The 105856-nt window shown below is 41.8% G+C and overlaps 2 protein-coding genes across 3 annotated transcripts; one reads left to right on the top strand and one right to left on the bottom strand.

Moving 5' to 3' along the window:
* Positions 1-2041: 2041 nt before the first annotated feature.
* On the top strand, positions 2042-2668 carry LOC309411384 (GTP-binding protein Rhes-like; the record flags this gene model as incomplete). The annotated part of the gene is made up of 1 exon (XM_082008008.1): positions 2042-2668. One exon carries the CDS (start codon positions 2042-2044, stop codon positions 2666-2668), a length of 627 nt encoding a protein of 208 aa, XP_081864134.1.
* A 15238-nt stretch (positions 2669-17906) lies between these two features.
* On the bottom strand, positions 17907-104824 carry TNRC6C (trinucleotide repeat containing adaptor 6C; the record flags this gene model as incomplete). 2 transcript variants are annotated; one of them, XM_082008202.1, is made up of 22 exons in its annotated part: positions 104725-104824; positions 103776-103797; positions 74188-74514; positions 55158-57749; positions 47192-47401; positions 45778-45944; positions 44475-44555; positions 43809-43866; positions 43426-43571; positions 36690-36863; positions 35277-35423; positions 34681-34803; positions 33212-33295; positions 32673-32904; positions 30775-30942; positions 29461-29652; positions 29170-29313; positions 26215-26331; positions 23577-23771; positions 22131-22201; positions 21221-21360; positions 17907-18267 (listed from the first exon to the last, which is right to left on the bottom strand). In XM_082008202.1, exons 1-22 carry the CDS (start codon positions 104785-104787, stop codon positions 17907-17909), a joined length of 5814 nt encoding a protein of 1937 aa, XP_081864328.1. In that variant the 5' UTR covers positions 104788-104824. The 2 variants fall into 2 exon arrangements, with proteins under 2 accessions (XP_081864328.1, XP_081864329.1); XM_082008203.1 differs by having other exon boundaries at positions 36690-36839.
* Between the last annotated feature and the right edge of the window lie 1032 nt (positions 104825-105856).

Raw genomic sequence — 105856 nt, 5'->3', positions numbered from 1 at the left:
TGGAATGAAGTACTGGGAAAGCGAGCGGCGGCGAGGGCATCGCGCAGGCACCTCGCGAGAGCGGGCTGAGCCCTGCGGAGGAGCCTCGCCGCAGCCGGCTGGGAGGAAGCACGGGGAACGGCGTTCATCTCCTCTCTTGAAAACCCCTGTCACTATCTAAGCACAAAGAAGCATTAACCAAATTCTTTTCTAAATAAAAAAAACAAGGGGGTTGGCTTTAAACAGCTTCCAAAACTGGGGTGAGATTCCTTGTCATGCCCTGCTTCCTCGCTCTCTTCAGTTCTTCATGTGCCACCACTGAGGTCGGTGGCATGCCAGGCACCAAAACGCGATCACAGCTTCGTTCACGTGCCTAAACCCGGTGCCCTCTGCTCATCCACCCCTTCTCTGGGTTTTTGGCCCGCCGAGGTCCTATGGCCGTGCAATCGCATCTTCTGCGTCCTCAGCTCCTTCGAGCTCCCGCGGCTCGGTCCTTGGCATCGCCCTCGGGCTCTCCTCATGGCACAGTAGGTCAGTCTCTCCAGAAAGAGCTTCATGTTGGCGAGGGAAGGTGCATCGCCAGATGGTGCAAAACCCCACAGGGTGCCATGGTGTACTGGGTGTTTTTGGACGCCAGTCCCGTTAGGGACCCAACCCTCCCCTCCTCCCAGGGCGGGCTGAGCCGAGGACAGGACTCTGCTCACCCCCATGCAATCTCTTGGCTCTCCTGATAATAAGATCAGATAGATATAGGGAAAGCTGTTAACAGGGCTAAGATGTAATGATAACTGGGGAATTAAGAGACAGAAATAATTCTTGTGAAAAGGGCTTTTGAAATCAACAGAATAAATTCAGCCAGAACTGAATGCTGAAACGGTGCTTTGCTACGGCAAGAAAACCAACTGCGTTAAAACTACAAAATCTAGTCCAAAGCTACAAAAAAACACACACGCACAAATGTAGGATAAAAACTTATTTTAACCTTCGAGCAAGTTCCCTTTGTATTTGCCCTTTGCATAAATCAGCTTCCGAAACAACTCTAGCGTGCAGCCGGGGACTGCTGGGGAAACACACCCAGGCGGGGCCGCCTGCACCGCTACGAGCAAACGCGCTTCCCGAGGCGATGCCCATCCCCGCGGAGCCGGGGACCGACACACATCCCGCCTCTCCGCCCGATAAATCAACGTTCTGGGTCCCGGTTTCGCTGAAGCCGGGTGACAGTCAGCGTTCTGACCCACGACTGCTCGGCATCTGCCCGTGGAGATTGTGATGCATTGTTTTCAGGGAGATTTTATTTTCCCCTCAGGTTAAATATTTCATAAATTCACAGAATAACTGACAGCGGAACGTGGAGGTTATGACGCACGGGTTTCAGGGAGATCTTATTTTTCCCCTCAGGTCAAGTATTTCATGGGCTCAGGGAAGAGTTGGGCACGTTTGCAGCAACCCCAACTGCAAACAAGTCCCCAGCCCCAGATAAATGCAAGAAACGCCGCGGGGGACGCTGGCCAGCCCCTGCCACGTCTGGCCATGAGCCACCTAATGGGTGGGGGACCCCCACCGCGCTCCCCTGCCGCCAGCAAGCCCACGCCAAGCTAATCTCCAGGGAGGACAAAAGGGCAGGACGGCTCGCGCAGCGTGACGGCTGCGATGCTGCCGGTGCCCCGGCGCTACCGGCGGCAGCGGACGATGCAAGTGCAATGTGCAGCGTAGCGCGCTGCTCTCCAGGACTGAGCTCCGCGGATTGGCCCGGAGCGCCCCGCTCTCCTCCCTCCCTGCCCTCCCTCCTTCAGCACCCTCAGCCCACGGAGATTGGACAGCCTGGTGCCACATGGCCGAGAGGAACCAGGATAAAAGATGAGCTGGATTTGGGGGACTGTAGCGTCCGCGACAGAACAGCCGGGAGAAGTTTGCAGGGAGGTGGCACCAAACTTCCCTGGCCGCACCGAGCCGGTGCCGGGGAGGACGGACAGAGGGACGGCGGCTGGGGCTGCGGCCACCCAGGGACACTCGTGAGGTGGGCGCCAGCTGCAGAGCATCCTGTCCCCCTCTGCACCCAGCCATGTCCCTGGTGGTGAAGGAGAAGAACCACGTGCGGCTGGTCTTCTTGGGTGCCGCTGGCGTGGGCAAGACAGCCCTCATCCACCGTTTCCTGATGGATACCTTCGAGCCCAAGCACCGGCGCACGGTGGAGGAGCTGCACAGCAAGGAGTACGAGGTGAGTGGGGCCACGGTCAAGGTGGAAATCCTGGACACCAGCGGCAGCTACTCCTTCCCGGCCATGAGGAAGCTCTCGATCCAGAACAGCGACGCTTTCGCCCTGGTCTACGCCGTAGACGACGCCGAGTCCTTCGAGAGCGTCAAGAGCCTGCGGGAGGAGATCCTGGAGGTGAAGGAAGACAAGTTCCCTCCCATCGTGGTGGTCGGCAACAAGGCGGAGAGCGGCAGCGAGCGGCGGGTGCCGTCGGAGGACGCCCTGTCGCTGGTGGAGCTGGACTGGAACAGCCGCTTCGTGGAGGCGTCGGCCAAGGACAACGAGAACGTCCTGGAGGTCTTCAGGGAGCTGCTGCAGCAAGCCAACCTGCCCAGCCGGCTCAGCCCCGCGCTCTGCAAGAGGAGGGAGACGTTGCCCAAGGAGCAGGCGCTGAGGCCTCCCATGAACAAGACCAACAGCTGCTCGGTGTGCTGAGCCGGCCGCGTGGGGCCGGGTGGCTGGAAACTCAGGTGGGCTGCGTGGGGAGAGGCACTGCCTTGGCCAAAACCAACCTTGCTGCCTCCCACCCCTTCCCCCCTCTTCCCCACCCAGCCCGCCGGGACCGGTGAGAGTTGGAGACGACAAGTAGGAGGGACCTGGAAGGGATGCTGGTTGCTGGAAGGGCGCGGGGAAGAGGGCGAGATCTTAGAAAGGCGGGAGGCGAACCTGGGAAACCGCCGTCGGTCAGCCGGCACGTTGCATCTGTGCCATGGTGAGCTGGCAGGCAGGCAGGCAGGCAGGCAGGCAGGCAGGCAGGCAGCTCCTCCCGTGCTAGGAAAGGGGGACAAACAACGGTCTTTGGTGCGTGCATCAGAATGCAGATGCGGGCATCCGTGCAGCTGCATCGCACCCGCCGTGCCGCTCCCCCGGGTCTCGTCCGGGTCCTGTGTCACCTCGCCCCCAGCGCTCGCATGTGCAACCTCCTGGCGCGGCTGCCGTTACGACAGATCCGGCGTCCAAAGTAGTTTTGGTTTGTACCTTGGCATAGAGCATGCGATAGGACAGTCTATGCATCTCTTTGGTTTTCTCTTTCCCTTTTTTCTTTTTTTAAGCATACCCAATAAAGACGTTGCGAAGTGGAGCTGGAAAACGTCTGGCTTGCTTTCTCCCGTGCTTCAAATGCTGCAGTGCCTGGTATCAGTGTTTTATGCCCAGACCCCTTATCATTGCGTTTGCTTTCCCTCCTCCGTGCTCCATCCTTACCTGGAGCGTCCTGGCACTGGTGGAGCCTTCCCAGCTCCTCCAGCCTCCCCTGGCAGTGCCAGGACATTCGGTGTTATCATCTTCCTGACGACTGAGCCACTAAAGTTTTTACCGAGCATGGGTAACTAAAAATAAAAGAGCTCTTCTCACGTCTGAGTACAGAAAAGAACAACAGCCATTAAAAGACAGCTGATCCGCTGAAATAAAAACCATAAACACATTAAAAGGAGATGGGACAAGGGTGGGAGCAGAGCACAGAAGGGCAGCATTTGCCGCGCTTTAGCGTGCACTGCACTGGTTTACTCTCCCCTCACACAGCCCCTCCTTGCTGTAACGAGCTTTTAACCTGCTCAGCAGCCGCACAAACACGATAAAGAAAGAGAAATAAAGCTTGGTGGATTAAAGAGTCATCTGGACACCAGGGAGCCGGGCAGTTTGGGGTCCCCAGCTTTCAGAAGCCCAGCTCTACAGCATGGTGTGCTGCCCAGCCCGGACAGGCAGCGTGATGCAGGATCGCACCCAGTGATCCCAGCCCCTTCCCAACCTGTGCAGAGGAGAAGGTGCCGGCAGGGAGAGCCCAGCCTCCCCGTGGGCACCCCTCACTGCGGCACCCCACTGCCACATCCCTGTGGGCACTGGTTCGACGATGGCGACCTCCGGGCAGGCAAAATCCTTGTCCCGGAGCCCGGTGCAGGATGATGCTGGGGAGCAGGCAGCGGGAGGGCAGGCAGCGGGGAAGGCAGGCAGCGGGAGGGCAGGCAGCGGGAGGGCAGGCAGTGGAGACGGCAGGCAGGCTCTGACAGGACCCGCTGCTGCCGGCCAGGGCTGTCGTGGGTCAGGGTGCCCTCACTGCTCTCGGGCTCGCAGCCACGTGCCTCATGCTGCCGCCGCGATGCTCTGCGAAGGCGTGCGGCCGCTCCTCGCCCAGCGCCGCGGGGACACGCAGAGCAGCTCAGGGCAGAGCCACTTCCTGGGGAAAATGGGGCTCCGGCCTGGAGGAAACAAAATAGGAAGAAAGTTCACTTTCGGCAGCTGACCCAAGGTGGTGGCACCCTGCCCGCGACGTGACGGGCGAGACGGATGCAACCAGAGGTGATGCTGCACCTTGGCTGTACCCACCACCCGGGCCACCCCGGCGCGGCCAGCGGGGACGGGACCGTCCCTGCCAGCGCTGCCCACGCTCAGCCCTGACCAGGGGTGACCTGGCCGTCGTGCGGCACCTCCCGGCCGGAGCAGTGATTCCTGCCTTGATGACCCGACCTCTCCCGGATTAGCCAGCCCTGCAGGAGTTTCACAACTTGCAGGGGGGGTTAGGTTTTGGTTTTGTTGTTTTAGAGCAGGGTTATGCTAGAATCAGGAGCACTAAGCCTTTTGTTTCACAGTATTATGCTAAAATCAAAAGCTCTTTGCAGCGTAAAATTAGGAAGCTGGGACGAGTAAGGCTGCCAGCAAGCCCCCTCCTGTGCAGTGTCCTGCGTGTTTTCATCCATGATACGGACTGGAAATGACTCCTTATCTCTAGAGTGTCCCAGCAGCCTCCCCACACAGAGCCCCCCGGAGCCGCCATAGAGACTCCCCTGTGCCCCACCGCTGGCTTCCCTGGGCAGACCAATAACCCCCGGGTGCTTCAGGACCCCCGCTCCCAGCCAGCCCCGGCCCAAGACCTGTGGGGTACAACGGCTCCTGGTGCAGAGATGCTGACCGAGATGCTGGAGCTGCAGAAGATGCAGAAACGGAGATGCTGGAGGTGCAGAAGCTGTGGACCGAGGTGCTGGAGGCGCAGGGACCCTCTCAGGGGACCCACCTCCAGATGCCCCTGCAGCTACTGGGCTCCAGCACTGCGTGGAGCCATTGGAGGAGCTCACCCTGCAGCACATGCCACACTCCCAATGCCGGGCTGCGATATACAGCCCCACCGCGGCTCCACCAGCGGGCGGGGGGGGGTGTCCCCCGGGGCCGCCCACTCCCCACGGGGGAGCTGGGCTGCGGTGCTGCTGGGGTGGAGGGCAGCGCTCCCCAACCTTTCCGCCCTTCGCCTGCACCCCCCGCTGTGGCATTGCGGGTCTGGGGTTTTTTTGCAACACTCACAAGAAATCCTGGTGCGGGGGGGGGCTGCTCGGCCGCGGGTACGCACAGCTGCCCCGCTCGGACGAGGGGTTGGTGCGCTTCGGCCATGGGGGCACGTGGCATGGAAGCTGGGGCTTGCAAGCGTTTGCCATGCGTTTGGATGTCATCTCCCCATGGCTCTGAGCAGGGCGCAGGGCAAGGCAGAGCAGCCGGGAGCCTGAGCCCCGGCAACCTGCGAGGCACCGCGTGCGGCCGCGGGACGGTTGCGGAATAGCCGTAATACCAAAATGCAAGTAAAGCAGTGTGGAAAGAGCCCTTGGGGCCTGTCCCAGAGGAGCGACCCGTGACGGACGCAGCGCTGCCCTCCGAGGCGGTGTGAGCCCTACCCCGCTCTCAGCCTGCGCGGATCGGCGTGCTGCAGCTCCAGCAGCGCTTCTCCCGCACCAGAGCGGGGCGGGAGGCGACCCCACTGCAAACGTGCAGAGTGAGGTTAAAAATAGGCAGGTCCCGTGTCTCATGGCCTGAGGCGTGGGTGTGCAACCCGTGGTCAGCCTCTGCTTTAGCAGAAAAATGCAGCTAAGGGCACTCCCAGGGTGGCTGGGTCTTGCAGGGGTGGTAAAGCCCGACTAGGGGCTAGAGCTGTGGTACCTGTGTCTCCGCACAAAGTGATGCGGTGGAGAACTAAGCGTCTGCGGCTCTTTTTCTTTCAACAAGCAGCAACAAAGGAAATGGCTTTTCTTTCCCAGACACCAAGCACAGCCACTGAACATGGCATACCTGCAGCATGGGAAGCCGAGCCCGGGGGACGGCACGCGAGCACAGACGGAACGTGTGATAGACCGAGCCGTGCGGACGTTGGCTCCAGCTGTCCCTGCAAACATCCCACAGGCACATACCTGATGAGAGGAGCAAAATGTGCCCTCCTCTGCTTCCCCTCCCAGGAGGAGAGGGCAGATGCTTCGTGCTTGGGCTTCAGGGGAAAGCCTGGGGATCCATGCAAACATCCATCCGGGTCCCCCCCGGCTCGGCTCTGCCCTGACACGCTCGGTTGGCCCCAGCAGAGCTGTGGGCACAGAGGAGTTAACTCTAACCCCGGGCACCTGCAGCCTGGGGTGCTTCTCTGGGGTCAGGGGAACAGCAGACAAGGGGCTCTCGCCTCCAGAGCAGCTTCCTGAAGCCCTCCAGCACGCAGGAGATCCAGCATGTAGAGGGGAAGATCCCTGTGAAGGTGGCCCAGGGGAAGCCAGGGGCAGCCGGGGGCTGAGGTGACATCGTCTCCGTCAGTCATGTGCCGGAGGCTGCTGCATCGCCCTGGGCGCTGGATCCAGGGAAAAGCCTTGGCCCCCAGCGAGCTGCACACAGGCACGACAGGATGGCACCGCAGGCAGCAGCAGCGCTCGATCTCCCCATCCCATCTGTGGGACCGGAGAGGTTTCATCACGCTGGTCCTCTTAGTTATCAGCTGCGGTTTAAATTTGGGTTGGTTTTTCAGAGGTGGGCTGTTATGTCCATGTGTAGAGGGTCCCTGGTACTGGGGAAGGGAGATGCTCTGCTGGGGGCAGCAGTGTGGGGGGACAGCAGGACAAGGGCACGGGGTCCCTGCCCCTGTGGGGTGACCGTGGGGAAGTCGCTCTCCCTTCACAGGGCTGCTCTGTAAATCACAGCCCCTCGGGAGCAGCGAGGTCTGTGCCGGGACACACACCACTTCCCGGTGCCGCCCTGCCTGGTGCTGAGGTCTCTGGTGCTGCTTTTCTACAAAAAAACATTGCCGTGAACGTGACCCATCCACGTGCAGAACCAAGGGCTGCTCTTTCCATCCCCCAAAATACCAGAAAGATCTGGAACATCTTTCCACCGCAACTCTTTTCTTTCCCTTCCCTCTGCCCTCCTCTTCCCTCCGTTAGACCATTTTACTCCAGTTGCCTCCAGAGCAGACGCCAGCCCTGTCCTCACGCTCACCCACGTCACCCCCCCGGAGAAGAGCTCCGTGTGCTCCCTCCTGTTCTGTTCCACATCACGTAGCACTTCCCATCAAACTGCCACGAGATGCTCCCGCTTAATTTGTGTACACAAACAATCAGGGAGAATCAAGACGTCGCCCGCGAGAGCCGCACGCCAGCGCCAGCCCAGGGCGCCCGCTGCGAGGCCGCCGCGTGTCTAATTGGTGCTGGCTGCTGCAGTTTGCTCAGGTCTTGATTGATGTAAAGCTGGGGCACAAACACTTAAACCAAGGACACCGAATGAGAAAGCAAAACATTTTAAAAGGAAAAGCGGCACTTAGTCGTTGGGGATATAATTAGCCGTATTTGTCTTTAGGGCCTTTTCGCTAAGCGAGGCTCAGCACCAAGGAAAACAAGCCGATGTGCTAAGTGCTCCGGAAAGAGCAAACCCGCTGCCCTCACATCACACCAGCCCCATGAGGGCTCTCCCAGCCCGTCCCGCAGCAGGGTCGGTCCCGGCAGCGTGGCTGGGATTCAGCTGGTGCCCGGCTGTGGGGGCTGCAGGAACAGAATCACAGACTCACGGAATGGTTTGGGCTGGAAGGGGCCGTTAAAGGCCATCTCGTCCAACCCCTGCCATGAGCAGGGACATCTGCAACCAGAGCAGGTCGCTCAGAGCCCCGTCCAACCTGAGCTGGGACGTTCCCAGGGATGGGGCATCCACCACCTCTCTGGGCAACCTGGGCCAGGGTTTCACCACCCTCGTTGGCAAAAATTCCTTCCATCTATCTAGTCCAAATCTGCCCTCTTTTAGTTTAAACCCATCACCCCTTGTCCTGTCGCAACTGGCCCCGCTGAACAGTCTGTCCCCATCTTTCTTCTAAGCCCCCTTAACTACAGGAAGGCCGCAGGAGCAGCACCCTTCCGTGGTTTCGGGCTAACACCCAGGACAGGGTGCCCACTCCCCGACGCTCGCCCTGCACTTGCGGGGTGGCCAGTCGCGGGCAGCCCCTCGCAGGCGCCGCTTGCCCCGTCCGGCAGCCCCTCCAGCAAGGCAGCCCCTCCGTCGTCCCCCGTCGATCTCAAGTTCCTTCCAAGCATGGGATTTAAAAAAAAAAAAAAAAAAAAAAAAAAAAATTTTATATATATAAAAAGACCGATTCAAGCCCCTTTTGGGAGTAGAGCCTGGCATGCAGGCGTGACCCACGGCGCTGCCCCCACGGCGCTGCCCCCACGGCACGCGCCCCGTGGGGCGGGGGCTGCTGCCCCGGCCGGTGCGTGCTCAGAGCGATTCGCTGCCACCATCTCCTGGGAGAGAGTGGGAATTACAGCCCAGGACATTTTGTAAAAGGAAAGGGCTTCCTCCCACCCCCCACCCGCAAGGGACGGTCTAAGTCGTGTGTGTCCGTCCCCCCGTCCCCCCTCCCCATTTTCATGAGAAGGGAGGGGACGGCCGGGACGAGCGTTGCTGCTGCTCCGCAGGGCTGCGCGAATCACGCACCGTGTTTTGGCCCGAGTGCGCGGCAAAGGCGGGGGGAGGGCGGGGGGGGGGGGGGGCACGGCCGCTGACACGCGCTTTTGGTGACGCCCGAGCGACTGAGACCCGCTGCAGCGGTTCTGCGCGGGACGCCCCGCCCCGGCGTTTCGGCTCTTCCCGAGAAGCGGGTTCAGTCTGCGGAACCGTGTACGCGAGAGACAATTGTCCCGGGTACACGCGAGACAATTGTCACCCTGCAGCGCCTGGGGAGCGCGCGGTGGGCCAGCATAAATACTACTCTTGCCGTGAGCTCTTTGGGGTGCCCCGTGCTCGCCTGCACCCCTTTAACCGCCGCCCCGCCCCGCAGAGCCCCCGGGTTTCTTGCCCGGATAAAACAGAGCGCAAGAGCCGCAGGCCTTGCCGAGGAATTGCAAAGGGCATTTACAGGACTTGGCCTTTTAATTGACAGCTGGACGGACGGGGACGAGCGTGCAGGACTTCGCTCGACACAAAGGCTTTTCAAGATCAACGGCCCCTTTTAAGAGCCTGAACTCGCCCATGAACACCCGAGTTCGTGCCCTGCCGCCGAGCACCCAGGCGGCCTCCAGGAGAGACGACGTAAGCTCCCAACTGCTCACCCCTTAATAAAACGGGGCCGCTGGTCCGGGCGGGCAGGGAGTGGACGAGTGGGGTTTGTTCGCCCGCCACGGTCGTGCCACAAGCAGCGAAAGGGCAGCGCCTCTCCCCGCCGAGCCCCGGAAAGGCAGACGGGCTTCTGGTGCCGAAGGGGCCGGCAGCGTCTCCAAAAAGGCAGGAATCTCCACTCTACGCAGTGTCTTCCCAGCTTTTCCCTACAGCTCCGCTCGTCCCTGTTAAGGCCCTAGCCCTTCATCACAGGGCAGCAAAATCCAACCTTCTAACCAGCAGGGAGAAGCTGAGATGCTGAAAAGCGATGACCACAAACTTCTGGCCTCTGCCATGATGCACGGTAAAAGACTGGATAAATCCTCTAACCTGGGCATTTCTTCTGTCTCAGGTCCCGTATGGGACAGAAGCCGGACACACAGCTGGTGCCTCTGTGGTCCTACCACTGACTACAAAACAGCAAAAGCATCAACGACTTGTGAAGCCGGGTGGAATACTGCGATTTAAATGCCCTACTGTAATGACAAGAACACTAGCGACAACCCCATTTGGAAAATGAGGTCGCTGGCCTCCTAGCCTTGTTGAAGGTCCAAGGAGACTTCTTCAACCATTTTCCTCTCGGCTCGCTTCGGAGAAGTCTCCCTTTCTTCTCAGCTACAGATAGTGCCCACCGTGGTAAATCTCCAATGTCTTAGAATACCCAAATTCTATAAAAGATATTTAAAAATCAGTGTTTGAACTATTACTAAGTGTAAAGATCAACATCTTTACTTGGAGGTGACTATACCAGAAGACACAATCTCTCACCTATGTACTAGACCCTGTTATTTTGGGATACTTTCTCTTCCCTTTCCTCTTCCTCCTGCCTCGGTCCAGACAAAAGCAAAACGTATTTGCTTAAATCTCATATTATGAGGGTTTAGTGCTTAATCTCCACTAAATGATGAACAGAGCGTTCTGCTGCAGACAAAGTATTAAACTTTAGTCTGCATCAACCCCAGTTTTAGTCTCCAACGGTCTGTACTCGAAAGCGGCACCGAGGGGTGTCCGAGGCCCCGTGCTGGGCTGGTGTCACTGGTTCGCTTTGCTGGTCCCGAGCGCTCAGCTTCACTTCTTGCAGCCGTGTTTCAGAGAAGCCCCAGGAAAAGGTATTTTTTCAAAGATGCTGAAGCACCCTGGGGGGAATGATTTCAAAACTGCTTCCAACTACACTCCCATCCAGGTTATTGTGTGACCTGTAATTTACAAACGAAACAGGCAGCAAAAAGCTTAAAAAGCAATTCAGGAAGACAGCACAGAAACATGGAGTAACCATGCTGACAAGCGAGAAATAAAGGATATTAAACTAACACAGTAAGTTGGACGTAGCTTTAGAACCACCTTACTGCATGCTCACGTTTACGTATTGATGCTATAAAGCCAGAGCTATCGGGGAAAAGCAGTTTGTTGGGGGTTTTTTGTGTGTGGGTTTTTGGTTTTTGGTTTTTGTTTTTTTTTTAATTTGAGCAGTTTCCAGCTATTTCAGAAATGACACTCACCCTACAGAGTAACTAGATCCTTGCACGCGTCCTTCCAGCCCCGTCCCCGGGCTCTCCGCCCCCCGCGCCAGCTTGCCTTTTCACCCGCTGCATCCCACCTTCGGCGCTGCACACGTGGACACCTCGGGAAAATGCGACTCTCCCCACCCCGGCAGGTTTTTGGGAACTATTCAGCGGCAAAAGCATCCTAAGGTACTGGGAGCTGTTTGCCAGCGAGGGCTCCTGCTGCGCTCGTACTTCTGAACCTGTGATCACTCCAGAAAAGACAGAGAAAAGGGCTGCTTAGCTACGGGGAATAAAGGCTGTCCCTCTAACGTATGGCAGGTATTACAGACTCGTGCTGAACCCCCCACCGGGCACAGGGATTGTATTTCTAAGTATATATAGACACATATACCTATAGACTTCACCCTGGTAGAACCTGGCAGTTCTTTACCTGCAGAATAATCATCTCCTCTGCCTTTATGAGTTTTCTGTCATCTGGAGGGAGAGAAGGGTTGGGAAGGAGACGGGCATGTGCCAAGAAAAGGCAGGAAAAAGGGGTCAAAAGTGGGTCTTGAAATCAGATAAAATAAAGAAAAACCTGTTTTTTTCTTGCTCCTTACTGTGGGGTGCAGACAGTAAAACATAATTGCAAACCATGAATATTGTAGCCGAAACAAGGACACCTACTGCTGAAGTGGAAAGAGAATCTGCTCCTTTCCAACACCATCAGTAACACACGTCTTTAGTCTGCTTGAATAAATGTTTTTCAGCAGCAATTGAGAATAAAGTAAGATAAATCAAGAAGTGGGCAAAGGATCCAGGAGATAAAACTACAGAGAAACCATAGAGGAATCTGCCACCGTTTTTAATATTATCAAGTCCACTCCCCCGAACAAAATGAACACTTAAAACAATAAACTATTTAATAATTAACTCAGGACAGACTACAGGCAGCTCGCAGATGGGGGAGAAGTTTCTCACCAGGAGTCAGCAGCCTCACAGCTAGTTCAAGGCAAGCCACCTTTACTAATAATAATATTTATTGAAAGCAAAGCAATCTTCCAGCTTATTGTGTTTTATAACATTTTAATAACCCTGAAATCATGACTGCACTGGGACCACGTTTTCATCAGAGAAAATTTACAAGCAACTCGTTTCCAATGCATCCGACAGTAAAAAACAAACACCGGGGGCACACACAGGACAAAGTGTCATATTCATTTCTAATGAAGCACTTTTTCATTAGAGAGAAGAAAACGGTGGGAGCGCGAGGGATTTAAAATGGTCAACTTGACTGTCTTTGCACAGGCTGGATTGGCCGTTAGAGGATGGAGTCTGGCAACTTGCAGCAAGCAATAGTTAACCTGAGAGATTGGGTGTATCCGCTGGAGGAAGACACCTAGACCCCACTAGAACATGGGCACGTTAGTCGTCCGTCCTCCCTCAGGAAAGCTACAATGTGGATGAGTGGTGGAGGTGCCTCTCCCAAATTCCAAGAGCACACGTGCATTACTGGAAGAGACCCCTTGGGAACGAGGGGGAATGTGAGAGGACAAAAGTTAGGCTGCTCCCGTAGACGTTAAGGTTTCACGGGTACGTTACCGCCTTCGAAGCAACACAAGGACCTGGGTGAAACAGTCCAAGAGACCTGCAGGGAGCTAAAATCGTCCTGTGCGGTCCGTGGACGGGCCCATGGTCTCCTTTGATTCCCGCTAAAGATAACATCGTGACTCACAGACATTTCCAGACATTTACGGAGCTGTCGTTTACCTCGGGGTTTGGCGGGGAACGCGGGGTACGCCAGGCATCCGTACAGTTACAGACAGAGTTCGTTTGAGCTCGATATCCGCTTTTTCAGAACTCCCCTTCCCTGAAACTGGCTACGCAGGACGTGAGCAGAGATTGTACATTCAGCATCAATACAGCGATACAATTGGTACACCTGTCATCTGTACAACGCGCGGACTCCAACAGACATTTAGCAGCAGTTCATATACAACGTCAGGACATGAGCCTACAGGCCACCGTGGCCATCTCTGATCCGGTGTCACAGGTACGCTCCACACTATAGCTGCCCATAACCCAAATCCTAAAGGGCTTTTCAATTCCATTTCCAGACTCTTCCGACTCCAGTAATTCTTAACATATACAGATATCCATATACATTTTTTTTTTAATTAAAATGCTCCTTCACATACACAATCATATATTGAGTTATCAAGAACAATAATATATTTTTGGAGCAGAATAGCAAAACGATCTGCTCTGCCAGCGCCACCCACAAACTAGACAAGTAACTAAGAAGAAGTTTGACAGTTTCAGACCACTTAGGAAAGAGAAAATTCTCTCGGCCTAAAGACGGGGGAGCCATGCAGTGCAAGTGCTATGGAGGATACAGTAAATGCAATATACAGAACAACACAAATTGTTAGAAATGTTTTCTTGTAAAGCTTCTGGAGCCATACGGAGAACCCTTATTGTCAGGAGCTATCTTTACAACTTCAGAAATACCAGATAGCATTAAAGCAGAAAGGAGTATGACACTGAAAATAAAAAAGAGCCACGCAAACACTAAAGATTGATTTTGGCCAAAAGCTGTATTTCTTTTGATATACCAGGGGAGATACTAAATTTTAAGAGTGCATCTGATTTACAAAAAGCCATCTCTGCCAACCTTATGGAAGACAAAAGCTCTCCTTAGCTAAAGCATCCGACTCTAATGGACGTCGGTGTCTAGGCAAACAAAACCCAGGGACGCTGAAACTGAAAGCCCTCCTTGCCAAGGCAAAAACACCCCAACAGCGTGCAAACCAACCAAAAAAACAAGGAAGGAAAAGAGAAGAGACGGCAACTCTAGGAGTTCCATTACAAACACATGGAAGAGAAAAAGAAAAAAAACAGGACATGGGAGGGGAAACAGTTCACAGTAAAAAACAACCGTGGCAACAGCTGCGCACCTCTGGGGCGGTATCGGCAACAAAATCGGCAGACCGGGCTTCGGACGGGCCACGTTAGCTATTTAGGCAACAGAAGTTACCCCCAAATCTAGATTTGGTAATATTTAACTGTCTCGTTACCTACCAGCAAACCGCAAACTCTCAAGGGTTGCTTGGGGTCCCCCCGCCCCACGGGTCTCTACCAAAGGTGGTTTAGGGCAGAGCAGCGAGGGCGGGGGGGCCGCGGGCGCGGCGCGGGGCACCGCGGGGCTGCCAACCGCTTCCCTGCCACACCAGGTCTTCGCCTGCGGGAACGTTCTCTCTCCAACGACTCGGCGGAGCGAGTCTCGCCGTACGAAGTCGGCCCCGCCGGAGGCGGCCTGGGACCGCGCCTGCTGTAAACCCGCTCTCAGTGTGGATCACCTCCACGCCACCAAGAGGTAAAGAACCGGTTTTACGGAGCTGGGAGGAGAACATAAGCTCGACTTTAAAGGGAGACGGAACAAGTTTGGGTCTCTCCACGAACCTGCTGCGATTCACCTCCTACGCCTAATGTTAGCCGCCGTAAATATCTCCCTTGTTTTCAAAACCTGAAAGGCCAAACGTGAAAATATTTTGGTGTTTCTACCCTATTTTATCTACGGGCTATTTGCCCATCTCATAAAATTCAGTGGAACTGGCAATTTAGAGCCAGAGACATCCAGGTCCAGAAAACGGGAGGCAAGAGGGTGACTGAACGGTAGAGCTAGAGAGGAGCCTTCAGCCTCCAGCCTCGCAGTATTCCAAGTGTTAACGACTCATCTACGAGATTACTGAAGACGTGAAGAAATGAGAAAAACATAATTCTAACAACAACAACAAAAAAAAGATTACTGCTTTTTATGCAGCACTCTTGGGTGCGACATGCAAAGCGTTCTGGGACAAGCTTATGAGAATGCCATCACCAACAAGCACAGGTTCAAAGTGCGTGACTACGCTTACAGGAGTGATTTGCCTGGCTGTACATGTAATTCTCATTAGTATTGAAAGAGCTGAACTTCTTCCATGAAATCCCTTACAGATGTAAATTTTTTTTACATTTTCTTTTTTCAGTATCCCCTGCATAAAAGAAAAATACGCATTATTTGAACAGCCAAGAAAAAACTGCAATTTATTAAGTTTCAAAGAATCTTCGTACTCTTGAAAGCAACTTTCGGTGCATGTTCTTTAACAATCACATTCTATGAGGAGAATAAACATTAAAAGCCACAATTGTTTTTTTCTTAAATCTCAGAGTTACAGACATCTTTAATCCAAAAGGAAAGGCAAAAAAAAAAAAAAGAAAAAAAAAGAAAAAAAAAAAAGAAAAAAGCCCCAAACCAAACCCCCACCCCCCAAACCCTTAAACAGAAATTTTCATTCCCAATTTTAAAGTATCAGGAGTTTTTCTACAACTCAATGCTAAACTTCAGCATGGAAAATTGTATGTAAACACGCACATACACACATACATATTTTATATAAGCATGTGTGTGTGTATATATATATAAAATATATATATGTAGGAGGCGTGTAATGGCAATGAGATGCAATTACTCTGAGGAAAGGTTATTCAGCTAAATACACTACTAAAACTTCAGAAAAAAACAAGTCTTGAACCCAGTTTGTGCATAGTTCATGATCCTCTATAAAACCAGCTTTTGTTAATTTGCAATCTTGCAGGACCCTTTAAATTTGATAAAACCATTAAAAAGCTAATCTTAAAAAAAAAAAAGTAAAAGAAAAGGAAAAAAAAAAAGTAATGCACAAGTTTCCTGATCCAAGCAGGCAGGGAGCACAATGTTCATATAATTTTTAAAACATACTTGAAGTGTATGTTATTCCATTGTCTTTCTTCCTTTCAAAACAATCAAAAACATTGATCTTTTTTTAAACATAAAGCGATTTTTTTAATATATAAAGCACTCTTCAAACATCTATTTCTTTTGAGTCCATTATTTGGTAAATATGTAACTGCTACACATTAGATTAGGTATTTTCTTCTTTCTTACTGTCTTTTTTTATTTTATTTTGTTTTTTAATAATATCTTCAGTGCTAGGAGTTGGGTTTTAAAAATACATGAAATGGTGTGGAGTTGCTCCTCGGGAAACCCGGCTTTCCTGAGACATCTTCCACCATGTGCAAGATAGTGATCACAAAGTTTTCGCCACTTTGACGAAGAGGAGGAAAACAACAACAAAAATAGTACACAGCAATGGCCAAAGAAAAGAATAATACAACACTGTTCAATCCCAGAGCTCTGAAGTAGCATATCTTCATTCTGAAAATAGTTTTCTTTACGATGGAAGTCTTTTTTTTTTTTCTTTTTTTTTTTTTTAATTCCTTTTTTATTTTAAAGTTTGAAGGAGAAAAAAAGGTCTGTAAACAGGTGGGAGCCAAAACTCCAGGCTCCTCCAAAAGCAGTCAAAACCTATGTCCAAGTGCTTGTTTCTGTTCCTGCTTGCAAGGGAACTATCCACTCTTTACAATTATCTATGGCCACAGTTCAACAAGAGTATTTTTTTTTAAACTTTATATTCCGAATGGAAAAATGGTGCAATACTCCGGTAATAATTTTCTTGCATTAGTCCACAATAAAAAGCCGCTAAAGGTAGATATACATATTATTCTCCAGAGATACACACTGTAATTTTTAAAATGCGATAAGAGTCCTTGAGTAAACATTTACACGTGAATTGTCGCCGGCCCCTTCTATCAGTTTCTTTCTTTTTTTTTTTGTTTGTTTGTTTTTTTTTTTTCTCCATTTTTCTTTTTAACATTATAGGATTAGCTACAAGAAGGGCTGCGGACACTCAGTGCAAAGTTAGAAGCTAATAACAATTAAACATTTGACCAATGAGCAAATAAAAAGCATATACTGAATAAAAGGAAAAAAATCACACTTTTAGTTAAACCACACGTGGGCACACACACACACAAGCGCGCGCGCACACTCACACATACATCTGTTCCAACAAAAACATATAGTCTGAACTTTAAAAAAAAAATTCTTAGAGCCTGTTTTTTGTGTACTGACGCCGACCTGGAAGTGTAATAATTAGACTTAGAAAGTGTTCACATTTTGTTATTGGCCTGCTGGATTCAAGTATTTGCATGTTGATATGTTTTGTTGTTGTTGTTGTTTTTGTTGTGGTGGGTGTGGGGTTTTTTTTTTGTTTGTTTTTTTACTTTTTATATTTTTGGGATTAAAAAAATGACATGAAAAAGTAATGAAACAAGGGTAATGTGCATAGGCAGATCCATGGGAGTAGTGGACACAGAGATACCCCAGCCCTGCCCTCCCTCCCCCCCGCTCAACCTGTACAGTCAACGGTTACCGTTCAGATTCATGACTTTTCTGTACCAATGGTAAATATCACACTTCACCCTTTCTGATTACTGGGTCCGCCTCTGGTAATGTGCATAATAGTCACAGGCTCATTTTAAATAGGCTTTCATTTCCCCCTTCCCCCCCCCCCCCGCCCCGTTGATAAAATAACCCTTTCCAGCCCAAATTCTGAAAAGTGCCCTTCATGATAGACCTATTCTAAGCAGCTTTTATACTTTGTTTTTAAAATCACCATACAAACATAAAAAGACAACATAAAACAAAAAGCCATGAAAAAAATAAAACCTGTCATTAGCATGTGACACTGACCAAAAGGAGCCCATACTGTTTCATGAACAGTTCACAAGGACTTCTGCAGTTTCATATTCGATATTGGACAGAGGTACTAAAAAGGGCTGCCAGTCTGAGCTGTTAAAGCTGGATTCTTCATCAAGCCCGGGACTGGAAAGGGTTACAATTTTTATTTTTCCTTTAGTGCTGATGATTGTTATTTCCATTTTGTTTCTCTCGTCTCCTAGATGGACTCCCCACTGAGAAGATCACCCGGAAGAAGAGTATTCAAAGGTGTCGGGCTTCCGATGACTCTGCCGTCGTCGGCGCTCGGGGGTCCCCAAAGGCTGCTGGAGTACTGAGGCACCCCGCCCCACAGCAGGTCGCTGCTCCCCTTGCCCCCCAGGCAGGGAGCGTTCCAGTGGCCGGCGTCGTTGCGCACCAAGCCGTGAGAGCTGCTGGAGGAGCCCAGGCGGGTCTGGTTGGTTCCAGTGTTGGACTGCCAGCTGGAGGTGGGCGGCAGCGCCTGGCCTTGTGCTAAGAAACGGTTGACTTCTTCTTCACCAGCGAACTCGGCCAGGATGGTAGTGTTTCCCAGGACACACCTGGGGACAAAACCGAAAGGTGCAGCCACATGAAACACGGGGTGCAAAGGGCACTTCTGGGAATAGCCGAGACGGCTGTAAATCCGCGTTCCCCCAGGCTCCATGTGAGGTGAAGAGCTAGCCCACATCGGCGCACCTTTAGCAATCCCGGTCTCTCAAACAAAGACTTCTCTGTCCTAATTTCTATTTCCCTTTCTACATCCGTGGGCAAACACACAAAGCCATGTGTAGAGACCACCTCCTTTAACTAACATGCATCACAGGAGGCTGTACTCTATTTAAGTGCTATTTAAGCACAAATATCTAAGCACTTATCCACATAAAGATACAAGCCTACCAGCACTACCAGTAACAAATGATGCCCATAATGACAAATTTGTTATAATACATTTTCAAAAACTGTTCTCTTCACATTGTTCAACCCGTAATATATTCTAGTATTTAAATCCTGCAACGGATTCAATCATTTGATGTGTATTTTAAAATAATCTAATCAGGAAAAGAACTCGCTCTCCCCCTTCCCCCCCCCCCCTTTTTTTTTTTTAAATCTGCCAGATATATGAGCAGAACGTAATTCAGACACCTTGCACTTCAGGATGTCTACGATGGTAACTTTTCAGACACAGCAAAGGCTGAAATGCTGCTTCTAAGTCTGTGCTCAAGCACCTGATAACACTGCCTCCTTTCCCCACTCTTATTTTTTGCATAGATGTTGTAGCTTTTGTTACTTCTGAGCATTGGGCAGTGGGACCCTGTAGTAACTACGACACTTTGCCTTACTAAAAAGGTAAGATACAAAACATAGATCCACAGTGCATCACATAACATAGCAAAGCAAGCTCCAGACCATGAGCTATGTAATTCCTCCTCTTTTTTTAAATATTCTCATAAGACTTAGAGACTCAGAAAGATTACAGAAGCCTTCTTTTTTCAGATATAATGAGCAAGTATCCTTTCACACCTTTAAAGGCCTTATCCCATCACAATGTTTAACATTAACTCTTAAATGTACCGTTCAACTCTCCTGTTTCTAATGCTTATTCCTGCTTTTATTTCAAGATACACTTGAAACCTACTGGCGGTGTGGGGAACACATTTCCAACATCTGTCCACTGAAAGTTGATTTCTACTTCAATGCAACTCACCACTCATCCTGCGAAGTTCAAAGTTTTATCCTCCCCCCGCCCCCCGTTTCCCAAAACCTCACTTTTCTTCGATAGCATGTTTAAAATTAATTTCCTTTGTGTATGTTTGACAATAACTGCGTAACTAGTGCAATGCATGCAGAATTCTTTCAAAAAAACTAGCTTTTATTTTCTTCTAGAATTTATTTTGCAACCTAAGATCTTTTGAAGAAGAATGGCAGATGAATCCACCTGGTACTGCCTGCCTAAACCTCCAGGTTCTCTGCATTAGTGCAACTCACCATTGCGTGGCATCTAGCTCTGAACATACACATGAATGACTACGCTTTCGCTGGGATGCAATCGGGTTTGTGGCAGCTATTCCCCCTCAGCGCCTGACCGCAGCCTCTGGTTTGGAAGCCATCAACAAGCTGGGTTTGTGCAAATGCTCCTTGCTGAAAATCACATCTTAAGATTTTCTACTTTAATTCGCAAAAGTATTAATCACTGCTGCTCCCAGTTTATACAGGAAAAAAAAACGCCCACAACAGAGACGGAGAGTGTGAGTGAGCTATTCTCATATGACATCAGATGGGATCAGAGACTGTTGGCTCTGCGATGTATTTTCCAGTGTATTTTCCATGCAAACACTTATCTGTGAAACAGATAGTGGTTGCTATCTCTTGGAACTCTAACACTGTCCTGTTAGCTTCCACAAATCCCACCCTATTTTACCGTTGTCAGCCTGCCAGCGAACCAAACACATATATAGCTCAACCCTTTTCATTCAGAAAGGTCTATCCTGTCCTTGCCAGCAGTGTAACTATAGTTATGCCACAACCTATCAAAAAAACTTACCTTTAAACTCACGTGTTCATTGTGCCTTTGGCATTATTTCTTTTACCTGACACACACATCTGAACTGATGTAATTAAGATGAGTCAATTTTTCATCTCCAATTGCTCTGAATGCTGCTTCGTAATATTTAATTAAGGAATGATCAATAGTTTAAAAACCAACACGGTCATTAATATGATTATTACTACTACAATTTCTGTCAAACAGTTTATAATGGAAATGTAGTTGCAACTTTACATGTGGAGTAGCCATTGCTCCAGCATTTCCAAGTATAGGGAAGGTAATCAGGCCAGCAGTACAGCTAGTTCCAAACGATGTTTCTGCTATGGTCAGCATTTTTCATTATACTCATGCTATAGCCTGTTGATAAATAAAATTTCTTTCCAACTCTAAGCACCTAGGTATTCTTTTGAAACATCAGTCTCCATATTCTTAATCCTCCCTAATGTCACTGATTTTATCACACAAATTCTCCAGCTCTTGGGCAGTAGGCCAATTAGTCCCGCGGATTTTAAAACACCCAAAAAGCACCTTTTGTTGTCATACATTTCTTTCAATTTCTTTCATAATTCCTTTAAAAAGGGTGACCACCATAAGCACATTATTTATCATTGTTTTGTCCTTCCTGTTGCTCTCTAAAGCTCAAACCTTGTCTCATGCTCTCTCTGAACTTCCTTTGGAATTCCTATCACATCTTACAAATTCTTTGCAGCCTTATATAGGTGACAAATCCTTACTGAGCACATAATTAATGGTGAATATCTATTACCAGGTTTTGTAATGACCTCTTATTCAATAGTGTATGAGAAACTAGCCCCCAATTACTTTTTCTCTATCTTATTAGGTAATTTCAAAAATAAGATTAAACTAGCTAGTGATCAGTTGTGCATCCTAGCAAATAAATGCCCAAGAAAATAGTTTCTGAGATAAAACTGGATTCGTAACAAAGGAAAGAGAGAGCAGAAACATACATATGCAGAGACTTTTGGGCCTTGGCTGCTTCTTCCTTGGAACTGTATCGGACCACAGCATTCCCTTGCGTCAGGTTCAAGTGGAATGTTATTAGAGGGCCATGTTGCAAACACAGTGTCCGCAGTGTGGAACCATCAATCTGGTAAGAGAGAAGAGGGGGAAAAGGTTATCTGTATTTTTATGATTTTACTTTAAGTGCTTGTTAACTAAACAAGTTTTAAAAGCTAAAGGATAAGTACAGGTGAAAGGAAAAAAAAAAATTTTTTTTCCATAAGAATTTAATTATAGATTTATCACGGTCTTCTTTGAGTGAGGCATCCTGTCTTTTGAAGACTTCCCCACAGTTCAGTGCACAAAATTCCCCAATACAGGTGACAGAAATTATATTTATCATTAGAAGTCCACAGAAGTCCAGAAATAAATCAAGGGAAAAACACATTGTTCATATATGTAACTATATTTCCCCCAAGATTGATTTGGATGTCTACATTCAAGGCTTTGTGGCTTATGTTCTTCCTGGTGAATGACACTACTTGGAGAACTAGAGGATTTGACAGACTTAGGAGAAGAACAACAATGACAACAAAACCCCCACAAAACCCGAAACCACATAGGAAAAGCAGATTTTACATCTCTGTATCTGCTTTAAAACATCGTTCACCTCCAAACTTACACATACATAAACAAGGCACACTGAATGACCGAATGCAGTCTTAAAAGTTCATACTTGATTTGACAGCATTTTGAAAACTTAACAAATTCCCTGTAGAAGACAGACAGTTGTAATAAAAGCAGAATAGTTAGTTTTCCTTCAAATGAACCAAATGACCAAGGCTGATAAATGTTCTTATGATCTCTTAAATGTGACAAGTCTCTTTTCATAGCTAGTTAATGCGCAATTCTATTTACCTGGGGTGTGAGGTTTCGAAGAACCAGCCAGCTGCTTGTTCTCCCTGAGCTGTCAGTACTCCATGCAGAGCCTGCAATACAAATTCCACAAAAGAACATTATATCGTGATGTGGAGAGCATGTTACAAGAAGAAAACTTATCTGGAATCACAACAGACTAGCAAGAATTACTACTACTGAAAACAAATCCTACAGCAGTTTCCTCACATCTTTAATCATTGTCATCTTTGGAATGAAAGGTTGCTGAACGAAAACCTGCTTTTGTTATATTTAAAAGATCTGTGGATTTTTCACATTCCCACAATAACTATTAGGAAACCAGCAGATGCAGGTATGACACTGCGACAAACTGTATCTTCAGGGTACATTAGAATTAACCTGGAAGACACATTTTAAAAGCAATTCAGATGTCCAAGCTCAGATTGCTGGTTGCTATTAAAGATTTTTATAGCACTGCAGCGTTCTGCTATCTTGCCAATGATAAATTAATGTATACGACTTATTCAAAACAGGTATTTCTGCACTGACAATGTTCTGATTAAAGACACTAGGACATAACCAACAAAACCTGCTTTTCCAACTCCAGCCTCGTGTTTTACAATGAGAAACTGTACAAGCTTGATATTTATAAGCGGCATTTGAGAAACCGCAGTACTACTGTAGCCACAGGCGTGACCACACTCAGGTTCGAGAGAATCCTGGCACCAGCAGTGTCTGTGCACCAGGTGGGGTTTTGGTGAAAACAAGTACATAATAAATGGCAAGAAGAGGAAGGAACATTTAATTCCCAACTGAGTGAAAGCAGATTAATAGTCAGCTGTATAGAATAGGTGTAATACTCACTTTTCAAGCTGACAATACTTCACAAACAAGAGAGACATATTTATCTAGCCAGATCCATGGTTTCTCATATTTGTATTTAAGCAAAACAACAACATCTAAAAAAAGAGCCTGCATGAAAAAATTAAAAAACATTCCCTGAGGGCCTTGCAACGCCGTCAGGTCCTAAAATCCTTCACATCCATGCTCTGAAAATGTGTTCCATATTAAATTCCATGAGCTGATTTGCTCATCTTGAAGTCTCATAGGCAGTCATAGATCATACCACAAAACAAGAAACATGTTTAAAATATATTTATAGAAATTAAGAAAGTGGAAAAAAAAAATCCTAGCTGGAGTGAAATTATTTGGTAATTCCTACATAAAATTGCTAATATGACCACCTAAAAGATGACAGCTTTATTTTTACAACTTATCCTAACAAAAATAAACAGCCACAAGCTTCATCCCCAAAACAGACAAACTCTACTTGTATTAAACCTCAAGTTTCTGGAGCCTAATACACAGCTACAGGGTGGGGTGCCTCACTATTGTAACACAGAATAAAAGCAAACAACTATAAAAAGAAGGCGCTGTGGTGTTAGAAAACACAGAAGTCAAGAGTACCAGAGGAGTAAGAGCTGGTCCAACCCAGGGGACTGGCACCCCATGTAGACGATGGCTTGGTGTTTGTTAAGCCTGGAGGTGGTCTCGTAGGAGCAGTAGTGTTTCTGGGTACCTTCCATAGTTCATGGGATAGAGAGGCTTGTGTGTGAGAGATTGGGCCAGAGGACCACGTAGACTTGATGTCTGACAATTTACCTGCAATAGAAAACAAACAAACAATTTTACACAATACATAACATTTTAGTTAGCAACTTAAACCAAGTAGGATGGGTAATCATCAAGCTTCTGCGTTGACTGTATTTTTCCAACTTTTCAGGAGAGAAAAGGACAGCATTCTATACCATCCGGTGATACAAATCCTATATTCTTTGAACTTACTTACACTAGTATTTACTTTGTAATAGATGAATTTATTTGTTGTGTAATAAATTTACACTATTTATTTTCAGAGAATTTTGTATTTAATGACTCTCACACCTGCTACATATACAGTTCCCTTTTTAAAATCTACTATTTCACTTTCTTGTAAAAGATGATACATGAAAATAAGGCCAGAAAATTGACTTAAATATTTGAAACCTAATTTCATCAAAATTATAATGAAGTACTTCAAGAATGTCTCTCTCAAGGGTTTAGTAGAACTTAACCATTTTTTTCTTACACAATTCATTTTATCTAATGTAAAGTAACCAGTATATCCATATATTCTTCTGATATAGTAGAATTCCAAAGATCAAAGACCAATAAAACCTGTATTTCTGAATATTCATAGTGACAGATACTCTTTTTTCCACATCTTTGAGAAAAATGAAGCCTTCAGAAGATTAGACCATTATCACAACCTGTCACTCTCTGTAACTTTTTACTGTTCAATTTGTTATTTCCCTAATCAGCTTTTAAACTGTTACTACTGTTCCTGCCAAATCAGAGTTTTATAGAACAATACAAAAGAATAATAAATACAGTTTAGCATTCAGAAGGGCAGACAAAATTGATTCAAATTACGGATACCAAAACAAACCCCTTTATTCACCTTTAGACTTACACATCCCTGCCTTTCTTCCTTGTACCAACATATGTTGAGTCCAATTTCCTTGCCCTAGCACAGTCGCACCGTTACTAACATCAGCAGCACGTGTTTGACTGGAATGGGCTGAAATGGTCACACGACTGCGTCTTCTGCCACAGCACACGATATTGTCATTGTGCTGCCTTAATGCTTTAATGTTGGCTGCAGACAGTAAGGAAACACTTGGTCTGACAAAGTCCAAGATGCAAAACTCTTGTGATTTTTTAAAAAAACAGATTTGAACTGGCAGATAAAGCTTATACTGAATCAAGTGCATAAGGCAGCAATTGAGGGGTTTTTTATTAGTCCTAAAGACCAGCCACCAAATCACAGCCTCAGTTACATGCACATATTCCCCAAATTGCCTGTTTATCATTTAGCTCAATGATTTTAGACTGAATCATAACAATTCAAGTGAAAGGGCAACCACTACCCCATCTTCTTGCAAACTGTAGCAACAAAAATAATTTGACAATGATGATGAAGACATTAGCAAGGGTAAAATGGTGGGGGAAAAGGGGGAAAACCTGCATTTTAGAACTCAAAGCAGCTCAGCCTGTGATGTAGCACATGATACATGCACATTACCACTGATTAGATGTTGCTATGTCACTATTTCTCAAGGGGTTAACATAAAGATTAGATGACACTGCAAAAAAATAAAAAGCAAATAAAGCAGAAATGCATGGCAGATAAAAGAAAAGCAAGCCATTCCTTTCTCTTCCTTTCATTGGACGAGTAAAATATTTCAGACAAACCCTTTTTGTTTTGCATTCTGCAGTATGACCTGGAGGCTGCAGCTTCATTTATTCAAAGCAGTAGAGGGTTTTCATGGATTAAATAGGAAAATGCCAATACAATCCATACAACAGCCCCAACACATTTTTAGAATGGGACAAACTGGATATTTAGGTAGCCCAGTTCGCAAGCAAAATTTCCACAATTTGCAGAGAGAGGTGCTCCAGAATTTATAGCTCATTAAAAAGAATGGGGTAATTATTTAGAGCATCTACAATCTCAGTAATATAGGGCAGCATCAGGCTTCGGGTTGGCTATTAAAAGACACTTAAGAGTCCCAAACCCAACCCCTCCACAGCCATCCAGAGTACCTCCTCAAGGTACTACTAAACTTTTTCCTGAGCTGAAGAGCTCCTTTTAACAGTGAGTTTAACAGTTCCTGAGCTCACTTTTAACAGTGAGTTTATTAACAGAAATTTCATATCAGTTCTTACTGGAAGGGTCTAGAAGGGGTATTTCTGCTGAGGTCCTAGACAATAGAATATTCCTCCTCAAAGTTGCAATGGAAACAGCCATTAAAAGATCTCGATGCCAACAGAGAGAGACATCACGTGGCACCAAGTGGAATAAATACATTTTTCCTTAGCACAATTCCAGGCATACCATCCAACGCTCACCACTGAAGGGCTGCCAGGAGAGCTGCCTTCCTAGCACAGTGCTAAAAAATATGCTTGTCTATAGTAGCACTACTGTAATAACCAGGAAAGCACTTTCTAGGGCCTTTTCTCAGAATGCAGAAGGATGTGAAAGTAGAAAGGCCATTTTTCGTACCTGCAATGCTAGGTGCGGATGCAATGCTGCTGAAAGAGCTACTGTAGCCGGAGGCACTAAGCGGCCAGGCACTCGATGAAGGCAGCGTGGCATTCTGAGATGATGTTGGGGATGACCCTGCAGAACCAGCAGAGAAGCAACTAAGAAAGATGGGCATAATGATGTTTGGTGTGACATAAGCAAATCTATTATGTGCAAATACAAACCATGCAATTCCTTAATCAGCCTGGTCTCTGAAGTCTAGGAATGAAATGTTATAGAAAGCATGATAAAGTGAAGCAGAAGTCTTTAGTAGAAAAGAAAACAAAGCTGGCACAGTAGCAAATGTACTAGTGCCTATGCAGAAGATAAACTCCGCATTTCCTTTAAGATGTGTGACTCTCTCAAAAATCAGTGTTAAACTGTTTAGTCTCAAGGAACGGGCTCCATTTATAAAGGCGCTCTGCCAGCTGACGTAAGCAATGGCAACTGTAGATGAGCATAGATGTATATGATAAACTAACCTCTTACCATGGGTGATTTGTCCTAAATTACTCAAGGTAAGCACTTCTACATCCTAATGCCCACAAACATCTTTAGAATTTTGCAGACTTTCAGCAAAGCGAGGATGTATTTTAGCAATCTCTTCTCAAACTGATAACATTAAATGAAACAGCCTGAAACCATCTTGATAAATAATTTACAATCTATCTAAGCATACACACAACTTCCTTACTGGCAGCAAATGAAAGAAACTAAACGTAAAATAAAATATCTTCATTATAAAGACCAGAAGAGCTGGAAGTATTCTCTCTAGCCACCAACAAAATTAAGTGTGTATCCTAGGTGACTTATCATTCCTGACATACACAGATATACTGTGATACTGAAACATTTTAAACTGACTAATAAAAATAAGTGAGCTCTTTGGAAAAGAGCGCTGTACTGAGGTAGAAGAGGGGAAGTAAAAGGACAATCTCATCCCCCACAGCTGAATCAAAAACACAGGCTACATTTTCAACTGGAACAGCAACCAGCCAAACTTTACCTTATCCAGACTCATTGCACTCTACAGAACACACCAACACAGACATCAGTCTCAAGCAAAATAACTCTGTATCAAGGCCTTCTCTGGAAATAATCTATTCCCCAGGCAGAAGTGAGGGAATTATATCAGATTTGAAGGCCCGTATGCCCAGAGAGATGAAACCGTTCTCGATTGCACATGGCTAAGACTTTCAGCTTGTAGTAGCTGACCCTGCAAAGCTTCATTAGCAAACAGAGCAAAACAAGAATCAACCCAAAAGCTTAGGCTTTGTCTGTTCCTAAGCGTACAGTGCAAGGACGGTATAGTAACCCTCCACATGGGCTGCAGCTCCGTTAGTACAATCCGTGCACTTCAAGCTGTAGTATTCAAAGACAGCCTCTTCCTGGCAGCATGTCATGAAAGCCCCAATCTCATATGGAGGGGTACTGACAGTAACAGATCACTTTATCTAGGAGCAAACGACTAGGTTATATGAGCATGAAGAACCAGGTTTAGCAGCTACATTTTTAAACTAAAATAATATTACTAACAAGCTAAAAAGGAAAGGGAGCATACATGGACCTCAACAGTCACTGCTTTTCAGAAGGTTTTGGCTCTTGAGGGCCTGTTTACTTCTGCAAAGATCATCTATAATGACCCTCTCTGAGTAGCGTAATTATTTCTTCATTCCACAGAAAGATTATATACCAACAGAGCTACTGTATACTGTCCTTCTATAAAGAAGGAAGGCCTCTAGTAGGTAACATCTAACTTACAGGTATAGCTCTGTAGAGGTAGGCTTTTGGCCAACAGGGAGTATTTCTTGGGTGCACCGTATCCGGACTGTGACTGAATTATGTCTTTTTATTTTGCTTTTTATAACATCAAACCATCCAGGTTGCCTGCCCCTTGCAGTACATTTGGGTCATTAAAAGTTAATTCAACATTACTCCTGCACACAAATACTTCATGTTTCAGCTTAAATAAAGATTGCTTTCTGGTAAAAGACAACTAAAATCATTCAAGGCAATGAAAATCCCTGCCTCCTTTCTCTCATGTTTCACACCCTTTCACCTGAGTTAACAAGCCCAGAGCTGGAAACCTGTTTCCAGGACAGTTCTGATTTACAATCCACACAGCTATCAACGATGTAACTACTAGAACAAAATCCACATTTTTAACCCAAACAGGTCCCGATTATACTACTCCTGTGCATATTAGAGTGCTCTGAGTGCAGATAACTTGCCTGTTTCATCACACTGATCACAATTAAATCAGGCCACCTTTCCCTTGATCCACACTTTCAGTACATCTACTTAACAAGTAGCATAGTCCCAATGGTTTATTGTTTTAGCGAACACCCTTTTAATTCTGGAGTAAACACTGCCAGGACAAAAGGAATAGAAACGGCGCTGGGAAATACTAGTTTACTAGACAATTCCTTTTTTTTTTTTTTTTCCCTTTCTTTGATGGTTTGGGGGATAAAACAGCTCTAATTTATTTTGCTGACTGGTCTTGTAACACAGCTACAAGTGATCAGTGTGACAGAAGCCCGCTGCCTCAACAACTGTGGAACTTTTGTATTGTGTCTTCTGAGTATTTCACAAAGTACACGTAAGAGGTTGGTCAGTATGGAGAGTGAAAGAGTGTTCAAAACAAAGTGTTACATGTTACTAAAACTTCCAGTGACCACAGAAGTTTATATTAAAACTCATAGCATTTTCCAATATAAAAATATTTAAATTCCATGGAAAACCATAAACCTCTTAGATCCATATTTAAATCAAGTATTTCTGCATTTTCAGTGAAAGTTCAGAGCTGAAGTATTATAAGATTAGGATTGCATGCAAAAATATACTACATCCATAACATAGAAGTTTGTTGGTTTGGGGTTTTTTTTGAAAGAAAAAGAAAGTATAAACAGATGTGAAAGTAATTTGTGTGTTTACCTCCACTCTTGAGAAGATAGCGATTAACATCCTGTATCGTGGTGTTTATGGTAGGCCCAGTCGGAACACTTCCAGGAGTAACATCGGGGTCATTTTCAGGATCAATATTCTGCAGTCCTTTCCATGGCACTCCTGGATGAAACTCTGTTTCAAAGATAATAAAAAGAAGAGTATATAAAGTCATAATTCTCCAAAGCTCCTGTATATCAGAAGGCACAAGGACTCAATAAATAAAACCAACAATACGCTTTAAGGACATCAGTTTAACACGAATGCTTTGTGTTTTGTTACCTGGTGGCCAGTTTATGCTGGAGCCATTGGAAATTTTATCACTATCGGTTTTGGCACGTGACCAGCTGTGAGGAACAGCTACAGGTGGACTGGCGGGCGATTCACTGTTTTGAATCAGATCATACCGGCCATAAGAGTCATCAATGGAGGACTTTCCCGGAGGACCAATACTTAAACCTCCAGGTATAGCACCTGTAATGAATGAAATGGAAAGGCTTTGTTTAGGAGTGGGACTAATTTTGGGTATGGAATTTCATCAGTCCCTATCCTTCGTTATTATTTTCTTTTTTTCTTTCTGTATTTCAAAGAGAAAAAAGAAATTTAAAATATAAAGACAGCAAGCAAGGCTTAACAGCCTCTGAAGCCTTACTAGGAATTACAGCTGTGAGATACACCGCTGGTACAATCGAGACACTCAAGTTAAAAAAATTCGGATGACTTTACTGCCAAAAAGAGACTAAGTAATTCAAATCATTACACTGATGGTAAATAGGAATTTGCTGAGACAGCATACTAAGAAATATCACTGTAGGCAAGCCCCCTTCTCATCCTTCTCTTGGTATTCATTCTTGATGGGATGGATGATTTGAAATGGCCATTCTCACATTGCTACAAACTATCAAATAACAATTTGGCATAAGCTGTGCAGCTACTTGCAGAATAAAAAACTACTGCAAAAGAAATAATTCATGCTGCTCGTAATAAAATCCAGGGTACGATAAATTTAACAGAGCACCATGTTCTAACAGAATAAACCTGGTACAGGAAATAAAGGAATAAACGACTCAGGATACTGGAGGCGTTAGGGATAAAGGTGTTCAAACAGATTAGCAATCACCTCTGGAAAAATACGAAGTTTGTGCTCCTAACTCCCAGGGTGGGCAATTAAGTAATCCCTCATGCCTTTGTACAGGATTGGCTGTGAGAAGTTGAGGATATTGGAAAAATTGTGGGAGAAAGCCAATGTAACTTTTTTTGGATTGAAGGTGTGCAGAACTGGAGTAAGGGGAAGCTTGTGGGCCTTGTTTTGCCCACACCAGTGGCTTGTGTTTTACGTCAACTCCATGTTCTGAGCAACAAGATTCAGCAAATGAAAAAACACATTGCATGCAGGAAATGGTAGCTGCGAGAACTTCAGTGCTCTGCTGAATGTGACTGCAGAAATCATCTTAAAAATATCACAGTCTCAAAGGGCGCTCTGTACCAACCTTTTATGAGCACTTACCAAAAATAGTAACATGAGAAAAAATTACAATCGCAATATGACTCAAGTCTCAATGAGCCAGACTGACACAGAGATTAAATGCGACATACCGTGCTTGCTGGAGTTCTGGTCAAGCGAAGAAGCAGCACTAGACAGATTATCCATTGAGTTGGGGTGTGTCCACTGAGGAAGGCGAGATTGGGACTGAGAAGTGTCCTTCACTGACAAACCACCAGTAATGTCCATGTTATTTACATTCATGTTCGGGTTCAGTCCAGCTAAGGGGAAACAAGTCATTAGATATCCAAAATATACTGAAGGATTAAAAGATGTGTTTAAAAATCCAGCTAAAGAAATTAATAAATATTGTTTTCCAGACATCTGCACGTACATGTAATAATTTACTATGCGTATTTTCAATCTGCTGTCAAGAACTTTTGCTTTTATGGGAACACCAATAGAACTCCCATGAATTCGAAAAATGTTAAAACTTTGCTAAAAGGAAAAAAAAAACCCAAACCAAAACAAACCCCAAAAGATGTAGGGATAGTATGTTAAAGTTGTCAGTATTTCTTCACTTGTCTCAGAAAAGGTGTTCTGGAGGAATGCACTGGATTGCTACGTTTAAACCAGTGAAGAATTTGCAGCATTCCACTGCCAAGCCAAAATATGTCTCACCAGTACACCCCCATGCTGTCTGACATTTTATTTTGCTAAGAGCACTTCAAAAATCCCGAACAAGACAAAAGGTCATACAAACAGCTGCTATACATCAGAGCAGGTATTGTATTCTTTGGGCACGTATTTTGTAGACACAGAACAAAATCACTCAGACTATATTTAGGGAATAATTTTGACATGCTTCTGTGACACGAATTTGGGTCCTTTTTGATATATAATCCTGAATGTTTGCAGATCACAGGAAGCTGAGATACGATAAGAACCTCTCAGACTTAGGCCTTTAATTCACAAATTCTTTTGCCTTCTGATGCTCCCTGCTATTAACAATTCTCACCATAGCAGTCAGAATTACCTTCTTAACTGCTGCACAGTAGATAAAGCTTGGCAATTCTATTGTACACAGCATAAAGAGAGTCACAAAGAGATTAAATTAATCCCTCTATGTCATAAATGAAGTCTATAGCATACATCAAACAATCACACTTGAAAGGTTGTTCTGTTCACCCTGGCTCAAGGCCGAATCGATTATTTTGACATCAATCATACTTGACAGATCTATGTCTAACCTACCACAAAATGACCAGTGAGGAAGATTTCAGAAACTTCCCAGATAATTTATTCCAGTACTCTACTTTGCTTAAAGCAAATAAGTGATCCTTAATGTTTAACTAGATGACCTTTTATGCAACAGAAGTTTATTACCTCTTGCATTAGCCATGTGCAAGAGAACTTCTCTGTAGCTACCTTTTACATTTTTGAAGATTCCTGCGTGTTTCTCAAGTCTTCTCCTCAGACTAAAATGAGCATGGGATTTCATTTTTTCCCTAGCAGCCATGTTTTTGACACGTCTAATCATCTGCACAGCACTCTTTCTGCGTTCCTTCAAACTGATCTGTATCTTTCTTGCAACACATTGACCAAAACTGATGCCTTACCAGTGCTGATTAGCGTGGAAAGATGACTTTGCATTACTTCCCGATGATATTCCTGTTTCATCTGTATAACATTTGTGTATTTTACAACATGACGCTGTTATTTTATATTTAGTTCATAAATAGCAATGTACATAGATAGTTAATTAAGCAAATCTTCTGTTCTGGTAGTTGTAGGCAGAGCACAGGTGAGCAAATACAGCCCACCTGAACAGCTACCGGACAGGCATTGCAGTACCACGATTTTGGTTTGGCATTTCAACACTATTTAATAAACACAGCTCTTGTATTTCTGTATTTGTTATACTGTGGAGAAAAATATTTAGATGCTGAATTAACAGAATATACTCCCTCTGTCTTTTTCATATGGACCTGCTTTAACGAAGGACACCTACCAAGAGGGTAAGGAGCAAAGGTGTTCGGTGAAGACTGTTGCTCTTTGGTCTGCAGGTCAGGTAGGCCGGGCGCCTGGGGATGGGGTGAAAAGCTATCCATGGCTGATTTGCCTGCAGAGGGGTGCAAAGATAGATGCGGAGGGGGAGGCTGCTGCTTCATAAGCAGGGCCTGGGCCAGCTGGCGCTGGTGCTGCTGGATCTGCTGCTGCATGTTATTGATTGTACGTGCAACCTGGCAAGGAAAAGAATCAATGAATTCTCTGTTGGACAAAAAGACACCAGATTTCTTTCTCTACAGTGAAATAACACAATAGATCTCTTTAGAAATAAAAATTGACTTTATTAAGGGTTGAAAAGCTTTCCTCCAATAACTGAATGCTGCGAAATAGCTTTACTACTCTTTCCAATACTCAAGCCATGTGCTGTATTACTGTTTCTAAGGATGCTTTAGCTGCTTTGGTCTAATGTAGTACAATCTCTTTAATAAAGCTACTGAAACCAAACACTAACGGAGAGATTGAACTGGCAGGCAAACCTACTTGCTGCTCCTGTTGTCTCATGGGTCCGGAAACATTACGCTGAGCCTGTAACATCTGCTGCTGGATTTGTAAACGTTGGTACGCCTGCAAGACAGAAATGAGAGGTCAGAGGTCCTAACATATGCGATACGCCGAACAAGCTTGCATGAACTGCTCTGGTACATTATAAAAAGGAAAAGACAGAAACACTGGAGTTTTCTGAAAAGAGTCGATGAGGTAAAAATAACAATCTTGTTACAAATATATTTTATAATAAATTTTATAATGCATTTAAGTCTAGTGTTCATTTTTGGGTTTTTTGTTGTTTTTTTTTTTAAACCAAACACATCAATAAAAAACCTGATGAGTGAGTTTGGGAGCAATAGGTGGTCATTAAAGATAGGAACCTTTTTTTTTCCCCCCTGAAAAAACTGTAACACAAAGCAAAAATTAAGATAGAAGTTTATAATATTATACAAATAGGATAAATACCAGTAGTTATTTTTGGTTTGGCAAGTTTGAGCTCTGACAGCACTTTGTTTTTAATCACTTGTGCTGGTTTATTCCAGAACACTTCCACAATTTAAATGTGTTTAACTGGGCACTAAATTGTTTTTTTCAAGGTGTTTCTCTGAAACACATGAATTTAAAATCTACAGGCAATCTATACGGATATTTTTCAAGTAGCTGGGTACTGTTCTACTATTACCATGGCATGAGATCAATGCTGTGCTCCTCAAAACTAGGAAACATAACCAGAAATGAGAAATAGTATCAAACACTGTTACTGATGTAAGAGTTTGACGAGTACATCGAGATCGGCAACTAAGCTAGTTTGCCATCCTCAATTTTATGTTTAATCCTAGCAAATACTGACTTACTGTTAGCAGTATCTCTTTTAAAAATACTCTTAAAATCCAATTAAATATTTTCATACACACATAAATATATAAGTAAAATTTCCAGATATAGCAAAAGTATATAACTTTTCAAAAACAAGTAGCTCTTATCACATGACGTGTTTAATATCTATTCCATTAATTACAGGAAATTTACCCTACACTTCATTATTTAGTGAGGCAACTGAAGGAAGTTCTCCAGGTAATTCAGGTGACCAGCACTGCCAAGATTTCTCTCTTATTACTGTTGTGACACAAAGTTCCCAGCTGGTCAATCAGTTGCATACGCTGGCATGGAATACACTGGTTAGTGCTGCTTGAGAATATACTGTATTACTCATACCACTACAAAGACTTTTCAGTTCTGCTGATCAGCTGTAAAGGATAATTATTGCAGAAATGACTATTTATAAAGCCTGAGGCAAAAACCATTATTTTGTTTCTTTGAAAAGAAACTCTACCAGAAAATCAGGATCTGATTGTTTTAAAGATCTGTCACATCATTTAAAAATTTAGTTAGCCATTCTCTTAATTTTATCTTCATGTCTTCAATTCTGATTTATAGCTTATTTGCCATGTCTTTTAACTTACCAGCTGCAGCTGATAGAGCTGGTTCAACATCGTCATATGCTGAGGATTATTAATTGGCGAGGTTAACTGTGCAGGGCTGAGACCAATGTTTTTTGCTGCAAACTGCAAAAGCTGTGCTTGAACCTAAGAAAGAGCAGTGTATTAAACATCGTACATTTACTTTTAACACTGGCAACTGTGTAAGCCAGTGTTAATAAGAGTCACAAGAAATCAGCTGAAAATATTACTATTATCAGAAGTAGTACCATGAACTATCAAAAAATTAACAAGAGTCTCTAATACAAATCTTAATAACCATCCTCAAATGTCCATTTATAGAAAAAGAGCTTAGGACAAACTCTTAAGCTCTTCGGAAACACTACATTTCGCAAAAAGGAGCAAGAGAACGTGCCCACACAGATAACGTACAGCGTATACACACGAGAACCCCTTACCCGTGTAACATGCTTACTGGCTAGTAAAGAAATCAACACAGACGGAGCCAGGCAACAGTAGCTGCAAAGCCTCAGGAGCATGACAGAATGCATATGGTGAGGACAGTGAATATGGAAGAGATCCAGGGAAAGGAAAAACTCAAGAATGGAAGGTTGTCTAACCTGAGGGGATAGAAACTGAGGCACTTGAGCACGAAGACTAGGCTGGGATGAATTAAGAGGTTGCACTGGCGGTTGCTGTGGCTGTTGCATGGTCCTGGCTTGTGCTGCTCCGCTATTGCCAAACATACCCAGATTGCCACTCGGTATCTAGAGCAGAACAAGAAAGACATTGGCATTTAAAGACATCACTCAACATATAACCTGAACGTTACTTATCTCTGCAGTCTTTAGCCTCAGTGATTACAACAGGCATGGATAAAGAAACTAATACATACAGACTCTATTGACAATCAGGTTTAGAATCAGGCATGGCAAAGATCGCCACGCACCCAACATCCCAAACCTCCACAACTTTGTACAGATGCCTGAACAAAAGGTAGCTGAAGTTGAAGATTGCTTTTGTAAGCATGCATAACCCTAGAGGGTCACAAGATGAACAAGGAAAAGTGCTCGCCAAAAAATGTTTGCATTTGTGTAGCAAGGGACAGGAGAATGGAGTCATTAAAGTCACAGCATCCCAATCCTTGAATTGTCTAGGCAGTTTTTATACTCGGGTATTTTACAAAGCTACTGATAATGGATGTGCTATTAATGCAGTCTCCACTTCTGAAGGATATGCTTAATGGGATAAAGTGCCTTTAATAAACTAACTTTAAAAGAACATACTTAAGAAAAGCCACCATAGAATGATATACAGAGGTTTTCTGTGGTTTTCTTTCTTATCTTTGCTGGAGCTTCAATTTATATGGTACAAATAACCTTTTCATAATCAACAGTAGTTTATGACCTCTCAGTCTCATGGTGTCTATGAATCTTCCCCTCCATCTGCTTTCCCTTTCTTTCCTTTTCTTTGCCTTTCAGCATGTTCTACCCAGCGGCCAAAACATTCCTCTTGCCACAACGCTCTATTTGACCAGAGGTGCTAGAAGCACCATTTCTTTCCTACCACCTGTCAAAGCTATAAGCTGTCTTGACACTTACAGCAGGAATAAAAAAAAACCCCATCACTTCTCATAGATCTCATCACTGAATAATTATGCCAGCCAGGAAAGACAAATTAGCGCAAAGTCTCTGCCTTAGAGTCTGTGACAATTAGCAACGCCTCAAAAAAGAAACCTCGCATCAATCAAGGCAGAGCTATACTGGGGTTCAATGGTATAAATCCGTAACACTACAGTCTCTACTCAATGGATGCGTGTAATTAGCAGGCTAATTACAGCTAAGCAGTTGTTTTATGTCCTGTAACGTGAAACGTTTACACAGCAGGTAGTTTCTCCACTGATATTTCATGTGAAGAAGGATGTTGCACGCACTTTCCGTTTAAACCACCGTTTTCCCCAGGGAAGTGACGGGCACTAGCAGCGACTCCAAGAGAGCTGAAATTCAACTTGGCATCTCCCCCAACAGCCTTACCTGTCTAGAAGAATTCAAGTTTTGCATGCCCAGCCCTGAGGCAATCCCGCCCAGGGTCTGATTAGGGAGTGCACTGTTTGAAAGGGGGAGCTTCAGGCTTGGTGAAGGCAAAAATGGTGAAGTAGTGGGCTCTTCCACTAGGCCGCCATCCTGATTGGAGAAAGAAAGGGTGAGCTGTGTGCGGTGCCCAGGAGCAGACAGCGCACAAAACAGTGTCCCATGGAAATATAAAAGGGCATGGATGAATAAAAATATTTTAAAAAAAAAGGGTATGAATAATAAGGGAATGAAAAGTATGAAGTGAAGGGAGAAGAAAGAGAGAAATAGGATTAAGGTACTGTTTTTCTTTACTTTGTTGCACTTAATCCACAAACGCGCAATCACCCTCACCCACCTCTCCAGAAGGAAAGGAGGGATTCTAGCAATGGATCACAGAGCTATCATGCGGCCACCTCCTCCTCCCCCCTTAGATTTTCTCCTCTCTTCTCCACCAGATTGAAAGGTGGAAAGGGAAGAGACCCAGAACATTTCAGGAAAGTTTTTTGTTCCTTTGGTAGACCCTCTGTAGCGGAGCACAGGCACACGACACACCGCTTTTGCTAACCCAGAACTTGGGAAAGGCCAGAGCAGCTTATTTGACACCAGCCTGTATTCGGTTCCACATCATAGCTCTGCTCTTAAAAAAGCATTTTTGCATTAATCCCCTTTCCTAACTGAGACACATGAGCCTCTTTTAATATTCACATAGCACTGAGTTATTATTATCCACTAGGAAACATTACACTCTAATGCACCCAACGAGCACAAAAATACTTAAAAAGAATAATGATAATGTTGTCTGCATAGCCTTCCTAGGAAAGCGATTAAGACACTGCCTAACGTCCCCCAGGAGGAGGCAGATTTTAGCAAGACGTGAGGAGCCCCCTCTGATAACCAGGCTGCCAGGAACCATGGTCGAACATGGATATGATGAACAGAAGGCAGCCCCCACAGGGGGAAAACAGCAAGTCAGAAAATAAAATAAATCATATAATCCCCAATCAAACAGGTAGGTATCTAGCTAGTATTGCAGTGGGGTACCGAGTTCTATCTCAAACTGTGCTTTGATGTCTGGGAAGCCTGCGGCAAGCATGATCAAATAACACTGTGTACAAAGTACGGCTCCAAAAACAGGCAGAGTGAAAAATCTTTAATTTGCAATGTGCTGGACTGGTGTTTTTCAGGCAATATATTCATTGCGAAGAAAGGCTTTTAAATAGGTGAGGAGCTAGGTTGTTTCAACCAATAAATTCAATGCCCCAGAAGACTGTGAGATACTCATAAAACGCCTTTGTTAAAAAAGCAGCCCAGTCCACTAACCAGATACCCAAACAAATGACCTAATGCAGCAAGCACGCTCAGTAAATTTTATGTTCTAAGTTAATCCTGGAAAATGCGTTTTCAACAGCTCTCCTTTGATGCAAAGAAAAAGTTTCTTTACTATCAGGCAAAGTGACACTTGACATGCTATCTGACTATCCCGAGGGGGACACTGACATTTTCTAATGATATCCCCAAGGCCTTTCAGCTCAAGATATTTTACATTCTACTGGACATCAGTCACACTCCACAAACAACTGCAGCTTGCATGACAGTAACAGGTTCAAGGATTTCTCCTTAGATCACAGACATATGTTTACAATTCTACCCCTCCCCCTTAAAAGTGAAAATAATTTCAAGCTTTGTGCGTGCTCTCGCCTTCAGATGCCGTTGTTTCCTACGTGAACAGACCTATTGACCGCAAAAGACCAAGGCAACCCCTCCCTGGCCCCCCGAATTTTTTCAAGTCTTGTCTTGTTGACACTTTTTTTTCTCATTTTGGAAATGGGCAGTGCCAGGGACAGCGAAGGACAAGCCTCACTGGAGACTCCGGCCTCTAATTCCCAGAACAGGCAGGCTCCCGCTGCAAGGCCACCTTCACAAGGTTTCTTGGCCGAACGGCAGCGAACGTCTTTTGTAGCAAGTTGGTAACACGTTATTCACATTCACTTTGTTCTGATTTTTTTTATTTTGAGCTTATCCTAAGATGCCAACTGTGCTGCACAAATTTGTGCTCTGTAGGTGGAGCTGAAATCAATTCATTTCACATAAAAGTATTTTACTCGGTCAACATAAAGTACTCAGTCACTCTCAGCCTAGACTAGGTGACACCTCTACTGCTGACAACAGGTTATGACCCGTAATTTTTCGGTCACCTTTTCCACCTAGCCTTTCCTCTTCAGTGATTCCCTTTCAAATTTATGTTACATTTCTCCGTCAGGCTAACCAAGTAAACAGACCCCCTACACCTGAATCATCCAAATCATGCCCGTTCCAGCACTGCATTTAACTTTTTTAACGGGACCCGACACAATTGTAAAATCCTACCGGTAGCAGTATTTCCTTCTACAGTTATCCAACACAAAGCACCACACTGGTGCTCAAGAAAACATTACTATCAGGGCTTTGGAAAAACTCTCACAACAGTTTCATGTATCAAATATGACAGAATGGAAGCGGCATTACTCAAAGGTTTTTTAGCCCTGTGAGATACGGACAATTTAGCAGAGGGTTCCTGGACACTTTGGCGGTGGCCTGCCAACAACTGCCACTTCATGAATCAAAATGTCCCAACAGACAGATGCGAGACTGATGAATTTGCCAGAGGTCTTTATACAAAGTCATTACAGAAGCAGTTAGTAGAAAATACACATTAATAACTTCTTAAAACAGAAAAAAAGCTTTTTCAAAAAAGGAAGTTAAAGTAATAAAATCTCACCTCAAAATAAATTCTCTTCAAATCTGACAGGAGTTAGGTACAGGCAAAAGAAACTTGCAGGAAATGCAATACTCAAAATTAAGTACTGATCACTGGCGTTTTTAATTTTGAAAACACAGGAATATGAAAGAGGTTTCAAAATTTGGAAGTTCGAAAAGGAAACAATCACTGGATCATAGGAAACAGAGATGGAGGAAAGATTAATTTAAAAGTCAACTGCAAAATTCTAGTTATCATCATCTAATTGCAAGGCCTCCAAAAGTGTTTCTGCATAATGATAAAATATCCCATTCGTTATCCCAAAGACAAAAAAGCAATCACACTCCCCAGAGACGACTTGGCATCAGAATGTGAAGGACGAGGTTGAAAAAACGCAACAAACACTATGTTTGAATTAGAAACAGGAAAAAGTCTAGTCAGAATACTTTTGGAAGAACATGATTGCAGCCAACAGCATCAAGACTTGTAGACCTGGATTTCTCAACAGTAGAGAAGAGGAGCTGATCAGTGAATAATACAGTAGTGAAAAGGAAACTTAATTTGTAAGGTGAGAATTTCACAGTCTCCTATATGCTCAAGAATACAGAAGAAAGTTTGGAAGGAGCATCAGGGCAAATGGAGACAGGACTCTGCTGGCAGTACAGCAGACAGCATTAAAAAAAACAGACAGAGGAGAGCAGGAGGGAAAATGAGTCTGCCATGGAACCCACAGAAGCCTCACAGAAGGCAAGCTTGAGCTAATGACAAAGCAGGCTGATGTTACTTCTCTTCAGAGAACTGACCTGCCTTTTGATCACATACATCTAATACAATAGTCCAGAATTGAACACTTGCATCTGTCTGTGCTAAAAAATTAAATGACATCTCTGTACGGTTCAAGATTTTCAATTATGGGGTGGTCAGCGCAGATCAGCAAACCAGCACATTTTTCTTCTGAGCTTAGAAGAACACTCCATAGGTGCAGTGAGAATACACACCAAACTTGAGTCCCGGTACTCAGGAGTGGTATCCAAGTCAAATCTCTGCACCTTAAGAAAAGATCCTTTGAAGCACTCTGGGCTTACTTCTGCTATTTTTTAGGATGCTTCCAGGAAAATATTACATGCTTTGCTTACAAATTTGATGACTCCAGAAGACATCAGATAACATCTTCAAGGAAACCTGATACCTAAGTACAGCATGCTCACCACCAAGTATAAGATAACGTGGTTGAGATCGTGTATCAGGGCACTGCTAGGCTGGATCTTTATTTCCTTCAATCCATTGGATTGTCTCCCTTCTCCTTTTATGGTGCTACAGGGCAAGATAACATCCTGAAAAATAATACAATTAACAAAGCACCGAGTGCCAAAGATTGACTCAGTGTGACACAGAATAAAGAGTATCTGCAGCAAACAATGAGGAACAAGTGAAAGCAAACATTCAAAGGTGCTGTTTAGTTGCACAGGCCATTACTAATCCAGAGAGAACAGGGAGTTCAATGGGTCCAGAAGCAAATGACAAGGATGGACATTCTCCCTCCTCAAATGCATAAGGATTTAAAAAATTTTTAAAAAGTAAGTGCTGGCTTTACCTGTCAGAGAAAATACAGGAGAAAAATCATGAAGACTCAACTCAGGTGAGCTGAGAGGCTGAAAGAATCAGCTGAGAAAAGAGTGGTAGCAATGAGCATACCAACCCAACTTCCAATTTCATCAACAGGAACCTCACAAAACTTACTGACAACTCAGCAAAGCCAAGCAAAAGGATAATGACTTGGTAAGACAGTAAGTAAAATAAGGAACGTTGGCTGGAGTGCGTTCCGCAGCTGTGCGGAGAGCCTGTTCTCTGACCAAGAATGACCTGAGAAGGAAGCAAGACAGCTCCAAGCTCATGCTCTGAAATAGTACCTCAAAGGGCAAAAAGGTTTTGGAGGCGTTGCTCTAGTAGTATGAGCTGTAAATCTGGAAAGAATCTCTTTGGAAAAAATACCTATTCTTAGAGTAGAAGCTACATTTGTTTAATTCACTTAGGAGTTGCTCAACACTCTGATAGCTAACAAACATAGTTTGGGATTATTTCCTTTGTTATAGTAAAGTCACTGTGACAGATTATGCCTAGACTGACAGATTTTACTTGTTGTACGAATGATTTTAGTAATCCCTCCTCCATAGCTGTATTTAACATATGTTTCCATAATTATGCATCATGCTACACATAATGCACCCCTCTGGCAATAATTTTATTGCTCAAGGTATTGTTACCCTAGAAAAGAAATGCATGGATTAATTTTGTGACCTTCATCAGGAGACAGATCTTTTAATTAACATATTCATTAAAGTTTGCCATAAACAAATAGATTTGCCACGGTTAAGAATGAACTTTATATGGCAGGAAGAGAAAAAGAAGAAACAAAGAGTCAGGTTGAGCCTTACATTGTAGGAAATAGTTTAGTCTGGTTTAGGGAACACATAATGGACACCACATCATTCTGATATAAGTAGGGAGCACAGAATGCAGAAATGTTATTATTTCCCCAAAAGAAGAAAAACAGTTTTCTAATATACAATCTTAGGAGAGAACTACTATGACACTAGATTATGCAGCACTTGTGCCAGCATTTGAACTATCACAAAAACTTCTCATATGTAGGGACCCTCTAAAGCAAATTTAATACAGATGCTAATTTTCCCTTATTAATATAAATAACCCATAGTTATGGTAAGATGCATTTGTGTTTAATTAAATTAACTTGTTTGCAGATTGCATTGTACCAGCACAAAACCTCAGCAAACTGTTTAGACTGTGATGACAGCAGAAATAGTAATAGCTGTCGTTAGAAGGACGGTGTTTATCGGATGTCCTAGCATAGCACCACGCTAGTTTTTCTAGCGCAACACCTGGGAACCTGTCACAACACAAACCGTAACTTTAAGGATAATACTGTAATTAAGACTATAAGAAAACACAGGGCGGAAAGAGAATCGTTACTCAGGGTCGATGAAGATTTTAATATGGTCTGTGTTAACAAGACTAGATACCATCACTGTCTCGCACCCTGTACACAGCTTATGTAAAATGAATTGGTTTCAGCACAGTTTGTGAACAGTATTGATTTCTGCATTCAGAAAACACCCCACCACCCTCCATCTTTATGAACATTTTGATAACCTGCGAAATAAAGAAGGGCACCAGAGACTCTTCTTTCCTTATTAATAATTTTCGGGGAGATTCTGAGGTGATTCGGTGGGTCTCTGTAGGACTTTGTGTCAGGTTGTAAATCTCATTTCCTACTGAAGATCTGGCTGCGCTCTTCCCTAAACCCTTTTCTTTAGTCACTTTTGAGTCATGGGACACCATGAACTTCTGGAGCCTTCTCGTCAGTCATTAAATGGTGCTCCAAAATTTGTCATACGTGATCTCAGAAAAGGAAGCTCATCAGAGAAGCTATTTATGACTGTGCGTGTCTGCTCTTTGACTTAACAAAAAAACCTCAGTTCCTCACTCCTATTTAAGTATTGAACTTTCACTGAAATCTGTAAGGAGCTCAAAACTAAAAGAGGAATTAGAAGCCCGATTCTTGAAGATTTTGGCCTTGGTCCTGCCTGATCGTTAATTTGGGCAAGGGCCACTGACTCTCTGGACTCTGTAAGAGTGAAAGGCTTTCTGTGCTCCATTTCTTTGTTTTTCCCATTTCTAGTTCCATTGCGTTACCAATTCCTGTTTGCTTCTCAAGTGTAACACTAGGGACGACCATTGTTTATTTCTACGTGGGAATCAAATCATTGGTCTTTTCCACAAGGAATAAATAGCCCACAAGATTAAAAAAAGAATAAAGCAATATGTAATTATCTATCACATTTCTCTCTACAGCTTTCTAAACAGACAGTGGAAATAATCAGTATTTCTACACCGTGTACAGTTTTGACTTGTATATCATATTCATATTTCTGAACTTACCTTGTCAAGGAAGGTGGGGCGGTCCATGGAAGACTCTTTGGAGATTGGTGGTGGGCGGCAGCCAAGGGGTTTTGTGACCATTCCATTATAGTCGGTCACTCCCATTCCACGCTTGTCCATTTCCACCTTCTTTTCCAGCAGAGCACCTTCACAGAAAGGGGGAATGTATTGAAAAAGGTGATGCAAAGACAATGAATTTGCCAACAGTAGTTCAGAGAACTAGATTTTGCTTACAAAAGCAAAAGCAAGAAAAGAAATATTACTTAATTGATCTGGATAAGATCAAACTCTCAGAATCACGAATGGTTCCTGTGATGCTTTAAAGAAAAAAAAAAAAAACAAAACCAAACCAAACCCCCACATTTAGTTACACAGATACTTACTCATGGCCTGATCAAGATTCATATTGTTGCTCTTCAAGGCCTCTTCCGCTGGCTCTCTCTGTCAAAAATATGGATTATGTTAAGAGAAAAAGTAATCATGCTTACGTGATTTCAAAGCAAACTCAGAAAACAGATATGTCTCTGAAATACTGCATTTAATATTTACTCAGCGGCACAAATAAAGCTGCACACATTTTTCTTCTGCTTTTAGCAATTCCCACAATTCAGTCAGTTTCAGTTTGTCAAGTAAGTACCAGTTCTACAAGGTCAAATCATACTCTTCTGTTTACATTTCTTCCCATTTTCTATGGACAACTTAAATATCACTATGATATGCCTTTTTCTAAAAAAAACCCAGCTATACTCTAATTTCACCTGTTTATTAAGAAAAGGGGAACCGAAGTGGAATTATTACTGAAGTTCAAAGTAACACCTGTTATAAAACTTTGAACTTCAAAAAAAAAAATCTGTACATGTCATCATGCATATCATCAAGTAATCTCAGAGAGCACTCTACCAGCTTACGGTAGATTTCTGAAATTAGAGTAAATGTCTAAATGCAGGTAACAGAACTACTTTCTGTAGCTACAGTCTGAAACATTGAAAGTCAGAACTACAAGCTACAAAAGCTAAGCCACAGGTATGCTAGCTATGAACACTACTCACAGGGAAGCCCATGTCTGTGAGCTGTTTTATCAGACGGTTCATGATCCAGGCCTCATCTTGCTTGCTAGATGTCTTCATGCCCTTAGTAAATAAACGGGAGATTCCATTAATGGTCTGGTTCCCATATTGATACTAGCGAGATGTACATAAAATATATGGTTAAGTTTTTCTTATTAATAATACATGCTACTGAAAGATATATTAGTACATTAATTTAGAAAGTATTGAAGAACCCTCCGAACAACGTAACTACAATTCTCTTCCCCCACAAAGCGTACAAATTTTATCTCAGCTGAATAGGTGTTCAGTGTACTATTTAGTATTTGATTTGCCGACCACTGAATTAAAGCCACCTTTGAATTTAAGCATTTCATTTTAATCCTTGGCAGAAAAACATAATGAAATAAAAAAATTCTGAAATAGTACAACACTTCCTGAAAAACATTCCCAAAACCGAGTTTGCAACCTTGAAGTTAAGAACGTTACTCAGTGTATTTTCTTAAAAACAAACAAGAGCATCTAGATAAACACCTTTAAAAGATCTCTGTGCAGCTTTTCTATCACAAAATCCTTAAGAAGTCTCTTCCTTTCAGTTCTCCAGAAAGTACCAAGGGACAAGCGTGGATTTGTTTTGGGCTGCGGACAGTACAAGAAACAACCATACTTGATCAAATCACTGGCCTAACTGTTGGCTAATGGAATAACAAACAAACTGGCTAAATGCATTCCCAATTCCTTTAAGTTACAGCCTGGCCTTGTCCTGAAATAAAGACTGTGCAATGGAAAACTTCCTAACATAATTGTCTATGTTCTTGGTAGAGCGCGGCATTAATACGAGTTTGCTTTGTTCTCATACCAGCGCACACCTTACAATTATCTACTTGTGCCTCACGAAGAGGAAATAGATATTTTTTTGTTGAACCACTTCATCACAAACTACTGTTCACTTTTCTACCACCATGGAAAGTGTCTGAAAGCCCCCTTAGCACTTTTTCTGTTTCTGTTAATACATTATCATTTCTTTACAATACATGGAAACTTACGAAACTTAAGAGAAAACAAAAGCAACAACAACAAAACCTCCCGAAGCATCTGACATGCTGAAAGCCAAAGATCTCCCACTTTCCCCTGTAAGCAGGTAGACTGTACTTGAACCACTGTAGTGGCAAGTGTTTGTGTTCAGGTGTCAGAGGTCTAATTTAAGAGTTCAGGTGTAATGCAACAGAAAATTTGTGACAACTGATTCTAGAAATGTTATACTAATTCCACTCACTTCCAGAGACGGTCTTTATTTTTGTCTTACCTTTTGAAGTCCTTTCTTTGGGGCGTTCCCCCAGGAATTACAGGAGGAGCTGCTCTCTTGTGAAGCAGTATTATTCCACATATCTCCTTCTTCATCTTCCCACTGACTAGTACTGAGATTCACATCATCCCCACCACTGCCCCAGCCTTCTTGCATAGATTTTGAAGCTGGAGGAAAAGGAAAGAGAAGAAAAATCTTACTCAATTTCCTGCAAATTTTACAGAAATACCCTTTTATGCCATATCCAGTCTGCCAACATTTGAGTATTTTCAAGAGATACAGAAGTTCATCAAGTAGCTTAATTGGCATTAAATGATAAGGACTCCTTCCTTGAAGCTAGCAAAAAAGAAAGTACTCTAAACACTTTATAGAAGAAAAAGCCCAGCAACAGCAAGTCTTGCTTCTTCCTGAACAAGTAAGATCTGTGATCATGGTCATTCCAGTCTCCTAGGAACACAGAACCAAAAGTATGACCACACATTTGTTAAGTGCTATTTTACTTTCAATGAATCTCATCATTTTAGCTGCCACATTCTTCCGATGAACAAAACCAAATTTTGAGGTCACTAACAGTCAGAAACTCATGCCAATATCAGAAAAATGGGAACTGAGAGGAGCACGTGGGCTGCAAGGAACACTTTACATTAAGTGATTAGGTTGTGTTACCTCATTGCGTTTTATTCTGTTTACTCCATTCAAAGCTGAGATTACTCATCTTAATATCTCGCACTCCTCTTTTTAGGTTTTCTGGGCCTTCTATCTATCTACCTATCTCTCAGTATAGCATTTTGCAGAAGTGAAGCTTAAAGACTACCACAGCCAAAACAGAAGGCTCAAACAAGCATTGCAGCCTTTGAAAGATTTTTATCAAACAACATCAGTTAGGAATCGTGAAGCAGTAAATGGCTCAGGATGTTCCTGAACCTGTGAACAGTTTTAACACCTGAAGAAAATATCCACTCCCTCAGTTTAACAGAACCATGAAGTTATGACTCATCATTCTCATGTGTTTCTTCTCCTACCAGATCAATCCTATCCTGACTGAGCTCAGTTGCTTCTCATCCAAGTACAGTTTTCTTTCAGGCAGCTAAGGGTAAGTGCTGTTCACACTCTTCTGCAGTTTCAGAGTTTCTCGCAACTCTACAATTTATACTGTACTGCTTTCAAAGTACATAAAAATACTCTAAGTAACACCTTTAAATTTACTGGATCAATGCACTCTATTTATATTTTTATGTTAATTTGGTATCTGGATTATCAACATTTTGAGACAGCTAATGGGAGTCTTAAGAGTGAAATTACTAAGATTTAAATGCACAGAAAACCAAAAGTGCTGTTTAAAAATACTGGCAGAAGCAAACACACTTTGCCTTTCTTCCCCAACCTCTTGCGACGGTGACATCCACGCACGTACCTGGTTTGCACAGCGCTGGGGCAGCAGCTGGAGCATTTGTTCTTCCGTATGTCCCTGCCGACTCGGCAGGATTATCTCCCCACCCTGTACCACTGCTGGGGGGTTTCCCCCAGGCTGAAGTGCCATTATCAACTGCAGCAGAAGGGGATGACGGCTCTCCCCAAGAAGCTTCGGTCTTTGTGTGGACAGTAGGCATTTCTCCCCAGCCTGCTGAAACAAGGGGAAGGAGAGAAGAACAGTGACGAGAGGAAAGGTTTCTTTTGTCGATAAGTTCAAAGACGGACATTTTATTAAAGAGTTTGTCTGGAAAGAGCATGAACCATCAAGTAGACACAGTGATTCTAATTAAGGACATTTTGTTAAAAAAAAAACAACACTTTGATTTGGTCTCAAAAGTCTTGTTCTTAATTAAATACTAATGCCAAGTTGTCAAAAGACAGAAAGAATATTTTTTAACACGGCCAGGAGCAGCCAGGCTGCCACGTGAGCACCAGGCCTGGTCTCAAGGCAGCAGTTGCTTCCAATGTGACTTCTCGGAGCAGACGGAACGGGGCTCAGGGAGCACATGCAGCAGTGTGAGCATTCCGGAGACCATTACCCAAATCTGAGTTGGGCCTTGCTTCGCTGAAAGACTTCAAACTATTTTAATTCTTTCTAACTATTTACAAATTATCACATCTCTTTTCTCATGCCCTGTGAGTAGGATGTTGTTTGTTTTTAATCACTTTCAATGTAGATTATATATGTTGTATGCACTCCTTAAAGCTTTTATTACAGCTCCTGGTTGACTGTGTTCCCTACGTACCCCTTCATCACTAAGCCTCTACATTATAATAAATACAGTTTTTTAAGGAGAAGTAGGCAAGATTGAATTAGAATCTATAGTCAAATCATAAGGAACGGCAGGTAGAAGTCATTGTTTTCCTACAGAGTATTACTTTAACTCACTGAAAGACGTACGCTACTATAAAGAAACGGTCTTAGTCTGGCTTGGCTTGAATGTAATGCGCTTAAATCCATATGGCACTGATTTTAGCACTGAAGTTAAATGTGCCAGGAACAGCCATGTAGCTTCTGAGTCCTACAGAGCAACACTGAAACAACAGCAAAAGTGTAAATTGAACTTAAAATGACCGGTACCTCTTAAAAAAAGTTTTTTTCTGAATAGACAGATTAGGATCATGGAGTTCAAGGTACTTTTTAGAAATACTCAAAAGAGACAGATACATAACAGGCAAGAAAATAAAGTTTTCACATCTACCTGGTATTAACCTTTTTTCCTACAATTAAGCACTCCATTACATGACAACTGAGATCTCAGTAAGTATTGCAGAATCCAGTCTGTTTAAAATTTCCACTGTTAATTAGGCTGCTAATTCAGGCACTTGTTCTCTTTTCATAGGAGATAAGTATTATTAAGTCTGGGTATTTTATTTTGATCAACTACTGCCCTGCCAAACCTGTTACTTCTGGCAGCTCACAACATGGAACCAGACCTGGTAAGAAGGAAACGTGGTTTTTCTACTACCCAAAGACGACTGTCACTTCTGTTTTCAGCTGATTTTTATAATTCAAGGACTAGATGCCTACTTTGCTGCAGCACTATTCCTTTTCTGCTCCCTAGTGCTATCTGTAAAAACACTCTGGAAAGGTTCATCAAAGAGCAGAAACATAAAATTTTCTACACAAACGGATACCTAGAGTAGGTAGACAATGGCAAGCAAGTCACTACAAAAGAATTTGATTTAAGAGTACCTTGAAATACATTAAACTAACTAAGCAATAGTGTTTCATCGAGCAACAAGTCTTTGCAGAGCTTACTGATTTCAACAGAATTTCTGTTACTAGAAACTTCAGGCAACATACATGGCCAACAACAACTCAAACACTGGCTATCAGAGAAAAAAAATCCCTTTCAAATACATGGGCTCCTATCTGTCCACCGCTCCAGTGTTACCGTATTATATATTTATTTTAGGGTCTATTTCTTAAAGCAACTGCAGTTCTCTCAGATACTGATAAAAGTGCGTATGACATAAACCATAACCAGACTAAGCCTACATGTTCAGGAACACATAGCTTAATAAAGCTCTTTCACTACCGGCAAGATTCATTGTGTTTTGAAACATACCCCTGAAACAACCCAAAATTTCACTGTTTCAATAAACTGATTTCCATTTTAAACAAACTGCGTTCTAAGCGCTGTCAGCATATCTTAAATTTCTATTTTAAGGTGTGTACAGAAGACAAATTCACAGACACACACACATGTATATAAATGAACCTCTACTTAACACAACAACTTCCTTAGTGTTGCACATAAAATACTTATTGAAGCTTTCTGCTTGTATCTTTAAGCCAACTTTACTGAAGGAACGCTTTATTTTAATTTCTGCCTCACTACTCAGGAGGTAACCTTGTCAGACAACTGCATGTATTTAATCATACTGGCATCTGAAGAAGATTAACTGCAGGCAAATGAAACAGAAAACAAAACATCTCTAAAGCGCCAACTAGAATACAAATACAAAGAGAGAGAGTGCAGAATACTGGTATTTCTCTGAGTTCATGCAACCCACACTGGAAACTCCAAGTAATTCAATTTATGAAATCAACCTTAAAACACAATTCATGTATTGAAAACGCAAAGTGTGCTAGATTGTGGAATGAAAACTCAAAAGAACTGGGCCTTCTGTTGCTCTTTACTATAAACTCAACAACATTTATTAAAGACCACAGATGTGTAATGTCCAAGTTATTTTGAGCTAAGTGCTTTAAATGCGCTGAGCAGTAAATAATACGGGATTATAAATAATGAGGGAGCCAGCCTTTACTAAAAGAGAACACTTGTAAGGCGCATAAAAGCAAACAAAATGTATCAACTAGAAGTTTTCAAAACTATCTTAATAGATCAAATTAAGTAAAGGAAATTAGTAAATAAAACCTGACAGCTGCTGGAGAAATAACTTGTGCACTACAAAAATTAACCTCTGTGTAAATTCCAGAGTACTTCTCAATTATGAACCCTCTGTGGTCAGGACCCGCTGTCTCAACATTACTATCTCTGTGCTACCTTTTTATGACTCCATATGACTCTACTTTGGAACCTTAAACAGGTGAACCAAGTTATATTTTTGAATGAATGATGCAAAATTCTAGAGGCCAAGGAAGAAATCTACTTTGTGTTCTCCAAAGGACTCTCTTTTTTAAACAAGGCTTTTCCTTAATTTTTAAAATAACCCAGTATGCTTCACATTGTAAACAGAGTTTAAACAAAAGAGTCTGTAGTCCCAGCAGCTTGCCTTGGGCAGCGTGATGCTTTCCAGTACTACCATACACCTCGCAATAAAGGCAGGTCACAAACCGCGTTACAGTGGGCTGAAAGAAAGTAAGAAGCTACTTTTAAGTTCCTTTACAGAGCTGTTTGGGAGGAAAACACCTTCTCGGTGGTCTCAAAATATGAACCTGCCTAAAATTTCACAAAATTCTGCTCAGAGAAAACTCACTGTTTTCTTTATGAAAATAATATGCATATAGGCTTTCCTGAAAAAAAGCTCCATGCCTTAAAAAACACCCAGATCTGCACAAATGTTGTTTTGCAACAGAATAAGCTCTGTTAAAGGGTTCTTTGGCAAGAAAGTGAGGTTTTAATACTGAAGTTTTTAAACACTGTTAGAATTGCAAGAAACAAAAAGATGACATTGAGTAATAAACATGGACACATTGGCAGAGCTTTGCTTTATAGAAATAAAAACACAATTAACACTGGGCCTCAGCCAACAGGAAATCCTCAAGGGAAAGTGAAATGTTAACTAAGCTGTGGCAGGATGCAGTTGTTTTCCCTCAAAATAACCCTATAGCCATTTGGATGGCAGAAATTGTTTTCCTTGAAGTTGTTTGGTCCGTGATAAATACCAGAGTGTACCGCTACAATACAGGCAAATCAAAATATTAGAACCTTATGTGGATGAAAAAGGAAGAAATTTGGTAGAAAAATGAGATTGTTTACTAAATAGTCACAAGGTAGTCTGCTAATAATAGAAAACAAATAAGCTATAGGGGAACGTGTGTGTGTGTAAAAGGGAGTGTTATAGGTATATTTAAGAGTCACCCATAATCCTTAACCTTTCAAGTTTTCATTTTCTGAAAGGCATTCCTGTTGATATGGTGGAGCTCCATGCCTTCTTCTATGGCTTAGTGCTAGGGAAGCTCTTACTCGGCTTTCGGCAATGAGATCAACCTGATGTGAAAAGAGAAGGCAGGTTCCTCAGCGTCACCTGGCTGCGCCCCAGAACGTGGCTGTTGGGGGGCTGAGTACCCACAACAGGATCTTAGGTTTTTACACCAGCATCCTCAAGGAGCTCAAAACTCACCTGGTTTCAAATCCACTCTGATGAAAGTTCAAAGTAAGGAAAACACATCACTTGCACTCTCTGTTTCACATAAATGACATGCTATGAATGACACATAAGTCACCACTGAGCCAATAGCACAGGATTATAAAAAAAACAGAGAGATGTTCAGAGCTTCCAGAATTTAGACCTGGTTCAGATTTTTAAAACTTAAACTCCTTCCTCTCTAGGAACCGAAAGACTTTAATTTTCGACCTAAAATCTCCACAGGGAAGCCTATATTACCTTTTGTTAGTTTATTTTCTCAGCTGGAGGATGGGCGGTTGGAACCCTGCCAGCCTCTACCTACCTAATGGGAACAGGAAAGCATCAAGCCCATTCCTCAGCATTGGAAGAAGGATCTGGTGCTGTTTGGCATCCAGAAATCTCTCTTTTAAAAACTTTTTCTCACTTCTTATTCCCCTTGTATCAAAGCAACAAGAGTTAAAAGTGCTAGTAAGAATTATGCACAAGTAGCTTAGATAAAAACTGAATCTAAACCAAAACCACTAGCTTTCTGCTTTTCTTCCTAAATAACTCACCAGTGGTTTGGGTGCGAGCTCCTATAACCAGACAGGACTGCATTTATCACATTATCGATCGCATCTTCCCCCCACCAATAGAAAAAGAAACTCCTTGGAGCATTATGCATTTTCATCAAGCGTGTACCAACATCTGCTTCCCATCAATAGCTTTTAAGTTCTGTATTCAAAGAATTTTGAAAACTTCTGGGTATGGGTGACAGCTTGAATAACAAGACTGTAACTTGGCCTCCATTTCGAAACTAATACAGTATAAACTTAAACCCAACCTGTTCACTGCTTTGTGAACAAAAGCCACTGCTTCGTGAAGTTAACTAGTGCTGTGCAGCAAAACTAAAATCCACTTCTTTGCTTCCAGGATGCATGACTGTGCCATCTTACAGCTACGCCAGACCTCCTTACTAATAGAGGAACAGAACACAGGGTTCCTTATTCATGATATTCCCTGAACACCAGGGAATGATAAAAATGATTGGTGAAGCACGTCCTGACCGATGCAGAAGACAAAATGCCATTGGTAACTACTAAGTTCAAGAGCTGTAAGATTTTAGATGAGCACTTAACCTGTGTCGTATGGCACAACCTTTAATTACACTGTCATGTTTTGCATGGAAATACTGTACATGGAAAACTATTGGATGAAATTTGGCTGTGGATTACAGAAGTCTGTTGGCTACAGGATTGTTGTCTCCCTTACTGTTAGAGGTTGGAAATGCATAGCCAACGGGACACGGAATTGGAATAGGAAAAAATCAGGTGAAACAGCATGACAACAAACTCTAAGCCCACGTCTGTGTCACAGGAAAGCCACTCATTACTTGCTTCTCATCTTTTAGCTGTCCCAGGTGGGACACGACACGTAGATGGTTTAAGCCTGTGTAAATTTCCACGGAGACCAGCGGGATATTGCTCCACAGCTGCTACGTGCTATGTGCAGTGTTAAAAATAGGTCTCCTGCACTTTGAATGGGGAAACTAATATGGTCATTTTAAATTACATTTTTTTGCTCTCTCTGTGCAAGATAAGCCTGAGACTAGCCCCTCTCAGGCACAGTCAAAAGTAAGGATGGGCATAACACAAAGACACAGGGGACTGCTCCTAGCTTCTATTTGCAGATTAGACAATAATCCTTCGAAATATTTTCATGTATGGCCTTTATATCTGTACCTATGTACGCAACTGTAAGCATATGTAAGCAAAATTCCACAACAAAAGGCCTAACTTATGACCCCAATAACTTGATCTAAATTTTAATATCAGTACTGTATTTTAAATTGTCGACACTATTACTCAATTTATCCTCTTTCTTGCATGCTGTCTTAAGTATATTCTGAGAGTTGTTTTTTCTATGGTATCTTAGAATCCTTCTAATGAATGTTTTTGCAACGTGCAAAATACTGTCATTTTAACCTAGTCTAGTGGTATTTTGAGTGGATGGTTACAAATTAATAAGCAGCGCTCTAACTGCATAAACACATTACTTCAAAGAAACTCTTCCTTTGCTACCATCTCTTCTCCAGAGGAATCACTATAGATGAACACTAATTTTTAAATTCCATTTTCAAAATCTGAAGGACTCAGAACAGCAAATTTTCCTCCACAAGGTGTTAAGATTATTTGAATAGCATTAATACCACTGCATATGAACAGTTTTAACAAGCACAGCTGTAATCATCCAAAAATCAGCTAATGAGAAAAAAACCCCGAGACCCAAACCCAAATACCCCAAACCAACCAAAAACCCAATTTTACGATTCCACTACAACTCAGAAATTTGAATTGTCAGTTTCATGGGTGAAGTTTTAAATATGGATTAAGTAAGTTTAAGGTAAACAAATTATAGATCACGTATGTTGGACTGATCAAGTACAAACCTATTTAAAGATTTCTCCTTTTGGAGCACATGTTATTTTACCAAAATAGATACCCTCAACTGTTAAAATATTTGACCTGAGTAGGGAACATGAGACTATAGTTACACAGACATTACATTAAGTTTGAATTACTCCAAAACATCAAAGAGAAAAATGATGGAAATAAGAGAAGTAGAACAAATCCCACTTGGAGAAAAACATGGTTAAAAAGTCAATATTTAGCCATGACCAAGACGAAACAAAAACTCGGAGACAAAAATCAGATGAAGAATTTCAGAGAGCAGTGCAAGATTAGATTTATTTTGAGAATTCTGTGGTCGTGACATAGAGCAGGGCTTGCTAGTAACTTTTATTTAAATACCACCCTCCTAAGTATTTTTCTTATTTTTTTCCCCCATTTTTATTCCTTGCTGCCTGTCTACAATAGTACCTTGTCTTTGATTAGAAAAATTCCTAAATGCCTAAAAACTTGTCTTTGGAACCCAGCTGAAGTTAAAATAACTTTTCTCAGCCACCCTGAATATTAACATCTTTAACCAATCCAGCTTTATGAGAATCACATAAAAGTCCAGGATACTACCCATGCTTGAGACCTGAAGTATGGAAAAGAACCATTTCTTCATAAAAGTCAACAAACAGAGGACAGAGAAACAGCAACAGCCTAGATTCATGCAACCGTTAAAAAACATCTGTTGCCAAGAGATACGGTTTGCCGAAAAGAAACAGATGCACGGTGTCTAAACAAGAACAAAGACTGAGCAATGGCAACAGAAGACAAGTAAGAGGAAAAAAAAAAAGGTTAGCAAAAAGACCTCAAATTCTCAAACCTCTGAATTAAAACAAGGTGCTTACATAACGGTGGAAGAGCTGACAAAATAAATACGGACCAACAATCTAAGGACCTAGTGTGTTATTGATCAGATATTGTTTCAAGCCTTTCTTACATTCGCTTGGGCTATGGAGGCTTGTGTGTTGGGTTCCATGGGTTCTGTCCTCAACACAAGAAGTTAACACTGCTTCAGAGTAAAGAATTAAACTTATTCTATGACATAAATAAATATAGATCTTTATCTTTCATGTGTAACTACACACTGGTCAGGCCAGACAGCATTCAGTAATCAGTACTGGTATAAAGTATCTTATAAAACTATTTTCATACCTGGACCAAGCAGCGGGGACCGGTTCGGCTGGGCACTTGACTGGTGCGATGGCTGAGGTTCAACCATATTTGTGTTGATAATGGTGCTAGTGGTGGTGGTATTGGTTGTGGTACTGCTCTGAATTATAGGATTATTTCTATCCCACATATTTACAGTCTTGTTGTTGTTGTAATTTGGGTCGCCCCAAGCTGAGGTACCATCATCGATTTCCATCTTGCGGCGAATGGACGGTGGAGATGGCTCTTCCCAGCCAGTTGCCTCACAGTTCTCTTTTTGTTTGGCTGGCACTGGCCCCCCAACCCACCCTGACCCCGTCTGTTTTACAGAAGCAGCTCCTCCCCAGTTACTCACATTGTTGTCCTGGGGTTTATTAGCCCAATTTTGTTGGGGGCCTGACTTTAAAGATTCCCCCCAACTTGTACCTGTATTAGCCTTGCTGTTTGTGCCGTTTCCCCAACCACTGGTCCCAGACCTTGTGGAATCATTCCAACCAGACCCTGATCTATTGTCAGAATCCCATCCAGATCCATTCTTCTTCCCATCACCCATGTGTCCAGGAACAGATGATGAATCTGTCCAATCTCCACCTCCTGAAGTCCAGCTTGGATTTGATTTCTGTCCATCTCCCCAGTTTTGAGATTTGGGTTTCTGAGGTTCACCCCAAGTAGGCGATTTGTCCTCCTGATTTGCGGTCCCACTCCAAGCGTGGCCGCTTTTGGCAGCAGCAGCATTATTAACAGTAGTAGAGCTTGCTGACTCTCCCCATCCCCCTGGGCCATTTGGTGCTTTGTTGTTACTGTCTCCCCACCCTGTATTTGTTGGAACAGCTGCCGGTGGAGAGTTGACCCACCCAGATACTGAAGAGGTATTTGTACTGTTCATGATGGACCCATCGTTCTTCCCCCCTGAGTTTGAAGATTGAGTAGCTGCACAACCCCAGGCCTCTGTTCCATTGTCATTCTTCCGTTCAGACCGTGGGGACTCTTCAAATTCCCAGGCAGTGTTTTGCTTTACAGGGGTCTGTCCCCACCCCGTATTGGACAGGACCCTGGGGTCAAGGTCATTTCTTGGCAACTGAACTTGCCCTTGGTCTATCATCCCTTTGTCTCTCCTCCTGCCCTCTCCAGCCCCCTCCCTCCCAGTACTGCCTTCGTTTTGACTGCCACTGCTGTCGTTACTTCCTTCGCTAGCTGTGGTGCCAGATGCTGCAGCTTTGGCCCAAGAGTTTATTTGTTCGTTGCCCGGTTGCATGGCAGGATTCGGGCTGGTAACACTAGAGCTATCCCACCCTGTTGATCCTTTCCCATTGATGTCGCTATTGGAATGCTGGTTTGGGGGCTTGCCCCATTCTCCGTTCACACCGTTACTGGCGTTACGGTTGGGGTGGCCCCAAGCTCCAGAATGCATACTACTAACACCGCTGTTGCCACTGCCCCTGCCCCACGCTAGTACCCCAGGACCAGAAGGAGGCCCCGAATCCCACGCGCTCGCTCCGTTTCCTTCCTTTTGCACAGCACTGCTGGATCCATTTTGTTTAGCACTTAATGCTGAGTTCACAGTGTCTCCATTCCCCTGACTGAACCCAGAATTGCTGTTTCCTGTGGCAGGATTACCTGGGGACATCCCCCACACTGAACTGCCCATTCCTTCACCACTGCCCCCGCTGACTTGAGAAACTGATGTTCCGTTAGCACCAGGAAGGCCTTGCAGGTGGGGCGGGATGATGGCCCCCATACCAACAGCCATCCCCCAGTTCGGCAGTCCATTTGTCTGCATTGCATTGATAGGGTTTGGTGAAGAGTTCATGGGGTTAGTGTTATTTGGTCCATCAGTGTTAAGGTTCTGAGGTTGTACGCTGAAAGACACATTCTGAGAAGTGGACGTTTGTGGTTCTGTGCTCTCTTGCGGCAGCAAGTTTCCCCAAGCACCTAAGGTGCCTGTTGGGTTCCCATTCTGGTTGCCCATGTTCTGACCTATGGCACTGACTGGACTGCAAATACTGGAAGGGTTGCCTGCTCCCACAGTTCCTTCATGTCCAAGTACAGGCCAGGCAGCTGGATTGGCATTAGGGTTAAGGTTAAGATTAATGCCAGCATTCGAGTTGGAAGCACCCCAGCAGTTCTGACTTCTACCATCTCCCATCATGTTGTCCATCTTTCCATCCCCACCACTGGCAGAGCAGTGAGCTAGGCCAGAGCTGGAGCCCGCAGCCACACCCCACACTCTGGCCGAGTTGCCGTTACCGTTTGCTCCACCAGCTCCAAGGGCACTCTGGTTAGAAGTGCTTTGGACGAGTGCTCCATTGGCGCCATTATTGCCATTAGTTTTCTTTGTATGTCCAGTGAAGTTGCCTTGGGCACTCCCTGTAGCCATGCTACTGTTCTCTGAGCCACAGTTGGAGGCAGAGTCAGTGTCTGTAGTACATTCTGAGGCAGACTCAGTCTCAGCTCCGGTAATGGAAGGCCACGCTTCCTTGTCAGTCCTGTCTATTATCACTTTATCCCAGCTGCAGTTGCCTTCACTCCTGAAAGTGGGCTGCTGTCCCCAGTGGGAATTCTCATAATGGTCTCCCAATCCACTGTGGCTGAGATCTGAAAGGATCCAACAAGGTTAAAAATGAGTCCACTGTTCAAGCACTGCAGAAGCCCTCTATTAAGTACTATTTTACATTGCTAGTTACAACACTGCATTCTGCTAAAATTTAGAGTACATTCTCTAACACAATACAGCAATTTTCCTAACTACCATGATGCTCATATTTAGTTTGTTGGGTTTTTAATCTGGCAAAAATATTAATTAAAATAATGGAACAATTCAGTTTTAGAATAGAGCAACAAGAGTGTTTTGCATCCCTTAGCATACTAGTAAAAAGAATAAGCAGGCAATAAATAAAGACAGCAAATACATAAATCTATGTGAAAAATCTAAAAAGCAAATTTGGGAAAAAAGCAGAAGAGCATCTAGCAGACTCTTACCATTTATTTTGACTCAATTCTCATTCTTCAGAGAAATGCACAGAAAAAACACCCAATAAAAAACATAAAATGTCTGCTTGCCATTAGATATTACACACACACCCCCACATCACACTCAACACACTAAATTCATACTGCGTTTAGCTTTTCAACCCTTCCTGCAAATAAAGGAACAAATACGGACAACCACCTTCACTATTCAGGGTCAATTACACATTTGAACACCACTACTGTAACTTACATTTTAGCAGAGAACTTGGGCATTTCTAAACAACAGAGAGCTTTGTCAAGAAACTTCTCTCTTAAAGGATTTACATGCGGTTTAAACATTCTTTTACGCTTGCACACAGTCCAATTTCCCCCATAACCCAATGAAAATCGATGCTACGTTGTACAGATACTCAGCAGACAGTCTTTTCAGAGCACCGCCCACACCCTCAAACATAGATGCTAATCCAAAAAATTAAACAAAAGCTCTTGAGCCTCTAAGTGCTTGCTAGGGTACAAAGTTAAAGGGGAAGAAACATTTCTCATGCTAAAGAACCTCAACCTTACTTGAAGTTTTTTATTTACTTTCCATCCCCAATTGCTCTCTACAAGGTTTCTAGGACAGATTACACTCTTTACGTTCTTGTGATTGGAATTTTATAGCAAGTAATTCAGTCTGATCCTAGGGACACGTCCTAGAGACGATCTGCAGAACAGCTCTTCTTAACTGGTGTCTAAATAAGGGAGAAAACTGTATATACTTTAGTTGAAAATTCTGGATGTCAATTATTTTTACTTGCTGTAAATCTGCAGAAACATGACTAATTTTTTTATTTGAATAAGGATAATATTTTGTGGGGGAAATGGATGCAACAAATCTCCCAAATAAGCTGTTAACATTGGATACCTAATATACATTAATTTAAATCACAAATATTTTGGTGTGATTAGCTCCTCTAAGTGCCTCCAATTAGAGGTGTTCTAATACTGAAAAAAAATTGTTCCAAGAATAAAAAAAGGTCTCTCTCTCTGACAAAGTCTTCTTATTGACACATTTCATCTTTAGCTTTTCAAGAGAGGCGGTTACCTGGTTGCCTCATGAAGATTCATCAAGATGAAGAACGAACACACTAAATCAGGACAGATTGCCACCTTTTTTTTTTTCCTTTTTCTTTTTTTTTTTTTTTTTTTTTAAATTTAAATCAAGCAAAAGTACGGATGTTAGAGAAAGCAGGATAAAACAGTCTTAGCCCATCGCCTGTCTTCTCATGATGCCAGGAAAAGACGAGCATTTCACAGAAAGAGCTAAATAATTGACATGTGTATAACAAATCCAAAAGAGAATGTGAAAGGAGCCGCTTGGATTTACCTGAACTCCCTCCCCTACATGTAACGGCTAGAAAGGAAGAAAGCATCATGTTATTCCCGGATAAAGCCAACTGGTTATATTACAGAGCTAAGGAAGCAAGTTGAAAATTTACCTAGGTTTATCTAGGTTTGCTACACAGGTGTTAAACAGAGACCAGAATCCCAGATAAGACATGACAGGGAAAGGAAGCCTATTGAAACAACTTTAAAAAAGGTCAACAGGGTCAGAAAAATGAGCCAAGCAGCATTCTTAGCAGAGTAGGAATGAACAAAGGCAAAAAGCAGCAGCAGTCCAGGCCAGAAGGTAAGAAGTTGAGGCAACCAAGGAATCAGATAAGAGGAGTTATGGGAAATTTTTTTCAACACTGTGGGTGGTGAGATTCAGCACTACATTTCAAACATGACAGAAAGATTTAAAAGTAGCTTGAAATAATTCTTCCAATAAAAAGGTCTCGTCAAAGCCGAAACCTAAGCTACATGTGCAAGCGCCTGGGAGAACGATGGCGCTGCCCAAGGCAAGCGAGGGTGTCTGTGCAGGGCAGGTTTGTGAAGAAGGATTAAGAGCACAGTGCAAGACATCTCAATGCTCACAAAAGTGGCACTAAGGCTGACAAGATGAGATGAAGGGCAGACACTTGTTTAATCATTTCTTCTTCTTTCTCCTCTCCCCCAAAGATGGTGGTTAAAACAATGCTCAAGTCTGAGAGAACTTGGGAGACAGAAAGTAAAGGGAAGAGGTGGGAATGGAAGAAGAGGACAAAACAGCTTAGAAAGATTCCTAAGCGCACAGAGCTAAATGGTTCATTAAGTAAAACACCAGGGTTTTGAAGAGCAGTCAGAGAAACAAGAAGGAAAAAGAAAGATTATGAGGGGGAAGAACTAGAAAAACCAAGAGATGACCATGTTGAAAGTAGAAAATGGCCAAGTGCCTCAGCTTGGATAAGCACATCCACTCCAGACAGTATCATACCAAGTATGTTTGGATGGGAAGCAGCCCAGTGCAGCTCAAACCCCTCTGCTTTTTTCAAGGGTTTGCAACTCCATAGTTACTCCTTTTTGTGTACCACCTGCATAGTTTCTTTTATTGAGATTCAGATTAAAACCTCAACAATAACCACTGACTAATCAGAAAGTGGTTTCTGATTTACAATAGGGTTTACAATAATTTTCTTAGGTGACATAAAAGAAGCAAGCCCTCTCTTGAGCAGCAGTGTACCTGTGCTGCGCCGTCCCTGCTCTGGAGTCAGTGGGACCACGCTGGTACCCTTCACAAGTCATAGATTCAAAAACAGAGACGTGCAAGGATTTCATAGTGTCCAAATATTTTTTGGAACAATTGCTTCTAACACCAAAGACACCTGCTATAAAACGTGTAAGAAACAGGACAGATAAACTAAAGAGAAAGAAAAAAAATTCACAATATAAACAGAAAGCTACAAAAACTGTGACTTTGCTGCTGGACCAATGTAACAGAGTTTGAGTACAGAACTAATGATGAAGAGAGGACTTTTTCTATTCTTATCTCTAGAAGCAAATAACCAAGACATTTTTCCACTTTCCCTAGACTAAAAGAAGTTCATTCCTACAAATTAAATAACTAGTAGTACAGTCCAACTTAATCCATAAGGACTTTAAACATTTGGGAAATACAATGAAAGCAAAATATTTTATATTATTAAATCTACGGAATTTTTTGTTTGTTTGAGGTTTGTTTTTTAACAGAGATCTCCACCAACTTTCTAGGAAACCAACTCTTCACAGAAATTGCAACTATTTTCTCTTATTTTCAAACCTGTTAAGACTGAAATGGGAAACCTATTTAAAAAATTCTTAAGAAACAGTTCCTCTTTATTTAAAATAAGCACGCCCTCTCTTGAGCAGCAGTGTACCTGTGCTGTGCCTTCCCTGCTCTGAAGTCAGTGGGACCAAAGATCAAAAATAAAAGCACTGCAGTCCACCAGAAGCATTTCTATCCTTCCTCTCTGAACTGAGCAAAGACTTTAAACAAAGCAGCAGGAACAGGAACCACAGGTATTTTATGTTAGCAAATCCTAGTGCTGGTACACTGCAAAGTGGAATTGATTTTTAAATTAATACTTTGTGTTTGAAAATCTTATTTATGCATCTTTTATAAAATATGATTCTCTTGATTAGCAACATCTCTTCAGTAATCAGGCAGGAAAAATGAATCTAATACCAAGAATAACAGCTCAAATTTTTTTAAACATAACTTCTGTCAAGTTGCAATCCTACATGCTACCTGAAAAATGCACAGCTTTGATCAGTGTTACCAACAAGCAGGAGGGTTTTGTTTTGGTTTTAAATATCCTTAATGCGATGGGAGGAGATTGCTGGTGTTATTACATACTGTACCCAACGTACTTTACTAACTTCAATTTAATACTTATTAAAAATAGAGAATATTTTTGTCTGTGTTTGATAATGAATATGAATAATTAGTTGCAAAATCAGTTTAATGTTTACATAGCTTACAAATGTAAAGTATGAGTGAAATGGGAGAAGCTGTTGCATGCATTTCTCAGAAAACCAAAATACTTTACCTGCATAAGCAGTTCACCCAAAACTTCAATCCTTCTCAGAAAATGTCACTTACAATAATATGTCTTTTCATTTTTATTCAGCAGAGTTAAAAGTAACTGTACCTTTGTAACTTCCATTGCAGTAATTAGAATGCTGCACACAGTGAAATTATGCATCCTGAACTACAATATAATATTCGGCTGATTTAGGAACTGAAGTATGGAGAAGGTGTGAAATGGCAAAGCCTGGGATAAACTTTTAATGAGAACCACATTATTAGTAAGTTTTGCTCATCCAATTTTAAGTCAGATCTAATAGTGACTCCCTCTTTTATTACTAGTTTTATTTTTCAATTCATGTTAGTCAGCGTAAAAGCAACCAGATTCATTGGCTCGTCCTGTCCTGCCCAAAGGACAGATTACAGACAACGTTGTTCTTTGCTTTGACATGCAGAAGGGAGAAAAATCCCCAAGGCCAGTGACAGTCCTACTGGGGATTTTACTTGTGACACAGAGGTTAGTGATTCTGAGTAGGAAGTCAGGAAAAAAGGGCAAATTACTTTCTCCTCCAAAGGAAACAGGTTTCAATTCAACACGAGCAGATCTTTAGACTAGACATGATTTTTTCTAAATCTGAATTAAATAGGAATTGCCAGAAACATTTTAACTACTAGATCAAATGTAGCCTGATTTCATAAAAGAAAAAGAAAAGATGACACAAGCATCTATCCTGAAGAACAAAATATAATAAAGTATAAAATCTGGGAATTGTTGTGCTAGTATTTCAGGTTACCTGCTACATCCAGCTCTATGCATATGCTGTCTGAGACAGAGAATAAATTTGAAAACTGTCATCTGTTGAAGCCACTTAACGAAGCTAACTTACAACAAGTCTCATAGACGTTACGAAGCTGAAATCTTGAATAGCATACATAATGTGGAAAGACAGAAAAGAGATGGAAGCATTGAATAACACAGCTTTATTTATTTTAAAACTAAACCGTAGTTAAGCACACAAGCGGGAAAGCCTGTTATCCCGTTGTAATTTCTGCACTACGACATTAAAACGTAGTTCTTTTCCTCTGATGCTGAAAGCTTTTAAATGCATTAAGAAAACAAAGAAAAATAAGCAACATTTTTCATTATTAGTAGAGATTCCATTAAATGCTACCTCTCAAAACCAAAAGCAGCAGTAGCAAACACCAAATAATTGCATTTTCCTACTCAGTGCAACATATCTTTAGCAAGCAGCTCACTGCGAAGACGCCATTTTATCAAACCTGAAACGCAGCCAAAAGCTTAGGACGCTGTGCTGCTGCTCGCTCTCTGAAATGTTATGTAATAAATTGATTTAACAGAAGCAGATGCTATTTTCTCAGGGTTAGGGTTACTTTCTCTTTTTTTTTGGCTCTAAAAAGGGCTGATGGGTAATAAAATACCTGAAGGAAGGAGCCGCCCAACCATCCTAGGAGACGCTACATTGTGTGCAGAGCTGTTTCTACTCCTGCATCTACGTTCTCCAGGGCTCTCGGCTTCAATATGTCGGCTGTGTACAGTGTGAGCCTCATCCTGTAGAGCTGCCAAGAAAATCTCTCTGTGCAAGCGTGCGCCCAGACAACCTGCGAGCTCAGTCGGGCCTCGGCTGCACTGGCTATGGAAATGCCCTTTCCACGCACAGCCCGCCTCCCCCTTCCCCTCGCTCCGCTCCTTAACTCTAGGTGAAGGTATCAACAGAGTAGGATTTTTAAGCTTTGATTATCTAATTGCAGCTGACACTAAACCGATCTTCCTTCCTCTTTAAATTCTCTCAACTGTCACAAAACATTTTCACTTCAGGACCCAGCTACAATTAGCACCCTAGCTGCTTTTCTCCTGCTTTTGAAAGTCAGCCAAGAGAAGACGTGGGTGCCTCCGACCGCCTGCACGGGCAGCGGCTCCTGCCTCCTGCCCGCGTCCCCCTGCCTGCCCCAGCGGCAGCTCCTGCCTCCTGCCCGCGTCCCCCTGCCTGCCCCAGCGGCAGCTCCTGCCTCCTGCCCGCGTCCCCCTGCCTGCCCCAGCGGCAGCTCCTGCCCGCGTCCCCCTGCCTGCCCCAGCGGCAGCTCCTGCCTCCTGCCCGCGTCCCCCTGCCTGCCCCAGCGGCAGCTCCTGCCTCCTGCCCGCGTCCCCCTGCCTGCCCCAGCGGCAGCTCCTGCCCGCGTCCCCCTGCCCGCCCCAGCGGCAGGTCGCGCCGCTCGGCGGGCGAGCAGCAGACCAAGTCCCAGATGTATACTGGCGTGCTGCCAGGCCCTTAATGACTTCCCTGCCTCTATCTAAAAAAGATCTAAGTGGCAAACACGAGAGCGCATTAATCAAAGGCGCTGTTGTTTATAGAGGCAGAGAAGAACGGCTATAAACAATGCAGCGCGGATCAGGGCGCTTTCCGCCTCCTGCAGAAGTGGGGACCGACCATCTTTTAACAGCCGCAGGCTGCAGGGCACTAGTTCTCTTTAAGACGTAGGAACACACAGAGTGTCAAGGGAAGCAGGGGGGCTGCTTAACATTTTCAGGACCTAAATATCATCACAAATTCTGAGAACACATGTAGAGAACTTTTATCAATGCATATATAAAAATCTCCAAGGGTAATTTACACACAGACCTCCAGTATGTCTAACACACTCCTTTACTATTATTTCCCCTTCTCACTTCCTTGCTCTTCCCTCCTCCTATCTGCCCCAAATACATATTAATCACACAGTAAGTGAATCGCGTTTTAAATTTGCCCTTTCAATTCTTGTCAGGTGTTCATCTGAGCAGTTTCACCCTTTTGCACTGCATCGCACAGAACCGATGTCTCTTTAAAGGTCTGGGTGCGTTCTCAGAATTGCTGCCACTTCGTTACCAAAGCACAATCGCTGCTGCTATTCTTGGCTCCAGAACTGTTCCATCAAAGTACTCCTGAAAATAGTTGGTTTCCTTCTGAAGACATTTATTCTCTGTTTCTTTGCAATAGCCTCTGAATACTGGACAGGTTTAACCTCATTTTAAATACAACAGATGAATGAAAATCAAATTTGTTTTGTTTCGTTTCCATTCAGAAAACTAGTTCCAACGCAACCAGAAACTCAGCTTGATTGCCAATTTTGCAATAACTTTAAAGTGAAAGTACTGTTGTGGTTTATTACATTCCTTCAATACCAGCTATAATGATTGAAATCTCCATTAGTTAGAATGATATGTCAAAACTGGAAGAGAACATAAGATACATTCCCATGTTCCTTATATTTTTCTTCTTAATAACGTAAACTTCCTTTAAACAACTTCAGTTTACAGAGGCGGATGCTTATAAAGGGCACAGCAAACCAAGGCGACTGTGTTTGCTGGCCAGGGGTACACAGGAAGGCACTGCAGGACCCCAAGGAAAAGTCAGAGCCCACACCAAAGTCTGGGGACAAAAGAAAGCACAGCTTCCACTCCAGCCCGTGCCGGCAGAGAGCGTCTCGTCCCTTCCACGTGCCCCGTCTTGTAGCAACCTCGACAGGGCACGTGTCTGATAAATTTGAAATTCTTATAGATACCTGAAGACTAAAAAAGGGGATTTGAGAGGTTATGCAGACCACCCACCTGATCTAAGCAACTATTCCTGATACACGCTAAGTGACATTTGCCCAAGCCAGCAAGGAAGCCCTCCAGCAAGAGAGACTGCACGTTCCCAAGTGCTCTCTCTCACTTCTTAAGGTAGCTTTGTTTTTCCTAATGTCTAACCTTAATCTTCCGTGTTGAAATCTAAGCCCATTATTCCTTATCTGATCCATCACAGGCATATAGAACATCTCGTTTTCTTCTTTGCAGCAGTCATTTAGGTATTTCTGCCTCTCTAACGCCAGTCTTCCTTTGACGCTGCAGCTCCAATTCCTTCACTCTTTGCAAGACTTCTTTTCAAGATGTCTGTTCACCCCTGTTGCATTCCTCTGCACTCCTTCCAGCTGGTTGCCTTCCTCCTGAAGGCACAGTACCCCAAACCAGACTCAGTATGCAGAGGCCTTATCAGAAGCGCCTCATGGGAAGCAATACTGTTTATATCCCTCAGTATGCCTGTCATCTTTTCAACAGTGTGACAACATTAATCTGGTTTACCCTGTGACCAACTCCAGATCCATTCTTGCAGCGCGACACTCACGTAACCGTATTTGTGTACAGAGCTGCTCTGGCCAAAAGAACTAACCTGTTCCTTTTCTTTATTTCTTATTCAATTACACAATTTTGTCACCACTGTTCCATATTGCAATTTTGTCTTCCAGTTGCCTTGCACTCTTCTCCAGTTTGGCATAGTTCAAAAAATTTAATGAAGGCTGCTGTTTATAGGTGAAAGACTGATGTAAATATCAAAGAGTACAAATTTGCACTCTCACTCAGAACATTCCCATCCTGCCAGTAAGGACTGACAGCTACTCTCTGTCTACAGCTTCCTGAGCAGCTGTGACACTTCTTACAATAGTTTCATCTCATACTTCCCACTTATTCACACCACCACACATCCATCACGAGAAAGTCTTCTGAGGCACTGTCAAAGTCTGTATAAAGTTGACTTTGAGGACACGATTTTCCCTGCCATTTCGCAGCGCCTGCCGCACTGCTGACAGGGAACTGCTCTCCTTTGGCATGACCCGCTCTCCACAAACCCGTGCTGGCTCTGTACTTTTCTCTTGCAAAGTTCTAAACGCACAGAAATAGCTATTTTTTCTAGCATCATTCTAGCAGATTACTTTGACTGATCTGCAATTCCTCAGTTTCTCCTTTGTCACCGTTTAACATTGGTTGTTTTATTTTCTGATTTCTAGTTCTCACACTCAAAGAAAGCTGGCAGGCCAGATTGCTCCAACCTCACCTACATCCTCAAGGTAGTCTACTATGAATTTCATCACTTCCTGAAAACTGAGAACATTTTATTCCCTTAAGTACTCTAACTCACTGTAGCCTTAGCTCTAAGTCAATTAGTTTACAGATAAAGGGAAAAGGCATTTTGACGTAACCCTATGCCATCTATCAATGGTTCTCCCCCTTGAACATCAGACCAGTTCCATTGGCCTTCCTTTTAATGCTACTGGACTTAGGAAAGTGTTATCTTTAAGTTCTTCCCCCCCCCCCCAACAGATACAAACTTCTTTGTTTTTTCTTTCTTTCTTGTAGTATCGTACCTGATTCTGGAGCTGTACAAATTCAGCTTTCCAATAATTTTCACATTACTCCCTTTCTGCTCTTGCCAAGGACCAAATTCTTATTTCCAGGTCTCTTTGAGCTTAGCTAGTTGCTTTCTACCTTTTAATTCTCCACCATCAGAGACAGGTCCTGCTACCCTGTCTCTTCACATGCTTTGTCAGAAAACTGCCATCTGCACGTTTTAACAACTTGCCAGACTTTTTGTCTCCTGACCTCTTTCCCCACAGGTACCTGGGCAGTTCATGTATCCGGCTATCAGTAGAGCACAACTGTCTACAGTGAAGCTGCAGGTAGGATGCAGGTCTGCTGTTTCTAAAGCAAAAGCTGCAGCCTTTGAGTCATCATGCGTCTGCACAGCCCCGCTCTTTGAAAGTGAGGACAGCAAAACTATAAAGGCATCTCAGTTATTTATCCTTTTACAGATTTCTATTTTTCCCTCTCCCGGTGAAAAATTCTAATCACTGTCAAATAGATTTGAAGCAGCAGATTTATTTTTCACGCTTTCCTGCCTGATGTCAGATAACATACACAATACAGAAAAATTCATTCCAAAGATTAGTTTACCAATGAGTTTTCACCATCATTTTTCATTTATAATGCCTGTACTTGTGCTTCACAGAGCTTGCTACTTCTCCACCTGTATTCAAAGCATTATATGGAATTTTTGAAAATTTACATGGGAGACAAAACCCTTTACTAGCTGCGACTCACTTCCCACAGACCTCCCCATTACTGCAGTTCAGAAGGTGTTCATCGCTCAGGAGTACATCCAGACAGCACCTACTGGCTAGATCCCATGTCCACGTTAACTGCTACACTTTTGTCCTCGCACGGTTTTTTTAAACTTCCTTTTGTCTACACATATACCTGTCACTAGTGACCTTTGGTAACACTGCTCGATTTCCAGGGACATGTACCAGGTAACAAGCACTACCAAATGCTAAACAGAGCCCTGAGGAACAAAATGGGAAGAAACAAACATAATCACCACTCATGCAACCTCTGGTGGTACCTGAACATCCCTTTACAACGCTAATTCGATGAGACCATTGGCGAAAGATGTAATCAAAACAGATTCTGGTAATTTCCACGTTTTTTTAAACAAAATGCCATAACATCAGATTTGATCCCACTAGTAAGACAACTTTTACATAGCCACATTGCAGAAACGTTGTGTACAGTGATGAGCTGTAAAGTGAACTGCTCTGCAAATTATGGCCAACATCTAGTCAAGTGATGTAAGAATTGAAAGCTGTTATGACTTTTATTGCAGATAAGCATTACGTGTCTGCTATATACAGTTACCTTCCACAGAAGTAGTATAAATAGCCAATTCTTGTGTTTACAAAGGAACATCACCATGCCAGTTCCATCATTCAAGATCAACAGCCATGATACAACAAAGAACATCTTCCAGGTATTATGTAGTAGACTTTAAAAAAAAATAGTATTTGCTATGTAAAGAGTGAAATGATATACATAGAAAGTGTGCAAACAAGATGAATAAATATACTATCTAATCCCTTATTTCTACTTCAATGTTTAGCGTTTTAACTATTACATACGAAAAACACTGCTTATGGAAGGACCCAGAATAAATCAATTTCTGAAGTTTCTGGTTTTAATTCTGTAACTTTCCAACTAAAAGCAAAAACACAGTAATGTTTTGCCAACAAAGATATTCTGCTAATGGAATTACAGAATATGGGCCCAAAGAGATAAAAGTTCAGCAAATCATTTCCATAAAGGCAGTTTTTACATGTGCTTTAATCATTAAAAATCTGCCTGTTTGCCATGCCTCCAGGAAATCAAGATAAATCTTATTTCAAACTTTTGAAATGAGACTTTGTTCATATGCTACAGAACTACTTTTGCATATACATGCCATACCTACAGTCATCACAAAGTACAGTAAGCTAAACTGGGCACTTGTTCAAACACGCATTTACCTTGAAGGTCACTACTATGTTGCTAGATCTGATGCAACAACTATCTGTCAAAGCTTCTCTCTGTTTTCCGGCTATATTGACTGGTTTTAGAAGAGATACTATCTCTCCCTAAAACTTTTCTCCAAATTTGACTTTACAACTGTATAAAATCGTTCTATTAGAAGGAACTCTAAAGTAACACAGTTAAAGGACTGGTTGTTTCAGAGTACCGTCAGACACGATTTTAACAGTAAGCAGCTTTTTCTGTTTTAGTATTGCTTCTTTAAAAACATTATCAAAACCAAAGTGAATACAAACAGATTTATAAGAAGAGTTAACTGGCCGCACAATGGCACTCAGCAACTTCCAACTGCCCACAACACTTCAACATGCATATACCATGCCACAAGCATGAATATGCAAACTGCAGCTAAAGAAATCTTGAAACATGAAGTAAAACTTCCAGCTTCATAGGAAAGAAAAGTTGAGCGCAGAATCTGGCATCAGCCCACAGTAGGAAAATAAATCCCTGTAACTGCTGTCAAATTCTCACTTCCCAGAAAACAACAGCTACAACAAATTAAAAGCGTAACTCTTCAGTTTCCACAATGTTTGTGTGTTTTCTCTTTTTGACTACTGCATTAATTATTTGCTTTCATTTCTTTTCAGGCTTCGAAAACATACGTCACAGATCCGTTCCACAAAATATTCGCCAATACAAAAGAAGGGCAGAAGTTTCACCATGGCTCCTGCAGGCCATGGTACATTTCTTCTGAGTTGCTGGATGTTGGTTTCACATCGCTGAATTGCAGCAAAGTGAAAGGCAACTCCAAGAAAAACTGATTACTTCTTTTGATCTTTGTTCTTATAATCATCAAACACACAGTGGTTGCCTGGAGACTCCTATACAAATGTCATAATTTGTAAAGAAACAAAGAAGGATATATTACTTGTTATTTTTAATCTCCCAGGGTAGTCTCCAGAAATTACCTTAATTCTTTTAGATCACATGGCAAAAGGATCATTCCATTAATGCCTCACACCTTAATGAGGGAAGTTACCTATTCACCACACCCATTGGAATTAGTTGACAAAGTAGGGAGGGAAGAGACAAAGAGCTCCATCTTAAAATAAAAATAAACTAGACTAGATATTAGAATACTGCTCATAAATTACAGGCACAGCTTTCCTTCGGTGTAATCCTGAAAAGGATTACAGAGGGGGCATGTCAAGAACAAGCTTTGTAGCTCAAGATTAAAGTTCCAGACAAATAACTGTTCTACAGAAAATGCTCTAAAGTACTGCAGAAAATAGTTTTGTAATACTTAATAATGAATAAGAGACTGTTTTCAAGGGATGAGATTTCTAAAATGTTCTATGCAATTTGCAATGTTTTAATTTCTTATCTTAATGGTTTGCCTAGTTAATGTTTTAGAGATTACCTTAAAAGAGAAACAAAAAATCACTACTCTCATCCACTTCACTGATATTTCCAGATTATAAATCTGACAAAGAATGTATCAGTCATCATTAATTCCCACTTTCCTTACATTGGCAGAACATCCTTTTAAATTCATGACACTGCAGTTAAGTATTCTGATAAGTGTTTTGGATGGGCCAAAGCAGTAGATAAGAGACTGCTGATAAGAGAATAAAATAGTGTGTTTTTTACAATGGAGAGGCTGGCAATGTCTACCTAACAGCCTTCCTTGTATCTAGGTAGTTATAAATAGGGCCTGGAAGTAACGTGGTTGCATAATTTCAAGTTAACTATAAAGGAATATGGTCCTATAGAAAGAAAAGCTACAGACATGAATTTACATTAAGCATCTTCTGGATACAAAATGCTAGCTTACGACGATCCTGGCTCTTTGATTAATACCAGGTCGTTCATCAAAAGAAAGTTTCTTTTGTTCATCGTGAGGATGAAGAAGCCACATACGGAGACTTGCTTGGGCAGAACCCAGCACAGGTCTAACAAGCTCTGGTTAGGCAATCAGGTTACCGGAGCGCGAGAAAGCCCTAAGCACTGAAGTATTGCTGACTGCCTCTGGACTTTGAAGACGTCTAATAATGTTCATGAAGCGATCACTCTTCTACAACGCAGGTGCTGTTCAGACAGATGTAATTCCTGTTTATATGTGGATCAGGTACCTACACTGATTCTTCCGGCCAACTTTGATTATCTTGTTCCTTCCCTTCACTTCCCCAGAGAACTTTTACTTGCAAGGATTCTTTAGTAAATGAAATACGCAGGGAACCAGACACAGACAGCTGAAGGAATACAATTCCTGACGATGATAAGAGGAGGAAGGTGAAAAGGTTCCTTTTGACAATATACTGCTCAGTCAGAATCCTCATGTTTAAAATTCTTTATTTTCATATTAGCAAAAATATGAGCCAGTTTGCATTAATTTTCCTGGAAAACTCCTAACTTAAGTGCTGGAGGTTTTCAGGATATAGAAACCCCAAAATTTTTTCTAAAGCTAATAGTTACTCAAATCCTATCAGCTATGATGAAAAGATTATGGCCTTCCCTGGATACTCTTCTTAGTTCTTTGGTCTTTATGCTCATGGAGGTGAAGATAAAGCTAGTATGAGAGACCGAACAGGACTGCCAATATACATACTTCACGGCTATGAAGGTCTCTCAGGAGTGAGATGTGCTATATTCCTTTCTCGGCCTCACACTGCAGCCAGGCACACAGCTGTCGTCATTATAAACTGAGCTAGAGAGAGATTTTTTTTTCCTCCTGTAACTGTTTGCAGTTCGTAAATGATAATGCTCCACCTGCTGGAAGGAGAACTAAATGAGCTCTAGTATTCAGCAAGGTTTTTTTTTCAGGAAGATGCACCATTTAAGTCTCAAAACATAACGTCTTGCTGTCAGTAGACAAAAAAGTAGCTAAGCAGTTAGCTTGTCAAAGATTCTCTCCCCTGCTCTAAGAACTGTGCACAAATTTTTCAGGTGCCTTTGACATCTTTTGTTTTGACTTTACATTGCAAACAACCACCTGACAATTTTGACTCTGTGCACTAATTGCTTTCAAGTAATACTTTTGCCAAGAATTTGACACGGTTTAACTTGGTTTGTGCAATATGGAATATAATATGAAGCGGAAACGCTGCTGCACTGCTCCTCCTCCCGTTTGTACTGGCTTTTACTGTATTCTGAATTTTTCCAATGGTGACAGAAAAGTAGCAAAAGAGTAAAAAAGCCAAGCTGACAAACTACAGAAACAAGTGCTTATTTTATACAGCAAGTTAAAATAGGAATCAGGAAAAGAAGTCTAAAACCTCAAGGTACAAATGCATCTGGCAAGATCAAAGTCAGACAGTTAGTACTATACTCTTACAAGCTAAGTTCTTTTATGGATTATGTTATGATTTACAGTGGACTTGGTTTCATGATTTACAGTATGTTTCTTAAAGATCAAAAAAAGATGTTTCAGATATGTCTACAGTAAAGCGTGGAAGAAGCCTAATACTGACCCTCAGACACGCTGAGCCACTTGAGTTGGTCAATCTGTCTCTACCATATAAATAATTAATATATTTCTGGGAAAAAATCATAAACATCTAAATAGGTATAGACAGTTACATATTTTATACATAAAAAAAAAAATCTAACGCAGAACATTAATCTGATGGTTAACAAACATCTCCAAATTAAAAAGAAGCCATAAATGTCAGCCACCATCCCTGCTGAACTGTGGTTTGCAAAGAAGAGAACGCTGCTTTAACTGGTGGGAACTCATTACCCTCTCACTAAAGCCAAATACTCGAGAATCCAGAAGTAGAACCTCTTCCCCTGCCTAAAAACCCTAACATTTTAAGTATATAAACAATCGTTTTATTGTGCTTTTTCAGGTTTGTGTTTCTGAGGAGTAGTTGAATCAGTATTTTCAGCTGCATGTCGATAACCAGAAAAGCTACACTTTCTGAGACACATGATTTTGTTTCTAACTAAAACTTCTAAGGACAACCCCAAATAATTTTCTCTGCTGGAGTTCAGTATCACAGCAGCAAGTACAGCAAATACAGTGAAAGATTCACTAATGCCCAACGGGAAAAACTGCAGACAGTTCAGATCCAAATTTTGTGATATCTGACAGCATAATGAGTAACACTTGAGATCACACAGAAATTACCAATATTCAAGATATTAAAAAACCCCTTGTGATTTAGTCCAGATAACTTTTTCTAAGCCATAGATAACTGTACTTTAGAACACTCTCTGCTTCGTCTAACACAACATACATATACAGCAGTGATGAAAAACGTGGTTTATACTAATTACTGACTAAGCTCATCTCCACTGTAACAGTTACATGATGTCTAGCACAGAAGGGCAAACATTGCTTTTTATTTTCTCATCAGCAGCTTCGGGGGAAAAAAGGTCGCCAAGAGACTTACTCCTCAATATGCTATTTCCAACAGCCAAAAGAAGGTCGGTGTGTCTGTCTGCAAAGGATGGAATGAAGTGGTAGAAAGGCCTAACATACCAAAATACTTTTCCCAAAATATTATTTTCCTAATGTGAAAAAAACAATTGAGAGCATAAGCAAGTAAAGGCATAAAAGTCTCACAACACAAGCAATGTTCCTGTTTTTGATTTACGCATAGTTATATGGAAAGTTCTCTATACGGAACAGCAAAATTGCCAAAATGATAGTCAAGAACTTGTAAACACCCACATTAACAATGCTTCTGTAAGAATGATCACTAAAGAAATATGTGAATGCCCTGAAGATCATATCCATTACAGCTATCAAAGAAACAGGAAAAAAATGGAAAAAGACCCCTCAAGTCTGAGCACCTAAATAAATAAGAAAACCTTTCAGAACTGGATCCTAGAAACTATGTAACATACTCCATAAGAAGAGGAGCAATCGCATACATTTCACTTTAAATCCTGTTATTTTAAGACAATTTTTAACATCCCTTAAGTTTTTGCAACACCCGTGCTAACAGTGGAGGGCATAACTGTATAAAGAGCCAGTCGACATCACACTGGGTTTTGATTCTTACCTGTTTGGGTCTTACTGGGATGATGCTGTCCACCCGCTCCTTGCTGCGGAGGAGGACTTGCCCCTGCTTGTCCAGTACCCGGTGCGGGGCCGGTGCCGCTCAGAGGCCCGGCGGGCAGCGGCTGCCCCCGCTTTAGGAGCTGCTTCTGTTCTTGCTGGCGGAAGCGTGGAGGCACCTCACGAGGCAGGTAGCGGGACGCGGCTGGCTGCTGCCCATTGGCAGACGCACGCTTGCCATTGCTGCTGTTGGTAATAGTGCTGGTGGAAGTACTGGTACCGGTACCGGCAGGTTGGGGCTGGCTTAAACTGGTCTTAATAGGTTCTGGCACTACATTTAAAAAAAAAAAAAAAATTTGCTTTAATATCTGAAAAGTTGTGGGCTGTTCCCCCCCCCGGAACTGAGCAAAGGGATATTATTTTTCAGTCTCCCAAACAACAGTTGGCAAAACACGGACTATAAAATAAGTAAAATATATTCTAAATGGCAAGGTGTTATGACCAGAACTCAGGGCTACTTTACTACGTATGTAGCCTCCTGAAACATTTTATATAACAATTTTGAAATCTACATCTAAAAAACCTGATTTGGTACAACTGTAAAATTTATATAGCAGAATACAGCTGATAAAGGCTTCACACCCGGATCTTTGTGAGAGTCTACACATCTTTTTTTCAACTGTGCAACCCCCCCGGCCTTACCTCAGACCCTGCCCGCTCCCCAGGCTGTATCAGAAGTCAGCAGCTCACAACAGAGAGCTTTATAGTTGTTTACTGTAAATATCTGGCATAAGCTCCACGAGAAGAGGGGAGAGCATATAGGCTGAAGGCTGAGCAAGCTATAGCCACACAACCCAGTTCATGTAAATGCTCAAATGGCTCCCATATACACAAATGTGTATGTCTATGTATGTGTCTGGGTGTTCATACTAAATAGCATTTAGGAGAGTACAACACTAAGAAGGAAAACAGTGATTTCCTATTAACTCTACAACGGAGCAAGTGAAAAAACTTCTTAAATCTTTTCACTTCCAGCATTGCTAAGGAACCTTGGATCGTTGTCACAGAATCACACAATCCTTAAGGTTGGAAAAGACCTTTAAGATCATGAAGTCCAGCCATCAACCCAACACTACCATGCCCACTAAACCATGTCCTGAAGTGCCATGAAACAAGATGTCTAAGAACACTTTCCCTAAAGCAGTAAGTAAAAGCCCAATAAATAAAAGGATAGCTAGAAATAATTGTTATGCTCAAATAATGTGCAGAAAAAAGTAATTATTAAATAAGAAATAGTGGCACAGAGTAACTCTTAAAAAAACAACTGAATAGTTATTAGGACACAGAAAGTAGCATGCTGTGAAATTTGAATTTCGAGGGGGGGGGGAGGAGAGAGAAAGAAGTAGTTAGTTTTCAAGTAAATATTAATTTCTGTTACTCCTGCTTTACCCAATCTATAGACACGTGCAAATACTTTGCACCTACAATGAACGCACAAATACGTTCTACGTATTGGGATTTAAAAAAAAAATAGGCTTGCAGGCAATTTATTCAATAAATAATTTTTAAGGACTTCAAAAATATGGCTTTTGTTTTCAAAATTATGATTAAAGCACTGATCATAATTAGTTCCTTTCATTACAATGACTTCTACAACTCTTTTGCCATTACAAGTCTACTTTGGGGGGATATTTTTTTAATCCAGTGTCTTACAAAAGCACCAATTTTTTGTATCCCACTGAAAAGCACAAGAACCATTGCTGTGCTTTGCGAAGTTACATAATACGTGTTTCTCTGCAAAGCACTTCCCAAACTGACACTGAAACGTAGCAACTGAAAAAAAGTAAGTCACATTTCAGTTTTATACTAAGCTACACATTTGCAAGAACAGAAGCGAATGGGTACGAGGACGAACGAGCCTACACCATTATTTTTCCACTCATCACAAGTGACTGAAGTAAAACTTTCTCATCTGTAGTAAGAAGTACTCAACTTCAGATGCAAAACGGAGTCCAATGTGTAAAGCATGAATGCTATTTTAATCAACGTTAGCACTACTTTTAATGCTAAAAAAGGTTTTGTCTTCCACAGAAAGGTACTAATCCCCCAGTATATGCAGAGCGCATCTGGTACAGGTACCAAACCAGCCAACCAGTTCACACTGGGACAGAAAGAAAACCTCAACCTATCTTACCTTCTTTCTGATTTAATAAATGTGTTGACCAGTCTATAGGATAGGCTGAAGACATGAATTTGTGACTAAAGTTTACATTGCAGAGAAAAAAAATTATACAGTAATTGGTAAAAATTATACAGTACGCTGGTATTTCTGCACAGGAGTAACACAAGCTTTTCTTGAATCTTTCAAGACTAAAGCTTTTAAACATATTAAATAGTGTCTCAACTGTTCCTTTTGCATGGTTTTAGCCTCCTTTCTACTACCAGGACAAAAAAAAAATGTCCTATAAACACTACTGGAATTAAAACAGCATTAAGTTTTAAAAATAAGGATAAATTCAGGTCATTCTGTGCTTAGGCAAAATTCATTGCCTGTTACAGTATTTGAACCTTTTATTCCTTACTGTAACAAATCCTCTGTATGGTTTAAAACAGGAGGGAGGAGAAGAGAGAAGAGATGTCACTATTTAGTATTGAACAGAATGCTCAATTAAACTGCATGGGAAGCTACTGCACCCATCTAGAGCACTCGCTGCCTTTGTAGTTCAGTAGGTTTTCAGTTTTGGCTGTGAGATTGCTAATATTAACATCAAATCACACTGCCGACAGCCATGAAAGCATACATTTTCAGGCTTCTAATAATCCCCCCAAAAATGAGTTGAAAGACCCGATCCACCAGGTTATCCAGCATTCACACAAAGCTTTTGTTGTCTTGCGATCTTCATCTAAGCCTTTGTAACAAGCATTTCAGGACATCTAGTCTTCTACATTTGCACTCCAGGCATACATTTGATATGCCCCATACTAACTCTGCCTGAAACAAGCAGGCCAGACTTGCGCTGGTCCGGAGCAGAATTTCATAGAATCACTGAATCATTAAGGTTGAAAAAGACCTTTAAGATCGTCAAGTCCAACCGTCAACGCAACACCACCATGCCCACTAAACCATGTCCTGAAGTGCCACGTTTACACGTGTTTTGAACACCTCCAGTGCTGGTGACTCCACCACCTCCCTGGGCAGCCTGTTCCAGTGCTTGACCACTCTCTCTGTAAAGATATTTTTCCCCATATCCAATCTAAACCTCCCCTAGTGTAGCTTGAGGCCATTTCCTCTCGTCCTAATGCTGGTTACTTGGGAGGAGAGACCAACACCCACCTCACCACAACCCCCTAACAGGTAGTTGTAGAGAGCGATGAGGGCTCCCCTCAGCCTCCTCTTCTCCAGACTGAACACCCCCAGTTCCCTCAGCCGCTCCTCATAAGACTTGTGCTCCCCAGACCCCTCAGCTTGGCACGGAGAGGTCAGCAGTGCCAGGTCTCTTCAGAAACAGCCATGAGGGGGCCGGAGCAGGGCTACCGGGAGCAGAGTGGCATGGTGCCTGGCGGGGAACCGCACCGGTTTGTTCAGCTCACCTGGCAGCATCTACCAGAGCCGCTCGGCCGCCCAGAAGAAACCCTTTGGGCTTCCTAGATACACAGAACTGAGTATTCTTCCAGCTCATCACAAGCATGTCCAACAAGTGCAGAATGTCGTTACACATACAGTGTAAAAGCAGTACTCGGCCCCTCTGCAGGCTGACACACCTGAAAAACGGAGTGACTTTCACAGCAGAAGTAGTGAACAGGCATCAAGGTAGGTCGAGGGTGCTTTCAAAGCAAGCAGAGACTTTAGGACAAGCAAAAATATGCCAGATTTGACAGCAACCATCAGCACTTTGCTTCTCTAAGACTTTTCTTTTGGAAGCCTAAACAATTTTGACCGTGCTTATTTCTAACAAAAAAGGAACTCAGAATAAAAGTAAGAAAATAAAAGTACCAGTAACATCTGAACAGCAGAAAATAAAACCTTCTTTGCCTTTTCAAAGTATACCACCACCTTTCAAAACAAGCAGTTTGTCCTAACTCTGACAATTAAAAAAGTACCTGAAGAATGTCAGGAAACACAGAATAATTGATTTCAAATATCAAATTCACATATTCAACATGTATAGGAAAATCATTTTGTTGCCACCATCTAAATAAATCTGTCACCCACATGACACAAAATATTACTTAGTTTTAACATTCCAGCCAGGAAGTTTCTCTAACTCGGATACAAACTAGCCACCCAACCCCTTGGGCCAGCAGATCAGAGGGAACACTGGGAAGAGGAGGAAAAGGGGACGGGCAGGAGGGGGCAGCTGGGTGGGGATGAGGACTGCTCCCTCCATCATGGCCACCCGACGTCTCTCACCCAGCCAGTTCAGCTCTGGCCATCAACCACTGAAGTGCTCCAAGGTCCCGATCGGCTGGGAGAAAGAGGCTGGAAGGGACAATCGCATGGCAAAGAGCCTTCTTTGAGTTGCCTTTTTTTTTTTTAAAATAAGAAATGATTTTTCCATGGAATAAGAAAGCGTACAAGAGAAATCAAACCATTACCAGGTTTGGCTGGCACAAGGCCAACAGAGTTGATATTTGTCTGGGCCCGAGATTTTCTTAAGGAATATTAATTAATTGGAAACATATTTTGGAGAGCAAGCCAGGCTGTTTTTTAAAAAGCATTATATTCTCAGTACTGTATATATATAAATCAAATCTGATACTTCCAAATAAGTGCGCATGCATATGTGTATATGCGTGTGTATGTATATAAGTATGTAAAAACCATCACTAATGCAAGTCATAGATACACACCACTTTTTGCTTTAATGTAAACTAACAAAACTGTTTCATCACAAAGATGCGGCCGGAGAAACCCAATTTCAGTGTTAGAAACAATGTTCTCCTCTACATAATCTGAATCATAGGTGAGAGAAAAGAACAAAGAAAATTAAAATAGCAAACACTGTACTTTAGAATAAAAATATTTCTGCATATTAATATTACTGTTTTTTCTCTAATCAGCACAGCAAAGTGTTTTTTATTTTGTACATCAACTCTTTAAAATGGAAGCTCTTGCAAGAATACTCTGTATACAAATCATGGTAGCTGGAAAATAACCGTTTAATTACACCATTGACAGGAAATAAAGCAAAAAGATTGAACAAGATCATAGGAATGAGCTTGATTCCCAAATTCCAGCTTCCTATCAGGCTAGAATTTAGCCTTCAAATTTAGACTTCAAACACAGCAGTAATATTTGGAGAATATATATTACAAAGACAATACGACTGTATTGTTCAAAAAACTCAACACCTATTTATTAAAGTCATCTTCAGCAATGTTTAAGCAGCAATTTTAATTTGATACGCACTGTGAGAAACACCTACCGTTCAAAGTGTCTACATTAGATTTCCTAATTATTAATTGTCATACAATATTCGCTCTAAGAGCGTCTTTATAAACCATTCAGACATCCTCCTTCCTAGAACGGATGTATTTTGAGATGTTGGCTCTCCCTTGCAGAGCATACAACGTACAAAGCCGTAATATTTTAGCAAACTGCAGGCTAAAAAAGGGAAGCAGAGAGCAGCCCTTTGCGTACAGCACGGCAGCGCCTGCGGGCAGCAGGGGCTGCCCGAACACTCGCGCTCTGTGCGCTATACGTTTCATCAGCCCCAAGGGCCAAGCTGCCAATCTATAGAGACCTCGCCAGCCTCTGAAGGAGCAGCCTGTCCACCCGGCCACCGGAAAGCAATACCCTGTCACGGCTGTTCGATAGCCAGGAATTCAAACGTAGCCTTTAAATTTGCTTTAATGCTAAATATATTGTTTAAAACGTATGGGGGAAAATAAAAAAAATACGAAGCGATTTTCATAACTAGCACGTGATTAAAGAGCCAAAGCAAAAAACATTTACGTAGAAAGCCTCTTGGAAAAACACTATTAATGGCGTAAAATAAAAGCCTTGAGATTGCTTGCTCTTAAGATGTTTGTGATGGGTATCTGCTTGTTCTGCATTCTGAGAGATGTACATATACTAAACAATGAGCTTGCTTGTAATAATTATCAGTACTTAATGGTATCTAAACTTCTTAATCCAATTTTACCCAAACAAATCCAATAATTACTCCATATGCTTTTTGATGATTACAATCTCGGGAATCCCAACTGCATAAAAAAAAGTGTTACGAGCAATTGTAGGTGGATTTTATTAATATAATGAATAGGATCAGTCTAACAGATTTCAATTACAACAATAGCTTTTAAGTACAATTCTATGACATACGGAAAGAACGTGCACAAATGAAAGAAACTGGTTAAGCCACATAATACTGATTTATGGCAGCTTTTTCCTTTCATTCACCTCATTAACATTTCTCTGTATTTCAGAATCCCCCACTCCAGCTCTACGAAACCTGCATTTCTAAAGCCTTCAAGGACCAGACATTCCAGAAGAGAAACAGTTAAACCCAGAAATGCATTCTTGGCTGCTACTGTGACAGGATTTATTTACAGCTTCTATTAAACACAGCAGCTCCATTACAAAGTGCTGGATGTGAGAAGAATTTTTGATTATACAATGCCAATGCCTCACTGCGTTAAACATATCATGCCAGTGTATTATTTTTTTTCCTTCAGCAATTCGTTCAGGTCATTGTTTGATGGGTTTATGAATTCATTACAGGAAACAGATGGATCCCATAATTCAGAGCTATTCTCCCAGCCAATCATATGGGCAATTTCCACCCCCCCATCCTGCTCCCCCCTCCCAATCAACCTTAATGAAGCCACTTCCTCCATGTCCAATTCCCCGCACATACACACTGTAACGACAACTGGTGCTTATTAAAGCAACCTCCAAAGACTAAATGCTTTCCAAATAAAGCTGAACAGGAGCATGCTCATACACAGACACCCCCTTTGAAGTCAAGACAGAAAGCCATGAACTTACCCAAGTCGGGTGAAGATAACCAAAAAATACAGGATTGTGGTGAGCAGAAATAGATGCCCCGATTCGTAAGAAATCCATTTTTATATGCTGAAAAAAGGCTTTCTTTTAGGAAAAAATTCTTGCCCCCCAATCTACTTTCAAAGGATGAATTTTCATTTAGCAAATTACCTCCTTTGTCTACTAAGCGCTGGTATTTTTTATCCACAGTGACATCTACTGGCAAAAGTAAAGGTATTTCAGTACATTGTTGCATAAAAACCTACCTCCTAATGTTTCTATACAAAAGTGGGTAATTTTCTGTCTGCATCTTCCCTTCCCCCAAGCATACAAACTCCTCCCAAATTAAAACTGCAGAAAAGTTACAGTCTAAGGCCAAGAAACATCCCAAAATTAGCTTTCAATAGTATTCATAATGGCTTTAAAAATGTAACCAGAAGCTGCAGTTTGACATCAAAGCCCACATGCATGGTTGAAAGTAAAATATATGCATTACTATGGCCTTAGAACTTTTAACACCATGTATCTAAAGAAACACTTTGATTTTGAACTAATTCATACATATAATTTATTTAATACTAAGAACAAATAAAATCTCTTCCTGGTTTAACTTTATTCCCCCCCCCCCCCCCCCGAATTTGACCTTCTAATCAACCACAGTGCATCTTCTCCTGCTTCCTCTTCCAGACATTTCCTCTCCATTTCCTTCCCTTGCATTTTGCCTCTTTCCTTAAACCTTTCAACATCCCTCTTCTAAAACCTCTCACCATAACCTACCCTTCCTGACAGTTTCTATGTACAGACTCCTCTCACTTCTACCAACTTAGACCTTCCATAGAGATCTTGAATTTTTTGCTGGTAAATTTGAAATCAGGCTAAGAATTAACAGGAAGCTGCGAAGTTCATGGAAAACCTCTAAATCAACTGTTGGGATTTCTTGACCATCTCTAGTAACTCAATTTTGTGTAACTTAGTGGTAGGCGATAACCAAGGAAGTTCCTCGAAAAGATGTACTATCTAATCCCTCATCCCTGCTCCAGTCTTCTCTCTGCTTTAGGAGTGATGGTGAATGGTGTGGTCATACAGCCAGTCTCAGCCTCATGCCTCCAGAAACCAGCTTTAGTTCTTCATAATTGCTACTGCTTATATATTACCTAAACGGCAACTGATTAAAACTAGTACTTTGATACATTATTATACACTGCATACTTAATTGGAACTGACAGTCAGAGCTTACAAGTCCAGAAAAGAAAGAGAAATCAAAGCTGAATACACATCTACCCATCTAGAACTGCAGCAGCTCATATCCAAATCACATCTGAAAAGTCTTTTTACAACAACAGAAGAAAGAACAGTTTTTAAAAATTGATTCTGCAAAATACAGAGATTTTATTCAGGAAATAGCTACAGGTGAGGGCTTTCCTGCTTGTTTTTGGAGTAGTTTTAAAGTCACGTTTACCAGTATGTTCACTGGCTGATGGAGCTCTCTAACCATAAATAAATGGTTCTGGTTTCACGTGAGAAAGTGTCTGTGCTAGGATGAATTCAAACGCCATCTGATCTGCTCATCTGAACACATTTCACAGGCTTCATCAAGATAACAGCATAATTTATTCTAAGATGACATTCAAACATGATCATTGCATGAAGTTAGCAGGTAACTACCCACCATAAATTGATATCTATTAAATGCTGAAATGTATTTGTTATCTATTCAGTGGATTGCAGTTCAGTCAAACATTCATTCCTAATTTTGATGCTGGGAAATCTCCTTTGAAAGTATGTCATCCAGAAAGATTTTACAACCACCTGTGGGAAACCAGCATTTTATGAGGAAACCATAACAACTTATAGGGCCCACAGTGACAGGGGAGTCACAAATCATCTTCCCAAGAGAGAGACTTCCATACCACCTCTTAGAAATTAAAAGATTTTATTTTAATCTTCATTCCTGGATCTGCTAGAACCTTATAAAGTAAGCTAGAAAGTGTATTCCATTTGGTTGCATTTCACAATTTTGAAATATTAAACATTTTTTTCTTAAACAGACGTTGGTGTTAACAGTACCATGGCTTGTTCAAAGCTCCCTGCTGGCTGACTGGATAGCTGGCAGACTACCCAGAATAGAAAACCATTAAAGTCACATTAAAGACTTTCCTCAAGACCTCAGCAGATAGGTGGGAAAGGGAATTAACGGTACTAGGGCGCTGTCCTGCACCCAGCTGCACATCTCAAGGAACCTCCTACCAAATTTAATCAGGATGGGCCAGGAATTTCTAAAGCTAAATAGGGAGAGTGAGACAGGAATACAACCCAACCCCACTTCCTTAGGACACCAGGCCAGAAACATACCCCAAAAATAATATGAAGTGTCTCTAAAACTACAAGTCCGCACTATTTTTGCAGAAGTTAATATTGGCAAATTATGTACCAACAAAGAAAAAGAGAGTAGAAATCTTTTGGGGGAAATTAACAGGAATTAACAGGAAAAATCAAACAAATTTTACCTTCATAAATCATAAAATAATGGAGGAATTTAAGAATTTAAATTAGTACATTTTAAACAGATACTGCCTCAGTTACTGATGGAAAAACATACAAGATCTGTACAATGTAAGGTCCTCCTATGTTTCTGCATGCATTAGGAGGGCATGCAAACAAAACCTCTCCAAATCACTAGCATAAAATTTTGTGACCTGCTTTCTATTAGTCCTTGTGCCTTCTCAGGTAATTCCACATTCTTTCCACATACTACCCTACCCACACACTGTTTACTCTCTTCCTCCTCTGTTTCTCTTATCTCTGCATCCTAGGGTCCTCCCAACAGCATGTGCATGTTTCAAGCTTGTCTTAATAAACCCACTTCACAACCCTGCCCCTCTCCACAGCACCGCTCAAGCTAACCTGTCTCTGTAAACTGAGCTGTAAAAGCTTCTGAGGTTTTTAATGGTATTTCCTTGGCTAGAACTTGGTGTCTTAATTCACCCGCTTTATCAGAAATGTTTGAGATAGCCATGCCTTCCTTGAATCTGTCCCTTGTTAGCTCTTACAATCTTTTCCTCATGTTCTGGTTTTCTTCCTAATTCATGTACTTACAGGTGTTACCTTCTTAACTGTTGGCTTTATGCAAAGGTTTGAAATAGCAAAACATTCTGGACTTCATCCACCACCTACCTCTCTTTATTTTGACTGTAGAGCGGTATATCCACAAATCCGGCTAACCCCTAACTCCTACCCTGACACTCATTCGTTCCTCCCTCCATTCAGACCCAGTAATCCGCTTCAGTTCAAACAAATTCTACCTGTTTTCTTACATTTTCCATTGGTGTCCCACTATCCAAAGTTCTCTCTATACATCTTAACTTTGTAATGATTTCTGACATTAAATTCTTGCTTGATATTGTCATAAGAAAATTGGGGGAATGTGAGCTAAATGTAAAATTGGTTGAAACATTCTGGAAGAATCAACGGTTTGCTGTCAAAACAGAAGTATGTTTCAGAATAGATTCCACGGGGACTTGATCCCAGCCTATGCTGTTTGGTATTTTCGTTAACAACTGGATGATGGACCAGAGAATATCCTTATTAAATCTGCAAATGACACCAAGCTAGGGAGAAAAAAAATGGGATTGATAAGATTGCTGCGTGATAGGACCAGAACTCAGCAATGATAAACTAGAGAAGTGGTGTGAAGAAAGCAACTGCAGTTCAACAAGGGAAGTCATGTTATTAGGCAGGAAGAATTAAATGCGGAATAGCCATCAACTCGCCCCATAGCAGTTCTGCAAGAGAGAGTGCAATGTCTTAACAGATCACAAAGCAAACACAAGTAAAAAGATCATGCTATTGTAAGACGACAAGTGTTGTAATGGAATAAATAACCAGCTATGAGGCTCACAGTAACCCTTCCACTTCAGTCTGGAATCTTAGCCTTCGCTAAAGCACTGCCTGTACCCACGGTTGGCCATCTCTCGTCAAGAAGGAGGAGGACCACTTGGGAAGGGTACAAAGGAAATGGAAATCTGGAAACACGAACTACCACAGCAGACAGAAGGCAAAGAAGTAGTTCAGTCTAGAACACACTGGGTACACAAAGCAAAAAACCACACCACACAAAGGAAGAAGAGAAAATAATTTGCTCCATCCCACAGTAAGACAAGACTTGCTGGTCTTAAATAGCAGTCAGAAAGAGTAAGATTTACATTTCTAACAGTAAGGATTATTGTTAGAAATAATGATACAGGTTTGGTGATCTTGTCTCAGGGCAAGAGGATGGAACAGATGACCTCTCAAGAACCTTTCCAGCATTATGTTCTACCATCCTACCCATAAAATGCAGCTCCAAATCCACCTTATTCAGTTCTCTCACTTCCCTCAGCCATGACAAAAAAATAGTTTTTCTCTCAGGTTGATAATCACAGCACTGTCTTTAGCTTCTTCTGGTTTCTAAGTAAGTTTAAGATGTTGTCTTTCTTCATCGGCCCCCTCATCCGGACCCTCTCCATTTTGTTCTTGATTAACATTAACTGGAAATTGTATCAATACCAAATGACATTTGATCCCTCCACCACAAATGGGTTTGCATTCTCTTTGTAAGCCCACCGCAGCTCACCCTGCTGCAGAACTTCTGTGCAGCAAACAGTCCTAGTCCAACTCCACTGACACAACCCTAGATTCACAAAGGCAGCTCTTCTCTTAAGAACTGGAGAAGCTCCTAATGCAAACATAGATCCTTGCATGCTTCAAAGCTCAGATACTAGACTTTATTTCCCTTCCTTGAACGGCATCTATATTTTTCTCTTTCAGATCTGTCAGCAGAGAGGGTGCCAAATACTTTTTGTGAGAGAGATACAAAACCTGTTTTGTGTGATTCAACATGTATTTTTAAAAGTTTTCTTCAAGACCAAGCTACATTATCCAGGTTGGTTTCACAAGCAGTAGTCTTCTGAAGAATACTGACACTTTTAACAGCTTCTCATGTTTTCCTCACTGCTTTCCTCCATGTTAGCACTGATTATAATTTTAATTTTAAATTCACAATTAATTAGCCGTGCCATTAAAAATGGTACAGCTAATTAGGTTGATAGGTTGTCATCAACAATAGATGGATAATCTGAAACAAGTCAGATGCTTTCACTGCAAGTCAAACTCCCTCCTTACTGAAGGCTCTAAGTGCATACACATGGGTTTACCATGGCCTAACTGATGAATAGAAACTGAACCATATACACCAGGACTCAAAAGTCCAAGCTACAAATCAAGATTCTGGGTAACGGAACAGTTAAATTATCATAGCTACATTCCTTCAGGACGTGAACTGATAACAGATGGTAACTTTCAAGACTTAAAAATTCATCTGTTTTCTTTCAAGTGATAGTTCTCCAAATTTGCCGGCGATGTGAAGCTGCATTTATGAATTCATGTAACTCAAATACTAATCATGTACATCTCTCTACACACAGACTTGTCCAAATATGCACCCATTGTAACGCAATGACAAAAAAATAAATGTATACATCTTGCTAGAAGCTGGTCTCTAGACTACGTTTGTCCTGAAGCCTCTGACAGTTCAGCACAGGCATATTTCGTTTAACACATCATCATACATTTAACTTTGAATTCAGACTCCTGTAAACTCAATTCCGACCTCCAGAGCAGGACACACTGACATTAGAAAGCCAACTTGCCTATAAAGAAAAGAAAATAATGAAACTATTAGAAGTTTTTAATGACCCGTGTTAATAGCATTAAGAACTGTGTGAAAAGGACAGGAGGGAGGTGAGAGTCATTGCTGAGAGGAATTCGCTTGTGCAAGAAACTGCTGCTCTACAATGAAGTGAGAAGGCAGCTCTGAGTGAAGAGAGGCATTGCTCAACTAGGTTTAGAAACATTTGCAGAGTGTTTTCAGGTTTCTGGTGTAAGACTTTCCTATAAAGCAAGTTCAGCCCTCTTCACAGCTAGAGAATGCCCGTCTTGTATTCCTTCCCTGAATATTCAGAAACATCCAAACTCCACCAACTAATTTTAAAAAGACCCACTAGGCAAAGACACATGAAGTTCTAGGCGAACACGCATTAAGTTCTACCCACCAACAGGATACGAGAGTCTCACAAACACACAATCTCAACAGTTTGGTAACACAGTAAAGGATTATACCATTTCACATATCAGGAAGCAGTCATAGGCAGGACTTGTTCTAAGGCTCCCTCCATCTCTGCTCTCACCCTGCAAACCCATCTTAAGTGTTGCTCCAGGCAATGCAATCCCATCAGTAACTAGACAATAAAAGTCAGACGGGAAACAGCTTAAATTACACAATGCTAACACCATCACCACCACAAGGACTAGTGGAGAATTCAAGCATATAATAACGGATTAAAGAACTTCATACAGAGTCACACAGAAGTCTGGGCAGAAGCAGGAATTGAATCCTTTAACTTTAAGCTGACTGTGTGCATTTAATCTCATTAGACAACGTTTTACACTCAGTTTTCATATTTAAAGGAGTATTTTTTTTAAATAAATTTACAAATGGCACCAAGTCACCACACTGGCAACATTCTTTCTTCTTAATTCAACAGGCCACTTCTGGGTGCAGACTGAACAGTAAATATCCTTTACAGTAGAAATCCACTCATTGTTAAACCATTCACACAAACAGATAAATATGAAAATTCACAGTAATTAGTATGTTCATAAGTAACTGACAATTAGGGTAATCTCAGTGTCGACTGGTTTACTGTATACAAGAGCCTCAAATTTCATTTGCACCTTGAACGGTGATGCATCTATAGGTTACAGTTGACATGAACAAGGCTTGAGACTTGTTTAAAACACTACAGAGAAAGCAGGGCAAACCGATGGATCACCATCTTACAAATTAACGTGTGGGTTTTTTATTTAAGTACGCAGAGGCAAAAATCTATTCTAAACAAACCTGTGCCTTTGGAAGTGCTTAATACCTATACTGTGTCAAACAACTGCTGTTAGAATCAGTCCTTTTGCAGCAGAATCTGCTCAGAGTCCAGAGGACCCAGCTCACCCCACGTGGCTGCTGCGGTCTGAAGAGATGCTGAAGGCAGCTCCTTCAGTTAGGGCTTGAAGAGAAGAGAACAAATCATAGTGTAAAAACTTCCGGTTTCAAATACATAAGTTGCTGAGTAAAGAGATACCTCATATATCCATCATTCCGATCCTGGATTGCTTCTACAGCAATCTGTTAGCTGCGGGACGGAGCACACAGATTGTATCACACCTAGAACACACGTGGTGCATCCGTGCTCTGTGCATGCCAGGTGGGTGTTCCTGGAGTCCCAGAGTGTACAGTCAGTGCTAGCATCCCACCAGGACAACTGGAACTACTAAGCATTCATGCTATGCCAGGTACAACCTCTTTTTCCACTTTGAAATTTGAGCTGGAAAGAAGGTAAGAACCCTGGCTTGTATTTATCGATCAATACCTTAACACGTGGATAGTGAGACCAATGTGTCCAGGACACATCAAACCTACTGGGTGTGCAGACAGCCTGCACGTGTGCCTAGGATCAATACCCTAGGGATGCTTTAGGCCTGTAGGGCATGCACACACAACAATTTGTATCAAATCCACACTGGGTCTAACATAGCCTGGACACATCAGATTTACTATACATACACACACATTTTTGTTCTGGAAACCAGAAATATACAGCTTCTCTGATTATTTTTATTTATGTTTTGGGAGGGGGAGCAGGTTGCACTGTTATTTAACTCCTTATAGGCATTTCTATGGAAGCATGGTGTCAACTGCTTGCAGACTGCAAGTCTGCTGGTGAGATACCAAGTATAATTTGTACTGACACTGGCTGTGCTGCTGAAATCATGGGACTACGCATACATGTCAAATTGACTAGAGTCCTGTGTAAACACAAAGCCTTGGCTCTATTGTCATGTACATTTATGGTACCAAATGAATATTTTATGTGCAATACTAAAATAGTAACAATTTTGTGGGCAACCAGTAAAAGGACTCCGTAATTTTGGGATAACCCTTGCAGTTCACATTCTATCTCAAAAGAAGGCTTAAGAGTATGTTTATCCTACAGTCCTAAGGACAGCATAGAGATATCTGCGCTATCGTTTTAAATCAGGCAGCATGAATAACTGAAGTAGTGCCAACACAGAGTTCAGCATGGACCAGCCTCCCATCCTCCCCAGCAGTGTGGATATATTCCAAGTCTCAGGTAGCATCTCTCAGAGAAAGTGTGTATGTAGCCAACTCCATAGCAGTTAAACCTGAAGTATTTTAGCCTCAGATTTCAAAGTCTGAATCCTTATATTTGGCTAACTAAAGATGTGTTCAGTTATATTTAACAATATTATTTTGAGAATCAATGCTTTGAGCAAGTAGGTTCTTAAAAAACATTCAAAAACCATACGGATATCGTTACCACTTTAGGAGACTGTACCTACAAAATTTCACAGATTTCATGTCTAGAAAAATGTTTGGGGTTCTACATTCTATTTTGGATGTGGTTTTGAGTATTGAAAAGACAAGCAGTCTTATGCAAATATCACTCTTTTGCCTTCAGAAAGCAGCAGCTGAGAAAAATTTGAAGGCCAAAAATAAGAATGGTCCCTTACTCAGATAAATCCAATTAAATTAATGTTCTAGAGAAAAGAACAAACTGCCGCTTAAGTCTGCATACTGTTCTAAAAGGGGGAAAAAAGAAAATATACTGGGAAAATTTATATTTCAGTTCTTTTGATACTTCCTCTTAAATCTAAACATGGCATTTAATATGCAGATAGTGCTTTTCTGAATGACTTTCCCAAAGACAGCCTCTTCACTGCGAGTTTTTTGTTTTGAACAAAAAAGAGTTCATCTAACCTGACAGCAAAGCCTGGAGAATCTGAAGCAAACTCTTCATTTCAGATTCAACACAGAATCTGAAGCAAACTCTTCATTAATTCAGTTTAAGCTGAACAGATTTTTTATGTCTCCAGTGCCATTGTGCATTAACGCCACATATGAAGAACAGGATTTAAATTATTCAGAAACATGAAGAAAGCAGTTCCAGCAGTTTTCAGACCTCCTCCTTTTCAGATTCTTCAGGAAAATTTCCTAAATAAAATCTGAGTGGGATTCGGCAATCATATCACTTCAGCTAAGATCGGGGCGGGGGGCGGGGGGGGGACGACACCGACCTTGGTTCAATTTGTTGAACAGAGTCTGACAGAAAACCGCTTTTGTGAGAAGGGTACGGCCGCAGCAGGTCTATTAATGACCGAGCATTCCTTAGGAAGCTTTTCACTACTCCTTGCGATGCAACCTTGGCACCGCTGAGGATTTAAGCAACCAAGTTCACTAAAAAGACCAGGGCCAGAAAAAGGGGTGGAGGAGAGAGGCTCCATCTGCCAGGGCTCACAGCCCAGCAGCGGCGGTGTCGCCGTGTTTGTTGGTTTACATGACAGCTCTGGTTGATCAGGCTGTCACCATAGCAACTTTCACTAAGAACTCACAATGCACCCAAACGAACTCCGAGCTAAATTAACTTATTGCATGTCACCAGTGAGAAATGACTGTTCAGAGGTAATTTTCTGTGCTAATATGTAATAGAGTTAACTCTCTAAATTGAATTAAATTAATTAAATGCCACTCCCAGTAAATCAGATTCTATTACATGAATGTTAAAAGAAATTAAAGATGTTTTAATAAAGATTACTAATAATAACTTAATATTATTACTTCATTTTAATTCAGAAATTCTGCTCAGTTTATTTTAGACACATGTCTTCCCCTTACTAGGAAGGAATACCTGATTACTCCACATACATTACACACATTTATTTCACATAGATGCGCTTAGATTTATCCAAAAGAAATAACACCAGCATTTTAAGGACTGTTCACCTGCGAAAAACAGCTTGGTTTAATATGGACACCCTAAGATTTTTCTTCTGCACACACAGACTTAAGCTTTTGATAAATTCCCACACCTTCAGTGATTGCATCCAGTTTTCAAAGAGATTTATTTCTGCTTTTTGCAGGAAAAAAGAAAACTTTTGCAGTAAGTCCAAGTGCAAAGAAAGATGAAAATACCATGCCTTTCTAGGTAGGCTACAAAAATAACAGCTCTTTAATGGCTTTACAAATCTACCTAACAATGCATTATTAACTTTGTTTTTTAAAGTAGTTTCTTGCACATTAGAGTAGGATAATCAACTGTGAGGCAAACCTAAGATGCCCCCAGTTCCCAGTGTACATAAAGGGCAAGTTCTAATTGCCAACTGATGGTATTAATGCTGTCCCGAAGACCCAGACTTTATCTTTAACTCATATTAAAGACTCACCAAGATACTTCAGGCAAAAATGGGCCCTATCTAACATTAATCATCTTTCAGAATTACGAACCACATTATTATTTTACTTTCCAAAAAGAAACTCCGTTTACGCCTGAGAAGGCAGCTATTAACAGCAGGGGGAGCACACGGTGTTTTCATATCTGCCGCGGGCCGCGCTGACGACAATGACATCAGCCCAAGCACAAGGTTCGCTTCAAGTTCTGTTAAACACCCATAGGAAAGTCAACACTCCCGTTAAAAGAATACGGTAACTACGTATTAAAACATTTTCTGAATCTCAATTGAAAAACACAAGGCATAAAAGCAAATGTGAAAAGCGAGGGTGCGTTAACACAGCGACAATCCAATGGAGTGGAACAAGGCAAGCTTTACAACATCCTGGCTACAGTCCAGGTATCAGTAAAATGGGATTATGGATTTAAGTGTTCATTGTTACTATGTATCTAAGTTATTATCCAGAAATTTTAAGGTAGAATTAGATTTTTTTTTAAAAAGTCTTAGTAGCCATAATATGGGCACCAAATCAGAAAGTTTTCATAATCAAAGATGTATTTTAGTATTCAAGGGCCAAACTGGAAAAACACTGTACATGCTCATGGAATTGACTTAGTTATCCTAACACTGCACAAAAATGTATCTGAATGGACAGGACGCTACAGAACATCAGGAGACAGCAAGAATACCTCATGTAATATAGAAGTAATTTAGTATTTTGGAATCTTTCAAACAGTTTCAAATCGAACTTTCAACTTGATAAAGGTTATCGCTACTATAGCTTCAAACCTCTCAATAGTTTTAGTTCTGTGTCAATAAACAAAACCATCTTTACTCACCTTCTCTTTCTTGCTTTTCTTTTTAGAAGAACATAAGCAAGCAATACATCTACAGGTAAAATTCTGACATGATTTCACTTTTTTGTTTGATGCTCTTGCCCCCACCATAGCCAATCATGGCAGAAGCTGGAGTGACTTTCATGGCAGAAGTCTCCTTCTTGAAGTGGGAGTGACTTAGGAGGCTCAGTGAGATCTAAAGCAGTTACCAACGCAGTCTTTGCAACTACTCTAACAGAAAAAGGATACCAATCACAAACCCTGCAGCGGAGTTTAGGAAGGATCTTTTCCCAGATGCCAAGAAAAGGCACCTGAAGCTTTTTGACAAAATCTATTCTGAATAAGCCAGAAAGTGATCCCAAATGACCACAGTGAGACAAGACATTTTCTGATGCAAGCCTCATCCACCTACAGTAAAAAAGCAGAAAACTGACCTGGCTGAGAGAACAGCAGTCTTTTTACTGGAAAGCTGGAGGCTACAGCAGCAAGCAGTAATCAGGCACTAAAGGGTCACTTTGACAAATTTAGTGAGGTTTGTATCTTTATTGTACAGTATACAGGAAATTTCACATAGAGAAATATTGGGCAGAGCTACAGGCAGGCTCTTTGTGGTAAGCAGTACACTGTAACAATGCGGCAAAACAGATTTCTGGGAAGTACACCAAAGGAAAGGTGAGGCAGAGAGACGCGGGTTCCAGAGTTTTCTAGTTGGCAAGAGAGAAAAAAGATGAAGATGACGGACCCACAGATGCTTTCTGGGAAGGAAGAGCTAAACAATTGAGGTGGCTGAAGAAGACCTCCCATCTGGTTTCCCACGGTGACTATTGGACAAGATTAGAAATAACTATACGACAAAGAAAAAAAATTAAATCATTACTCTTGGAAGGTGGCAGATAGCAAGACATGAATTATGATGGAGCCTATGTCAGAAACGTAGCATTGAATACATTATTTTCCTCCTATTTCACTCTGAAGACTTTTTCTTGTTGAGGGGAGAGTCACTACTGAGATGCCAGAGCGAACAGAAGGGAAGGGCCTCCCTCATACATACACCAGGGAGAGCTGGGGTTCTTCAGCCTGGAGAAGAGAAGGCTCCAAGGAGACCTTACTGCAGCCTTCTAGTACTTAAAGGGAGCTTAGAGGAGAGTAGGGAGACAGACTTTTTAGCAGGGTCTGTTACGATAGGACAAGGAGTAAAGGTTTTAAACTAAAAGAGGGTAGATTTAGACTAGATAGAAGGAAAACATTTTTCCCAATAAGGGTGGTGAACCACTGGCCCAGGCTGCCCAGAGAAGTGGTAGATGCCCCATCCCTGGAAACACTCCAAATCAAGTTGGACGGGGCTCTGAGCGATCTACTATAGTTGAAGATGTCCCTGCTCATGGCAGGGGGTTGGACTAGATGACCTTTAGCGGTCCCTTCCAACCCACCATTCTATGATTCTGTGATCAGAAAAGAATTGAAAATGCAGCAGGACAGCCCACCACCTACAGCACAGTCAGGAAGTTTTCTCATCATTTGCCAATCAGGCCTAAACAACTGTAGTGCAAACTCTTGGGAAATTAAAGCAAATAATACATTTAAATGTATACGCCAGAGGACTCCCTGCAGAGAGAAAAGGGTTAGTGATCAAAAAGGAGAAAGGGCGAGAGTTGGAAGAAGAAGCTCCACATTATCAATTCAAGATCCTTACAGAATTAGAGAAGAGGACATCTGAAATCTAGGAGCTTCTTAAAGCAAGCTGAGTTCAGGGACAGATAACTGAATGGGAAGAATCTGCAGCAGTACTTCTATGAAACAGCTTGGATTACAGAGTTGTACAATGGAGTGAGCCTGAAAGGTATAAAAAAATCAGCCTTAGATTTTACTTGTAAACAGCAGTAGTAAGGTTATAGTTACACAGGTTAACTCAAAGGTTACTTAATAATACTCCAATTACAGATATTGCATTTACAAAATAATTCTGGACTAACTGGAAGGACTTCCAAAGAAGAGAAATATAAATTATTATAGTTTTAAAAACAGCTTGAAAACACTAGCATGAGGAAAAACTGAATGGACTGTTAGGTAAAAAAGAAGATACAGAAAAAGGCTCCTGCAGAGGAGGGGAAAAATCTGCTCTCCACATACTGGGCAAATAAGCCAAGAAAGAATGGGCTTAAGTTATAAGAAAGACTGTTCAGGCTGAGTACGAAGATGACATCCCAACAATAATTAAAATGTCTTTCAAGAACATCTGTTGGGCCTGTCTGACAGTGGAGAGATGGATAAGACAATCCCTTCTTGCTCGTCTAAAGGGATATATCTAGTCCGATGATTCCAAGTGTCGTATTTGAATTTTTAACGGAGTTGAGGACTCGTCAGTTCTGGAGCTTAAAAATTCATGTGCTTCAAAACAAAAGTTCATGAGAGCCTGTTTGGCCTTGGAAAGGTGAAAGGTCTGGCTCCATAAAGACTGCTGAAAAAAAAAAAAAGATAGCAGAAGCAGCCAAATCGGAAATTATGTCAGAAACATTAAGAGCATCCTGAAAACAGGAGGACAGATCTTCAGGAAACTCTATGATAAGACAGAGGAGAACTACTTCTGTTAGGATGGGAAGAGGCAACCAAGGCCTTGAATCATGCCTCAAGTTCAGCTGTTGCCCTTAGGCAAACGGTAATAATAGTTGCTGACATGCTCAGGGCAGCTGAGCAGTGTCCAAAGCATTTAGTGCTACTATTAAGCACAGGTCCCACAAGACTGTTTAGTATGAGCCACTGCTTCCATGCCACAAAGCTAGGGCAGGATGCTTAAAAAGAGAATCACCTCCTCTCATGGTGATCTTGGACCTACAATCAAACTCATGAGTAACCACCTCTTAAGATGCTAACGCACACTACGCTGCCTAAACCAGTTCAGGAATAACCTGAATGATCAGATGCATGATGCAAACCCAAACAGAATGCTTCAGAGCATTTACCAAAGTGTGAGCTGGTTGAACAGACATTTTAAGTAGTTCTGTAGGATTTGTAAAGTATGGGCTACCACCTTTAAGAACTCGGGAAAAGCATTAAAATAATCTAGCAAAACACAGGGAAGTCAAGAGGCAGCCTAGGTTCTCAGAGCAGAGGAAAGTAAGTGCCAGATAGTCAACAGGAGAACACACGGTCTCTCAGACTAAGGGCTTCACACACAGTGTAAAAGAATCAAAACACATTTTCATTTCCTTCATTTTCCCAAGATAACCATCTTCAGCATTTGTACAGTAACTACCCCAAGAGCGCGCACTGGTGTTACAGTTCAAAGCTGGTTTCATCCTTCCCAAGGAAGCGATCGAGAAACGTTAGAAAACTGGCACGTATCTCAAAACAATCATTACCAAACTGAGATAATACATATCCTGATGAGCCCCTCTTCAAGTTCGGTTTGCAGATTTTAGATATATTCATACACAAGACAGGCCTCCTCCAGGTATCCGATTATCATCTGGTAACAGAAAGTGATCAGCACACTGCACGTAAATCAAAGCTGAGAGGTTTTCATGGAGAAGGCATCACAGCAGCTAACAGATTCCCATGAATGAATGACCTACATGGGACAGTCCTCAAAGCAGACAAGAAACTGCCTTCATGTACATGTTTTTATAAAAAGAAGGGTAAAAGCAAATGACAGACTTTAGTTCAGAAAGTAAAAGGAGGACCACACTGATAAAACAGGTCAGCTGTTCTATAAAGTCACTTCCAAAAAACCAAATCACAGGCTCTGCTGGGTCGGTAAGAAAGCTAAGGGATGCAGGGTGAGTGTTCCTTGTCTGTTATTATCAGTAGATACAGAACATCGTGGTGGCATGGAAAAATGCATCTGGTCTGTAGTACTGGGGCATATATGCACTGATGGACAACAAGTATCAGACAACACTCTATTTATAATTGGAAAATAGTTATTTGATAAGCACACTGATAGAAGAACAGAGTATACACTGTCTGAACTGTTGCGATGCCAGAAGTGTAGCAGTTTGACCGTTTCACAGTCTACATGCTTAAATATACTGCATTAGGCAATACCCATTACTGAAAAAGCAGTCTATCGCTGAGGATGAAAGCACACACTGTGGGCAGATAAATAACCATAAAACAGCATGCAGTTTGATCATAACTACCACTATTATCATTGTGTAGCTGTGTTAAAATTTATATTCTAGAATATACAGTTGTCAACAACTGTATTGGCAGTTGTGTTGTTTTTCAGAAAGCAAGCTAGGGATTTATCTGAGAGACATTACCACCAAGGGGCACCCTGACAATTAGGTCTAGATGAGAAAAGCCAAACTGGTGTTATCTGATTTGTTCTTATTCTCTCTTCACAGAGTACTCTTGTAGAGATAATGTCCCAGGTTTGAAATTTATTTGACAATGGACAATGTAAAGAAAAATCTGATGAAAGCATGTAGTCCTACTGCCTTCAAGCAGGGTATCAACCCTTATAACACCTAGAGCATTTGAAAAAATACTTTCAATCAAATGTGCTTAGTGTTTGAAAGCTCCCATTTTCACCCGCTTATAAAACTAAATATATACACGTCTGGCTGTTACCATTCTCAATCTGATAAGCCCAGATCACTTCCTAATTAAGGAAACTGAGAAAAGGCAAGCCCATGGAAGACCAAAGCAATATTCTCTCTGCATTTATTTTATAGGCACATGCCTAAATTTCCATGATGGCAAACTACAACAGACTATCTCTAAGAAGAATAAAAACTACCTCTGAGGAGTACTAAGAATATCAGAGATCTCAGACTTGAGCTCCTACCTGCTTTTCTACTCCCAGCCAAGGAACCTGCAATGCTTACAAGGCCACCACTGAATGGGACTGGAGGTGCTTACTTGAGCAGTAAGATGAAGAAGCAACTCTACGCAAAGGTGCTGAAATGCTCTGCATCTCTTTGGGGGGAAGTTGTCCTGAAAATCCAGCTCAGAACAGGAGCACATTAGGAAGAATATATCTCATGGTTCCTGTTTTATTTTCAATTAACCCTGAAGTTTTGTGTTTGTTTTTTCTTTAAGAGATAAATGTTTTTGCCAAAAACCTGTACTAATTGCTTTGGTGCCTCATTGTCTGAAAAGAGTGTTTCTTTGAAAGCCGCAAAAGACTTAAATCTTCAAGAACTGTCAATCCTTGGTTGCAGGGCTCAGGGCATCCAGCCTTGACAAACCCTCTCTCCTGCAAAAAGACAACAATTCTCAATACCATGACTAATCTCTAGCTGGACACCTTTGACTAGCAAACCAGCAAGACAAACATAGAAAGTGCTCACAAAGCCAAATATAGCTTGTAGTTTAGTAAAGATTATCCATACATTTACTTGTTAACTTAAATTTTTCTCCCTCACTTCATAAGGGCAAAGTTGATTTGAAGTAAGATACTCACAATGTTGCTTACACTTGTGAGAGCAAAAATTGTATTAAACAGCACTGAATGACTGCCACCGGAAACTCAAGATGGCTTGTCACAGCCATGCCATCTGAAACAATAGGCAGGAAACCAAAGGTTTTTTCTGTGCTAGTTAACTCCAAGCCTCCCAGCTCATTCTTCTTGCTGTGTCTCCTTGAATATGCAAATTTCTTCTCCTGTCTGCTCTAATCTTTTTTGTATTTTCTACTCCTTTTCACCCAGTATTATGGCAGGGACTGTACGAGTTATCTCCATACTCTATTGGTTGCAGATTGTAAAATCGTAACTTATTTCTCTATCAGAGAAGCAATATCTCAGTCAGTTATAAGAACAAATTCATGTTTGTTTAAAGATACTTATAATAGCAAACCACCACCATGATAACATTTATCAAAAAGAAAACATTTTTGTGTTATAAAGCTTTAATGTATGGCAATAGGTTATCATTAGTTTATCAGATGAATGCATATTAAGATCTAATTGAAGAACTTATTACAGTGCGCCCCCTCCTTCTGCAATGATGATTTATGGTACATTTTGTCACTACAATGTTCAGCAGTTCAGTACAAACACAGCACTTAACTAACAAGATGGCAGAGGCAGATATTCAAGCATAAGCTATAAATACTCAAATGAGTCAGAGATTTTAAGTCTGTTGTAAATCATACCTGATTTGCAGACTGAAACACAGTTCCTAATCTTATGTAAAAATCTCTGTGGTTCCTACAATAATATGACACCAACTAGAAAAACTTTAGAAAAAACCCCACCACCTTTTTTTTAAAAAAAAAAAAAAAAAAGACTGCAATACATAATGTAATAATTCTACTTAAAATACTGATGAGATTCTCTAAAAGTTTAGTTTTCCTTGTTTCCTACGGAGCTGCCATTAAACATCAGTAACATCTACCAGAGCCAGAAAGAGCACATCATCAGTGTACATGAAACTGCATTTCTGTATGAGCAGAGTCGAGTATAGGTTACAGGAAGGTAATTCACCTCCACACGAGTACAAGCAAAGAACATTCTAACAGCCCACTTAGGCAGGGTAAGTAAAGAATCAATTTAAAACTATGCCACAATCTACATGGCTGATTGGGAAATGAAAACACCTGGCCTCTAAGTTATGCCACTACTTCTGTTATCCAAATAGAAATGCCAGAGCTGGGGATGGGATCTCAGATCTCTTCATCCACTCCTTTTTCCTTTTAACTCACAATACAGTTGACCATGTTCCCCCGGATAAAATAGACAGTACTGCTTATAGTATAAAAAACACTACACAAAATTTAAAGAGTCTGAAGAAAGTATGCCAACATTTGCAACACCACAAATGGTTTACCAAGCAACCACATACTGTTAGATGCTTTCTGTTAAGTCCCCCAAAATAAAACATATTAGAGCGTCTATCTTGGTAGAAGAATCTCTCAGTCTGCAGACAACCTTCCTGACTCTGCAAGTTGCATATTAAAATCATCATACGGTGAAGAGTCCCAAGATACAGGGCACAGACAGCCTGGGGAAGCGGAAAGCTCCAGAAACAGACCACAAGCAGAAGGGAATGACGGTCAGCTCAGCATCCATTTTACCACTTTAACAGAGGATGGGCAGTGCTGGACGGGCTACTGAGTCCCAGGATTACTGCAGCTATTCCAGCTTCTGCAATCCTGCTTCATCCCAGAAGCAGTGAGCTGAAATTCTCATTTGCCTCTTGGAAAGCCCACATCTCTCTTCCTGGTCCCATGCCATGAACATGCCAAAGAGAGACCTACAAGGACCACGAAGTTCAAAGAGGCAGGCTGGCCATCTCTGCTCTAGGCTAAAGGGAAAAAACATTTTCCAGACTAGCATTTCTAACCAAATATTTACCAAAATATTTTCTATGCTAGACTAAAAACAGTACATACTCGACTCTTTTTACTTCTGTGTTTGCCGATTTAAAACTTACCTTCTTTGTAGGTAATGCTGGAGAATTGGAAAATTTGCCTTTCAATTACTGTGGCAGACATTTGAGTAACAAACCACTTAAGCTATCTTATACCAGCACTTTAACTTTGTTTTAGACAAAGTGCATACAATTCAGCTGGGATGGGTGTAAAGGAGCCAAGGAACTGATCACCTGTTGTGCTGACTAAACCTGCAGCAAGACAAGCAGGCAGCAAAATGCTATCACAAGCATAGCTCTCTTAGAAGTCCCCTGTATAGTTATTGGCAAACAGCCATTTACCATGCTAGTAACTATTCACCATACAGTACAAAACTCCTGCTGGTAGTTACAGTTGAATGTTTTCATTACAATAGCCTTTATGCAAAAAGTTTCTTTATCAAGTGCATATAAACTGGGGAGAGTTCACACATTTACAATAAACGCTAATAGGCTGTGCTCAACAGTCCTGTTCTCAAAAAAAATTACCATAAAAGAGCAGTAACATGGAAGTACAACACACAGCGTGCAATAAAAACATGTTCATTTCCCATCTCATCTAATTCTGCATCGCTCTCTCCAGCTGAACAGGAAGACTGCTTTCATTTGTTTTCAAGTAATTGAGAAACATTTCAGCTACTTATCAGCTCTTTGAATCTTTTTCCCTTTCACGTGTTCCCAACAATTGTTGCCAACAGTACACTTATAAAAGATTCAGCCTAACAAAAATACTGTAGCAAACAATGTTGCAGGAAAAACTAGAAACTGAAGAAGCCGTTATGCAGAGAAGACTTAAAAGAGTTGGATCCTTGCTTAAACAGAAAAAAATAATTTAAGTTGTTTAAGTAGACGCAAGAGCCGCGCAAGGGAGCGCTTCCTACCCTGGACCAGTAACTCCAGCAGCAGCCACATACCTTTCCTCTATTGCTGGAAACGCGTGTTTATTTTGGAAGGGGTTTGTGCTCCACATCACAAATGGAAACATTCAGCTCCGGCTGAGGCCTCAGAGCGGTATTTAACTGACAACACGCCATACGCACCCCCACAGGAAACCTCTCTCCTCCTTACTAGTTTCTCTTTCCTGAGGCCTCACCAGCGACTGAACATGCAGCAGCCAGTGTCATCGTACAGCAAATTGTAACTACACATGCAAAACATACAAGTTAATTACTAGATAGGACAGCATCTTTACATTTTCCGTTGTGGTAGAGAAATAAATGAATATCTTAATATTAATGAAAAAAATTTAAAAGCACCTCGATCACAGCATAGGTTTCCCGTGCAGAATAAACCAACCGAAAGGGCTAACCTTTCCTACTCGTATCAAGTCCCACCGTTCGTCCCATCCTAGCTACTTCAAGAAGTGCCTTCTCCTTCAAAAATACAGCTGACAGCAAATAAGAAACAGTGTAAGTATATTGTCTCTAATCAGCTGAAAAACAGAAACTGAAAAATCCTTCCAAAAGTCCAACCCATCCTTCCAAAAATCCTTCCATCCTCCCATCTCCAGTTGTGTAATTTATTTTTCTCCAAAATGTCCCAAACGGTGTAAGCATCTCTCATTGCTTAGCAACCCAGCTGCAGAACGGAATGACACATATATGAAATGAAGGAAATTTTATTCTAAGTTACCACAAGCAACTACATTGTCACATTGATGTAAGATCTTACCTACCAAAACCTGGATATAGCAACATTTTGCAAAGGTTCGGTTCCAGCCTGGTTTTAATCTTTGATGTAATACTGCATGCCAATGTACGAGATGTATCTGCTGCAGTCGGTTCACGCAGTTTTACTGCATCCCCCTGCCTTTACAATAAATTTAATTGCTTTGTCCCTGATACAAAATAAATCAACTAAATTCAATTATAATCCCTGTGTTGCCTTTTAGTTCTAGTAGCATTTGCACTCAACCTTGAAAATGTATCAAAATAAAATACTTGGTGCAGTACTGCACTAAAGTTTACAATCAACTTTGAATTTCCTATGAAAAAAGTTCAGCCATTTTTTCCTCCTCATTAATTTAGAATTCTTATTATCTGTATTTTAAGAAATTCTTAGTACCTATCATAAGCTGGTGTACATCTCTCCTAAAGATAAATGTGAGAGAACAGTATCATAAAGTGGAAATAAAACATTCCCACAGACCAACCTTAAAAGCAACTAGTAATTGTCCGCCAAAGGAAATTAAAAGAAGGGTCATCCATATAGCTGTAGAATAACCACTACCCCTTGCATTGAATGTGAATAGGAGAGGTTTGGTTTTTCTACAGGCCAGGTCAACTCTTTCCAATGAAGCCTAACTACAAAAAAGTGCGTTACTGCTACTGATAGATGAAACAATAAATGCCAGAACTGCTTAATCTTTAAGATGACTGCCTTTATTTACTCTTGTCTTCTTCCCAATTCATACTTTATAGCAGTAGCGTAGGACGCTTAAATACAAAGATAATACCCCCCCAATCAAACAGATGGAGAAATACAGTCCCTAAATTTGAAAGAAACAAACCCAAAAGCGTACCTGAAAAACTGGAATTATCATGCTACTTTCAAAAACTTAAACTTGACATTGTCAAGCAATTAAAAACAAAGCTGTCACAACAAAGACAGAAATAATAATATCCCACAGAGGAAAGCAGAAGGCACTGTTTCAATATTAACAGAAATGAAGCGCCACTGTATTAAAACGTGAAAATGAACTTAGTTACTTTGACAGCAAAAACATCTGCCATTGAATTATGATATTAAAAAGTCATTATAATACATTATAGAACAGTGAAACCTTTTCACACAGGAACAAGCTGATACAGAGAACAAAACATGTAATACCGTGGAAACAGAAATATTCCATTTAGATAGAAATTGCTCTAACGTATCTGAATTCCAAATTTTTTCACGTACTTAAGATTTCAAGGGGCTTAGCTACTTTTGCTACCTTCTTCTCCTGAAAGCAAAATCCACTGTTACAAACTACATGAGATCTTACAGGGCACATGCAACAGAATTCAGACTAAAACTTCCTCATTTCACACTTTCTACATAAGAAAAATTTGGAAAAAAAAGGACAGAGTTTCAATAAATTACTTGTTACAGTTTCTTCATCATGTAGTTAGACTTTATTTTTCTGAATTCTGTATTACTGAAGCAATACTTAATTTCTGCTGTATAAATACATAAAAAGTGTTTGAAACATAAGTTGTTTTGTCAACCCCATATGTTAGGCTTGGCTCTTCTCTAATTCCCAGTCTTTGGGAATCTAGGAAGCTCTGCTTGCCTGTCTGTCACCTAATTACCCAGCAATAAACAACAGTGAATATTAACTCGTTCAGAACTGTTCCGCAGCCCTGAGTTCTGCGTGGTGCCATGTAAATCAGAGAACAGACTAGATAAAATAACTGTAAACCACCCAGTTGCCTAAGACAAGCATCACCTCAACTCTCTTCCATACCTTTTTAAAGGCCACAACTTCATTAACATTTCTCCTAGGGCACCTAGGAGTTCAGTGCCCCAAAAGGGAAAGTTTTGCTTATCTCTGCTGCTTCCTGGACCATGCTGCAAACCAATGCAAATCACTTAGCAAGCAAAAAACCACACAGAAAGAAAAATAGGCTGTGCTGGTGGCAGGGGAAATAGCCTTCTCCCAAGTTCAATGAATTAGATTTACTCACTAAACTGAGCTGAACCATGCATGCAGTAAGAGGTATTTACCTTTTTTTCTATGGCAATTAGTTGTCTTTGAAATACATAAATAACTACTAAAAACTAAATGGAAATCTACATCTGTCTTGACATCAGACAAAAAAGATTACATATGTTGCGTTACGTTTCACAGAAACTTAATCCATATATTCTTGTCAAAAAGGTGCCATATGATACCCAGCAAGATAAGCAAGGAAAAAGCTTATGCTGAGAATCCCAACATATAGTCAGCTCCTCCAACAAAACTGCAAGAACAGAACTGAGTACAATATACTCTTACCACTAAAAAGACACAAAAAATAAAAAGTGCAAGCACATTTTTTAAACAAACTTGCAAAAATATCAAATGGTTCACAAAGAATAAACATGAATTTACCTTTGGTTTTTTGTTCAGCAGCCTGAAAAAAGAAAAGAACAAAACAAATCAACTACTTGTCAATATTCAAAATGATACCTAATAATTATAGGGCTGCAGGCCTAACTTTTTGCAGAAACTGCTTACGAAAATTAGGCATTGGTCCCAGTTAAGGACTGGAAAATGTTAGTTTAACTCCATGTATTAGGAATGTAAGAATAGCTACTCTTGTCTGACTGAAGTCAAAAGCAGATGCCAAAGAGACAGTAAAAACCATGGCAAGCAGTGTGACAGTACCCCACCTACCCACCCAGCCTTCTGTCACTCGAGGTTCAGAGGCTTTCCTGAACCAAGTAGTAAGTTTATGAACTTTTTAACACTCAAGAGAATTAAATTCCATGAATTTGTCCACTGTCCCTTTGAATGCATACATATCATTAGCTTACACAGGTTAACTGCACATTTTGTGAAGACCCGTCTTTTTTTAATCTGTCAGGAATCTACCCACTTTTTGTTTTTATTATGCCTAATTTTTATACTGGAAAAGACAGTGATCAATTCCTATCCACATCCTAAGGGCTGTTCAAGACTAAAACTAACTGTGCAATCCAGAAAACGAGGCAGAAGAACACGCGCCACAGAAAATGCACAATGGCCTCAGAATCCACAGCCACTCTGGTACCAGTTGAGACTAATCCAGTTAACTTTGCATTGACATTGATGAGGAACACTCACGTGACACAGCTGTGGGAGCAGTAACTTAACATCAGGGGATGGTAAGCAGCTTGGGGAGTGCTAATGAACTGTCACAACTGCTTGTGCAGAGATTTTCTGACTGCAGCCTCACTCAAAGTCGACAGGACTGCTCATTTGCGTCAGAATTATTCACAGAAGTAAAGGGTGCAGAATCAATATCTGTACATTACATGTAAAAGTGAATATATAATTTAAAACAATAACATGAACAAACCTTTTTCTGAGCACCTTCCTTCTTTTTCTTTTCTTCCTGCTTTTTCTTTTTCTTTTCTTCCATCAAATGTTCCTCTTCTTGTGTTTCTTGTTCTTTCTCCCTGATAAGAATAAAGGTTTAGAAGAGCTTTTCAGTAAGATGAAGCTTATCTAGGAAGGTAAATAATCCATACTTATATTGCTAACTTTATACATCTCATGTTTAAAAAAAGCTGCTTCTAATGCTGTAAGAAAAGTATTAAAAAAGCCGTCCCAAAACTGGAACCAATGACAAATAAAATAATAGACAATGAAAATTCAGAAAGAATATCTTTTATTTGGCACCTTTATCTGGAACCTCTTTCCACAATCACTCAAAAGCACTACTTAATATTAGCACATTCTGCAGAAAGAAAGTCGGGGGGGGGGAAGAACAAAACCCAGGTAATTCATGCAAGTTCTGCTGGCTTTCAACAGCTATGATTCACAATACACGTTTAAAGATCATGAACGAGTACATTATTTTCCAACTATTTTTCTTTTTTTTTGATCAAACACATACTGTATTAATCAATTTTGTTCTCAAGGAGTTGTAAACTAAGTCCCAGATTAATTCAAATCATCATATTTTGTGTTCATCCTATAAATTGTAGCTGAAGAATTTGCATGAATGCAATACAAGACTGCTCTAGTAGCATCTGGGTTAAAATTTAACCTAAGTTGTCCCAAATCAGAAAATCTATTTGAAACCTCACCATCTATGCTTTCTTTGTCCATCATTGTAATAAATGGATATACAATGAACCTCCCCAGCACCACTCCAAATAAATACCAATGCAAATAATTAATTTACTTCTCTACAACTATTTCATCTTCCTTGACAGCTCTTTAGGTCCTGCTCATTTATCAGCCTTACAGATCTTCTGAGAATACTCCGTTTCTGATGGGCTGAAACCACTGCCATTAGTATTATTAGATTTGATGTCTTCCAATTATTCATCAAGATCACTTTTAGCCTAACTTATCACTGCTTTACATTTAACTTGGCAAAGCCTACAACCCCCTCACCCCCCGCCTTTTTTTTTTGTTTGGATTTTTGTTGTTGTTAAAAAACGGTCTTTTTAGTTACAATATTCTTTGCTCAATTGTTTTAT

The sequence above is a fragment of the Phaethon aethereus genome, assembly GCF_964289735.1.
Source record: "Phaethon aethereus genome assembly, chromosome: 18".
NCBI lineage: Eukaryota > Metazoa > Chordata > Aves > Phaethontiformes > Phaethontidae > Phaethon > Phaethon aethereus.
The sequence above is the reverse complement of the archived record's forward strand: the minus strand, read 5'-3'. Positions and strand labels throughout refer to the sequence as shown.